This window comes from Lepisma saccharinum, chromosome 4 (assembly GCF_977018435.1).
Source record: "Lepisma saccharinum chromosome 4, izLepSacc3.1, whole genome shotgun sequence".
Taxonomy (NCBI): Eukaryota; Metazoa; Arthropoda; class Insecta; order Zygentoma; family Lepismatidae; genus Lepisma; species Lepisma saccharinum.
This window is the reverse complement of record NC_139232.1, coordinates 105,900,877-106,045,055: the sequence shown is the minus strand read 5'-3', so window position 1 is coordinate 106,045,055 and position 144,179 is coordinate 105,900,877. Positions and strand designations below refer to the sequence as shown.

Here is a 144,179-nt window from a genome sequence, read left to right as displayed (position 1 = left end):
CATTTTACCCAGGGGCCTCCACAAACCTTGATACGGCCCTGATTGGAAGACCCATGCCCATTTTACTTACCCGACATATTTTAAATATCTCCAACTATTTGTCATCCATGTTTGGAGATGATAAGAGTGTTTCGGCAAATGGTAAAGATTTTCGAGAAAAACGTGCATCTTCCACTGTCTGTGACGAAGTTTTTACTATTTCTTCAATGTCGCGGTGGCTCAGTCGGTAACGCGTCTGACTACCATGCTAAAGGTCCCGGGTTCGATCCCCGGCCGGTTCAAATCCGGGAACTTTTCTAACGATGGAAGCGGCCCCGGCCCCCACCCAGCGTCGAATAACATGGGTACCTGGGGGAAACCCTGGGGGGTAAAGGCGGTCAGGGGCGTGATGCTGATCACATCACCCCCACTCATGACCGGATCAAGAAAGTGTGGGGCGTTACCCCCACACCCCCTATACGCCTTCATGGCGTAGTGCTATGCACAGGGGAGCACTTTACTCTTCTTTGTGTGTTATCCTTTATCAAGGGGCCATTATATCCCCCACCTTTTCCACCCTCGTATACTTAGAAGGGTGTAAAATGGCGTTACGTGCCGACTCGCCCGAAAATCTTAACTCATTCATTCATTTTACAAAATGGAAATCATCAAAAGTAGTTTTGATGCTTTTTGTGAGTGTCCCTTCATCAATTGCATCATAGCATCATCCATTCTCATCTTCACCATTGGCCAAAAGAGGCAGAAAAGCGACGTAAAGTGAATGCAATCAAATAAAACATGTAGACCTAGCATAGAATAACGGAAACTATCTCAACGATAATAGTTTCTCAAGGATTATCCGATGGCGTGGAGTAACGTCATCGCAATGTAATCAAAGGGCACCGGGTTCGATACCCGGTAGAGGCTCGTGGTGATTCTGATCCCGCTGTAGCTCCAGTTTCGCTTAGCCCATCTGTGTAGAAAATGAAATTAAAACAACAACACTTATTTTAACATTCTTACACGGTGTAGAGAAATATACCCCAGGGTAACAATATCAAGTGTATACCATTATTGCAACGTTTCCCATTGTTTTGCAACGTTTTGTGAATTACAGATTCACATTGTTGTTCCGGAATACAGTTCGGTTGATGCAATTCTCATTTCAACTGTTTTTCAGTGTAGGGACCCAACTGACTATTGTGAGAATGTTCCTGGATTGCCATGTTAAATAATGCATGAACAAACATAAAACGAGATGCCTGGTTTAGGGTCAAATTTCGTTTGAACTACACGCTTGAGTTTCAGTCTTCATTGTTTGAAGAAATTTAACTATAGGAACAGTGAGAGAATAGGCTGTATAAGAAAAATCGCAATGGAGGGTCAAAATCGAAAAGCTGTAAGAGCGATATTAATGTCATGCTTACGTGTCGTCATAAGAAGAACAGTATTGAGGGATACAGAAAAGACATGCAAGAAGGTATATGGAAAGAGAGAATGTGAGAAAATGTAGGGTAAAAGAGGGGATGTTCGCCATGCTGGGAATTTCGCCGTACTTGTGGTTTTTGAAATCGTAGATAGAAACTATAGGTTGGAAACGATCACTGATGCCTGTAATAATCAAGTAACATGTGCCTTGTTTACACTGAAAACTACAGTGTGGTGAGCGAACTAGCAAGCAAGCAGTACAGTTTAGAATGCGTAGTTGCGTCTACAGAGAAGACAAAGAAAGGTTCCGAATTTCAATACTACGTTGGAAATTGTCATTTCGTGGCATATAAGAACTATTTTTCTTCCTTTTAATTATTGATATCGTAACCTCAAACCTTAAGAATGTCGTGAAAAGATTTACTTTGGAAAGCGTGCATGTACAAGTAAACATAAGTTGTTTTCTATCGACTATGTATTTGCTGCTAAATTCGCCAGAGTAACAGAAAATGTGTCGAATTTCCCTTCTTGCAGGCGATCTTTCACACACAACTTGTTCACAATGCATATGCACATTTAGGCCTATGTTTCTTAAACATGTTTGTATTGTATCTTTTTAAGCAGTTTTGTATTGTCATTTGTTCGTCTTTTACACTGTGTTGTCTGACTTGTTGGGAACAACTTGGTATTTCATACACTTAAACTGACGATAAAATGATAAATAAGTTATATGGCGAATTTCCAAGCATGAGGGGGGAATTTCGCTACTTTTTCTCATTTTAGTATTTTAATATTACGTCATAAGTATAAGTAACACAGTATTTATGTTATATTCCTTATAATCCGCAATGACTACTCTTTGTATCTTATAAATTTTGTCCTTCTCCCACAATTCGTTTAGAAGGGAAAAAATTAAAAGCATTTTGGTGGCGAACTTCCCCTCCTTTTCCCTAATAGGCCAGACACACACACACACACACACACACACACACACACACACACAGAGAGAGAGAGAGAGAGAGAGAGATAGATAGATAGAAAAAAGTGGTAGAAACTGGGTGGAGAACATAGAAAAAGGAAGTGAAACAGAGAAAAAGAGAGAAAGAGGACACAGACTCACCATACAATATATTTCATTAGTTATCTGTATTGACCAATCGTTACCTTTCACCTTTTACAGGTTAGAGTATTCGTTTTCGTTTTTAAGATCACAAGAAAAATCCAAGGTCCTATTTGATGATCTGTTAAGGAAACATGACCTTCTTTACTAGTGCTTAAGTGTATTACTCTTTTCTTTTTTTCAAAATTAACAACTGTTAAATTCCACCCACCGTTTGACCTAAATGCATTTCTGGACGCGGGCGAAACTCTTAACACTGAGTTAGAATAATAAAAAAAAAACACCACGTTGCATTTCACTCTCACCTGCTCTAAGTTCCTCAATAAATGACCACAGCATCAGAAATGTCTTCCTCTTCTTCTGCAAGAACACGTTACAAATACGACCATAAACGTCGGGATCTATGACAGTTATTATCCATATTGGCTCTCGGGAAACTCGATGATTGGGTCAAGGTTGCTGATTGTGACCCAATTCCTCCTTCTGACAGGATACATTTGTGTTAAGTTGCAAAAACAGTTCGAAGTCCTCTTTGAATAATAAAACGTTGGGTTGCGCAGCTTACAATTTGATCATTCTTTGTAGTTTTTGTCAATGCGTCGCAGAAAATTGCAAAATATCTTCTAATAAATACAAGCAAGGTGTGTGCGTGTTTATATGTATACATATACATATATAATTTAATGAAAAAGAAAATGAATCTTGGTACATTTTGTTCGACAATAAACGTGGAAATATAGTATATGGTCACATAAATCAGGTTTACAGGATTCTTGTTGGGAAACATGATGGTAAGAGACCTGTAGGAAGATCAAGATGAAGATGGAAGGAAAATGCTCAAATGGACCTAAAGGAAATTATTAAGGCGAAAAGGTTGGATTAATGTTGTTCAGAATAGGGACAGATGGAAGGCTTGTGTTGCTGAAGTCATAAACCTTCGGGTTTAAGAAGGTTAGAGAGTTAGTTAGTTAGTTTAGTCAGGTAAATGAGTAATAAAAATGATACCTACATATACATAACTGAATATCCATACAATTATATACCTAGGTATTATGTACCGAAATGTTGTAATAGGATACAACTAACGAGGAAGAATATATTATTAAAAATATGGAAAACACTTTTGCGTTGTTATGAAGACGAAGGTAGTAACAATTTAATAATAAGTAATACTTGTTCAAGTGTGACTGACCACATGTATAGTAAGGTGTGTATAGTGTAATTTTCCAAGAATATTTTATTTCAAAAGTAAGTTAGCTTACCAATAATGCATTTTACTTCGTGTAATATAAGCAATAGAATTAAATGGTGAAGCACAGTGGCGGCGATTAGGGGGCATGGGGGCAGTTGTCCCCCCACTTTGTGTAATTTTTGCTCCCACACTATGCTAAACCTTATCTACCAAGGGAAAGAAACTGTTCTTGCGCCCCTAGTTTTAGAACCCAATCGCCGCCACTGGTGACGCAGAATAGAAATACGTTCCACAAGATAAAAGCTAGAATAAAATCGTGAATAATTGGTAAGGAAGTTTTTTTAAATATTATCATATTTCGAATTACATCAATCAGGTCGCAATATATTTTAAAAGATTCAAATAGTTTATTCTTGCTTCGGATAGATATCCTATTGCAACATAAGAAACACTTTGCCTAGCTTTCTAAATGAATCGCGACGATGAGGATGAATAGTGAATAGACGCAGAAACAAACACAATAAAACTAACCAGGAATGGATCTTAGGACATCGCAGGTGAAATGAATACATGCATGGAAGTTACTAAACAACAATAGTCTAGTCTGACGTCATTTATTTTATATTACAAATTATTTTGTGATTTCAGGTGACTGCAGTGAAAGTACCTCATGAGCTTCATTGGCAGGTAAGACATTAGCAATACTCACACTTTTCAAGTAGCTAGATGCGGCGTAGGGTTTCAAGATTTCGAGAGACCAATCTGGAGATATCTGAGTATTTAATGGCATTGGCAATGCCATTAAATATTAGTACATGTTTCTGTGGAAATTGGTGCAGTACTCAATTCCGTGTACTTAATACACTACCTTATTGTAAGAAATATTAAAAAAATTCTCTCGAATGTATTTGGCAAATTATATTACTATTAGGGTATTTATTAATCCTATGCCAGAATTTCCACCATTGAAATGAACAATTTGACTCAGGAGGTCACTAACGCACATTTTTCCTGGTGGTCTATGACAATAAATGCTGCATATTCCAACAAAATTGTAGAATTTTAACTATGGTCAAGTTTGTAGTACGTCTGACACCCAGCCGGGAGACCCGGGTTCGATTCACGTGGCAGGTGTGTAATGCAGGACGGCCTACTCTCCTGTATTTCCTCGCATGTCCCTTATTAGAGCTATTTTTTTTTACCCATCCGGCTCTCGTATTGACATTCTATATATCCCATACATTTCATTAACAATCAAGAAATTTCAACCCATTCCGAGGTCGGCGAGCCATAGAAAACTTCAAATCGACTGCAAGATCTTGTACTTATAACCTTCGTCCGGCGGAAGTGACGTCATATCTTGCAGTAGATTGATGCTTAGTTCTGGAGCAACAGTGGACAAATACATATGGGTTAGGACTAAGAAACGTGCAAATTTGTAAATTTATATCCTCTATTGTGATCTATATATTGTATAAAATGTAATAATTCTTCTTTTTAATATTATCCATTCCACAAACATTTGCAAAATTTGTCGCGTCTAAAACTCCTGTACATTCATGGCCGACACTTGATCCGTGTCTTCCCGTTTCGCCCAGTACCGAAAAACTTGTTTTATTGACCCAAGTGATAACACGCACCAGAACGGAAGTACCGTTTCGCCCAGAGGGAATTTTTAAAAGATGGTTTGAATGTGAAGGAAAATTTGAAAGTAAGATGCCAAATAATCAGGTGTGGCTTCCAAAGGGAGCCTTGTCTCATTGTTTAATGCATTAATAACAGAAATACAGATACATGTACATAAGAATACACAGTACACACACAATATCAACAATAGTATTAGCCAGTGAGGTTAGGCAAACACAATAGTTGCGCGACATCCTTCGTTGCATTTCAAGTACGATTTGTTAGAAGATCGCGAGTGAATTCCATATTCACGATCTACACGATTTTTACTTTCACATTTCCCTCTGGGCGGCGAAACGGTAACGAGCGAATCGGTACTTACATTCTGGCGCGTGTTATCACTTGGGCCAATAAAACAAGTTCTTCAGTGCTGGGCGAAAAAGGAATGGGCGAAACGGGCATGAATAAACTTGGTCACCCTAGTGTAAGACGGTTCTAGGGGTATCTAGGGGTATCTGGGGGCAATCCCCCCACCCTCACCCTATACATGAGCCTTCATGACTTGCAGTGATGTGCAGTGACGTCGACACTTGGGGTAGCAATCAGTGGTGTGCCCAAAGGGGGTTGATGGGGGTCAACCCTCCCCTTTTAGGGCCCAGTATTCCTAAAAAAAAAAGAACGTCAAAGGTGGGAAAAGATTAAAAATTGAGTAATGACTACTAAAAGAAGTACATGTAACTCCCTCCCCCCTTTCGAAAATCAAAATAAGATTTGATTTGACTACTAAGCCAGAAATCCCGGGTTCGAATCCCGGCCTGGCCATGGGTGTTCTTTGTGTGTGTCCCTTCATCAATTTTATCTTATAATCTTCGCGATTAGCCAAAATTGGCAGAAAATCTTAGTGAAATAAACCAAATCCAACAATCAGTCAATGATTTGATTTGATTTTTGTTACTTAGCGTCCCTTCTTGCCACATTTGGTTAATCGCGAAGATGATATGATAAAACTGATGAAAGGACACACACAAAGAACAGCCATTCCCAGATCGGGGTTCGATCCTGTGCTGTCGTAGCGCGCTGTGATAACTACTCCCCCACGGAGGTCGTCTGCCGACAACAAAGACGGGAGAAAATCTCCAACCGTCGGATGCACTACTAATTGTTATTTGATTATTATATCTTCCATATTTGATGAAAATAAAAGAAAGCATAACATTCCCAAATATTTTTGTCTGCACATAATACGATCCCATTTCATAAACAATAAAACTATATTTTTACATCCCACATTATAGCTACATATTTATTTATTTATTTATTTATTTATTTATTTAATTGAAACACAACAGGCGCATGCCCAATTACAGTGTTCAATATGGGATGACACCATTACATAAACAAAAACATAACTAAGAAAATTAACAAGAAATATGAATGACGCAATATACATTTTACATTTAAAAACAATTGTGAGAAGAAATTAATTATTAGATTATAGAAGCAAAGGGAACACAGAGACAATACAATAATAAATGATATGATAAACTGTTGGATTTAACCTTACAAGCTGAATGAAAACCAAAATTCAATGAACAGAACAAAACAAAACATATAGAAATTCAGCGAATAGATCTTATGTTACAATTACATTTAAATAGGTCTACGCTTGGATTATTCTTAGAAACTGAATTAAATAACTTGCACATTCTCCTCATGGGTTCAGCTTCGGTCATTTTGGTTCTTCCAAGGGGGATTTGAAAGAGATCAGTTCTGGGCCTTAACATACAGTTTGGCACATAAAAATTTAAATTCGACAACAGATTAAAAGAATCTATTTTACCATTGATAAGCTTGGAGAGAAAAGTTATTTGACTTGTTTGCCTCCTTTCGTCGAGTGACGGAATATTAAAGATTTCGCGTAATATGTTGCTAGGAGTGAGTTTTGGATATGTACCATCAAGTTTAAATAGTAGATATCTGAGAAATTTATTTTAAAGCTTTTCTAATTTTTCGATATCTTTCTTGAATTGCGGGTTCCAAACAAGAGAAGCATATTCGAGTTTAGATCTGACGAGCGTATAATATAGCAAGAGAAATGTTTCATTTTTTCTAAATTGATGACCCATTCTCATTATAAATCCCAAATTTCTGTGAGCTTCGCTTAAAATGCGGACAATATGTGATTGGAATGTTAACTTTTTGTCAAAAGTGACCCCTAGGACGGTAACTATATTCTCACTTTGTACTAACACATTAGAAATAGTGTATGAATGTTGAATAGGGTGTCTGTTGTGGGTGAATGATACAAGTTTACATTTCTTTAGGTTTAGGCTGACTTTATTAATTTCACACCACTGAAGCAAGTTATTCAGCTCTTCATGTAATATTGTACAGTCATCAGCGTTTTCGATATTTTTGTATATTTTAACATCATCAGCAAAGATTAATGTCTCACATTTTGTGAGTAGTTCTGGCAAATCGTTTATAAAAATTAAATTAAATTAAATACATATTATACATATTATACAACGTGTATAAAGTTGTGGTGTAAATACAGAGAACGTAAGTACTGCAGAAATTTCTCCCATGAGTTCTTCAGGATTTATAAAGGAATCTAGGGGAAACCAATACCCTATCTGTTCTTATAGCAGATAGACCGAGGTACCATAAACCACGACCTTTCAACCATTGCAGCGGAGGACGAGGAGGCAAGGGAGGTAGAGGCAAAAATATTCCCTTTCCCTTCTGGCGGCCGTTTCTACCTGAAACTGGTGAGGCGGAGGAAAAGCCAGCTAGAGTAGCCTGTTCCAGTCTATCCCGCTGATCTCACCGAGGGACGAGAAGCGCGTGAAAAAAAAGTGTTGTATGTAAACTGTGGCTTCAACAAGACAATAAATATTGTGATTTGAAAATAATTAGAGATGTAAGACTGATTGATCTATCTCTCGTAGCTACTCCTCAGTGCACGTCACTGATGGATTGCAATGTGCAGTGAAGGCTTTACCTGTATTTTAATTTTAATTTCCTTTTTTTTTTTTTACAGTAAAGACTATAGGGGGAAAATGAGCGAGGCGGCAGAGGGTGAATATTTTATGGGCTGTGTTCACACTTATAACTCTTAATATCGCTCAAAACTTTAGTAGCTTGGTTGAAATAGCATTTGTTTATCTATTTTCTACTTGTTTGATGTGGAGAGAACATTGGGTGTGACACGTCCTTTCCCATTGCACTAATATTTATTGTTATTAATTACCTTTTCATTGTACCAATGTTTATTGTTCTTAAATCTTAATTTCTGTAATTTACCTATCACTGATAATGTCAGGATAGTGACTAACCTGTATATACTTATCTTGTTAAGAGCTGTTGCCATGGTAATTACGAGTGTGTTTTGTCTTGACTTTGGATGTTTGGGTTCGGTTACAGCGCCTTGAATAACGTAGTGTGGAAAACGACCCAAGAAACTGGTTCCCCAAACGGATGAGAAACATAGATGGCAGTGCGATCAATGTCGGTGCTAATTTTCTTATGAAAGTAATGCGGCTTTGTTAGTTTTTGGAATATATTATGTAGATTTGTTTGTTTGTCTTGAAAGGCGGTACGTGAATTGATGGAAACAGTTATATTTGTGGAGTGATTTGCAGTCACAAAATGACATTAATTTGGAAAGAAAAGTAAAATAAAATTAATAAATAAATAGCATGCGTAACACAAGAAGAAACATCGCAAAGTGATTCCGGACGTCAGGTGTTGGATTGTGTACTAGAGTTTTATTTTTCTATGTTATTAGAATATAAATAGTATCCTGAGAGATATTTCATACCGAGGCCACAAACCACAAGTGTCGCTTGGAAGCGAGCAGTCCGAAATCAATGCAGCCTTTCGAACCGTGGGGACACAAGCACAGTTTCTGACTGCACAGTTTCCTCAAGGAGATTTTACACCAAAGCGACACGCGACAAACGATACGAGGATTTCACTCAAAGCGACACGGGTCCTTCGGTCCAAGGCAACACGAGAAGGATTACATTGCACCATTTCCAAATATTTAAAACGTCAACCTCGGATGTTGCTTTGCACTAAAATGTCTATAGTTCGTTCACTCTTGAATGCGTCATATTGGATATGTGAAAATTATAGATCTTGGACTCTTGAGTTTAAATACTGGTCCCTCAAGGGAACTGTTGGAACAAGGCCTTTGGCGAAGACCAAGGACACGCGCACTCTTTCATCTAACCCAAGGTTAGAAATACGACTCATAACTGAACAATTTTGTGTGGACATTTTCGTATTCTAATGTAAGTGTTTTGTTTTTCCTTGCGTCATTCCGCAATATATGTTTATTGACCAGTACGTAATGTCTTTTGAGCCTTCAGATTTGACTTACCTACTGGTTACTCACCACAAGGTCAGTGCACTTTTTCCTCAATTTAAAAACAGCCAGGGGCCTCAGCGTAAGCCTAATGAGACAATTCAACACTAAGTTACTCTGTGTTCTTTACTGACCTGAGAACTGTTGTACGGTAGCGAGAAAATAGGTTGCAGCACAGGCGTGAAATGATAAAAATGGTGAAAAGTATTGGAGTAACCTATAGTTCAAATCACAAACCCTGACACCTTCTGTAAACAAAACCACCTGCATGCAGAAAGCATTGCAAACTCATAGAAGTAAAATAATCCACACGAAAATCCAGCGTTGTTACAGGATTCATTACGTAAGGTAAAACAATGGCAAATTTGTAGTATGGGATACGCTGCCGCAAATGACGTCTCACTTTAAACCCAATGCTCTTTCTTTTTTTTACTTATTGCTTCACCTTTATGGTTAACTCTTTGCACCAGTAATCATTTCCCATAAATGTGGCTTCTTTCTTTGAATATATTTTACTTGCATTTTTTAGACAAAATGATATAACATGGTAATGTATATTTCTAAGGTTTGATATAGATAGGAGTGTATTTGAAATTTGTTTGTACATTTTATGTAAATTGTATCTTATGTAAATAAAATATATAATGGGCATAAACAGCCATATGCATTGCTGTAAGTCCAATAAATATATTGATGATGATCAAAACAAGACAAAAAGTTCGTAAATTTATTGTGGTTGGAAACTTTGACAAGCATCCTAATAACGATTTGTGTTCCGCCAAATATAGTGCACTTCGTAAAATAACTTGGTGACATGGCAAGGCAAGATAAGTGTGAACATTTTGTTGTAATATAACTTTCAATGAGCTGAGATATTTGCGTACATAATGATATTTTATAACATTGGTTATTTTCTAAAAATAATCATGTGAACAGCAAGGAAGTAGTGCAACTTAGTAATATTGCCTGACTTAGCCTTAGAAAAATAACATGCCGAGTTCTATGCGTGAGGGAAAGTCTCCCTTTACTCCGAGCTTGTATTCAAAACACCAGCAAGGACAGCCTTTGAAAAGGGGTGAGAAACAGATTCTACTCAATATTTATGTAACGTTCTGTCAGTAGTATCCTGAGAAACCAGTAAATGAAGTGGTTAAGTTGGTATCCCAGTGCAGTGGTGTGTCAGTGTCTGCAGTTTTAAGGGTTATGAAAGAGAGAATGACCGGGAGAGTAACAATGTATGCGGCTGCATATTCGTCTGATGTTTTGCGAACGGGTTCTCACATTCAGAGGCTCTTATATAAAATGAATAGGTGCGGCGAACTATGAGTGTAACAGCAGATGATTGCGGTCATGGATCAGCTGACGCGGAGTGATACATCGAATCGGTGAGACCGTTTGTTTACAGAAGGTCTCAGGGATGGTGATTTAGACCTTACACTATCCTTCTAAATCGGCAACCGGTCACGGATTTGCATGTTACATAACTTGAGAGGAGGGTTTGTCAAAAACTAACCCTTTGACATTGCTGTAATTGGAGAATTTGTAGCCATCCATCATAATTAAATCATAAATAAATGTTTCAAAATTATTCCAAGTGATATTATTAGAATAATTAAATCAAGAAGACTTAGGGCAGGCCGTGTGGCACGAATGGGAGAGGAAAGAGTAGTTTACAGGATTCTTGTTGGGAAACCTGATGGTAAGAGACCAGTAGCAAGGCCAAGACGAAGAAGGAGGGATAACGTTGAGATGGACCTAAAGGAAATCGGTAAGGATGGAAAAGATTGGATTGTTCTTGCCCAGGATAGAGGAGCACATGAAAGGGTTGTGTTGCTCCAGCCATAAACCTTCGGGTTTAAGAAGGCTAGAGAGTTAGTTAGTTAGTTACATAATGAAATGTTATTTTAAGTTTTTAATAATGCTTTATTTCCAAGGGCGAGGTTGTTCTGTCTGTTCTATCACCTAACCCGCATGGTTAGTTAGTGGTTAATTGTTTAATTAATTAATTAATTCAAATTATGGGGGCTTAGGCCCATTTTGCACCCTTCAGAATATTCATGGGAAAATCCCCTTATCTAAAATCCTTATCTTAATGCTAAAGAAAAGGGTGTAAGAAACTCCTTGAGAAGGGTTAAAAGTTCAAGGTTGTAAGAGAACCTGCACAGGACATATTCAACACATTAATAAAGTGAGAAGAGACTACAAACTTCCTCAGAGATTATGTAATTAATGCAAAATGTTTACTAAACCAGTGACAGGGGTTTGGAGCCGTTAAACCCTCCCCTCATATACGAGAGCCACACCTTACTTAACTAGGTTCGAAGTTAGGAAACCCTGGCTTCGCGGTACACTACTCTATCCATTTAACCACAGCGAGCGGCAGCAGCGACATCTTAACATAAGTATAATCCCTTTCCTTTAGCGCCTGGGGCGTTCAGCAAAAGCGACCTTGAACGACTTTTTCGCAGAAGAAGCAAAAAAAGTCTGCTCACACTCTGATTGACCACATACAGACCTTATACAACTTGCCGGTGACCGAGTCGGGTGTCAGCAATTTACCATCCGTTGTCCCTTTTTTTTTCTCCATTTCTTGGCTCTGGCAGTCAACGACCGGTCCTGCAACGCCCTTCCCCGTCGAACGTTCCAGAGAATTTTTCCTTTGATGGCCCGCTAGGTTCCTCGAGGATAGAGTAAAACCGGACCCTTTTGCGAAATATTGGGCGAGATGGAAAGCCTGGAATTTCAAAGCTGTTTTTCTTGTTTGAAAAAATACTCAAAATTTTCCGTTGTTCTCCAGATCTACATTTTGTGGTTTGTACAAGCCTCGACACACAAACAGCCTAGAAACACCTGCGTGGCTGTCATCAAACATTGTCTCCATATTAACCTGTCTGTAATGATTAATTCATTGATTGATATGGTTTATTTTATTTCGCTTTTCTGCCATTTTTAACTAATCGCGAAGGATGAATCGATGAAGGGACAATCACAAAGAACACCCCATGCCCACGCCGGGATTCGAACCCTGGAACCTGGCGTTGTAGCGTGCTGTGCTAACCACTTCACTATGGAGATCGGTTGTAATTATTAACACCCACCAAATGACACAATCATTCCATCGTGGACTCCACAAGAACATTTCATAGAGTTGGATCACACCATTGATACAAAACCGAATTGTAGAATTAATAATGCAAGAATTGTTATTATAAACAAATAGTAATAAGCAAAAATTTTATTGATAATATATATATACACACACGTATGTGTGGTTTTGTGTGCGTGTGTAGTATATAACCCGATGCTTCCCAAGAAATCACTGGAATCCAACCGAAAATTTTCCAAACACTGCTGTGCCTGATAAGCTGGCTTCGGGTTGGGTGCAGTCCACTAGCGCACCAAAATGTGAAAGTGTGCGCTCGTGGTATATGAAAAGTGCCACGAGCGCACAACATCCAATGCTGCGTTGCCACATCTATGATTGTGTAATGGCTAGGTTAGGTTAGGTTAGGTTAGCTTCGACTAAATCTCTGGGGTCTACTGGTGTCTCCCTCCTTCTGCAGCGATGCATTGCCAAATTCTTTATGAGATAGTGAGGTTATTTAAATGGAATAGGGTGTTATGAATATACCCATTCACATAATATATGATACATAATATGTCAACTTATAATGATCCAGTCGGGGCAAAAACAGTTGACACAACGTGGCAACATCCCCATGAATTTTGTGCGCTCTTGGTATACATTTTTAACCATAAGCGCACGCAGCCTTTTGTTCGTGCGCTCCCGGTCTACGGCCTTCGGGTTAGATCCCGGGACATGGGTGTTCTTACAAGTGTGGCTTCGTCAGTTTCATCTAATCCGCTCGTAGTCATCGTCGCGATTAGCCAAAACTGGCAGAAAAGCGAAGCTAAATAAAGAGAATACATCACGAAATATAATACTGGGATATAAGCAAGCTAAGTTCACAATAACAACCATCAATAAACCAGTGCAACAAATTCAAATCAACCTGAAGCTGCACAAAAAATAAAAATAGTTGACAATAATTAAGTTTAATGGTTTGAAACACAATTTCTTTACTATTGAGTGAAAGTTTCTAGACATCATTAATTGAACATTATTTTTCAAATGAAAATAACTGATACTAAGCAGTATTAATTAAATGAATAACGGAACAATTGTCCTTGCTTTAAACAGAATTCGAACTCGAACCGATGTATGTTGCAGTGAAGTACGCAATATTACAAACCTTCCTAACCTACATTCGCCAATGCATATTGTGCTGGTTATATTGATCGTGTTTTGTTTTCCGGTTGTCAGTTCAAATCTAGACAAAGGACGTATGGGTACTATCCTTAAATCATAGTTTACAACAATCGGATGCATCCTTCAATTGTTTCCGTTAGTATGTAGCATTCTTTCTACAACCGGAACACAATGGCCATTAAATCTGACATTGGTTCCAATCAAGGGCCATGCCGATTAATGAACGTGTCAACATACACTTAACTGAAATCCATAAACCTTTGTTCAGTTCCGATTTTTTTGTCTATCTTGTTGCGATTCAAAGACAATTACATTTTATTTTATCTGCAAAAGACAGGGGCCGTGCGTATTGGATTAGTTTATTTCTTGTGCTGGAACCCATATCGTTCCTCTATCGTTTCTGTGCAGTAAGTGATTCTCGCGAGATACGGTTTGGAAATTTTAGCATATCTCGTCCTCTTCGAACGTGTGCATCTTGTGCGGACATATATTATTAAGCTTTGTATTGTATTTTTAGTTATTTAACGCCCCTTCTCTGTCTTATAGGGTTAATCATGACGTTGTAGATGAATGGTGATTGGTAGAATACATGGAAGGACAAACCTGCTCATGATTCGCGAACACAGAGACCTCTGTGGCGATATTGTGAGTCTCCAACTCAATTTGCTTGTGATCGGTCACCGTTGTATTAACATTTTAAGAGAATTAAGTGCTATTTCGCACAAAGAAAAACATAATTTGTTTGATTAAAGAAAACAAAACACGTTCGGTTAGGCTGGTTGGTAACCATCAACAGAAATTTTGGCAGCCATTATTAATTTGGTAATTATGACCAAAAGTTTTGGTAACTACTAAAATATTTGGTTACGTGTCGTCTATTTGGGTACGAGAAACTACTTTTTGTATATTCCAAATAACTTTTCGACTCCATGTATAAGATGCTCATTTATTTCAGTTACTCGCAAATATTTTATTATCTATTACCGTGAGTTTTGTTTTCAAAATCTTGAGCTCCTTTTTGCCTGCCTATATGGACAGTTCTTAGTGCGTAGATATCCGGGCTGTAGTGATTACATTTCTTCAAAGCTGCAAAGGAACTTCTCGAGTGTTTTGTCAATCGCACATCCCTAACACCTCTAAAATCGCCTCCCCTGTGCTTTCCCGATGGCATATTGGTAACGTCGTCGCATTGTAATCAAGGTGCCCCGAGTTCGATACGAGGTGGAGGCACATAGCGGTTCGGATCACACTTCAAACTGTAGGTCCAGTCCCGATTAGCCATTCTGAGCATAAAGTTGTTTTAAAAACTCAAATCAAAACACTAACATCACCCCCAAATCTTCAACACCTTCTCACAGAGGACCAAATTATTCCTATTTTAGCTCTAAACTTAAAGAACGCCTAACGACAGCTGCTATAGCAACTTGGAGATATATGCCAACAGCACCAAACCTGATCTGCCTAATCTACTTATATGTTCATTTCTTTTATTAGATGCATCACTGGGTAGGTTAGGCACGTCTAGTTTGGTGCTTTTAGCATTTATCTTCAGGTTGCTAAAGCTGCTGCTAGCCGCTTGTCTCAACTTAGCCTTGCACCTCCTAAATACGAATTTACACCCCCAGTGGGTGTTGGATAAACCCCTGCATTCGGCTATCCACAATAATGATAAGAGGGAGACGTTTGCAATTTAAAAAATGCTAATTGTTCATACTTTATTAAACGCCTTCTTGGTTCTGAATTTAGTTTATGAAATCCCTTGATCTGTTGCTCGGAGCGAGCGTGAGAAGAGGAAGAGAGAGAGAGAGAGAGAGAGAGAGAGAGAGAGAGAGAGAGAGAGAGAGAGAGACTGGTTTAGGCCACTCACCCAGAGAGATGTTTGTTGCGAAACACTCAAATGCCTGGACAACAGCACCAAGGTTGCATCCGTTTTGATCTGAGCGGCCTTCGTGAAACCGCATCCGAAATTCAGCAGGGGGAATGGTTCGTTTGGAAGTGGTAATTGGTGCCCTTGGGTGCTGTTACGCGAATAGGAAGGCGATGATGTTTCAATACACGCCAAAATGGTCATTCTGAGCTTGCAGCCTTACCCTCAAATTCATCCACAAGCAAGAACGCGTGCTTCACCTCGAAGCTACGTGAATCACATCTGCTTTGTTCGATAGAACCTCTCAAGAAGTACTCAAGGTTATATCTACGCAAAGTTTTGTATTTTCTAAAAGAAATATTGTTACACCTTTATCGAAAACTATATATTTTAAACCTTCCAGATAAGTGCCACCGTTCCCAAGATATGCCATATCAAAAATATCCATTATGGCGAACTCTTTTCAAGATGGCGGCCGTCAGCACCAAGATGGCAATTGGCTACTCGACTGAACGTACCTTAAGTGGTATAACAATTAATTCTATCAAGTCTCTTGCATTTATCAAAACGTCAATGATTCCGGACTTAACCGCCGGACTGTCATAAAGGCACACTTTTTTGGTACTATCTTCCATTTGGAGACACATTAAAACTTGTATGTCTGTTTTAACGTTTATAAATTAGGCTACAGCTTTTATTTTTTGTCCTTCATTGACTAAGTTAGGAAGGAATGAAGTAGATTACTCGCAACTCGTACACTATGCAGGTAGAGTTATACATAGTTTAATATATATATCCGCTTCGCCTCAGTGTTAGCAGATTCCGTACGTTGGAAACTCCTGGTGTTATAGTGATAACACAATCATGAAAAATGCCAAGGAAAATACACACCTCTTGAAGAATGATAATGTGAAGTTGCATCACTGTAAGACATCGAATATTTGTTGGCACTGCTTCCTAGAGGAATCACTTTCCACGAAGAGAATAGGTAAGAAAAATATTTTGAAAACGAAGAATATGCGTAAGGAAGAGATAAGTGATAAATGTGTAAAATTTTTCCACTAGATGGTGCTGCGAATCTACCATCAAATTAACATCTATAGTGCAGTTGAAATGCATATTACAACAACTATGCTGCTTGTGATATGTGTAGATGTTTAAAGTTAACAAGGCATATGTTGTAAAATACTCACTTATAATAGCAACTGAAAGTATATAGTGTCCAAACACTAAACAAGCTCAGTATTCACATATTTATTTTTCTAACTGTTGAATAGCACTTTCAGTTGCTATTATGAGTATTTTTCAACGTATGCCTTGTTAACTTTAAACATCTACACATATCACAAGCAGCATAGTTGTTGTATTATGCATTTCAACTGCACTATAGATGTTGGGAATTACTTCATTCTTATTGTATGTGTACGTTAAAATATTTTAACAGCTTAGTCTTCTTGTACTTAGTATTCACCACATGCATAAATACATATATTCGAATCGGAAGGGGAGAATCCACCCCTCCTGAATTTTCATTGTCAGATTCTAGATTTCTAAATTAGTTTCCAACCCTTCTGAGAGTATATACACTATCATAGTCATAATTTTATGATTCATCAGTAATTTTTTAGTATTAGAGTGCAAAACCGTGATATAAAATGTATTTTTAAACTAAAAGTGGACTTCGATTTTTAATAATCTATTTTAGTACAGTGGTTACTATTGTTACTGTAATGACTAAATAGGGAATTTATATGCACTAAAAGCGGCCTCCCCGATGGCGCAGTGGTAGCGTCGTCGCCTTGTAGTCAAGGGATCCCGGGTTCGATACCCGGTGGAGGCACATAGTGGTTCGCATTCCACTTTAAACTGTAGGTCCAGTCCCGATTAGCCTTACTCTGCATAAAGTGGACTTAAAATACTAAATCAACCAACCAACCAATATGCAATAAAAAGTGGCAAAACATGGATGCAAATATGCTGTAAAACCTTAACGTTATGCTAAATAAAAATGAACATGAACAGCAAATATGAAATAATTTTATTCCTATTCTACACAAATTTCCAAAATATGAAACTTATGCAACATGAATATAATTTATTTTATCTGCATTTCTGTCACGAGCACGACTCATGAGGAAAGAGTGATTCATAAGATATGCCTTTTCAATTAGAACATGCATTTGCACATAAATCCTTATTTGAATGTATAATTTGAATCCACTTTTATTAGTGTATGTTACAATACTTAAGAAATACCAAAATATTTCCGAAGTTAACTGTTTCTCATAACGAATCTAGGATTGGACATTGGTATCAACAATAGGATTTGAGCGTTGGACTCACGATTTCAATAAATTTAATTCTGATTGTAACGTCCATCCTTAAACATTCTCCCAGTCACGAACAACCTTAATGGAGACAGGTGGTGTTTTCACTACAACACTAACCTTACCCAACGCAACATAACAACGAGTCATTTTTCCACCTTGAGTCCACTGTGAAGGTTGTACACATTATCACCGTGACTTTGACACTCAACACTTTATCAACATCACTGCATTATCAATGGTCATCTGATTTGACGTGAAAAGTCATGTCCATCTTTTCGAACAAAGCACGGTAGCATGCACAAGGGCAGGCTTTTGTAGAAAACTCCAACTCGGTTGCGGAGAACTAATGTCTCATCAAGGATTTGCTTTAATGTTGTACTGTATATCCTTCACTTACGCTCTTCTTTTGTTCTGTGTGATTCTATAAAGCATGGCTCAGCGCAAATTAAGCATCGTTTATCAAAACTGACGCCATATATAGAGACAGAATCTTCGAAGGTTGATTTACTTGAAGCTTTGTGTATCATGTCCTTCTTGAAGAGCATTCAACTGTTAATCCACCTTCACCCCAATCTCAGAATGATACATCAGTCGCAGGTTGGTAAAGTTCTGGGTAATGACGAAATTAGCAGTAGCAAATTTATTTATCGGGGCTAAATTTGTTTTACTATCAGGAAAAGGTTTGAAATGAAGAATAACAAAAATATAAATTACAGGAAGAGATAGAAAGCGATAAAAAAAGAGAGAAAGCCGAAACTGAATATAGATATAGAGAAACGAAGGAAGAAATAAAAAAGATAAGAGAGATAAGAAGATAATCTTATCAGCCGTGAACACCAAAGCAAAGTCAACTTAAAAATGTTTCTTCCATCCTTAAAACAGGAAATTCCCTGCCAACGCACTAATGTGCATGAACACGTCTCATTGCCTTGTATTATAGTGACCCGGGTTTGGTTCCTGGAGAAAGGGATGCAATCCAGTCCAGGATCCAGATTAGCCTATCCGTGCCTAAAGTAAAGGTAAAATATTATCTTGTTTGTCCTATATTCTGAAAGTTATGGGATAGAATTTATCGGATGCCACTAATGATTTACTACCTATCCGTCTTGACTAAGTTCAGAGGAGTTTGCTTCTACTAAAGGTGGAGAAGTGTTGTAATCAAATGACTCTCAGATTTCTTGCCGGAATTTATCTTGGATGATCTGAAGTTTTAATAGAGCCGAGAGAGAAACTCAACCCGATCTGCTGTTACGCCACCTGCCAAGATGGCGTCAAAAACTGACAATGATTTATAATTATGTATTGTTGAAGCCACATCGTTCTGGGTTGATAATTAAATACCATACTTGATTGGAAGATTAGATTAAGTTTTGTTACAGATAAGAAGCTGAGGGGGCGAAGCGCTTAGATTATCTCTCTGTGAATCCGGAGGTTATAGGTTCGAATACTGGTAAAATATATTTCATCTGTTTTATCTTGGCGATTAAGTTTTTAGTGGTAGGAGAAGAGACGTGAACTAGCCATACTTTCAATTACCGCAGCTGCCCATCTTGAGTTTTTTCCGTGATTTTCTCAGGACCACTTCAGCCGGATGTCACAACATTCTTTCTTTCCACCCATCTCTTCCCAATTCCCTGTCGGGGTGTAAGGTGTTCATAAGATTTGTCACCCTGGCTTCATAGGAGGAGTTTCGTCACGCCACTTTTTTTGGGGTGACTAACACCATCCATGCTTTTATTTGTGACGAAAATCATCACGGGCATTTTCCTTGGGAAACAGGTGATACCTGTTGAAATTGTGTTGATATTGAGTGTCTCTTTTATAAAATGAATATAAGACACTATTATACACAAGTATAAAAGACTATTATAGATAGTTGTAAATTTATAAAATAACACACGTTTCCTTTAGAATAAAGAACCATAGTTTTAATATGTTATAATATTAATAGGTAATGAACAAATTATAATGCATTTAACTTGATTTGCTTTCTTTTACTTCGCTTTTGTAGCACATTTTGGCTAATTGCAAAGATGGGGATGAGTGGTGATATTATGAAATTGATGAATGGATACTCACAAACATCCATGCCCAGGCCGGGACTCGAACCCGGGACCCCTGGCATGGTAGCGCTATGTGCTAACCACTCAGCCACGGGCCCGGCAACATAATGCATTTAAAAATGTACTAGGTAATGAAATAGTAAAACTTCAAATTTGCAATCAAAGCTGTTGAACTATCGATATTAAATTTCGTAAAGTGGTCTACAGCACGGAGTGTAAGCTGTCTTCCGAAAATCACGTTTTGAAGTGATTAGCGTAATGGTAACGTCGTCACCTTGTAATTAAGGGGTCCCGGATTCTATGCCCGGTGGAGGTACACAGTGGTCCGATCCAACTTTAAACTGTATGTCCAGTCCCAATTAACCTATCTGTGCCAAAAGTGGACTTGAAACAAACTCCAACTCACTCAAAGTTATTGGTAACGGCTGATAAAATTATGTAGTACACAATCGCTTGCCAATACACTAACTAAAACCCTTTCCCCTCTCATGATAGTATGTTGCTGATAACACAGCGTACTCTTTAAATATGGCCCGCATACATTGAAGGGTGCAAAATTGCCTCATGTGCGGACGCACACAAAAATTTTAATTCAATCAACTGAATAGGTCTTCTCCTTTTCGTTTTGATGAGCTCATGGGCATGTCAAATTCAATTTCAAATTTTTGGCAGAACTTAAAAAAAAAAGTGATTTCACTAATGAACTATAGTGATCACCATTTAATAATGCGATTACGAGCAACTAACTTATATTGCTTAATCAAGATCGGGACACATTCATGCGTACATTTTCCCACCAAAACTGCTATTCTATTCAAGTCTCTACAATGAGAGCTAATCAAAGGGTCCCGGATACCTGGTGGAGGCACGTAGGGGTTAGGATCCCACTTTAAACTGTAGGTCCAGTTCGGATTAGCCTTACTGCGCATAAAGTTGAATTAAACACCAAGTCAATCAATCAAAGCAGAGACCAGACCGAGACAGGCGCTTACAGCAGAGATAAAGCGAGACAACCGCTTACGGAAGAGATCAGATCGCCTTGTAATCAAAGAGTCCCGGTTTCGATACCGTTGGAGGCACATAAGTGTTAGGATCCCTCTTTAAACTGTGTGTTCAGTCCAGAGTAGAATTTATGTGTATAAAGTGGACTTTAAAACAAAATTAAACACAATAAAACTATGATGGCTTCCCTTGTAAATGTTCAGAAAAACGCACTTGTAGGAATTCATTTTTGAAAGGCTCTATTTATGTTATTGGACGCCGCTATTTGATTTTTTCCATGCATTTGTATATATGCACATATGGCATATAAAATTTCCTAATGAATTTTCTAGTATTTTGTGCAGTTTTTCTCCCCTCAATTATTTTGTTCATATGTCGCATGCCTGGGGGGCTAATGTCTGGTTCTGGTGGGTTTAGCACCCTCTAGCCCCTACCTAACTACGCCTATGCCTGGTTTATCGGTTAGTGTTCTCTTGCACGTTGCGACCCGAAATTCTACCTTGTTCCTTCCCAGAAGGAACACAAACGTCTCTCTCTCTCTCTCTCTCTTCCACGTAGTTCATCCAGTACTCTCTGGCGCCTGGAGCGAGCATAATCCTCTGTAGTACTTGTGTTGGTGTTGGTCCCTTCATCCATATCATCCAATCACCATTCATCTCCGTCGTCGCGATTCACCAAAAGTGGCAATTTTTTAAAAAAGGAAACAGAATCTATAGTATTTCAGGAAATACAAGCAGATGTAGTAGGGTGCCAAGCCTTGGGCGGTCTGAAAAATCGTACATTTTGTTACTCAGAATTAAGAACATATGAATTTTATGAGGCTCTTTATATTTAGTTACAAATTTATTTTAATATCAAACTTTATTACTTTTCTTATCAAAGTGACATGTTAATCACTATTTCTATCATAACTTTAATAGGTAAGTCTAGATTTTTCAAAGAAACTTACATGTTCACATAGTGCCTTCTTTCTATAGACCATCGGGGAGGGGGCTCCTCGGTGTCTTCTAACGACGTTGCCTTGTAATCAAGGAATCCCTGGTTGGGACCAAATTGCAGTGGTTAGGATCCCACTTTAAACTGTAGGTTCAGTCCCGATTAGTCTATCTGAGTATATACGTATAGTGCAGTTACAACATTTCCACCTGATATTTTCACCTATAGTCTTCACAATAAACAAAAATATTAGTAGCCTTGAATAAATTTCTTTCAATATTTTGGTGGATCTGAGCAGATGTGTACGATTACTAAAACATTTGGTTCTGGTCAACAATTATTGCTTTGGCTCCTATTGAAACTAAAGTTTGGTTGCCGGTAACTGTATTTTGATTATTCCAAACCATCATGTTTTTCACCGTTCAGTGAATACTAATTTTGAACTATTTTTGACTGATATTGAAGTATTTTCAATATATCTTTAGCGCAGTACTTTGCTCAGAGAATGATTTCATCCATAGTCTATGTCTCGACGGCTAGTGCTTTTGCATTTTCGCATTATTTACATTCCGAGACTAAGTGGGCGTTGAACCTATATTTGGATGAAGATAATATTAGGTATGGAGACACAATCACGGTCGGAACCAGAAGTATTCCGTCCACAACTCGTTCTTGGATGTAGGAAGTGTTTCCTAGCGCCTAAATCTTCCCGGTGAAGAAATCTCGTTTCCAGACAAGAGGAAGTGGAGGAACGCAGCGATCGGATATAATAAAGCGGCAAGTGTACAGTATGATCTCTTCCCATGACCCAGAGGGAAAACATCTCTCTTCCTTCTGCATGCGTGTGCCACCCACTTCCTACAACTTTCACCGCCGTCTCACCCCCATCGTCTTGCAACTTGCTTAGGAACTCTCTGACGTCACTACTCAGTACTGTTTATGTCTGAAAATATCTTGATATGCTAGATAGAGTTGCAGTGTCTGACCTTGAATGCAAATAAGACCTACTCGACATGACATATCCAATTATACATCTTCTTAATGGTTATCTCCCAACCTGAATATCTTTCTCTTGATCTTGTAGATTTTTAATCCAGTACTGAGAAGAAGAAAATCTTTGAAGAGTGGAAAATATGGTGTGATAGTTCATTAGAAAATGTTGGAGAAAGCTAACATACTAGGAAAAAAACTTGGTTTTTATAATTGTAAAGGATTAAGAAATTCAATTGTTTTAATAAATAGACTAAGAAGAGTGGCATCATTACTTATCATCATTTATTTAAAATAAACATTTTAAAGTCCCCAAATTGTGACTGTGGTAATTTAAGGGGTGATGTTCATCATATTATTTTGAAATGTCCTAGTCACGCAGAGAAACGAAATATTTTGTACGAGGTTTTATCAAAAATTAAAGTGCCTTTGCCATAAATTTGCCTTCATTATTCTACGAACCAGATATTCGCATTGGATATATTATATTTGCTTTTTTTTGAGACAAGCTAATTTGAAATTGTAAATTTATCCCTTATAGTGAATGAGTGAAAGAAGTTATGCAACAACAAGATTTTTGAGAATGTATTTGAACTTAATATGAAGAAATTTATATAAAAATGTCTATTTATGTATTTAAAAGTGAATCCAATACATAATGCGTTAAGCTTGTCCCCTACGGAACTAGAATTCTTAATGGTGTCCCTCGACTACCTTTACCATTTGAAATGTTCGAGATATTCCCCCACACCCACAAGAGGTTTCCACTCAGTAGGGCAGCTGCAAAATGTGTAGTTGTAGCTATGGTGGCACTACATGTAGCAGTGACAGAAGAATATTATAGAACTTATAGCTCATGTTTGAAATTGTACTTGAAACTACTATTATTGTCGACTATATGATGCCCGAACACTATTAGTTGAGATGAAAAAGAATTTGCTTATATTTCCCCAATGCATTTGCTGATCAAAATGCACCTCTAGACCCCCTCCCCTTGTTTCTATAAAGTTAGAAAATCGTGCTATTAACTCACATACTGCACAGTAAAGATAAGCCAAATCTTTATCATAGAGTCTAATCACAGTATGTAATTAATAATTACGGAAATTGTAATAATAATAATAATAATAATAATAATGAATAGTTTATCAACTTTGAACTAATCCAAAATAATATTTGAAAGTTAGTGGAAAATTTTAGTCATAAAATAAATTTGTGTTCTTTGATATTTCACACGAGAATCTAATTTTCTGGAATTTTGAAGATTCAGTATAATATTTACTGTTTGGTCTATTTGATGGAATATGATAAGATGAAGCTTTATTCTTCTTCTTCTCTTCCATTCCCTTATGCCGTTAAGCGTCGGGTACCTCGTTCTGTCCATCTTATCCACTCCGTCCGGTTTCGACTCATTCTTCTCATTTCGTTCTTAGTTTTTCCACATTTTAATCCTATCTTTTCTATTCTATCTTCCCATGTATTTCTTGGCCTGCCTCTTCCTACTCTACCCTCAACCCTCATCTCCATCGCTTGCTCAGCTTTCCTATCTTCATTCATTCTAGTATTTACATGTCCATACCACTTCAGCTGGCGTTCCTCTACTACTTCAGTCATTGTCTTCTTTTGTTTTACCTCTTCCTCTTATTCTTTCATTTCTTATTCTGTCTCTTCGAGTTTTCCCCACTGTTCTTCTAACATATTTCATCTCTATTGCTTGAAATTTACTTAGCGTGGAATTTTTCAACTGACTCGTTTTTTCCTTTTGTTATACTGGTGGAGGAGCTATATTTCTGTTATGATTTATCAAAACAATGAAAACTTTGTTTGTAGTTCTAATTCTAAATCAACAATGTTAACATCCATGGATTGGTTCGAAATCCTCTCGAAATCTCACACCGACGAGTTGAAGTTGGAGAACAGTTAGGGAGTTGCCTTTGGTGCGAGTTAAAGATCCCAGAAGTGCATGAATGAAAACGAGACGAGACGCACCAAAACACGGCGGTCACGCATTGAACTTCAACCTTTCTCGCGAGTTACGCAACACCGGAAGTCAACACAGCGGAGACAAGTTCGAGATCGGAATGAAAGAGCATTAGCTATGGGCATAAAGTATAGTGCTAAAACGGTTGACATTTTTTTTTTGTACTCCACGAATTTGGAAAGTCTGACCAAATTACCTGCAGTAACTTGTCACCAATCCTAAATTCTAGCTTTCCGTTGTAGGACACACGCGCCGGTTCTAGCTGTTAAAGTGACATAACAGAAGCGGATTTGCATATATTTTTCGGGCATCCACAACGGAGTAGTGGTAACGCAGCTGCCTTGTAATCAGGGGGTTCCGGGTTCGATACCTGGTACAAATGGGCGAACTCGAATTGCGCACAAAACCTGGCCAGAGATGAATGTTGATAAGGGTTCACTAATCTCCGAGCACGAATTGCGCACACAGCGTAACATCATAGGAGCAGGCCCAGGTGCGCTGGCAGGTGGATGTCAATCACGAATTGCGCACAGAGCAGTGAAGTGAAAGTGCTCATCCTTGTGTGCCTACTGTGGAATAAAGTGTAGCAATATGGACATACAAAACACTTGTTTCGAGAAGGGAAGATATTGAAATCTACGGGTGAAGACCGCTGGAGGTGTACCAGTAAATCATGTAAGGCCATACTTTACACACTCGGAGATGGAACTAAATTCTCGCGTATGGAAAAAGAGCATCAAGAGAAAACGAGATGAGATTGAGTAAAGACCTTCTAAGTGAATACACACAGAGTTACAGAAGCAGCGGAACATTGTGCAAACCTTAACCCGAAAGGACATGAAGCTCGTCAGGAACAACATCAATTATGGATCGTAATAAATTTGTTAATGTCTATATTAAAATGTAATTGTTAAGTACATGTAACTCGTTTGGATGTCTATATTAATATGTAATTTGGTATATGATTACTGATAATTTTGCCCAAATCTGAAATAAAAGTCTTATTCTTATTCTTAGTTTCATTAATTGTTACATGCTTTGAATTTGTTCCATTTCTGTCTATTTGTTCCACTTCTACATGTATTTCCAGCAAACTTCCGGAGTAAATATGCGATATCGCCCGAACGGATTTCTTCAAATTTACAGGAGAAACTACTTACTGAAATCAGTTTCTGTAGCATTGTCGAAGTTCTTCAAGGTATTTTCTTTCGCGGAAACTGAAAACATTCACTATAGAATGCTGTAGAACAATAAATAATCACTTTTCATGTAAGGAACTTGCATTTTTCGTAAAGCGACAACATTATGCCGTTGTATCCATTATGTACCTGCAGATGGCGCGAGCGTCGAAAGTCACGAGGTCTCGCCAGTGTTCCAAACGTGCCTTTTTTTACGAGATTTTTTTTAACTATGCTTACCTAACCTAACCTAACCTTGCCGGAAATGGTCCGAGGCTATCGTGAATGGTTTTTGGGGCCATCCGTCAATGGTTCGTGGGGTTATCCGTCAATGGTTCGTGGGGCTATCGTGAATGGTTTTTGGGGCTATCGTGAATGGATTTTGGGGCTATCGTGAATGGTTTTTGGGGCTATCGTGAATGGTTTTTGGGGCTATCGTGAATGGTTTTTGGGGCTATCGTGAATGGATTTTGGGGCTGTCGTGAATGTTTTTTTGGGGCTATCCGTCAATGGTTTGTGATGACATAATGAACACGAAAGTAGGTATTTTTCTGTTAAGAAGGTTGAAACACTGCATACCCACTCCAAATCGACAAAACACAAGCACGACGCGTGCACGTTACCCAAGCGGAACAAGGAAGACAAATAATGACTCGTAATATGAAAACTTGACACTATTTTATGGAGAAAGGCATAACTTCACCTTAAAGAATCTTTCGCAATGCTGAATAGGTAAGTATCAATGCTAAAATGAACGAAATAAACGAGTGAGAGGTGTTCGGGCGATACTAGATAATTACCAACTTCCGTTTGGTGCGCAGTTCGTGCTCGGTGGAAGGGAGCGATCTTCGGTCCGGTGCGCAATTAGGGTTCGGTGAGGCACCTGCACCACAATAGATGCGCAATTCGTGCGAGCCCGTAGAGATGCATCGGATCTCCCATTAAACTATGAGTCCAGTCCCGATTAGCCTATGTGTGCCGATCTAGACTTGAAATAAACTTGCAACATGTATATATATTTTTCTAAATCACGGTCAGCCCGCATGATGGTCGAACATGTTAAGCAATTGACATTCGATTTCGTCTTCAAAGTTCCCAGTTCGAGTCCCGGCCTGGGAATGTGTGTCTTTGGAAGTGCTCTTTCAACAATTTTATCTAATCATCACTCATCCAGCGCCTCACCGATGGCATAACGTCGTTGCCTTGTAATCAAGGGGTGACGGTTTCGATACCCAGTGGAGCCATATACTGCTTCGAATTCCATTTTAAACTGTAGGTCAAGTCCCGATTATCCTACCTGTGCATAAAGTGGACTCAAAACTCAACTGATCCCAACATATCACTCATCCTCGTCGTCATGATTACCCAAAAGTGGCAGAAAAGTGACGCTAAATAACAATATATGTGGAAAATATTTAATAATTAATCGTGATCTTAATTATCATAATAATAATTATTACTTACACTAAAGTTTTACCGACGGTCTGACCCCCTACAAAAAATTCTTGCGAGGCCCCTGCTTTCATGTTATTTCATGAAGAAATAACAAAAATGATCACATTATCACAGCATTACATCATTACCTAAAGAGCCAAGAAACAATTTTCCGTCTTAAATACATTTCGTTGCCGTATTCTGAGGGAACTGCCTTGTTAGATTTTATCTACGAAGACCAGTACTATGTAGACATTAAGAATGACCAAAAACAACGTAGATTCGTTGAGTGTCGCACGTAACAGATGTTGACACACTCCACACAACAAGAGCATATTTGCATATTCTTCGGGTATCATCAACGAGTAACATACTTCCTGGTAAGAGTCATGTGCACACTGCACAACACAGCAAGGACACCGATATTTTTTTAAAAAATAATTAGATTTCTTGCAACAATGTCAATGCTAGATTTTATACTTTCAGTCAAATTTGAAAATCCTCACGTTTAGAACTGATAGTTTCGATAATTTCATCCATTTAAATCACAATGAGAGGTGTAACAATCAGAGGAGCAACCACGAATTTTTGACTGGGGGGGTACCATTAATAATAATAATAATATTGTTAATAATAATAATGTTAATAAAATAATGTTAATAATAATTATGTTACTAATAATGTTATTATAACATTATTATTATTATTGTTATTATTGATTTGCTTTATTGTACTTCGCTTCTTGTGCTACTTTTGGCTAATTTGCGAAGATGGGAATGAGTGATGGCATGATGAAAATGATGAATGGACACTCACAAATATCCACGTCCAAGCCGGGATTAGAACCCAGGACCAACATTATTATTAATATTAGTAGTGGTAGTATCAAAGACGTTATTATCCTCGTAAATTTCGCAAAAAGGGGGTAGACGTTTGTGCTAAAGCATTTGTGTTCGAACAAACGATTTGAATTTTTTTTAACACGTTCAATTCACATTAATAACAGAAAACAAGCACATAAACTCTTTTTGAAAGACAGAAAATGCTTGATAAATGCATTCCAAATATAATTCTTTTTTCATGCACAATATATGCTTCACATATCGTCGATGTTTTCACGAACTGGCGAATGTGTCAACTCCCTTGCATCACGAACCGGCGAATGTGCAAAATATTGATTTTGAGAAAAGCGAAGTTGAAAGTAGCCAATTTTGCGTTACTTGCGAATCATTGAAAAACATATTCGAGCTAAACTATATTTTGAGATAACAATAAATGCTGTGTGAGAAGGTAGTTCACATGAGAAAGAACACCGTAGAAAGAATTTTAATGAACAATAAATGAACAAAGGATTTCATTGAATCTATTCGTCAGTTCGTGAAAAAAAAAATTGAATATTTTTATCTTGGTTCGCCATTGTAATTTTTACTAAAACTGCGAATTTTACAGTTCAAGGCTAAAACTTTCAACTTATTTATTGGATATTTATACAGAGTTAAATATGAGGCCAATCCTTAATACACTAATCATATCATACACCATAACAGTTTAATACGTAACAGTGAGAAACAGAGAAATTCACACAACACTAGACGTACCCGCAAATAAATTTCGAGAATAATAAAATTCAGGAAATAAAATGTAAGGAACAAAATGGTAATACATTGACCAACACTGGTCTGTTATCAAATACAAAGTTAATAGACGCAAAATTGTTGTACAATTAGTGAGGTAATCTGACATAGAAGTCTTTATAATCAGGATGAGAAATTACTGGTATTACTCCTTGACATAATGACAGCAAGTCCTGGTATTTTTTCATACGCAGTTTTGGCTTTGAAGTAAAAGCCCTTGGTGGTAAATTGTCCTCTTTAGCACTGCGTGGATTAGGAAGTGATATACTTGAATGTGTGTTTAGGTTATGAGATGTTTTTATAAATATATTGGGACAACCCTTGCGCACTTGAATTTGCATGACTTTTGTCCAGTCCACGGGTTGACCCTCATTTGTTGTTCTAACTTTTAGGATACGCAGGTACTGCGAATATTGTTTCCAATCTAAGACGTCTTTAGTATGCAACTCATAAACAGCATATGGTTGTTTCTTTCTTGCCATCCTGATTACCGGGATGAGTTGGGCAGGGATGAAGATATCTTCACTCCGTCGAAGTGCGTTTTCTATTGTACTGTGAATAGCATCACCTTCACTTTGTCCGTGACTCGTTTAGAAGAAGAAAACATGTATGGTGTTGATGTTTTGTGCTTCATTGTTTAAAAAATAAACGAACATAGAAGGCAGGATACTGTTTTTGTTCTGAGATGCACATCCATCGGCGAAGAACGCTACCTGTTTTACACCTTGTTCATCTTTCATCAGCAGAAACTTCCTTAAGTTTGTTGCAACTTCATTCGGACCTTTTTTCGCTAATCCTTCGTGCCAAACGTAGCAATGGCCGTTTTTACTAGCTAATTCATAAATTGTTAAATTATAGGCTGATAATTTTCTTTTGTAATGCAGTTCAGTTCGTTTGCTCTGTGGTAGATTTATGACTTGCTTCATATCAAAGCAAGCAGCCACGAACTCTTGTGGATTTTGTACAGCTGTATCTTTCATCGCACCTTTAATTTCCATCACCTTCTGTTTTTCCTGTATGTGCCTGTTATATTTTTCAATCAAGTCAGAATGATTAGATAAACAATTAGCTGATTTCAATGAGTTGTACGTCTCACACAAACCACAAAGATATTTTTTTGGAGAACGAAATTTTAACTTCATACATTTAAAAACTGATCTGTATAAGGAGTAACATGCCGAGCTGTTTGGAAATTCTTTTTTGAATAGTTCATACATCTTTGAATACTCAAGCTGAACGACAAGTACTGTTGGCTAGAACTTCTGCGGCAAAAATGAGATTCCATCCTAGGGAACATATTTATGTGCTTTTTAATATCTGTACGCATTTTTTCGTCTCTTTCTTTTAACGTTGTCTGACGTCCACCTCTCTTTTCTTCTTCTACCATGCACTGGTTCTTTAACTTCATTAGCATTGTCCTTACTTGTCTCTCAGCAATTGCAAGTGTGTTAAGAAACATTTTACGTCATACTCTTTGTCTTACGTTATGGTCATCTAGTAAGAAATAATGAAGCGTTCTTTCCTTCCTCTTTTTGTCTTCTGACTTCGTTGACCTTACAGGAGCATTGGAAACGATGAACTTACTCAACCATTCTTGTTGTCGGGAAACATTTCCTAAATTATAATACGCATTATTAACTTTCATTCTTGTGTTGACATCAAAATCGTTGCACTTCAATCCTCTTGTTTGGCATCTCCGTGACTCACAACGTGGACGAAGCAATCTGCGAGAAGGAATAACTTGATGACTCTTTTCACTTACATACTCATAACCCAAAGAACGAAAGGCTTTTACATTTTTTCTTACTTTTGCCTTTTCGGAAACCCTTCGCTTTACTGGAGTAACATCCTCCTTTTGAGAACCATCTACTTTAAAATCTGTGTGGCTTGATCCCGGAGGGATATTTTTCTCTTGTACACTAACACGTCTGTTGTGCTCGGCGCAATCCAATATGAAGTGATTATAACAAACCAAATCCTGACACGTTACGCATGCAGCAAATATTTCTTCTTCACGAAGCAAGGAACTACATACAGCGTGAACATTCCTCGGTGAGGAATGTACGGACGATTCATTATCACTGGAAGATATAAGAAAATCAGGATCCTTGTCCTCATCATCCGCTAACGTTTCTGAAGAACTGTCAATGTCACTAACTACTGCACTCGAGTCATTGATCACACCACCTGAGCTCTTCTTTGGCACTGACACCACAGTATCACCACTTTCAGAATCTTCTTCCATCCCGATCACAACACCACATTTTTACTTTCGCTCCATATTGCAACTTCTTCATTCCATGGGGGACTGTAAGTTCTTGGCTTCTGACGATGTCAGTACTGCCATCAGTCCACTTCACAAGCACGTCCTTATTCATATCTTCTGAATAATTACACAACGAGCCACACCACTAGAAGGCTATTCTTCAAAATAATATCAAGGAAATATGGCATTTCTTTTATAAACCATTCGAAATAATTTAGTTGCGAGAAGTAAACCAGATATAGACTGTACATTGTTCCAATAGAAACACAAACAACTGTGCCTTACATGTTAACTGATATCTTACAAATGGGTTATATTTCTTATGAAAAGAATGAAATATAAAACGTTTCATTACAGCGGCATCTGTTAGGCAAAATGTAGTCGAACTGACACATCCTGAATGGATTGTAAAATGATATCACGTTTTTCTCCACGAAGCGGCGAATTTCATATTCGTCAGTTCGTGAAATTATCACAATACTAGTTTTCATATTCGTCAAAACGTTGTCCATCTTTATCTCCTAAGCAATATTTAATAGAAACTTGAAACTTTGTGAGAGCAAAGTACAAGTTGTTCCAACATATACAGCGTCAAAAACTCAAAATGTCAAATTTTGCACATTCGCCGGTTCGTGATGCAGGGGAGTTGACATATTTGCCAGTTCGTGAAAACATCGACGATATATGCAACATGGAGTGACGTGGACACTAAATTGTGTACTGTTACGGAGAATAACGTCTCACGTAGTTATCTCTTTATGTACAACATTTATTTACACTTCTACCCTTCGCCGTATATACATCTTTCCATAACAAATCCATTATCAACAGCTCCCTGTTGCCTTATGCCCCATAACACAGAGAATTGCAGTTATCAAGACTTTTACTCTAGGAGCGCACTATTTAGCATATCACGCAGAGGTCCCTACGCATAGCTACGGCGCTTACGCTCTGTGTGTATCGCCGCATCCAAAAAACTGTCAATCCGTTGAGGGACAGCCACTTTTTGCGATCTGAGAGCCTGAAAATCTGAGAGCATAAGAGAGACCGTAACAAGTCGGAACCGTTATTTATACCTCCGACAAACGACCCGCCCCAACCACAGGGGCAAGGTCCTATTGTTACCTTTCCAACGGAGAAGCCGTTGAGAGAACCCAACCGTTGGCTTCCCCGACTACCGGCCAAAAAGCAACCTAGTCCAGAGCATTTACAAAGAAATAAATTCTTACATATATACTTTCCAATTTCCAGCTGTGCGCGTAAAAACCACATAGCAGTATGTATTCAAAGTTTCTTTAATACATATATATATACAGCATATACAGAAGGTCGTTCGCTTTATATCCGACCATGTTTGACGGGTACCCCAGCTTAAGAGATACCGCGCCGCCACCACCGATCATGTTCTATTGGACCCCCAGCATTGTGGACTATCGCCCGGCATCGCAGTTTCCATTGCAGCAAGCTCCGGCTCAGGACAGACATGGGAATTCTGCCCCACTCCTCCCTGCAAGCTTTCCATAGACCATCCAGGGTGCGCGGGCAGCGATGTTGAAGACGTCGTTTGAAAAGTCCAAATGTGCAAAAATCCATTGGACTGGCATCTGGGCTTTTCACAGGAATGTCTTCAAACGGAATGACACGAATTCCTAATTCCTCTGCCATTTCCTGATAAAAACGTAGTGATGTTCTGGATGTATGACTCGAAACCTTGTCCATATGTTTCATCACCTGGTTCGCGTCCATTCCATACAATTGTGGGATGTCTCTCCGATAGATAGGTGTCAGAATGGAGTCTTGGAAGTATCTGGCATTGACCTTCACGTTTTTGTCCACCTTGCGTATCATCAACTTACCCTCATATCCGAATCCCGTCACAACCATAAAACCACGAGGGAAACTTTCCCTGCACTGATGAACAAAGTTGCTGCGCCCGTTGCCGTCAATGTCACGGTATGTGATCGCCCAAATGTGACCACCAGAAAGTGAGATGGACATATGATTCATCAATTGTGACAACTTTCTTCCATTTGGAACCTGCCAGGTACTTTTCACAGTTTCCTGCAGTTCGTCTTACGTTCGGCAATGTGACGCGGTAGAAGATGGTGTACACGGGCCTTCCGCACACACTTCAACCTGAGGCGCTTGCGAATTGCTTTGTTCACAGTTGACGGTGTGAGGTGAAATCTGTGGGCCATATCACGTTGAGTTGGGGGATTTTCTTGGCATGCCAATCGACGGATCCCCCTTCACACTACGGGTGACACTTTGCTTGCAGCCCTTCTCCTGGTGGTTTTCGTGGGTGAATGTTTCGCAAGGAGAGCCTGTTGTGTGTAACGGGCCACAATAACTTTCGCAGTAGTCACCCCGAGTGTTAACCCATTCTCCCGACACTGTTTCACAATGCGTAGGTATGAAAACTTAGCATAGAAAAGGGCCATTACGTAACCCTCCCAATACCGGTTGATTTTCGGCGTCATTTGATAACATTCACTACCAACACTCACGCACCTACAAGGTCAAACACAACACTGCTCCCGCCAGCAGACCCATAGTTCCAGCATGATACGCCAGGTGGCAGCACCGAATCGACAATGGTCGGATATAAAGCGAACAACCTCTGTATTATTTAAATACATTACACAACCAATTCATCCATCTCACAATAAACCAACAGCAAAAATTACAAAAATTGTCTCTCAAATGTGCACGCTCCCTTTCCTCAAAACAATTGTTCATGCATTTAAAACAAAATCTATTAAGACAAGTCTTATTTCTCTGTCTCGTGATTTACAATACATTACATCGAACAAACAGAAAATGCGAGCGAAGTGAGGGGAAAAAAATTGGAACCCAATTTTTTTGCAGGCTGAAATCAATATTAATTCAATAGGGCGCAAATAATTTCACGGAACACCATGGCATTATATAATTTACAACTTTTCTGCCTCCTTCCCGATGGTGTAGTGGTAACATCGTCGCCTTGTGATCAAGCAAGGAATCCCGGGTTTGATACCCGGTGGAGGCACATAGTGGTTCGGAATCCACTTTAAGCTATAGGCTCAGTCTCAATTAGCCTTTCTGTGCATAAAGTAGACTTAAAAAAACACAAATCAATTAATTTTACAACTTTTTCATTTAGATCGTTCGGCGCCCAGGGTCGTCTCCCGCCGTCCCCTAGCCACGCTTTTGAACTTTATAAGACAAAGCAAAGGAGGCATTTGCATAAAATTTGAAATTGTGGGCGGTAATTGATCCCTGCAGGTAGACTTGGCCGTCAATGTTTGCCCCCCTTACCCCCCCTAGAACTCATTTCCGACCAAGATTGCGCCACTAGTAACAATAAATGTAGTTGACAAGCAATATATCAGATTGATGTATAAAATCAAAGAGCATAAATATTTGGTAACATTCAGCATGCAATTTCTTTATTCGTACACAAACAACAAGTACTTTTTTTTCAACAAGTTACTTAATCAGTGAATATTCCATCTAAGAACCTTTGTGGCGATTATTAGGCTAAATAAGAAATAAAACCTGTACTGTTTGCTTCTAAATTTGGCGATTTTAGTTTCTTATGTTGTCACAATCTCTCTGACATATCGAAATACTGATCAAAAATGTATTTTGATTTGATAAATTTGTAACTTTACGTATAAGCCCAGACCGATAATAGAATGAAACAGCCGATACTGATTGAGTGCTGATATACATAATTGAGATTTTTGGTTTCAAGTTCACGTTATGGGCAAACCAAATTGTATATTTATCAACTAGCGTAGACATAACGGAACTAACACTCTGTATGATTATGCCATAATTTATTTATTAATATTACATTTCAAAGGTACCGAGAGACCCGGGTTCGATCCCCGGTGGGGGAGAACCGGGACTTTTTCAACTTCCGGCGCCCACCCAGCGTCGTATAAAGTGCGTAACAGGAGGAAACTCTGGGGGGTAAAGGCGGCCAGGCGCGTGGTGCTGATCACATCACCCCCCGCTCGGCCGAGATCAAGAAAGTGTGGGGCCCTATACGCCCTCACGGCGTGGTGCAAAGCACAGGGAAGCACTTTACTTTTTTATTTTTTACTTTTATAAAATTTTAAAAATTAGATAGGCCTTAACGAGTGAAATTGTTGAGATTGGGGCATCAACTTTCAAAAAACGAATTTACGGGCAACAGGCTCACGAAGGATGAAAGCCATTCCTCTAATAAGGCGTGTTTTCCCCCCTTCATAAGGGTCCGAATCGGGTCAACAGACCAGCTTTACCTCTCGTGTCGCTGATCGCTGTTGAGTCAACCTAAATACCAGGTGACCTTGAAAACTCAAGACGTCATCCGTATTCAAGGGAAGCTAGCGGGAAATTTTGCGAGAAAGTGCGCATGAGATGAGATTGTGGGAAACACAGGAAGAAAACAAAAGTGAAACACGCGCCAGGAATGCCCACGGGTGTGGGAGGAGAAGTGTGGTGCCCCGTGCAACCTCCAACCACTGTTGTAGCCAATGACGTTTGCTGATACGTATTGATTAGCTTTGGGTTTATTTCATATTCAAGGTTAGCAAATTGGCCTAATTAAGCCAACCTAACCGGTACACTCTAAGGATTTAGTAGCGCACAGCCAGTGACGTAATGCATTTTCTGTGCCTCTTCCTGCGTAAGTAAAATATTTGCGTCCCATGGGCGTCGCCAGAAATCTTTATTGGTAAGATAGAATAACAACAATAATAATTATCACGGTTCAATTTTAAATATACAATAACTATTATAAACTAATAATAATAAACCAATTTTATTCTAAATTTCTATATTATATAAATTGGAAGATTTTGCTATTTGATCTTTTATATTATTTTGTTACATTTCATACGGTTAGTGCACTGAAATTCATAGTTATTGTGTTTTGTTATTAACCTTAGCACACCTCGTTCAAGAAAAGGCTGTAAAAATTAGCCAAAAATGTCAGAAGAGCTAAGTAAAAGAAACAAAAAGCAAGCAAGAGACTGTCCCTGTGAAGAGAAGTGAAGTGTGCAAGTAATGTCAAAATAGGGGATACAAGAGGGGTGTCACTTAACTAACGTGTCCGCCTTCGCCTTCTGACGTCTGCCGAAATGCATTCATTGTTAGGCTAAATACCTTGTTAGGTTTAATTATCTTAGCATAAATAATACATTTTTGGTCACGCCCAGGGTGATTTGCCACTAGGCATTCCTAGGTTATAGCCTAGGGGCCGCAAGTCCAGGGGGGAGCGCACAAAAATGAGACGCTGAAGGGGCAGGAGTTACCGGTCCAGATTTTCAAAAATTTCTATATGGCTTCCTAGATTATTATATTCACTGGGCAGTCTATGGAACAGAGAGCGCTGGATGAGGCACCATCTCGGATTCTGAGAAGCAAAAAGTTGAGTGCTTCTTGTTGAGCGGGCAGGCACACGAAAGTGAATTTCCTGAAGAAGGCGTCACTTCTGATGTTGCCATTCACTATTTTGTGTAGAAATATATGGTCAGCCAGTCTATGTCTCTCTTCGAGGAGTTTGGATATTTAACATTTCCAGGAGGATGGACTTTTGCAAGTGTTTTGTGGACGGAATTCGGTGTCGACAATGGCCAGGAAGAAATTTAGGACGGAATTTAGTCTATCTGAATTTGAGGGGCATGCCATAGACCAGATCGGAGAACAGTATTCAATTTTAGGTGACAGAAAATATTTGTAAAAGGTGCTGAGGGCAGTCAAGTTGTTTATTTCCGTGAAACGATAGAGAAGACCCAGCATACCCAGTGATAAGCACGATTTGACAACCAGGTACATCACAATGTCAAAATAGGGGATACAAAATTACAAAGTTGAATGTTTAATTATAAGAAAATACAATGAATCCTACAATCTTACACATCATCATAAGTTCATATTGTAGCTTTCTACAAGTTCAGTTATTAAACCTTTGCCCTTTTTGAGACATGTTAGAATTGAGATGCTCCTCTGGGAATATCTGGGAATTTTATAAGATATATTATTCACTATCTATTTGGATGGATAAAATCTTCCGTACAAAATTGTTCCTTTTTATTTTTCTTCTTTCTTCTAAGGTATACATATTCAACTATGTTAACCATTCAGAATAATGCTGTGGATAGTAATTATTTTTAATTTCGTGCATAATAACCTGATAAAAAGTCTTTTAACACATTCATTAGCATATTCAAGAATAGGACGAACTATTGTTTTATACAGGTATATTAAAGTACTTTATTTTTGAAAAACTTTCCATGAGAAAAATATATAACCAAGCATCTTATTTGCTCTTTTGCAAATTTCTGAAATGTGCTCATCAAATATGAGAGACGAGTCTATTAATATTCCTAAATCTTTATGGCTATCACACACTTGGATTTTATTTTGATAAATGTAATCGTTAGAATCTATAAAATGAACTTTTTTAGTAGCTACATCTTAAAACTTACACTTGTTCAAGTTAATTTCCATTTCATTAATCTTACATCACTATGTCATTCTATAAAGTCAGCCTGAAGCTGAACATTATTATTTGTTAAAATACTTATCATCTGCTAGATTTAAAACACAAAGTAACTTCATTGATAAAAACAGGGAAAAGGATTGGGTCAAGTGACGAACCTTGAGGCACACCACAAAATATTTGTTTTCTAGAGGAAACTGTTTCACCAATCTTAACAGAAAAAATCTATTTTCTATAAAATTATAAAACCATTTGAGAAATCTGAGTGATAGTCACATTTGGTCAAGTTTAAAAAGTGATACATCAAATGCTTTAGCTAAGTCAATAAATAAAATATCAGTCTGGGATTGCTTCCTAATGTTAGAAATAAGTGAGTCTATCAACACTAATCAATTTTTTTATAGTAGACCCTTTGTTAAAAAAATTCTGACTTATTTATATATTATTTGAAAGAAAAAGGCAAATAATCAGCAATTATGTGTTCGAAAACCTTTGCCATGGCATTTAATATAGTTATTGATATATAATATCATTGAAATTTCCATCTTTGTTTTTTGTAACAGGTTCAATAAACACATTTTCCCAGATATCTGGAAATGTTCCAGAATATTATTATATACTAATAATAATAATAAAACTCTAGCATTCTTAAGCCTCACAAGCCTTCCATCTGTCTCTCTTCAGGGCAAGATGAATGCAATCTTTTCCATCCTTACCGATTTCCTTTAAATAATAATAATATAATGCGTGCAGAACCTAAAACAAAGAATAGCCTAGGGGCCCAAATTTTATAAATCCCTCCCTAGTCAAGCCCCGTAAAACTGCAGAGAATGTGAAACGCGGGAAGGTTTGTTGAGTCTTGTGGATAAGTGAGATTTTTTGAAGAGAAGTCTCGTCTTCTGCTGATTTAGCGAAAGAGAAAAAAATCTAGCTACTACTCAAAGAATCTGCACTCGGATAGAGTCCTGTGTCTGTTCCGGGAACCGAACACTAGATTATAACCTACTCTCAATAATTGAGCCATCTGCAGCGGACAGGAAAGTAGGCAGAAGTGCCCTTGCACTGATTACATACCTCGATCGTACCGGGGTTGACCATTGCATGAAAGTCGTGACGTTATCGGATTGCATTATCATAGTTCTCCGGTTCCTGGAATCACAGTAACCGCTTGTTTTCCTTTTATGTATTTAGCCCGATGGCAGTTGCGACTCATCGGAAAATTTCCCATTGAGTAACTCGGACCGGGGGCCTATCATCACTCCATGTGGTAACTATAATAGTAATAATAACCCGAACTACTGCTCCTAGAACTGGTGCTCTCTCGTAGATAAATCTTACATTTCTGACAAGAGGTGGCACGTTTGTTTAAAATAGATTAAAAAAAAAAAAAACAATTTCTGTACTGGTTGCACGATCTAAGTAATCTGCAACGAAAAATTGCTCCAAATTTGCATTTCTTTTTTTTTCTCCATTTCTGTAGTGTCAATGCAGAATATCATTTGATCACGCTTCTTAATTTTAAGGGTATCGTAACTTTTGTTATAAAAAAACAGTTGAAGTTAAAATTAGATGTTTGTATATATCAGGAAATATTTGTAACATAGTTGTTTGGTGTCTAAATGTTTCTAGCCATATAGCTAATTTTAAATCACAGTCAATTATTATTTGTATCATAATTTTAGTGTGTTTGTTTCCTTGACACCATTATTTCCATATCATGATACCGTTTCATAATAAGTTTTGATTGATTCATTTATTTCATTTCGCTTTTAAGCCATTTTTGGCTAATCGCGAAGATGAGGACAAGTGGTGTGAAGGGACAATCATAAGCACACATGGACAGCACACAACACGAGACCTGGAGAGGAATATACTGGCTGTAAGTTCGGACACCAGAGCCTGGTTAGGTTCAAGGTGTACTTACTACATGTAATATTCCGTAATAGGTGATTGGTAAAATGTTCTATATTTTGTTGGTATCAAAGTAGCTGATAAGTGTCGAGTGTAATACATTGCTTAGAGAATGATTTCAGTAATTTCTTTTCGTTTACCTTTTCTTTCAATTTTGCAAAACAATTAGTCTTTTTTGCGATATTAAACAGTTCATCTTTCAGTTTCTACTTTAATGTGCCAAAACTGACCCATATATTGTTTACTTTTACCCGTATCTAGACTGAACTGGTGCTGAGCCCTCTCGGATGAATGTTTGACAGACCCGCTTGGGGTCCGCGAACCACAGAGTAAGAACCACTGCTCTGGATGATGCGAGGGGAATGTACTTGGCAAATGTTCTTAAATTCTTAAGAACGACTCCACGAAATACAGTACTTATCCGATAAGATGTGTTCTCGCAGAACACCGGTCAAACACGATATATGCAAGAAACACAATATAAAAGTTCCCAAACATAAAACCTTCACTACTAGTAGTCCTGGTCACGTTCCCGGTTTAAACTCAGTTGATGTACTTACTATTAATCCATTCCGGAGAACACAAGACGTACCAGCCTATACTGTGAGGCATCTTCAGACGTGGGAATAATTTACGGACATTTTTATGTAAAATATATTAAATCTCGCACAGCCAGAATACCTTAAAATTTCAGCTGATCTTAATATCACTCAAGTATCTCAAGGTTAGTCAATAACCATTGTAACAGACTACAAATTTGAGTCAAACAAGTTATGACGTCATATTTTGATACAAGCATTTTGTTTTTATGATTAAACACTCAATTAGTATGTGGATGTGTAACATCCTTCATTGTTAGGCTTAGGAAATGAAACGAACAGCATTGATTAACATTATTTGCACCATAATTTTAAGAAATCATTAAAAGAACTTAGTATTGTCCCTACATCAATCTTAACAATTGCACCTGCACTTACACATCATACAACGCATAACTATCCCCCCCCCGCGGACTATCCACTACCAATGACTTATTACATATTTCTACATCACAGTATATATACTGATAAATTCAATGTACACCCAACGGCGAAAGAAACAGTAGGCGAATTGACCACCACCATTTTCATTCGGTCTGTATTACACAATGTGATGACAATGAATTGAAATAATGACGTCAATAAGCAGAAAACAATGCCTGCTTCGAACCAACATGGTTTCATTCCTTAAAACAACACAGTACGTAGAATAAAAAAGTAATTAAAATAGCGGTGGACAATTTGCCTACCATTATCTTTGCCGTTGACTGTACTATTCTATCATTGCATTATATTTATTGTATTATCATGATCATTATGTTTTGTTTTCTCATTGTTTCTTTAATTCATTGTATCTGTGAGAAGCTCCTGTCTCGTTCTGACTTCGCTCATCACATGCAGTTACCTTTAGACGATCAGGTTCACTGTTTTTCCTTTTCGGGAGAAATGACGTCAGAGCGCCAGTCGTAAACTGAACCTAATCTCATTCTGCCTTAGAACAAAAAAGCTGTTTGTTTTATCGTTTTATAGGAGCCTCCAGTAATATTTTCCTTTCAGGGTCTTCCGCGGAACACGAACAGTCATATTCAAACGCTGACAGTGAAAACTCCTCATGCGGCAACCACACTTAACATTGGCCATGATGGAAGTATTTATTTTGAGAAGTTCACAATATATTCATTTATCAGCCACATCTAATATCGAGCCGACCTCTGAGTGATTAGATTAACCCTCTACGACGCAATGTTTCTAGATTCCAATCAGGGGCAAAGAAATTGGTTTTTGCATATCGCATGATCTATTTTATCAGGCACGTCGTTCAAGGGGAGCGGAATTGGCCACCCCTCTTTCTCTTTTCCCCTCTCTTTATTTCTCTATTTTCTCTCTTACTGTCTTTCTTTCTATATTTCTTCCTTATTTCTCTGTTTCTATATTTTTATACTTCTCTTCCTTTCTTTGTTTCTTTTCTTCGCTCTTTCTCTCTTCTCGGTATTGTTTCTCTCGTGCATTCCTTCTCTATTTCCATTTTTACTTTCCTCTTTTTATCTTTCTTTCCCTTTCTGTTCTTTTTCTGTTTCCCTCTTTTCTTTCTCTGTGTCTCTCTTTCTTTCTGTTTCTCCCTTTCCTTATCTGTTTCTCTCTTCTTCCTCTGTTTCTTTTTCTTTCTGTTTCTCTAACTTTATCTGTTTCTCTGTTTCTTTCTACATTTCTCTTCTCCTCTCTTCCTGTTTCTCCCTTTCAATCTGTTACTCTCTTCTTTTCTTTTCCTGTTTCTCCCTATCATTCTCTGTTACTTTTCTTTTCTTTCCTCCCTTTCAATCTCGGTTTCTCTTCTATTCCTGTTTCTCCCTTTCATTCTCTGCTTCTCTTCTTTTATTTCCTGTTTCTCCCTTTCATTCTCGGTTTCTCTTCTATTTCTGTTTCTCCCTTTCATTCTCTGTTTCTCTTCTATTCTTTCCCATTTTTTCCTTTCATTCTTTCCATTCTCTGATTTTCTTCTTTTCCTGTTTCTCCCTTTCATTCTCTGTTTATCTTCTATTATTTTCTTTTCTTTTTCTCTTTCTTCCTTTCATTCTCTGTTTCTCTTCTATTATTTTCCTGTTTCTCCCTTTCATTCTCTGTTTTTCTTCTTTTCTTTTCCTGATTCTCCCTTTCATTCTTTTCATTTTCTGATTCTCTTATTTTATTTTCCTGTTTCTTCTTTTCATTCTCTGTTTCTCTTATTTTCTTTTGCTGTTTCTCTCTTTCTTTTTCTCAATTTCTCTGTTTCTCTTTTCTCAATGTCATTGAAGTTCCTCCGAGAGGAATTAAAGTTTCTTTAAACCCATCTCGTTTTTGTGTTCATATGTTATTGCTACCTTGTCCATGCACGATAGTTTCAAGTTTATTCGACTTCAGGCCTAGAATGAGAATCCAGAAACCAGGCCAGTCACGTATTAGGAGCAACAAAAGTCACAGGGAAAAGTCAATAAATAAGTGGGGGAACATCAATTAACAATTATTACGTAACTCGTAACACCCAAGAGCATTTCCGCCATATGTGGAATTTGATTTGCCAAAGGGCGATGGAGAAATAAAGAGTCTGTGCTCGAACTTCCATGTCAACAGTGAGAGAAGCATGTACGGTTTCTCTTACCTGATCTGTTACGTCACATAGGCGATTCGTAAATGTTTTTCATTTCGCACCTTACTTTTTTTCTTCCCTCACCTACTGGAATGATGCTTTTAGACCGGAAAGTAAAATCTGAGTTAAGGACCATGAGACCGGTAGCCAACTTAAAGTTGGTTTGTGTGACAGGACTTGGAAATGGATTTCCATATGTCTTGGTGTATGAGAACTTAGGATTCAAAGAAAGGACAAAGCTAGGCCTGGAAGGGGGGGGGGGGGAGTTGAATTGGGGCCGAAGAAGTTTAAGTTAAAAAAGGGTAAACATTCTTATATCTTGAACTCAAGTGAAAGCTTGTCATTTGTGGGATTTGAGAGATTTGTACCATGGTAGAGAACTAAAGAGCGGTAGAGAGTAGATAAAGAAATAGGGAAGGAAAGCACGAGAGAAACAATACCGAGAAGGGAGAAACAGACAGGAAAGTGGAGAAATAGAGAGAAAGAACGAAGATAAATAGAGCGAGAGAGAAAACGGAAAATCGGAGAAACGCAAGGAAAGATAGATAGAGTGAAAAAGAGAAGGGGTGTAAGGTAAAAGAAAGAGAGAGAGAGAGAGAGAGAGAGAGAGAGAGAGAGAGAGAGAGAGAGAAGGAGAGAGAGAGAGTATAAAGGTAGAGGGAGATATAAAAGAGGGAAAAGCAGATGAGATGGAGAGAAAGATCGAAGAGAAAAAGAAAATTAAAAGGATTCAGAAGAACACAATGAGTGATAGATACAGTAAAAATGAGAGAGGGAGCGTAATTAAAGAGATACAGAGAGAAATAGAGAGAGAGAGAGAGAGAGAGAGAGAGAGAGAGAGAGAGAGAGAGAGAGAGAGAGAGAGAAAGAGAAAGAGAGAGTGTGTGTGTGTGTGCTAGTGTCGTAGAGGCTTAAGCATTTTACTTTATGCTCAGAAAATCACTTTTCTACTTCACAGCTAATTATGAAATAACAGTAATGTACAGGGTGTACCAACCCATTAACCCCTCTTTGAATTGTAGACAAACCTGCAAAATGTTATTTTAACTGCATGTGTATGATGAAAGGATGGTATACCATTAAATCAGACCAATGGACACCATTTGCTCTGTGTGCACAAGGCCAATTTTCATGGCACAGTATTATTCGCCTCCTGGTGCGATGCGATGTGAAATCCTCCGTAACTTGGCTGACGTGAAGGAAGCAAACGCACCGCGAACAGCTTCTTGAAGTTCCTCAGTTGTCTGATAACGATTATGGGCGACTTTCTGTTTGATATGTCCCCATAGCGCATTATCACAAGATGTCAGATTTGGACTTCGGGGTGGCCATTTTAAAGGTGCTGGTAAATTTGGCGATCCTCGTCCAATCCGTTTGTCTCTGAACACATCATTGAGGAATTCTCTTAAAATGACCACCCCGAAATCCAGATCTGACATCTTATGTTACGGAGGATTTCACATCGCACCTGGAGGCAAATAATACTGTGCCATGAAAATGGCGGTGTGCACACAGATCCTCTGGAGTAAATGGTGGTCATTGGTGTGATTTAATGGTACACTATCCTCTCATCATACGCATGCTGTTAAAATAACATTTTGCAGGTTTGTCTACATTTCAAAGGGGGGGGGGGTAATGGGACTTTTGGTACACCCTGTATATAGTTCAAAATAACAACACCGTTCTCTGGTGAATATACTTATTATTTGCACTAAATAAATACATTAGCTTATGCTCGATTTGAAGTGATTCGAACTACACATAAACGTTCTTGTTGTCCCTTTCACTTGTTTCTTACAACTAGTTGCTAAGCAACAAAACAGTATACTATAACATTTCTTTCTTTTTCTTTTACACAATAATTGATTATACATTTTACAATTTGACAACAGTTACAAGAGAGACTATAGGAGAAGAGGATAAGACATATGGAAAGTGAGACAATTTAGAACAACAGGTTTTCTACGCTGAGTTATTTAGAGTAAATTACTCCTACTTGTATCAAACACGTATCGAGTAAATTGAACCCTGCTTCCACGTCTTAAATTTTTGCTAACTTTCCTAGTGTCGTTTTTTTGTCGGTGTATTTTAGAAGTGTATTTTTCAACCTTTGCTTCTTACAGTATGCTCCACTTTCAGTTATGAATCCGCCAGTGTTGAAGCAGATGCATGCTATTGCGAAAGCATGTAATATTGTAGTTTTAAGTATTGACATTTATGGGTGATAATTGCAGGTAATAAATCTTGGCTTGTAATACATTATGTTGGCGGTATTTTCTAGAAGAAAGTATTGGCTCGCAGAGTGCGTAAATGTTCTCACTGGCGTAACCACATGTGGTCTCACAGGTTCTCGAAATTTTCCAATTCTTTCCGAAACATTTTGAAGACTTTGTGGCGTCAAAATGCTAAAGGCGCTCCAGGCCGCGTATGAAAAGGTAGAGTTTTGCGTTAAATGTGGGAACAAATGAATCGGTGCTGGGTGTGAAACAAGGATGCGTACTCTCCCCGCTTCTAGTCATTCTGTTTATTAATTATATTGTAGATGAACTGTCACGGAAGGACACGCAACCTTCGTAGACCGCGGACACAAAAATATCACTATTACTGTACGCGGACCACCTGGTGGTAATTTCTAGGACAATGAAAGGGTTGCAGGTAGAGTAGATGGGCTGCATATGTACTGCGAGAAATGGTCGCTCCGTGTTAATATTAAGAAAACTAAAGCCATGGTGTTTAAAAATGGGTACGTATTCGGTAGGGGCGAACAACGGGAATATGGGAGAACACAACTAGAGAGGGTAAAACAGTACGATTACTTGGGTATGGTCATGACAATGTCGGGTAAGTGGACAAGACAGGCACAAAGACGTAAAGGAAGAGCTATGTACGCGCTGGGAAAGGCGAAAAAATTATAGTACAAAGTGTCTAATATACCAACCAGAACACTGAAGGGAGTATACGAGGCTACAGTCAAAGCCACATTATTCTACGGTATCGAACTGTGGATCTGAGGGGCAACATAAATTGTAAACTGCGTACAATCAAACTTTCTTAAACAAGTTTTTGGGGTGGGACGGGGTACGGCAACGTGCGGGGTTCTTAGGCAAATGGGAAAGTATAGGGAGGAAGTAGAAGCGAAAATGAGAGGCTTCAAATACTCGACAAGACTACTGTACTAAATATGGGGGATGGAAATCTCAAAAAACTTGCGTTACAAGCGCATGACCCAAAGGAACGCCAATGGGTAACAATGAGAAAGAAGGAATTTACATCATAGAGCTCGGGTGGATATGGGAAGAAGGAGTTGAGGGGAGGGCGGGCACGCAGGAAATGAGGACCATACGGGACAGATTGGAGGATATCAACAAACAAAACATTTTGGCAAGATGTGCGGGGAAAGTGTCTTTAACTTCGGCACAAATCGTGGATGAGGATAGGCAATGGGGAATTCGGAAATACGTAGACGTGTGCGGAGCGAGTGACATGACGGGTTTGGCATGGTTCAGGCTAAGGGGTGGACACAATTCAAGCGCCTGAGAGAGGACGGGAGTGCAGAATGTCCAATGTGTGGGGAAGACGAGACGAAATTCCACATTCTCCTCCAGTGCAAAGAAACAGCAGAGGCTAGACGGAAGTACATAAGGGATATGAACGAACATAAAATTGAGGGGCTAATGAGGGCCATTACTGGGAGGAAAATGGCGGGAAGGGAGGAAACTCAAGTATGGGACCTGGGAACCTTCTTACATTACGTCTGGACAAAGAGGGCTAATAAGATGAGAGACGGGAGTGAAAGTGTCTGAGAACGGTGTGCAGAAAGCTTCTTGCTGATAATATAATTACTAGTGCTATCTGTGTAAAATTACCAAAAGAAATCTTAGGTTGATAGAGTATAGTGAAAGGTAAAGTTAAACATGTGAGGACATAAGGAGAAGGGATATGGAGAAAAAAGAAAGAAAGAAAAACTTCATTGATGTATGGAAATGTGTGTACAGCCGCAAAGGCTCATACTGAAATAAAACTATATTCTATTCTATTCTATTCTAGACAGTGTTAACCTTGTAAATCCTGATTTCATTGCATAAACCGAAATTTCAGGTTGGAAGACTGAAAAATCCCCAGAAGAACCAACTAAATGACAACTCATCAATTAGTGTACTAAAGCGTGTTTGTTTACCTTTGTCAAGAATCATGTTTACAGTTTGATGCATTTTCGTATATCTTTTGTAAAGGTATCGCCAAAGTGCGTCACATGAGTATTTCTCTTTATGTCGAGCTGTATTGTAATGCATCATTTTTTTTGTGCACCTTCCTGTATCTTTCTCGATGATGCATTTAAACATTTCTTCTGAGCTACAGACTTTATGCATTTTTTGTTTCAACATGCATTTACTTTTCTCTGCGTGAAGTCAATAAATTATACATATTTATAAATATTTATTTTGTGTGTGTCTACAAAGTTCTGCTAAAAGAAGTTTACAAAGACGATATAGGAAGTGCTTTTCCCCACCAAATGCTGTGTTTATGGAAAAATATCTAAAACTTTATTTTTTATTTTACGACGTTCTTCCTCAACCGCACTCGAACTAGAATCTATGACTGATGAAACCACAAATTTTCACACAGTAGCTCCACGCAGGCTGTAAAACAAACATAAGTGGTAGAACAAAACCTCAAATGAGGATATCAATCATCCGACAGAATTGATATGAGTGTCTAACCACATTTTTTCATTTTTTGCTAAAAAAAAGTGTTGATTTTCATCGTAAAGTATAGAGACAAATTTGAATTTTATTATCTTTATATCTTTATCTTGAAATATAAATAAAATTAATTATGATTTAATGAAATAACATTCTTTGTGCTTCCAGCCTGCTTGCAATTGCAACACATTACATGTGTAAATTAGTTACTTTTTAACCAAACGGTAAGTGTAACTAAATTACTTTCTCAAATGGGTAATTGAAATTTTATTTATTTACTTTAGGGGTGAAGTTACTTTCTCAAACCAGCAATTGTATCTCAAACTCAGTAACTTTTTCAAATTGAGTATGTAATCTCGAACACATACTAATTTAGGGGCGTAAGCGCTGACGTACGCAGGTATTTTTTTTTCGGATGGACTGGAATTGTAAAGGTGAATAATACATAGCTATGTTCCAGGGCACTTTAAAATTTTTCGTAATTACCATTATTAACCCTTGTTCTAAAAGTTGCTCAAGACAAGAAAGTCACCATGGGTTAGTTTAATGGAATTTGTATTTACCACTTTGGTTTTTCCAGAACTGTTTTTGATTTGAAATTATTTATTTTCTGAAAATTTCTGAGGAGGCTGTAGCTCCATCAGTTCTCCCTTCGTACGCCAGTGCCAAGCAGTAACATAGAAGGCACCCGAAAGTCAATCTCACCCTCAGTATACACCCTGAGCTGTAATATATAAAAAAATACATAAAAATTGTTTGGAGAAAGAGAAAACCAACGTTCGTAGAGGGGACAGTGGAACCTATATTAATATTGTTAATAATATTAATAAAAATGTGAATTTTTCACCCCCAAAGGAGTTGATTTCAATGCAATGTATATACATTTACTCTTGGTGTTTGAATTGAGCAATGGAAGGCCCTGGTGTTGGAAGGAAAGGAAAATGTTCTGTGATGAGAATATTTGGTGGCGAGAGGGTCACAGTCTATATATATCCGTAAGTGTCATACAAAAATACAAAATTTGGTGAAAGGAATTTACTTATTTGGGAGAGGTAAGATGGTGCAGTGATCGACAGGGGCGTCTGCTCCCCTGCCCCCTTCTGACAAAGCGTCTGGATATCTCGACCCAAAGCCAAACGTTAGCATTTTAAAAAAATGTACGTCCTTTTTGCTAGTTTAGGCTAATAGCGAAGACGAGGATGTAACCGATGAGCTAATAAAGGTCTTGAACCACTCCTGTCAATTCGCACACCTCCTACACGCACAGGAGGAATCCAGATACAATGCGAAAGATTGCAACAAGTGAAAGTAACGCATGCGGAAATACTACATAAAAAAGAAGCGACAGTAAGATATAAAATTTTGAACCGGCCGCAAGTGAAATCAACACCTGGTATGACATGAAATGTAAGAATTGGCCATTGCTTGAATGCAGGGCTCCTACATAACGTCAAACCTCTCGGAAGAAAGAACTCTGTGTGAAAATCGAAGGGGGCATGTTCGATGTGTAAATGGTGAAACTCTGTAGCAAGATGTTTGGAAGTTGAATAGGATTCTTCTGCAGCATTACATCCTACGGTAGCATACTCAGGCCATTAAAATGTTGACAATGTGTTTGTAACGTGAGACATCCGACCATAAGGAAGAATCTTTCAATTGAATCTTTCGGGATCTATTAAGTATGCCTAATTCTCGAACAATAAAGATTTGTGTTGCTCAGTACAAACTTACTAACAACATTTACAAATACGTAACGAACCGGGTGATGTAGTTTTGTCATTCATTCATCCTCACTGGTGAGCACTCGCCCTTGGCAGATAACTTGATGGTAATGGGCGAGAGGTTACTTTTCACACATGGAAATGGCAGAACACTAAGAATTTGGGTTTATATCTTCTGGTTTAGATCAACGTGGTTATAGAAGGATGTAACCTGTCTATTCGATGATGAATAGTTTATAACGGTCAAATATTGAGTGACAAGTAATTAATCTAATTGCCCGTTAGTAGGAATTAATTGCAATTGGTAATATTAAAATCCGTCGCGAATACAGGTGTCTAGCGAACTGTCTTAGCCAGCACTAGCTTGCTCAACCACCGTTTTTCGCCCGAATTCGGATTTACATGCATTCTTATGGGAATATCAAGAAAAATGCAGCTTCTAAACCAATGGACCGAATTGAATGAGATTTTCACCAGCGGAAGACCACATCATGAAAGTACTGATTCCAAGATTTGAGCCTAATCAGAACAGAAATACGGGAGTTATGATTTATTAAAGATTCATCGCCGAATTGAAAGGGAGACGCTACCCTACCGAGTTGTTCCTGCTTTTCGTGACTGAATACAAAAGAGGAAGAGTTAGCCTAATCTCTGCGCGAGGGGCTGCTGCCAGGGGTTAAGGACCTGAGTGAGCATTGGCCAGGATAGGAGGACAACGGTCAAAGCACCAGAAACAATAAACAAGCACCTGATCATAGAGGGTACAGCGTCACTACGTTCAAATCTGGAATAAAAGGAATAGAGAGACACAGTTTTGCACAGTTTTGCCTACAATCACCACCGGAGTGTGAGCTACGCGCGACCGAGCTGCGAGTTGCAAGCAGACTCGAAGTCTGGATTTGTTTTTCCTCGAGTGAGTGTTTCAGAGCCATGGAGTAGAGCAAAGTAGAATCAGGGGGTCGTCCTCCCCTTGCCGTCAACGCATCCGTGCACATACGTGTGGTTATGTGAGAATAACGCCAGACACGTCCACCTGTGTCAATCGTCCGAAACAACGTCCAAAGTAGTGAAAGTTAATAACATTTGATATCCATGTGAAACCGCGAATGGCTCATCGCGTACGTTCGTCTCATCGCCCAAGTCACGTATCTGTACTTACGAGTGACCGCGAAGAACTGACCTATTATTGCGCTAGTTGTCGTATGGAGTCGACAGTGAACGAGTGAAGCCAGGATCCGATGAGGCCAGATGGAGCCGCCGACTGATCCACTTTCGTCAACCAGGATAACCGCGAGGTGCAACAATGGAGCGTGGAGACCTTCCAAAACTATAGGACCACTTTCACCCAACCCAGGTCAGAGGGAATGCAGCTAAGGTAAGATCCAACCATGTGCGTGTGTGAGAAAGATGACGACCATCTACCGCGAATCTGCGTGAATCAAATCATTGCATAACTTAAATCAGTGCTATGGCAACCCTAGACATCTGTTTTCCGGCGGAGTAATCAAATGTTAAAGATGAGAGTTTATGTTAGCCGCAAACGATAGTTCATTGAATATATTTATACCTTCAGAAAAGATAGAAGGGGTTTGCACAAGGAACAATTATTCACTTTATGCTTAAAATCCTAAACGATAAATTGTAAAAGGCAATGTAGCCAAGACATAGCAAGAGTATGGTCAAGGTAGTAAATAATCTAACCTTTGTATTTGTCATATTGTCGCAATATGCCATAGAATGAGAGAATAAATGTGAGATCGAGTGAAAGAGGGCAAGATGTAATGTGTATTTATCTGTGCTTTAATATATATGTATATTCAGAAACACCGTAGTCTTATGTAACGTCATTTCAGGTATTTAAAATCAAATCCTCCTAGGTTTATTCTCGGTAACTCCGACTGTTAGGCACTTATCCTGACCGTATTATATTTCATGTAGTGTTTAATTCGCCCAGCAGGTGAGGCGAAAGATTCTTCGTTGTTGCGTTGCTAAGCTCAGCTCAGTTGAGTTAGTTGAGTTAATTAGTTATTTATTAAATTAGCAGCCCGTGACAAGTTCCTCGGAGAAGACTCTTAGAATTGCGCTATGCAGTCTCGCTCAAGCTCCCCGATGTTTCTCGTTCCTCGATCCAAAGCAAAATACCCCACTCTCTAACTTATCCTTTTTCCTCAACCCCCTGGTTATTGCTCCCTAATACCAGTTGATCAGCAATATAATTCCAATCAACCAGGAGGATTGATTTAATACTGACCTAGCATTCTTTGAATGCTTGAGAGATTAACGAAGGAGGTTATTGCTTCTGGCTTGCTACATTTCCCTAATCAGGGGAACCTGTTACGAATAGAACATGCATACTTGACGCGGTAAACTAACTAACATAAACAACCACTGCAATTACTTGATTATTGATGGAAGTGTAAGGGGTGACCTTCCACGTAGTACACCCAATTGCCAACCTCATTTCTACGCAGTACACCCTGGACTGCATTTTGCAGACTAACGAGGCTCTGGCGTCTGGAACCATTGCCAGTATAATTCTGTGTGTTGTCCTGTTTTTTGTTTTTATGTGTGCTGAGTACCACTTTTTCAGCCTCAGCTTTTAACCTAAGTCAGAATATTTTAAATATTTTAGTTACACGACATTACATTTATGTTATGTAAGTTATGGTAAGGGGCTGAACCCCGTATCATTTGACGGGTGCAAAATAGCCTAAGTGCTGACGCACCCAAAATTTTGAATTGAAATTCAAATTGATTATTGATGGATATGTGTGTCACACATAGTGTACTTATATGTTAATCGCAAAGCTTAGAATGAATGCATATAATGTGCTCAGTTACTCGGTTATATAGCTTGACGTAGGCTATATTGAAGAAAAGCGTGCAGTACAAACACACAGAGCTCAAAATGTGTCGATTGATACATCTATGTAACATATGAAGTTCATAAAATGTTAGTGATGCACGGTTGGTGCACATTAAATGAGTTTTTCTGTGCATAAATTGGTTGTTGATTGTTGATTGATTTGGTGATTTAAGTCCACTTTATGCACAGTAAGGCTAATCGGGACTGGACCTGCAGTTTAAAGTGGAATCCGAACCACTATGTGCCTCCACCGGGTATCGAACCCGGTACCCCTTCATTACAAGGCGACGACGCTAACACTGCTCCATCGAGGAGGCCCTATGTGCATAAATTGGACCAAAAAATAAAATTTGTACTTCCGAGTCCAACAACAGATCCATGCACTTTGCTCGTTCCCTTTGAATCTTTTCTAAAGTCAATTACAGGAAGGCTAATCGGGACTGGACCTACAGTTTAAAGTGGGATCCGAACCAGAGACGGGTCAAGCTATACTTTTTGCTCGTGCGAGGTGTGTTTTTGGCACCCCCTGTCACCCCTTATTTTTTAAAAAGCGTTACTGTTAAAGAACACGTTTAGTGTAGGTATGTACTTAATATCTACATAATGATATCAATGCAGCTTCAATTGCTACATGATTTCGCAATGTACTTATTATGTTATGCAGCTATACCTTCAATTAATTTTTGTGTACACAAATCCAACTCTTTTAAAAGCAAATAGTCACGCTTATATGAGGCATTGCGGATATTAATGGCGAACTCGACAAATGTCGATTTTTTTATTATTGTATCATGTACATTAAAAACGGTAAAAAATCTTACAACGCCTGACAGGATTCTATCTCACCTCTAAAACTGAAATTTGCTTTAGAATAAGATAGTGCACGTGCTCTAGAATAGGGCAGACGTTTGGAAAACTTCAGATTCCTACATATTGTATTTTGCGAGTTCTCCTCTAATATCCGCAATGCCTCATTGGTATAATCAGAAATATTATTTTGGCGTTAGTCGCCCCTAATCTGAACCACACTGTGCCTCCACAACATATCGAACACGGTACCCCTTGATTACAAGGCGACGACGTTACCACTACGCTATCGGAGAGGCATTTTACTGTTTGGAAAAATTAGTTTCGTTCATTTTCAAAACAAGTAGATTGTTTCCACGGAAAAGTACAATTTATGTTCCATTTTCTTCTGGATTGGATTGATTTGTTGTTTTAAGCCCACTTTATGCACAGTAAGGCTAATCGGGACTGGGCCTACAGTTTAAAGTGGGATCCGAACCACTATGTGCCTCCACCGGGAATCGAACCCGGGACCCCTTGCTTGCAAGGCGACGACGCTACCACTGCGCTATCGCGGAGGCCCGTTTTCTTCTGGAATGGTATCGTGAATTAGATGCAAGCGAAATTCCAAGCAGAAAACCGCTTGTCTTTATTTTCTCCCGGTTATTACAGTGGAACGGCATTCCCGCGACTGTTATGCAACAATGAAAAGCTAAATTAAGAGACTGCGGAACAAGCCACAGACATAAGGGAAACGGATCCTAAGACCGCATAATAGGTGTCAATTCACTCGCCCGTTCCGCTTCTGTGTGGAGACCGTCTCAGCCCATGCAATAATCAGACTTGCGATACACAAAGGGTCGGTCCGTTCCACCATGCCTTACAGTCGAGATGTCCCAAGGCTATTAACTTTTACCACTCTTAATGATTGCATATTTCCGTTCATGATAATACCTTCCCCGCGACCTCATTACACCAATTTAGATGGTGCTTGGAAGAAAATATAAGTTATGTAATGGAATTGGTTAAATTCTTTCTCTTCCTGGTCACCTGACTGGTTCTGGTGTTGGTTCAGTAAGGGAAGGAAGTCTGGAAGGTTGTTGTCAAAGATCTATGTAAACAAACAATATTCTTCATCTTCCGTAAGAGCGAAGGCAATGTAAACAAATGGCTTCTGCGAAATCCTATTGGATGTTCCAATGACAGATTACGCATAGGTGCATGTCACTGCATGGCTGCTATAGTGAAGTTGTGGGACATTATACTGGTACAGCTACGACCAATACAAGGGCAAAATGACACCAGAACTAACACACAGGAAAGATACGATTTCTCAGCAGCCACGTGGTTTCTTTACATAAATTACGTTCTTGCCGTGAATGGACAATAGTAGTATATAATCACTAGACCTCGGATTTTTAGGTTCCTAAAATAGGCTCTAAAAATCCTAAAATAGGTTCGAAAAACCCTAAAATAGGCTCTAAAAATCCTAAAGTAGGTTCTAAAAATCCTAAAATAGGCTCTAAAAATCCTAAAGTAGGTTCTAAAAATCCTAAAATAGGTCCTAAAAATCCTAAAGTAGGTTCTAAAAATCCTAAAATAGGCTCTAAAAATCCTAAAGTAGGTTCTAAAAATCCTCAAATAGGTCCTAAAAATCCTAAAGTAGGTTCTAAAAATCCTAAAATAGGCTCTAAAAATCCTAAAGTAGGTTCTAAAAATCCTAAAATAGGTCCTAAATATCTTAAGTTAGGCTCGAAAAATCCTGAAGTAGGTTTAAAAACTTAAAATAGTTAAAAAATCATGGAAAATGCTGATTAGGTATAGCTAGTCACCGGCAATGAAAATGGGACACCAATATCCTGAAATATGCACTATCTGCATAACGTTACGTTAACCCTACTGCGATAGCAGAACTTATCATTGGAATTTTGCTATTAAAATCCACTCTTCGTCGTATAGTTAGGCAACAATCTTTTTTCATGTTATCCACAGTCAACTCCGCAATTTTATCTGTGGGGATCATCTTATATGCTGAAAACAATCTTTCAACAAAAACATAGTCAATGGTGCAAACTTCAATGCTGAAATGTTAGTTTGCAAGGCGTGAATGCCGCAAAGCACCGAAGCAGGCCGTACCCAGGGAAAGGGGACCCCTCGAGCCATGGAATATTTTGATGCAAACCTACAAAAATAACACAATTTTTAAGGTTTTGCAAGAATTTAGATTTTCTTCTTGTATAAATGAATGGGTTGTCTCTGGAGAGAGGCAGACTCCAGAAGTCCGCAGTCTACTATATTTAGTTATTTTTTTTAGTAACCATTTATGCGAAGCTACTCAATGTTCCAATTTGGTCGGGGCAGTTCACCATATTTACTCCCTGTTTTGACTTTTTCGAACTGCAGTCTTGATGAGAAAATGTCCTCTTCTTGTGGTTAATTCACATTCAGACATGCTCTTCATTATAAGGATGATTCCATAGCGTTGGTGGTCACATTCAGGGTACGAATTCCCATGGCGGAAGGGGGGTTTCCCACCTTCGCACTAACGATCTTGTTCTATTAAAAGTTTTCCCCCATTAAAATTTTCCGAGGGTAAGAGTTTATGTTATAACAACAAAGATAACCAATTAGTTTGGACTTCAAACATACTTTACTAAGAATAACATCATAATCACATACAAAGAAGGAATAACAAAGAATGATGTCAGCCTGTGTGTGAATGTTGCATGCATGTTTTGTTCTCTTCCTCTCTCTCTCTCTCTCTCTCTCTCTCTCTCTCTCTCTTTAGGGCTGGTAGCAGCATGGGGTAAAAACGTACTTCTACAGTCATAGATAAGATTTTAAAATTATATAAAATTGGACTCGTAAGAAATGGAGCCGTAGCTGCGAAGGTGGTTTGTCACCCTAGGCCCCTGGAACATAGAAATTAGACCTACCTGTCATTTCTCCTCCATTTCTCACCTCCTTTCGTCGGGAATAAAACATAACACTTACATGTTAATTTAATAGGAAAATAATGTCTTCTTCAAGTTTCTCATTTTTTGTCCCTCCACCTAGTTATCTTTAATTTGCAATCGATTTTGCAGATGTGAACAATAACACACACTGCTTGAAAGAAGATGATGTGGGATGCACAACCGACTGTCCTTTTATTAGCCACATTTTTTAAATGTTGTTTTCTTTTCATCGGATTCAATGGAAAATAGTAAGTACATAAAATTTTTACAAATGTCTAAGTATGCAAGCTACATCTAGGTGGGGGGGGGGGTGTAAATTTGGTGCAGGGGTGCGAAAATCATTCTCGTCCTGGGCGCTGAAATCTCTAGCTACAACTCTGATAAGGAAAAATTTTCTTTCGAGAGACTAATAATAGATTTACACCATTATAAAAACATAACACAATAAAAGTATGAAAATTTAATTATCATTTTTAATAAAAAGCAATAATTAAATAATATCTAACACTTATGAAAAGCATTTCACCCATCTTCTCATTTCTTGACATTTTGAACCAGTCGTTAAAAAGGTAAAGGTAAAGTACTCCCCTGTGCTTAGCACCACGCCATGAAGGCGTATAGCGGGTGTGGGGGTAACGCTCCACATTTTCTTGATCCGGTCATGAGTGGGGGTGATGTGATCAGCATCACGCCCCTGACCGCCTTTACCCCACAGGGTTTCCCCCAGGTACCCATGTCATTCGATGCTGGGTGGGCACCGGGGCCGCTTACAACGTGAGAAAAGTTACCGGATTTGAACCGGCCGGGGATCAAACCCGGGACATTTAGCATGGTAGTCAGACGCGTTACCGACTGAGCCACCACGGCCAAACGTTATCGATGGTTATTGTGGATATTTTGTAACTATTGTAATACCAAGTGTCAATTATCATAATAATTATTATTTGTTCCTAACTCTGTATTTAGGTCTTCCGATAATAATCTATATTTCATATCTAAATTAATTAATTAATTAGATAACGACCCTAATGGTTGTGTGAGTTAGTGTAGGGGTATGGGGAGTTAATTATTTTATTGGACTAGACGTGATTTCTTATTCTTTGGTTTTGCTTAGTATTTGAATTATTTTTTTAATCATAGTGGCTAGAGATAATATTATATCTTTATGTAGCCTACATCTTTATATTTTCTTAGCTCAACGAAGTCGATACTTGTTTTTATAGTTTCTCCACTTTCATTGTATCTTTATAAAGTTAAGTTTATCACGACAGTGAAAAGATATAATAATGGTTGAAGAAAACAATGAACATCCTTTACGTATCAGGGATTCGAACACAGTATTCCTATTTTCACCCTCCGCACGCTAATCCCTACAGACCACGGAGTGCCATTTCTGAATCCGCCACTGGCTTGGGCCAGGATTCTAACCCGGGTGTCGTAGCGGCCTGTGCTAACCACTACGCCACTGAAGCCGGAGTGGTGAATTTATCCTTGGACACACGTCTGAACTAATGTGTGTTGCCTCTGTGATGTTAAAGTTCAGCAAACCGAGCAAGAAATGTGTGGCGCTGGTTGCTATGAATACGCAAGTAGTCATAAAACTCCAATGTGTACAGTAGGAATGCTCGTAATTAACAGCAGTGGTAATTGCTCATGTATATCAATGAAACTAAAGAGGACATACTGCTTTCTTAACGATTTCTCACTATTCCCGAAATCTCTAAATCAATTTTGGAAAGGTGAGAGAACGATTGCGTGATAGTCGTAAAACGCTAATCTCGTATAAGTTCCACTCAAAGTCCTTGATTGCCAATGGAACGAGCTGCTTGTCCAGTTTTTGTCGTCGGAGGACCTTGCCCATTGTGGCAGGATACTGTATATGCCAATTGTTGGTCTCATTATAAAGAGCAACAATGCAAAAAAGATTCGGGGTGTAATTCCAATTGATTTGTTCTCACTCTTTCGTTGGTTGAGTCTGGTTCAGTTACTTCACGTCGCTTTTTTGTACGGTCGTGGTTAATCGCAACGTGAAGCCGACCTCCGTGGAGAATGTGGTTAGCACAGGGTTCCCTGATTCGAATGCCGGTCTGGGCATTGGTGTTCTTTGTGAGAGTCGATTCATCAATTTCATCATATCATTACTCATCCTCATCGTTGCGATCAGCAAAAAGTGGCAGAAAAGCGACGCTAAATGACAAAAATTAAAATTGCAACGTGAATAAGGTTGAAGATGGACAGTTTGGAAGACAGAAAGAAGAAATGAGAGAAACAGGAAAATAGAACGAGGTAGAGAAACAAGAAAAAAGAAAGAAAGAGAAAGATAGAATAAAATGGAGAAACAAAGACTGGAAGATAGAAAGAAAGAAAGACATGGAGAAAGAGAATGAAAGTTAGGAAGAAACAGAAGAAAGAAATAAAGAAAGAAATGAAGCGAGAAAGTGATACAGAAACATAGGAAGATAAAAAGAGTTGTAGAAACAAAGGATGGAAGACGGAAAGAGATAAATAGAAGACAAAATAACTAGATAGAGAGTTGTTGCTCAACCGCAGTGCCGCGAGAACGATCTAACCGGGCGTTCCTTCCTGCCTTCAAATTTGGAGGTTGATGGGAAGGCACCATGGTCGACTTAGTTTACGCAGCAATTTGCATCAACAAATATATTGAAGTTGACATAGGCTGATAAATTGGAATTTTCCGGTGTCCTAAATAGAGCATGCCAATGAAAAATCAGCACTTACAAAATTAATTTAATGATATTCGCCAGAGGAAACTAAAGGTTCCATTGGTTCCAGGTGTTGTCAACTAATGTAAACCAAATTTTATATTTGTCAAAAAGCTTAGAACTAATAGGACCTTCCAGGTGGCGTAGTGGTAACGTCGTCGCCTTGTAATCAACGGGTCACGGGTTTGATAACCGGCGGAAGCACATGGCACAGTGGTTCGGATCCCACTTCAAACCGTAGGTCCAGTCCCGATTAGCCTTTCTATGCATAAAGTGGACTTAAAACAACAAATCAATCAATAATCGAACTAATGCTATCTATGGTTATGCAATAATTAATTTATTAATATTAAATTTCAAGGGTTTTTGAATTCATTAACGAATAACGTTACAAAAATTTGAAAGCTGTTTACGAGTAAACTTATTGGGATCAGGGAATCGACTTTTATATAACGAATTTACAGGGCCGCGGGCTCACGAAGGTTGGGAACCACTGAGAATGAGAAACAATAATGTAGAGAGAAAGAGAAATGGAGAAACAGATAATGGAAGGCAGTAAGAAAGGATGCCATGGAAAATAAAGGATTGAAGATAGAAAGAAGGAAAGAGGAACAAAATAGAGGATGGGAGACAGAAAGAAGGAGAGAGGAAGAACCAAAGAAGAGATACAAAAATAAGTAAAGAGAGGGAGATAGAATCAGAAGAAGAGAAAATAGAGGAAGACGAATACATAGAAAGTAAGAGATGGAGAAATAAATGTTGGCAGATAGAAAGAAAGAATGGAATGGAGAAATAGAGGATGGAAGATAGTGTGGAACAAAGAAAGAACGAGATAGAGGAACGGAAAAAGATAGAGAGAAACGCATGGAGAAATAGAGGATGAAAGATAGAATGAAGGAAAGACAGGAACAAATAAAAAAAACTAGATAGAGAAACAGAAGATGGAAGAAACAGAACGAAAGATAGATAGAGATGGAGAAACACAAAGGAAGGAGACAGAAGAGAATGAGAAAATATTCGTAGCCATGAGCACCGAAGCAAGAGTCCACAGATAATATTTTGCCCACCGCTGAGCCCCTCACTGATGTCAAGGTCTGGAACCCAGACACCCAATGCGCTTGGCCACCGAAGCGCCTTCAACAATGGCGAATCACAATTACGCATGCTTTCCACTGGCCATTTTAAATTCTCGCACTTAATATAGACCATATACCTTGTGGATATTTCATTTTTATACGAACAAAACAGGTTCTAGAGATGTTCCCATTTTTTCAACATCTTGCACGGTCGACGTACGAGTTCTTGGACGCAAAAAAATGGTGTTTCCTCGCCTCTTTGACGTCACAGAACACAGGCGGTCAGCAAAGATCGTGAGGATGCCATGGTGACAGAAAAAAACTGCTGGAAGGATGAGGTGAAAGTAGTCGCTGGGCTGGGCAGACCTTCAATGTGGAAGAAATTGAGGGGAGGGCGTTGTGAAAAGCGGAAGGGGGAAGAGGTACATTAACAACATTAAGAAAAAGATGGGGGAGTTATTGTTCCACAAACTCGAGAATTCATTGGTTTTCCCTTAAAGTCGAAGGCACCACCTACCAAGAACGTTCCTCGAAGTCTCGTGCGATCTGTTGATGTTTTTTTTTCTTTTACGCGCGCTGCTGTTCGCTGCTGGTGGGAAACCCAGCAGCGATACCTACTGGAGGTTGCAGACTGACCTTCCTCACAATCTCACAGAACCTGTGTCAGTGCGGACAGACCTCTCCTGACTTTGGCAATATGAAGACGTGTGCGCCGAAGCTCAGCTGCTACTGCAGCTTTCCAAACTGCAAGGCATGTGCAAAAGTGGCCAAGAAGATGTTTCTGAAAGACATTGCCAGCAGTTACAGCAAGCACAAAGCTGACGGCGGCGAACAGAAGAAGAACAGAAGTGAGTATTGGCTTCTAATAAACTTTCTGGTTGTGTTGTGGTGACAAGTGTGGTGCCCAATTTTCTTCCAGTTTTTGGATTCTGCGACAGCAACTTAACACAAAAGTTCTTTCTTTCCATAATGTGATATAGTGGTGGTTGTCGTAAACAGCAGAAGGGTGCAAGACACCTTGTTTACCCGCCGCAAAAGCAGTTGGCATTGGAATAAGGTTCTGGACTTTTAAGAAAAAACACATTAGTAGTGTCTTACAAGTTCGCCTTGCAAGTATGCGGAACAAGGACATCCGTCTTCTGCACACACTCACATACGCATATATATCAATTAGTGCGTGCGTGGTACTCAAGGTGTATTGCTTCTAGAATCGTATTTTGAAAGGTCAAATCGTGTTCCGTATGCGAATGTGTATTTGTTCGATTGTGAACCTGATCGACTTTATACTTTGACGGCTGTCAAATCGTAGCGTGGTGTCTAGTTGCTCTATTTCCGCCGCGTATTTCTCCCGCAAAGCTAACCACGACGACTCAAGTGAGTGGTGTATTCAGATGCGAACCCAGTGCTTTGTAATCAATGAGTATCTGTTAGATTCCCAGCATGTAGGTCCATTTTTAGATTCGTGTGCCCAACGTACACATACTACAGATCCAAAAAATCTAAAGGCCGAGCGTGTTGAATGGTTCCGCATTCGGGTCCCGACCTGACCTTATCACTCACCATCATCGTCGCGAAAGATGTAGAAAAGCTAAATTAAATAACCCTAAAAATATAAATTTAAATCAATGCGATGTAACGTGGATGTTACTTAACATTTACCCAATGTCAAAAAGCTTGCTTTTAAGTCCACATTGTACTGAGATAGGGTAATCGGAAGTGGACCTACAGTTTAAATTAGGGTCCGAACCACTGTGGCAGGATTCGGACTCTGGAGTCCTTGATTACAACATTAGCGCTACACCAACGGGTAAGGCCCCATTTACTCTGTGATCAGTTCACAAACAATTCTTATCGTCACAAATGGAAAAACACTCGCAAGGCACTGTCTTTGGATTACAATTTGTAATTACTTCCTTTAAACACAAATATTGTAAATTTAAATTTTGCATAATTTTTTTTTGCATCAGTACATTTTCGAAAATACTCTTTCAAGAAGCTGCAACTACTGCGTAGTACAATGACGTTTAAACCTCGTATATTATGGACGACTTGATTTATGAATGCTCCAAAGTATTCAGTGATGAAAGCGAAAACAAAGCAATTGTTCAAGATGATTCATTGCATGCACGAACATGCTCATGCAGTTCGTGGTTCTTTTGAAAACCTCAAATGGCAGTCAGGATTCGTGTAATTTATTACGTGGTTGTACATTAACCTTAGTTTCATATATGCTAATACCTGAACCAAATCTTGACATTGCTATTGTAGACAACCCAGTAGCCTTCGACACTATAAAAATATTCGTAAAGTAACTTCAACCGACAATGACGTATGGAATTTGCCATTTAGTGACACTCCCGAGAGTTACATCCCCGAGCAACAGCCTCCGTGGTGTAGTGGGTAGCGTAACGTGCTTCGTAGCAGAGTTATCGGTCGGAACCCAAAGTAAGCATGTAATTTCTTATTGGTCTTTGTCAGATATTTCACCGTTCTTCCTCATCGTCGCGATCGTATACATATCAAGGAGATGGGTAGTAAAATCTTAGCTACAAGCATAGAATTCATATTACATAATTGAGGATGGACATTTTCGAATAGCCATATGCTGTCGTCTTAGTGTCCAGACAGGTGAAAAGTTGGAAATGTTCCACTCAGGTTTGTGAATCGGATCTTTACCAGTAGAGAGACGTTCCTTTGCGTAAATTTACACAAATTTGTCTAATTTTTGACACCAGTAATACATCCAAGTTCATAAGCTTCTGCACTTTTGTGTGTCAAAATACATACAAAAATACATAGAAGGGCGCTATTATCGGGCATTGTTCCGTGCGTGTGATGAATTAAAAATTGCAACTGAACAGATTAGACACAATTACACTTTTGGAGCATGAACCTCGATTGATATATTTCGAGTTTTCATCTAATAATCATTGAATCCTCATCGTCGCGATTACCGAATGAGGCAAAAAAAGCTACGTTAAATATCCAGCCACAAACACTTTGTACTAGAATACATAACAAGACCTCACTGCAACGGCCTAACCCATTATACAAAAAAAACTAACAAATCTACCTTTTTTACCCATTGATGAACAACATCAAAGAACTGTCCTGATAAGTTCTTAATAGACTGCTTGTAAGCTACAAATATTAAGTTCAAATTACGTGCAAGAAAACATTATTCTTTGTCATGCTTTGCGCGAAACAATAACAAAGAACGAAGTTTATGCAAACATCCACATCAACAACAGTTACTTATATATTTGATAAGCCATTCAACCATTGTAACTTTCGGTGTGCCGTGATATCGTAGAAAGAATTTTAAATTTTTGACGAGAGATGTACTACAGGAAAAGTTCAGAAAGATAAGGCTACAAAAGCCTTGCCACTAGACAGTCCCTACTACTGTTTGTGTACATTCCACGCATACAAGCTTAAATTAGATGCAGCCCAAACAACACCGTGATAAGCTTCCAGTCGAAGTCCAACTTTCAACTCTCCGATAAACTTGCAAGACCTTGTTTGCGATGCTCGTATGTTTGGAGGAAACTGGAAACACGGGTTCGTTTTCAAAGCACAAGTAACAAATTCACCTCACAACAATCTCTTAACGAAAACTTCAAATTTTATGAGCGTCTTAGCTGCGCAAAATATTTGATAACTGTTTTTAACTGATTTTGTCAATTTTATGGACACGTATTGGTGCTGTAGGTTAAACTGAAGCCTTATTCCTCATTACCACTACTAATCCGATGTATTTCTGTGATTACCTTGGCGTACAGCAATATTTTAGATGAAAAAAAAACAAAGTTGAGAAAAGATATTGAGACTTCAACGCACTGATCAAAGGTAACATAGAATATCAAGTTTTGACCAGAGGCCCTAGCTTTGAAATTTGGACATGGGCGTCGCCAGAAATTTTTTGGGGGGTATAAAACTTAATAATAAAAAATAATTATGCTGATGATTATAATTATAGAATGACTATTAAAAACTCATTAAAATAAACTAATTTTATTGAAAATTATTATTATATTCTTGAGGGAACTTTTTCTATTCGATCTACCAGATGAGCACTAGTATTTTCTTATTATTTTAAACATTTCATACAGTTAGTGCATTGAAATTCATAGTTACTCTATTTTATTATGTTTCACACAACTTGTTCAAGAGAAGCTTAAAAGTTGGGGAGAAATTTTAGTCATAGTGTTTATGTCGTGTGACCTCTCGCATAAAACTGTTTTGAAATTTTGAGAACTGTGCTCTTTGTTTCAAATATGAAAACATAAACTGGTTTCTTTATTTTGCACTCAATTTTTTTTAGCTGTAACACATTTTTCGCTATCGTTATTCTATTCGAATAATAACTAACTGAATTTTATTTCCATTATTAACAATAAAAATTAAGCATTCTGATATTTTTGTAACTTAAAATGAACGATGCCAATTTACAAATCGACGGACCTGTTCGACCCCCCTCCCCCCGCCCCATCCCGACGCACACGATCCGGAGTAAGACAAGTGTTTCATCGTGTTTGATTTCGAGGTCAACTCGCCATTCATGATCGTTCCGATTAACTTAATCAAAATCGAAAATTAAATCCCTGTGAACTTTGATTTAAAAGTTGTTTTTCGTACAAATTCATACCTGTCAATTACAAGACGGAAACCTACATGAACATATATTTACAAGAGTGGAATATTTTCGCAGTAAACAGGGCAGGTATTTTCATGTTTATCACGTTAGTATTGTTGTGTGCTATTGTAAATGAAGGTCAAGGACATATTTTCATACCTTAAGAGAATCGTAAATCTCTTAACTTTATGGAGGTGGTTAACTTACTAAGATAACTTTCTTTTTGGATTACGATTCACTATCCTTTGTCTGGTCTGTTTGTATTTTGCCACTCAGTACATCTCTGCCCAATCGATACGCTAAGCAAGGAAGATTCATTGGAGTATCGCAGCCGGGACTCGCACCCGGAACTTTCGGGTGTAGGATAAGGCCTCAAAGCGCTCGGTGACTGGCGTTGACGTGATGAGTCTAAGGCTGTAGTAAGTCAGGGGCTCTGGGTTTGATTACTGTTATCGTTCATCCTGGCGCTTCTGTACCAGAGTTTGTCGAGTGTTAGACTCGGCCTGGATATTTCCCTGTGGTGTGAGTTTCTTCGTCAACTTACCTAATCCATAACCATGAGTGTGTAAGGAGTGATTATCTTTAATGACTTTCAATATGAATCTCTAGGATAGACAAATATTAGTTCCTTTCTGTTGCAATATTAACAAAATGTGCGTTCATGTACAGAACTCTTTTCGGTACTTTAGTATTATACTGACTACCTGATTTCAAACTGTCTGTTTTCTGGGAAAGCAAAAGAAACACTTACGGACATAATAGGAACACTGTATTTGAAAGTTTACAATATATAACTCATACTTTTGTTAATTGTGATTCCAAAAAGTCAGCTATATCACAGAGAAGCTCATTGAAAGCGTCGACACCAGACGCAGCCACCGCCGATCGCCACATGCAAAACCTAACCTAACAAACAAGCAAAAAAGGCGTTAAATTGAACGCCTGACCTTCAGCAAAAGCGGAGATGTTTGAGGTAGTCTGTATCATACTCAAGTACCCTCTTTTCACCAAATTAACTAACCCCATCAATAGTATGATCACTAGATTTAATCTTCCTGTTCACTATATTGATTGATTTGTTTTATTTTACTTCACAGTTTGTGCCTCTTGGCTAATTTGCGAAGATGGGGATGAGTGATGAAATGATGAAATTGATGAATGGACATTTTACAAACAACCATGCCCGAGCGGGATTCGAACCCGGGACCCCTGACGTCGCAGCGCGATGTGCTAACCACTCAGCCATGGGGTCCGGCTATTCACTATATTGCTGGGCCTCCCTGATGGCTTAGTGGTAACGTCGTCGCCTTGTAATCAAGGTATCCTGGGTTCGTTACCCGGTGGAGGCACATAGTGGTTCGGATCCAACTTTAAACTGTAGGTCCAGTCCAGATTAGCTTTTATGTGTATAAAGTGGACTTGAAAACTCAACTATGATTCGGAGTGGTTATCGCACCAGAGGTTCCGGGTTCGAATCCCGGTCTGGGAATAAGTGTGCGTATCCCTTCAATTTCATCATATCACTCATCCTTTTCGTCGCGATTTTGTCAAAAGTGGCAGAAATAAGAAAAATCCAAACAAAAAATCAATCTGATGTTACATATACAATAAAGACTTACATAAACTGGGTCGAAAAACCCATTTCAACTCAAGATCAAGGCGTTTGTGTCGCATATGTTCAAGTTCATATAAGTGATGACTTTGTCATTACGTCACTGATTGGTTGCCGTGGTCTTCTTTCCTTCAGAGTATATATAATTAACGTTGCAAAAATATACAGCTATGCAATGTTTAGGTTGGTCGTAGATGTCCAATTAGAGAAAGTGTTTCGGATTTCTTGTCTGCTGGAGAAAGCATCTTGGAAGCGAAGTCTGCTTCGAGTGACAAAGGCATTTTCAATGTGAAGATCGTGTTACAGGATTGCAAACACTTGTCCGCACGTGCGACAGCGAGCAAACTGAGCAGGAAAAGAAGAGCGAAGGGTTTATGCTGCTTGAAAGCGATGCAGCTCACTTAGGTAACATCAAGGTCGCTTCCTTGTATTTTTGTTGCGAGTGTAATGACTCTTTATCACTTATGCAATTCCCTTTCGTTTGTCCTCAGTCTGCGATATATTCTGAATTGAGACGCTTTGAGTCATCGTGACTCTGTATTTTTGCGTTTAACGGTACTCTGCAATGAACGGTACGACCCACATGCTAATTTTGGTTGTCTGGGTGCTGACGTAATCATAGAAATTTGTATGGTTCATTAAGTTACAAAAAGAGCAAAAAGTTTAGTTTTATTGTCAATAACAATGTCCAGTTGATTAGAAACTATTGGAACAGAATAATCAAAACTGCATTAGATTGTAAAGTACAAGAAAACTGGTTATATTTTCATATTATACCATTTAATGCTAAGAATAAATGGTTCCACAAATTTAAAAATTACAAAAATTAGTAAAATGTGAGTAATATTTTCCAAAACTTTTAAAACTTTTTCTTGAACAGTGTGTGTAAAATTTAATAACAAAATTGAATAACAGAACATACGTATCAGTACACTAATGTAAAAAAATATATAATGAAAGCAGTTGTGCTGGTTCACCCATCTGGTGGATTGAGTAGAATCGTCTCCCCAAGGATATAATAATAACAGTAATAAATAATTAGGGTTAAATTGATTTAAATCTATCAGTGTATAATAGTTGTAATGATCATTACTATTGTTCATAGAATTAGTTTTGCCTGTGCCTGACCACCTTTCCCGTTAAAAATTTTCTTGCGACGCCCATAGACATAGACTTGCATCAGCAGATTGTTCCGTCTAATCTCTCTTTCTCTCTCTCAAACTCCTAGTTTTCCTCTTTGTTTCTTATTATTCTTTGTCTTATCTCCTCTGGCATTATCTTAATTTCCCTGCCTGGCTTTTAACTCCCACTATCACAATGTGTGTCCTCTCCTTTTCTTTTTCACTGTCCCTTATGTGTTTTCCTTCATTGTCTCTGTCTGACTGCCTTTTCTCAATCTCTGTTCAATTCTGTCTCTGCCAGACTCTCTCTCTACACCTTTCCCTTTGTCTCTCATTCTGCGTCTATTTCCTATTCCTTTCGCTCCTGCTTCTCCTTTTTGTCACTTCTCTTCCCTTCCTCTGTTCTCTTTTGCCTCCTTGTGTTTTCTGATTTTTCACCTCTTTCTAGTTACCTCTCAAAACTTTCTCGATTTAGTGTCGATTTTTTTCAAAGTTTGGCTTATCGCGACGATGAGGGATGATATGATGAAATTGATGAACGGACACACACATAACACCCATGCCAGGATTTGAACTCGGGAACCCTGGCGTCGTAGCGCGCTGTGCTAACCATTCCGTCACGGAGAGCGGCTGTTCTTTAATCTGTTTCCTAAGGTAGAGCTTGAATCAAGCAGCTGGAGCGATGACCAGTTTGCGCGGATTTTAGAAAGCCCGAAAAACACGAAAGCGCTTTCCTCCTACCCACCCACTGCATTGTTTACATAACGGCTCCAGGCGGTCTGGTCTACCTTCCCAGTTCACGACGATTGCGTGTTGCGTAACGCACTCTTCGAGCGCGTACCTCGGAGATGCGTTCAACAATTCATCATCACCAATCTCAGGATCGCGAATAATAGCTCGCTGACCTAAATAAAAATTCTTATTAGTTTTACACGATTATTTGGAACTCGGGGGGAAAAACCCCAGATAGTGCTGTTTAAAACAACACTATAGTTTTGTTTTCATTTTGTTCCAGTGTTTATATTTTGTCCAGATGGTGCGTATTTCGATGCAAAATACTTGTGCGTATTTACGAATCCTTGGTTGCAAAACGTTTGCGGATTTTCCCACCGTTGGACGATTAACAGCTGCTCGTGCATATGTTTGCAGACCCCAACGGTTCTCACTGTAGATAGAATCCACAACGAAATGTGATGATTTTACTCCAGTTCCCGTACAGAAAGACTTTTCTGTGCTTCCCTCCTGAATCCACTTTCCCTCTCGTTCGTCTGAAACAGGTTTTCTATCGTTCGGTCTCGAGCAACTTAAGGAAAACAAAAGTTAACAACGGCGGAGCCAATATGCGAAGTTAATGATGGGCAATTTATCTCACAATTATTGTTTGGCGCGCTGCTGTACGATCGAAACTAGAATTTAGAGTGGAAACAAGCTCTAATCTCTTGCATTTTGATACTTTCTGCCTTCCAAAGTTTATTTTCTTATCCAATATCGCCATACAGTGCTTGAAGACTTAAACTGGAATGGATTTGTTAAACTTCTAATTATTGCGAAGCCTTGCCGTGATTATACATTCTACTTAAAATTTAGGTAACTAACACTTGCTATTCTGTAACATACAGCATAGTGTTCTATTTAGATGTGACACTGTAGTTTTTGTGTCAGATGCATAGTTTTGCTCACGAGATTGGATAAACGAATATTTTACATGCGAGAGACGAGACAGACCAAAGTCTCATCTCGTGGGCAACACTAGTTTTTTTCCATTTGCGGTCTATCAATTTCGCATAACCACTATTCATCATCAACGTCGCGATTGAACAAGAGTGACATTAAATAAGCAAGACTCAGTTACGGTCATCTTATCCCTTCCATAGCTTTCGGATGTGTAGTAGCCTAAGTGCAAAACGGAAGTAACTTTGGAGGGTGTCCAAAATGGCGCTGTGGTAACGTCGTCGCCTCGTAATAAGAGGGTTCCGGGTTCGATACCCGATGGAGGCACAGTGGTTCGAATCCCTCTTTAAACTGTAAGTCCAGTCCCAATTAACCTATACTTGCATAAGGAGGAGTTACAGGCAAATTCAAGCAGAAGTAACACAGTTTTGACTAAAATATGCATAACAACGAACTATATCGATCGTTCCTACAGCATAATATCATATTAACGACATTGTCTAGGAGTAAGATTTTCTTCAGTTCTCATTTACAAGGTCCATAAGAGGAATCACCATACACTTTGTTAATTGGATATTTTAATTGCTTAATTTCAATGCCAAATGGATGTTTGTGCTTTTAGACTCCAAAGTAGAGGAATTAATTAAAATTTTTAGTCTCTTGGTAAAGATTAATCGCTTAGAAGAAAAAGGAGAGAGAGAGAGAGGAAGAAAAAGGAGAGAGAGAGAGAGGAAGAAAAAGGAGAGAGAGAAAGGAAGAACAAGGAGAGAGAGAGGGGGAAGGGAAGAAAAGGGAGAGAGAGAGAGAAGGGAAGAAAAGGGAGAGAGAGAGAGAAGGGAAGAAAAAGGAGAGAGAGAGAGAGAAGGGAAGGAGAGAATGAGAAGGGAAGAAAGAGGGGAGAAAGAAAGAAGTAGATGTTAGTAGGAGGTGATCGTCTTTTCAGATGTCTAGAGTGGAAGGAGGCCCTCTGCTACTGCTCAGCAGTGTATCAACAGCCAAGACAATTTTGACACAATCACCAACGCATAGAGACATGTGCAACGGATTCCTATTGTTTCCCCGAACTGTTTTAAGGCTGCAGAACATCGAGAGTCATTTCTTTCCGTCGGCACCTTGATTAAGATTCTGTCGGCATCACAGTTGGACGTGACCTTGTCAAGATTCCATTCATCTTTGCGTCCCAAGATGTGGGGCCACTGCACCGAGCGTTCAGTAGGGCTTGGTAGAGCACACGTGTTGACCCCTTGCACATTGATGTACCATTTGCTGTTCGTTGCATTGTTCAACATTGCCTATTCCACAATTATGCCTAATACCAGTTTAACAATTACCCAAACCTTGTTAACACTGGATAGTGTTAACAGCTTCTGTATTAAGCTTCTCACACGCCCAATTTTCATCTGATGACGATGATGATGATACGTGAAACCACGTGTATAGTAGTCCTGTGTTCGACTTCCGGATATTCCATCGACACCTGAAATATTATTACAATATGTTTTGTCGTAAATTGCACTTATAAGAATCATTATTAACTTATCAGGTTTACATGTAAGGGCATCTACATTTGTCACACAACCCTGTACATAAGGTTATACATTACTTGTATTTTCAAGTTTCACTACATAATGATATCGACCCCGTGTCGGAGTGGTTAGCAGTGCGCTACTGCACAGAGGTCCCGGGTTTGATTCCCGGGCAAGACATGGATGTAGGTGTTTGTCTGCCCTGAAGTCCTGAACGAAAAAGTACAAAAACGATTTAAATTGATACTATGTTGAGGTGGGGAAAACTGTCAATTAGGGATTTTCTTTAAAGGACAGAAGTCGATAAGACGTCTGACTGCCACGCGGGAGAACGAGTTCGATTCCCGGGATTGGCGATCTACGGCCGGAATTTTTCCGCCTTTGTCTCTGCATAAAGTAGCTTTGGGGTACACACAACCTCAAATGGGTACCTGGGGCAACCCTGGAGTGTAGAGGCGGACGGAGCGTGATGCTGATCGTACCATCTCCAACAATGTCAGAGATCGAGAATGTATAGGGCCCTACCTCAACATCCACAGCTGTATGTGTTTCGGGTCACGGTGCAATGTGCACGTGGAACTTTAGTTTATTTTAATACATACATAATAAAATTTGTTTCCTTCTGAAATTTTCAGTGTTGAACTGCAATAGTTTGACAATAAATTTAGCAAATATACTCTCGCTCATTATGTACAGTCAGTGACACTTCTGGTTAACCATGCCATTAACTTTCAATGGGATTGTTACAACCCAGAAGTGTCATTGACTATACAATGTAAGTTCTTACATAGTATAAAATTGTTGTAAATACTGCACATTTTCGAAACTTGTTTGGGCTGTAAATGTGGGAAATATTGTCTAGGTCACGTTTGGTTTTTATATAGAAGCTTGTCCGATCACGTTCATACTCTGTTTTGCTACATAGAAGACAGCTTTTCTAATAAATTAATACCGAGATACAATTTGCTTACATAATCATGGGAAGTAAAGACAATTGAGTCTTTTAAGTTTCAATTCAATCAGTATGACCTACATACTTATGTTTTCTCATCAATGAAATGTTTCATAACAGACAAAAAAAGTTGTCCCAATTCCACAGGTTAGAATTTTTTATAATTACAACTTCACTGAACTGCCCCAACATGTTCTAGCGTGCGCCTGGGTTCGAGAGTGTGATGTAATTCAAGACTTAAGAAGTTCATGTGAATCTAAGGTCAAGATCAGCTAAAGACACGATTGTTGTTTCATGACATCGCCGTTCTTCCAGTGTACCTGGCAGCTACTTAGCTTTGAAATATTAATAATGAATTCACGGCACACGAAGGCGAATGCTAAACTTTCTAATCCGTCAACGTCTTACGGCACTCTGTTGACTCACGTTGTGAATCGATGTTATATTTGAAAGTAATGTTAAACGAACTATTATGCATGCGGCGTGTTTCATACGATACTTACTCTCAGAAATTAATCTCTTATCCGACACATGGACAAACAAACACATACACACTGGGGCACACACACTAAGGCAGACAGAGAAAAAGGGAGAGACACAGTAGGGAAGAAACAAAGTGAGGCAGACAGTAGGGAAGATAGTGGGAGACGGACGGTAGGGAAGGTAGTGGGAGACGGACGGTAGGGAAGGTAGTGGGAGACGGACGGTAGGGAAGGTAGTGGGAGACGGACGGTAGGGAAGGTAGTGGGAGACGGATGGTAGGGAAGATAGTTGGAGACGGGCGGTAGGGAAGATAGTGGGAGACGGGCGGTAGGGAAGATAGTGGGAGACGGACGGTAGGGAAGATAGAGGGGGAGAGTGGAAGACAGTACTAAAGACGATAACAATACACTCAAAGACTCAGAACCATCCTGGTAACTCATAGCAAGATCCCCTGTACTCAGAGGACAGCACGCTAACCCTTATTCAAGAGAGAATAGACCCGCCAGGGGTTCCAGATTCGAATCGCGGCCTGGGCATGGGTGTTCTTTGAGTGTCCCTTCATCAGTTTCATCAATATCATCACTCATCCTCATCTTTGTGATTTGCCAAAAGTGGAAGAATAGCGTCGAAGTAAAATAAACATATCCAAAGCAAAATTGAAAATTCAGAGTATATTTGCAGTCATTTTCTACTCAAAAAATTCTGCAACTCAAGGTTTCATAATATTCTACACGGATGCAGATAAATTGCTATTTGTGCATTCTTTTGGACCTTTTTGCTCAAGACAAGTGATATTCGTGATGTTCTCTGGACAAAACGATTGCAATTTAATTGCAAGTCTTTTGTTTCCAGCGAAATACTTGTTAGTCGCAATTAACAATTTTCACCCTATAATAATTACGCAACAATTATCTGACGTCAGTTACGTCATACGGCAGAGGACTGACTGCATTGATGACGTTAATTGGTTTCGTAACGTAGTGGCTATTTCCACCAGTTCGGTTGGTTCTGGAGAACCTCCCAAATTCTTTCAAGGTCATTGGAGAAGCTCAAATAATTTTACCTCTCAGTTCGTAGGGAAATCTACGTACTTTAAAGGAAGATAGCTTTCTGAAGTGAAAGAAAGTAATAATTATTTTCCCAGAATGACGCATGCGTCACTTGAGATCCAAGAAATGTAATATAATCTTAGTTGCGAGCTCTCGTGTAAAATAATTCTCCTATATGAAGAAATTAGAATGTAGAAATGCTCATAATGTCGTCGCAGAGCAAACTGTCCTTTTTCACACAATTGACACATGCGCAGCATACACCGCATGCGTTCAGGAGACGCCTCTGCTCCACGTGGACTTTGACAAGTACTGTCAGTTCCTAAAACGAATGCTATTGGTGGGAAAGGTTTGATGGGAGGATATACTGGGCTCCACGTAGACTTGACATATGCTTGTCAGAGAAACTGATCTTTGGGAACTTTCTTTGAAGTAAAGTGGCGTTCGTATTAGGACTTCAACTATAAGTTTCACCTTTCCATTCACCCAAAGCTCAATGTCCAAACATGACTCGCCAAAAAAGTTTCAAATCGGCCATTTTATGTGAATCGGTTGAACCAGGTAGTACCTTTAACCTTTGCACAACTGCTTTCAATTCTCCGGACGTTGCCAGCATTTTTGTTCTTTGTTCGCGGACTTCCACGTGTTTGTTGCTAAAATTATCAAGGTTCTTTCCCCATTGGAAACTCAGGCACAATACCTGAAGTACACGTGAACTAAACATGTGTGTCAGGTAACTCCTTGACGTAGACATGCCTCGTACCGTGACTCGACGCTGGAAAGAGAATTCCGCCAATGCAAAGACCAAAAGAACCTGACTGCCAAGTCCGTAGAAGCTTGCTTATTTTTACTAATGGCTGATTTACACGGGTCTATTAATTTCCAGTAAGTGGAGCGAGGAGGGGCCTGGGGCATACAATATACGCAGGACCCATATCCAAAATTTTTCAGAGGACTTGGAAAATCAAATATTTTTGTTCCTCAGTCTGAACTACAGGTGTCCTATATAATCACAATATAAGCATTATTACATATTAATAAACAATTAATTTATATTTCGTATTATTACTTAAGAGAAATAGGCATAATATTGAATTGAACCATGAATTATGGGAGGTTAATGAGTTTCTAAATTATTTCTTTTAATTTAGGATGTGCCACTGGTGTGACGTTCATTATAGGCAATTATAAAATTTGGGTCTTCAATATCAAACGATTATTTTACTATCACATATTCTGTACCATAATTCCACTTTTGTTTAGGCTACTTTTGATTGAACTTTGACGCTGCATTGAATTAATTATTTCATGCAAAATAATATTTTCACTTCATGACTTATCGTGTACATATAACATTTTTTTATTTAAATAGTTTGAACATGAGTTTTATGTATTACCTTGTTTGGAATACAATTTCAGTAATTTTGAATTTTAAGTATGTAAAATAACCGAAAAGAAAAACAGAAAAATTGCAACAAAGTTACTTTTAAAACACATTTCCCGAGGCAATATTCCAAAATGAACGTAAGAAAAATTGCTTATTCATAGCTGGTGGTTGGCTTTCACATAACTCTTTGCAAGAGCTAATTCGCGGGGACCTTGTTGATTTACCGGCTGATAACCGAACCAAACACCGCAAACATTTAATACAAGGCGGTAACCTCTAGTTTTAACTGTGACGTAACACTATAAAGTTCGTAGAGATATTGCAGTGCTTTGTGGCAATTGCTTTGGTTTTCTTAACTTAATGTTCACATATGTTTGCTCCGTGGAGGAATTTCTTTTATGAAATTTGCATATTTGAAAATCTTATATTTTGTTTTACTTGCACCATATGCCACGTTTTCAATTTTCTTTTCTATAACGGAATGTGTTTGTTTACCTGAAACCACATGTTATTTTATTCACATTTAATTTACTCTGCTGTTGCACACATACTTCAACTGTCCAACCTTATAAAATGTGCCACTTTATTTGAACAGGAGTTGATGATGTTCTTCAAAGCCTAATATGTCTGTATCATTGGCAACTTACGTAAAAGTTATAGTATTTATTTATTTAAAAATATAATCTTTAGCCTAATATATTTTTTAGTTAACCGTAGTTAAAGTAGTTTAAACAAAATAAAAGACGTGAGTATACACATTTTATTATGTTAATTCAATGTAGAAGTGTCAAAATAATGTGTTCAGACTTCCTTTAATTTCTAGTTTTCAATTCCATTTGAGAGCCTTGATTTTACCAATATTAATGTATACTTAAAAAATGTGTATCTAAATTGAAACTTAAATGTATATGATACTCATAGTTACTGAATATATAGTTAATAAAGTGTAGTTGAAGAGTTTCAAATCTTAGTAGCTGTTTGAAATGAGATCTACATACTCGTATTTAATTATTTTAGGATAGTTGCAAGCTTAGCTGCACAACTCTGCATTTACTGTTTGAAAGTATTGTCGAATCGTCGTGCGTAAAAAATAGGAAACTGTTTCGTCTTGGAATTTGGCCAAGGTGGTATAAAGTTGACCTTCACTTGGAAGAAGAATGACCACCTTGTATGACTAGTTTTTTTTTTTACACGCATGCTTGTAACTACACCCCACGGAATTTGCTAATGGCAGGTAGTTTCACTTTTAGGTCTGCCGCTCGTTGGTTGGACAATTCCAGGCGTTTCTCTTCCAAGACGGGAATAAACTGTCTGTTGATGTAATGTGGTATAAACTCACACTCCACTGAAGTATGCAATGATGCTAATAGAGAAGGATTCTTAGTTTTAAGACTCGTATTTTGGCAGCGAATCACTTTTCGAAATTTCTTCTCCTTTATACCAAAAACTGAAACATTTAATTTGCTTACAATTTCTTCTAGAGCACTTGAATTTTCGTGTTTGCTACTCTGTTGTTTAGATATTCCCAATAGTTTGGTGCCTATTAAATTGTTACGAATATCTATCTGGTCGACAGCAAACTTAAACCATACGATTGATTGGTTCATTCAATCATTGACTTGCTTTATTTTACATCGGTTTTTGTTCCACTTTTGGCTATTTCGCGAAGATGGGGATGAGTGATGATATAATGAATGGACACTCGCAAATACCCATGCCGTGATTCGAACTTGGGATTTCTGCCGTCATAGCGCGATGTGCTAACTACTCCGCCACGGGGGGCGGCTCAAGCCACACAAAGAATTTTCTAGAAGGAATTCCTAAGCAGATGTAATTTCTCAAATTTTGGAATATCGTAGCGGTTTTTCGAAACGTGAAATTTCGAACACAGCTTCGCTAGAGTCGATCAAACGGCCAACCGACCCTTAAAACTTAGATTATTTCTGTATTTGTGTCTGTGCATAGAATTGTCTACCAATCTTGAAATTCTAGAAAAGTCGAAGTTACAACTTTTCTAGAAAAAATCAATGTTGCAGTAGAAGTAGGTTTTTGAACAAAGAAAGTGACTACAAATAACTTCTAAATTTGTTGTTCCATATACTGGGTTTTAACAATGGTTGGACATTTTATTCAATAACTGTAGGAAAAGCTATCGTGTTTTGAACAATAAGTTATGGTATTTACCACTTTCTTGTGGCATTTTTTGGGGGTTAATACATAAAACTTGGATGTGTGTATTTAGCTAAATTATAGTGGCCTGTTTCCAGGCGTATTTCTATATGCTAATTGCTCAAATGATTTGGTATGCATAAGTTTGGTCCTTTGTATGGAAAACCTGGAAAAGTCAGGGAATTTTGTTTCTGTGGAATCGGACATCCTGGCACTATTGTTCAATGATTGACCGTCAAGTAACAACCTTCCCGGTTAATTAGACTCTCAGAAAACCAGGTATATCCATTCGAATTGTTCATCACGGTGAGGATTCGAACCCGGGATCCCGAAACACCAGCAGACAGATCAGTAGCCGTGAGCTCGATATTATTCGGGACACATGGAGGCCAGAGAGAAAAACGAAAGTGATGGAATCGCGAAAAAATTTTAGACTTGACCTAAAATCGGAATTCTTGTTTTCCGCATTGTAGCGACGTTTTCTTCAGGGCAGCGATCACAGGGAACATTACATTGCGTAACCCGACAAGAGCAGCATGTTAGGTTACATTACGCATTTGTGCGTATACGTAATTCTGAAAGCGCGTCTCAATGGCTGAAGATGCGGCTTCGTCCACTGTTGAAATCGCCTCACATTTATCATCGAGCGTCGTAACCGAAAATTTCACCACTTCGCAAGCTTTCCCTGCAAATTGTCCAGCAATTCTTCCATATCGAGTTGCTGCTGTTTAAAATAAGCTAGGAACATGGGCCAAAACTTTTGACTATTACAGCCGTCAGAGGAAATGGGATAAAAAAGTTGAACAAATTCAAGAATATTTACCGGTGACATTGTGTATCTACATTTTTTTATTACTTTACTCGTAATATAAACATTGAAGTAATTATATTAATGAATATTAACAATGAACTTCACATTTTTAACTATACTAATGTCCAAAATTAAAGCAACAAACTGAAATTCTTTCCCGTGTGTCCATTTGACCACATAATACCATCAGGTGATAGTAATATTTATGATGTCATAGACAACTGGTTTATGATAGAAAATAAACTAACCTTAATGTGCCAGGATTCAGGGGTGCCCATTCCCCCCAAGGCCAATGGCGCATACCCCCCAAAATCATGTCGTGCGTTTCCCCCAAATTATATCATTTGCGCCCTGAAACCATATCGTAATCCCCACAAAATATTTAATTACGACAGCGTGTCTACCGAAAGTAACTTTTTTCTTAGATTTACTGAACATAATTGATCTGCCCCTCCTCTCTTAAAAGAGGTGCCCATCACTCAAGACCACCCCTAAAATCTTTCATAATAGAGAATATCGCGTGGATCCCACTTTAAACTGTAGGTTCAGTCCCGATCAGCCTTGGAGTGCATGAAGCTCACTTAAAACACCAAATCAAGCGAGAATATCGCTTGTCTTCTAATGCATATTTAGTATAAAAACTTCATATTCATCTCATTAAAGCTCGAAATAAACATCGTAGCAAGAAGCTACTGCAAGCGAAGCGAGCAAGAAAATTTTTACATCCATTTCTTTGCAGGCTTTGAAGAATATTAATTTAATAGGGTGTCAATACTTTCTTAAGATCCCGAGATATTTAGTCTTTTCCCTTTCCAGCTTTTCCTTTGGCACATTCGGGGTCGAAAACGTGTGGATGCCTTATCGCTAAATACAGTCTCCAAAATGTAATGTTCGAATTCTCTCTCCACTACAGAAATCCCTTGACAATCTACTGTGTAACACTTTATCAAGAACTTTCTATCTCCCCCTTTAAATTTATTACTCAATCCTACCACCAAAATTTCCAAGCCAATTTTAGACTTACTGTTGATATTGAAGAGTGGATATTGCCTCCTCCAAAAAGTTAATTCTCAGTCTCCACACCAGAATATCCGCAATAGTCTAAGACAATAGTAATACACAAGAATTGGATATCCTCTTCAATTTAATGCTCAATCCCCCTCTAACTAAAGTCCTAACCATAATGTAAGACCTAGAGTTGGATACGGTCCCCCCAAAGTTTAAATCAGAATCCCCCTCAGAACCCACGAGTCAATTATAAGGCCTAATATGTACTAGTTCGATATCTCCACCATTTCGATAATGCCCTAAACAGTTTCATTTCTTCATGTAATGGATTAAATGTGGTGCATTTAAGGTGTAAAATTTTTACATATATTTTGAAAAAGATATAAATGTTGAATTTTATATTATTTGAAGGGAAAAAATCCCCCCAAAAAATCTCGATGCCGCAACCTGCGCCATAAATCCCCCTGTGGGAACCCCTGGCAGGATCTATCAACAAAAAAATTCACGATAGCAACAGGTTAAACTTGACAAATTTATCAACAAAAAAATCACACTAGGAAAGGATTTCTATTTGTTGCTTTAATTTTGGACACTAGTGTATTTGGATATATGTGTATAATATAAAATTTGCAAGCAAAGTTTAAGGATAGTAAAGGTCATTGTATATCACAAGATTACATCTGTGACTCAGTGGTTATCACAGCCCGCTTTGACTCCAGGTTCGAATCCCGAACTGGGCATGGGTGTTCTTTGCGAGTGCCTCTTAATTTCATCATATTATTACTCATCGTCGCTATTAGCCGAAAATGGTAGAAAAGCGACGCAAAATAAAAAAAATTAAATCGGGACTAAACAATGTTGTATCTTACAAGTTACACCATCAATTTGATGTCATATTTACTTTTAACGTACATATGTTGACAAAGTTTAAATTGTCAACTTCGGAAGCCGCAGAGCAGAGAAGGTTAATACAAATATAGCAACTTTATTCGTTAACTTTGGTTTTGTATCATTCCGGGTATATTTTATCAAAGACTCACTGAAGTAGCAACACTTCTCTCGTTTGTCTATTAAGGGGCAGTATCATTACTAGGGAGCGGAATTTGATGAAATGCCATCTTTTTTCTGACATCTCTGACACGATGCCCACTAAATATACACAATATTACACTTCGTCTAGAGCCAAAAATTGTAATTTTAATGTCCATTTTTTTTGCATTTTGTTGCAAATTTTCAGGTTTTAGGTCATTTTTCCCCATTTTCGGTATTTTTCCGTCGTTTTTCAGTCATTTTTCGCAATATTCGGTGTATTGTTTCGTCATATTTTGTCACTTATTTCATTTTGGTAATATTCTTGAGTCTTTTCACCAATGTGAATATATGCCTATATATGTCTCGCAGGATTGCAATTTACAAGCAAAAGAAATGCTGAACTGGTGACAGTTTTTGTTGTCGGGGGAAACGGCCAGTTTTTCCGTCTGGGGAAAACTGGAAAATTAATGCATTTTACACCAATTAATTTAGTGTATACGACTTTTTCATTAAATTGTTTTAAAATTATTCGGTTGTTTCCATTGGAAATCCTCGTTGCATATATTAATTGAATGTGCATGTGGTACGTATCATTTGGTGCTTTTTTAAATTTTTTTTTTAAATAAAGCAAGATTGCATTTTGTTTAATTTCCTTTTAATTTCAATTATTAACCTGAAACTAACAAATTAAATGGTAATTTTTTCATTTTTAGGACATTCTATAGGTCATATTCCTATATTTTTAGGTCATCAACTTCCGCTCCCTAATCATTACCATTTGTCACTTCTGTATTTGCTAAATTCATTTCATTTTTCATTTTTTAAATTTTTTTTCTTAACATTCCGATTTTCTTTGCATAATTTCTGCTCGCGTAATGCCAGAACCTAAATGTAATGTAAAGTCAGGATATTGCTACAGGGTATAGTTTTTTTGGTCAACGAGAATTTCCGAAATCAATTTGATCATTTTAAACCGTAAATGCCGTAGTGATTAACCTAACCGTGTACAAAGTAAACATGAAACCAAATGTGTCTTGGTTAGCCAGTATATGTCTGCGTGCAATCCAGAAACAGGATACTCTATCGTCGATTCTTCTTGCGCAACCAACAAAAGAAAGTTCTATCTTCGACGTATATGTCAGGTAGTTTGGCCCAAGCGCTGGGAAGCGACAATAATTGCAAAATGTTAATAAAAAAATAGCAGGATTCTTATTTTCCGAATGTGCTTGTGTATTACTGCTTTTGCTAGCGAGATGGAAAGTGGAAAATCGAAGGAGAGTCCGTTGTTATAGTGTTTATACGCCTTATTACATGCTTTCGTCTTAGCCTACGGACAGCGTGACCTTCTTGACCTCCTGATTTCACCTTTCCTTGCGGTGCCGTTGCTCAGATTTTGGCGTATCGGACAGATCGTCGTGTGAAAGTGTACGTGACCAGTCTTCCTCCCCCTTTCTCGAGCTATGCTCATGCCTGTTCGTTGAAACTCACCCGTGGATGAACATTGATTAGGAACTACAGTACTTATCTTTGCGGATATGCTGATGTCTGTGCGTGTTGTGGTGATGAGTAGGTAAGGCTAAAGGTTAATCGGAAGGATACTTCCTGGGAAAAGTAGTTCCCTTCTAATATCACCGGAAAAGAAAAACTTCCTTCGAACCCGAACCAGTGAGACTGAAAATTGAGAGTGGCTCAGATGTCAGACGACATAAATGTTTTTGTCAACTGACATATGGTCCACCATGTAGAATCATTAACCTCTGCTCAGTGTGACAATAGGTTCTTCCTCTAGTTTCATTTTACCAAGAAAGTTAATAATGATAAGAGTGCTGACTGCAGATCATATTTAAAATTAAGTCATTACGTCATTCATGTAAATTGGATAAAAGCCTGCAGTTAGTTGAGATGCTGCGGAGACGAGACGAATCTCGGTCTCTTCTGGCAATTCAAGCTTGAGACGAGAACCAAGGACGTATTTAGGGGGCTCCAGGGGTCCGGATCCCCCGAAAGACTTTACAAATACAAAAATGAAATAATGAAAATGTGTTATTTGTTTAAATTTATTTGAAGGCAGTAAATATTTAATTCTTATAATTAATTTATTTAACATTAATTTGAAGTGTGTGTGTCTCAACAAAAACTGACTTAATACAGTAAATCTTTTGTTGCATAACAACAACATAATTATTTTATTAGAAGTCGCTTGACACTAAACTATCCTACCGCACTGTCAAGGACGTATTTAGGGGCGAAGGCCAAGGTTCCGGACCCCCCCCGAAAGACTTACCAAGTACTAACATTAAATAATGAAAATATACTTGTTTGCCATTTGCTGTATAATCGAGGTTTATTTATTTCCGACAGCACCAAAGTTATTAATCTGAAACTTCATTTTTCTGAATCTAACATTCTTTCTTGTTATTTAATAAATATTCAATTCTTTATCTATTTGACATTAATTTCCTTGCCAGAGCAGTTGCTTTAATACAAATTTTAGCGGTCTTAAAACTACACGCTAGATATATCTATTCTTGGTTTTTTACCTATTAATGTAATAATAGCAATACAATATTAATTTAATATTTATTAATTATTATCTAAATGTAATATAATTACTTTAATTTAAATGTTTATATTATTTATTACTATTATTATTATCATAGTTATTTCTGAGACACTGGGTTCGGACCCCCCCGAAATAAATTTCTAATACGTGCCTGACGAGAACCAAAGTGTGTCCGAGACTTCCTTTTCACCCTTTGATATTATATTTGAAAAACACTCCTAATACAAATTTATTTTACTGTGCTGCTCATTCAAACACACTAAGCTGAAACCTACCGGATTACTTATATGCAAGATTTAAAAAAATGTTTATCATGATTGTAATAGTGTCAGTTGTGACTCTCTGAAGCCTTATTGCTTACATCCAGAAAAAAAATCGATTTTGTTAATCAAGAAACATGCTCAAAGTCAACTGTTGTTGTGGAACTTGCACAGTACTCTTACTTCCCTCAGATTTAATGACTCTTAATGTTCCATCGATGCAAAACAAGTGGACGACTTTACATTGGAAGTATTCAAGCATTTCCGTTATTGGTTTTGCTGTTGCGACAAGAAGAGATTGAAGTCTGCATTGGAAGGATTTCCGTTATGTGGCAAAGCAAACAAGAGGAAATTGAAGCTTATGTTGGAATAATATCCATTGTTGTCAGAGAAACTTTACTTTAAAAAGTTATAGGCTTTTAATGACTTCTACAGATGGGCAAATGTGTCCAGTGGCAGGCTGTATAGTATATGCTTATTCATTACATTTCGAGACGTCAACGACAATCGGCTAAGTCTCGTCTTGATCAACATCTGGAAAACTAACACGTGGCAAATTAAGGGCGCAATTCCAGCTTCGGCCGATTGATTTCATTTGTTTTATTTCGCTTTTCTGCCGCTTTCCTGCTAATCGCACACATGAGGATGAGTGATATGATGAAATTGATTAAGGGACACTCAAAAAGAACATCAATGTCCAGACCGGGATTTGAACCCGGCACCCCTGACGTTGTAGCGTGCTGTGATAACCTTTCTGCAATTATTCAACTTTCATCAGATGCCGAGGGTAAGAAAATGTCAGGACATGATTCATAGTTAAGTAGCCTCAAATAATTCGAACAGTTGCGTTAAAAAAAATGTGTCCTCAAAAGTTTGTTTTTAAGTCCACTTTACGCACAGAAAGGCTAATCGGGACTGGACCTACAGTTTAAAGTAGGATTCGAACCACTATGTACCTCCGCCGGGTATCGAACCCGGGACCCCTTGATTACAAGGCGTTTAGCATATGATCTCTATTGAAAGGTAATGATGTTCCCAACTTTGTTCACACTAACAGCAGATCCGCATGGAACTTGTTTTCAATTCCCTGCCCTTAGCACTTTCCGATAGTGGCACAATTAGTGTATTTACCCACCTCTAACCTTGGAGTATGGAGAAACAGTCTTCTGGTATTATTCCAGAAGGTCATGATGGTTACACTGCACCCTGAGCACTTCTCGCAGACGGTTTTTAACTTGTGGATGCACAAGGTCAACTACTGTTGTGGAATTTGCACAATATTTTTTCTCTGAAATTTAATGGTTCGTAATGTTCCATCGATGCAAAAGGAATTGATGCCTCTTATTGGAAACATGTGCTGTGGCAACAGAAGGAAGTAGATGCATGTATTGGAAGAATACTAATTGTTGTTTGCTAAGGCGTAGAGGAGGAAATTGAACCATCGCTATTGTTGTGTGTTTAGCATACGACGCGACAGTGGCGGCAATTGCGTTCCAAACCCGGGGTGCAAGCATAGTGCGGAGGCAAAATTGGCGAAAACTGGGGGTCAACTATTCCCCTCTACCCCCTAATCGTTGCCACTTCGACGCGATAATGAGGCGTCAACATTGGAGCATTTGCATTACTGTGGGCTAAAGTAGATTGAAAATGTTTCCGTTATTGTGCGCTAAGGCAAATAGGAAATTGAAGCGACAATACTGAAATAATTTCTATTGTTGTTCAATACTAATGTGTAGTACAGGAAAGGAAATGTATAGAAACTGTATTGCAACTGTTTTCCTGATTATGCTAATTGGCCAGGAAAAGAATTATTACAAATTAATCAGATTTATGTAAACATAAGAATTTACTATTTCCAAGCAAAACTATTTGATTTCCTGCGACATTTCTGTGGTCTCTGCTACGCGAAAAATCATCTTTACATACTCCCCCTCCCTAGTCCGCAGATATTGAATCGTGGACGTCCGGAAGGGGGAAGTGGGACACCACCCTTGGAAAATGAAAGTTAACCTTAAGTTTTGTATTCACACACATACATTTTTTTGTCATAATAATTTTTATGTGAACTTTGCAGGAATATGTTAACTCCAAACTGAAGGATTTTTTTTGAGGGGGCAACACTAACATTGGGGAAAATATGCCTCGTTTACCCTTATGGAAAATAAATATATACCCGGAATTAGTGTTGCCATAGTAGGGTCCCTAGTCGAAGTTTATCGGCTTTTAACAAAAGTAAAGCGACAAAAAAAACTAAATTTACATGCGATTTTGTCAATTCTATAACAAAAATTAGTTTTTTTAATTTTGCAAATTCTAGATGAATTGACTTTGCCCCTTATAGTTCCTCCCGGCCGGAATCGTAATTTGCTAATATGCAGGCAAACGCAGAGAATCCCTGATCAAACCTATCACTCTCGGATTCAAGTTTTATGGCTTCAAGACATCCGTAAGGAAGACATGGTTCGATAGGCTGGGTTGTGAAGTAGCTTGTGCTCTGTGGAGAACAAAAATGGTGTTAAAAGCACTGGCAGTAATGGTCCCAGGAGATCTACACCATATTTTGGGGAGATAACTGGTTGTAATCAACACCACCGAAGTTAAACGTTCTAGAATGCGGTGTGGATCTTCTGGAAGTGCTATACGTGTCGCTCTTAACACCACTTTTTTAGTGTGAAGTGACAGTAATACGTGAAGGCTGATTGATGGATGCAATCACGGACTCGAGAAATAACGAAATTGCCCGAAGTGTTCCGATTAAAAGCCTGTGGGACAGCCGATACAGTCAATTAGGAGGAAAAGTGGCTGCTACGATGGCCTAAAACAACTCTTGCAAATCATGCACAATGCCAGTTGGAATCACGCTGTGCTCACAGATTAGAATCTGGACCCGATATCCACCTCGCATTGGTGCTGCGGGAAGGTGATGTAAAAGAATGAGGTAACTGGTCTGTTTTCTCTGACCATTGTCCACAGACTACCGTTGCTATCTCGGAGGAGAAACCTATGTGTGGCGTGACCCCGAAAAGGACTCTATGCAAGAAATTGAATCTTGTGCAATCGTGCAAAATGTCCACCAGTTTCCTCCCCACCATCCATAATGTGCTCTTCACGTGGTCATATTGCCTCACTTCCTATCTTCAGAGATAAAGAATTTCCGCATCCTTTTTTTTTTCCTAATTCCTTTCCTGTTGTCGTCGCAAAGATCTCAAGGCTTCTTCCGGACACAAACCATTCCCAGCCGAACGCCATCGGAATTGTCCTTGTGCAGTGAGGCTGGTCATCGTACTTTTTCACTTCCTGGCCCTAAACTTGTAATGCGAGAGCTGGAGTCTGCATCAGGAAGTGGCTGCCATTGAGACACACATTCGACTAGGGAGAGGATGATTTTGGCACACGCTTCTGGCTACTTTATGAATTGCAGGCGATATGAATGTCACCGAGAATGTTGTGGTGAATATTTATGGGTGCTTAGCTGGGAACCGACAAGGGTTTTAACACGCCATAAGATGGAGAGAACAATCAGTGATGGAAGTCGTGAAACCTAACCGATCTTGTAGAACACTGGTTACTGGGTTTGGAGGATCTACAATCGTGGATGCCCACCTGCGGGGTGAATGTGGGTCATTTTGGATCAGAAAAATTCTGAATTTGTTTGTTCCCTTTGCCCTGTTTCTTTCTTCCTCTAACTTTGCACCTTCTTCATACATCTTGAAATATATTTATTCTTAGTCTCTCTTCTTTACTATATTTTCTATTCAATCTTCTCTAGTTTTCACCTTTATTTTCTTAGTTTATCTCTTTCTCTCTAAAAATGTTTGTTTTACGAATGCCCACAAATGTGACACACGATCTCGCACAGACATACAACCACTTTAGAATACTCTGTGTTACTTAATCACACTCGGAAGCAGACCTCCTTGTCGGAGTGGTTCGACAAGGGGTCCCTGGTTCGAATCCACGGCTGGGCATGGGTCTGCCTTGTGAGTGTCCCTTCATCAATTTCATCATGTCATCAATCATCCCAATCTTTGCAAATTAGCCAAAAATGGCACAAAAAGCTATGTAAAAAGGCAAACCAATCACTAAACAGGACACCAGAACTAACAATGCCCTTGGCATTTACTTTCACTGTTACTACTTTACATAACAATTTTCAGGGAAAGATTTGTGATCTAAGTATGACAGAAACGTGGGGGTTGCTTTCTTATGAAGGACATTTACTTTGCTTTCTGATACTACATTTTCTAGCATATACAGAGGGTACTGGAGTTGCAGTTGTAGTATATCTGCTGTAAAGGTATAAGTGGTATTGAGTAGTTAGTTAATTCGTATCACCGAAATAGCACATTTATCAGAGTAGTAATTAAGTATCGTCACAATAAAATATATTTTAGTTCGAATCCATTTGAGACCGTAAAATACACGTAAGCTAATTTCTAAGATGGAATCAAACGTATAATTTCAACTCCCGGAAGACCTATGGGATTACGTTACTTTTAGACGATATGTATTGGTGTCACGAACTCTCTCGACTGCTTTCGTGATAATGAGACAAGACTCATACATTCATGATAAATATGAAAATAGGAAATCTCTTCTTTGGCCGTAAAGGGCCCGTGTCGAAAGACATGAAAAATCGTGCGTACAACTGAAACATGCGAGTACACACTACCGTGATGTTCTGAGTTGAACAGGATAACTCTTGCTCTCTTCAACAGTTTGAAACTACACAATAGTATTATATTATAATTGTCCTATAACTTGGTTATATCCCGATTGTCTGCTAGTAGTGCTAACACCTCAAGGTCGTTCATGTGTTCTGCGACACGCAATCCACTGCTTGAGTTTACATACCGAGTTGTTGAAGTAGATGAATTTGCTGAGGCATCTCTGGTGACAAGGAAATCCCAACGGTGTGGTTTGCATCAAGCCAAACGGCTAAAACCAACAAAGTATCAGCAACAATTGAGCACGTATTGTTAACCAGTCGTATGACTAATGGTTTCCAGAGTGTATTTGCATAATTTTGAGAATTCTTTGTTCTGTTTAACCAACGAGGAAATTCATTACACTCGCAGTATGTCTGAAATGTAAACACACACTTGAAAGGCATCGGTATGAGATTCTTTAAAGAGAGATGGAAGCGTACAGGACAACTAACCTTCCAATCCTGTTTCAAGATATATCTCTCCTGTGCATTACCATGTCATTGACTTATTTGGTTAATTTTACTTCGTTTTTCTATTACTTTCGGCTAATCACGAAGATGAGGATGAGTGATGAAATTGATGAAGGGACACTCACAAACATACCCAGGCCGGCATTCGAACTCGGGACCCCTGACATGGTAGACCGCTGTGCTAACCACTCCTCCACTTCTGATATTATATTCGTGCATTTTCTAATCTAAGCTTACACTGATTACTTAATACATATTTTTTGCATAACTATTTATGTTTATATGAGTAGGTTATGTGGTTCATGTTTGGTGCTCTTAGCATTATAATTACACAACTGCATCCCTAAGGTAATACTATTCACTTTCTTTCCTACCCTGCTGCATGTGTGCAGAAAGCTTTCCATCCGGAAAAAAAAAGTTTGAAAACCGCAACTTTACGGTCACTTTCGCTGCCTACTTTTTTACGAACTAATTTTTCGCAAATTAATACTTTCAGGAACTTTCAAACGTGCAACAAAGTTTCTCCAAAATTAATACTTACTTTTCCCACTCATTTGCAGTTTCCTAAATGCCTTCATCCTCTTGTACAAGTCATTGCACAATCGGAACTTGTCCCGCACAGGGTGCAGGAAGCATCAATTCTTGTCTTTTCCCATATGTGGCAACACTGTGTTTTCCTCTGACCACATAATTTCGTGGTCCTTTGTATAGGTCGTGGGTATTGGACATCGCAGGAGAACACAAATTTCCTTATTGAGAGTTTTCAATAACTTATATTAATAAATCGATTGCTCTAATTTAGAGGGTTACATTAGAAGTATAATTGTTTCTCAAAATTATTTTTTGATAATCTAATTTGTTACTCGTCGTTAGATGGCACACAGAAATAAATAATTAATATTGAACAGTGTTACAGATATTTTCAAATATTATTAATACAAATTTTACTAATTATTGTCGTAAAATGGCATGCAACAATAATTCATCACTGAGTATCCAAAATTTTGCTCATACTAACATCATAATATACTAGAAAAGCATATCACACAACCAATAAAAGAGAATTCTATTAGTACTGAAGTTCCTATAGATGAAAAAATGTCATTTCGTGGTACTCGGGCTGCAAATAGTAAAATATGAACTAGTCTATAGATATTAATCAAATCCTTTATACATGGCGTTGCCAGCAGTTGGGGGGGGGGGGGGGGCAGGCCATTGATAAAACTTGATCAGTAGAAAGAATAACAACAATAATAATTATCACGGTTTTCATGGTTATTATACAATAATAACTATTATAAACTATTGAAAAAACAAATTTATTCCAAGGCCATTGATAAAACTTGATCAGTAGAAAGAATAACAACAATAATAATTATCACGGTTTTCATGGTTATTATACAATAATAACTATTATAAACTATTGAAAAAAACAAATTTATTCCAAATTGATGATTATTAATAATAATAGTAATAATATATATATACATAGGAAAAACTAAATATGCTGACCAAGGCAGTAATTTATTTTATTAAAAACATAAACTAAACGTAACGTTTCAACCTTCTAGCCTTGTTTTTGTATCTTGTTACTTTTGTACTTGATACAGAGTCTGAAGAAGACCTTGCTAGAAGGTTGAAACGTTACGTTTAGTTTATGTTTTTAATAAAATAAATTATCTACTGCCTTGGTCAGCATATTTAGTTTTTCATAATCATGGAAACAAGGCTTAATGGTGTTATAATATACATAGGGAGACTTTGCTACTTATTCCACCAGATGAGCTCATATCCAGCACAACTGTGTTCCATTATTTTCTTCACATTTCATAGCGTTAGTGTACTGCCATTTTACTCGTAAATTTTATGTTGTGCGACCTCTCACATAACTCTATATCTTTGAATTTTGGAAACTGGAACTACGTGATTGATTAGATGGTAGATTCTGAAATTATAAAGTGCTTCTTGTATTTTACACTCAATTTTTTCATATAATGCAGTTCTTACTTTGATTATTCTGTTTGAATACCAACTACATGAACTTTATTTCCGTTATAAAGAATAAAAATAACACTGTGTACCAATTGTGTCTATCATTGTGGTGGAGTCAGCAGTATGAAAATATCGGGCACCAAACAGTAAAGAATTATTATAATTACAAGCTACAGTGGCGGCGATTGGGTTCCAAAACTGGGTGGGGGGGGGAGTGCCAAAACTGAGGGACAAGGCAGGCCCGTAGCTAGAATTGATCTCCAGGGGGGCTCACGGTTTATCAGGGGGGCTTTGTAAATCAAGTTAATTTTTCAAAAGTTTAACAGTGTTAAATTAAGGTAAATTATTTGGGTGTGTGTGTGTTTGGGGGGTCATTAAGTTAATATGAAACTTAGAAATATCACACAAATAATACATTTCTCTCTAGCTATGTTCTAAATCATCTCTTGAAGTGTTAATTGACTGCTACTGACATCTCTTATTAGATACTAAACACTACTTATGTATTTATATCATACAAAAAAAATGCACAATATTCAATCATAGTGCCTACCGTACATTCCACCCCCAGCTGAAGGAATAAAACTTCCCTTCGTTCCCAAACTTAGAAACTGTTGACCTTTGATGCAGTTATGGAAGGAATGTGGATGATGACGTCAAAGTCACAGATTTCTGTCTAAACGAGAGACCGCAACAGGGACAGCAAAGGTACGGATAGAGAAGCTCCACTGTGGTTGGTTGATTGATTGAATTGGTGTTTTAAGTCCATTTTATGCACATTAAGGATACTCGGGACTGGACCTACAAACCCGGGACCCCTTGATTACAAGGCGACGACGCTACCACTGCGCCATCGGGGAGGCCCAGCTCCACTGTGAAAGAACATTCTGTAGTCTAGAGAATCTTCTAAATACTTGCCGCTACTTCGATTTCAGCTCATAAACAAGATTAAGTTTATGTTCTGTGATTTCATCCTTCAGCAAGTTGTGAGCAAAATAATATCTGCTGTCTGCATTTTCACTCTTCACTGCAAACAAATTATACAAAATAGTTTTACCTAATATCAAGGGGGCTGACGTCAGTACCAGGGAAAGCCCAGGCTGGCTACGGCCATGCTATGCAAGAACTTTCTAAACTCTATACAACCTACTAAATACAGGGTGTCTACAAATGATTGAAGCAGTTTCACGATGTTACTGTACGTGTATTATTGAACATATTGTGAAGTAACATGACAGTTTTGTAGAGAAACTGAACAAGTTTTGTGACACGGTACAAGTGTTCGATATGTCACCTCTTGGTGATTCTGCGACAAAAAAGTCACCGTGAGGCAATGACAGCAGTTGTTGATCATCATTTCCACAACGATTGACCCATCGGTTTGATACTCTGGTGGTTAAGATTTTGTGGACATCGTGATGGAACTGGGGAGAGGAGGACCATCCAAATGGTGGATCAAGTTCTCACTGTCTGTCTCTAACATGTCAAGATACTCGTATTCTGTAATGGTTGTTCGCCGAATAAAGGGCCGTAAACTAAATTTTGAGATTTCACAAAAAGCATTGAGTTCCGGAAAGTCACGAATATGCTCAACGGCGTCACGGCGAACAGAAAACTCCCAAAACTTGTAATGTGTCACAAAACTAGTGGAGTTTCTCTACAAAACTGCAAAGTTACTTCGTTTGTTGGTTTGTTTGAGTTGGTGTTTTAAGTCCACTTTATGCATAGTAAGGCTAATCGGGACTGGGCCTACTGTTTAAAGTGGAATCCTAACCACTATGAGCCTCCACCGGGTTTCGAACCCGGGACTCCTTAATTACAAGGAGACGACGCTACCACTGCGCCATCGGGGAGGCTCAAAGTTACTTCGTGATACGTTCAATAATACATGTACAGTAACATCATGAAACCGCTATCAATCTTTGTAGACACCCTGTACATTCCGCTACTTAACTTCAGTTCATAAACAAGATGAAGGAATGTGATCTTAGTTCTGTGAATTTGTCCTTTCATCAAGTTATGACCACATAATATCCGCTGTCTACATTTTCACTTGTCACTACAAACAAATTATACAATAGTTTTTACCTAATGACCGGGTGCTAACGACGATACCAGGGGGGCTGAGTCCCCCTGGCCCCTGCCTGGCTACGGCAAGGACAGTTTACTTTCCCTTGGTAGATAAGGTTTTTTAGCATAGTGCAGGGGCAAAAGTGACAAAAGTGGGGGGCAACGACCCCCTCTCACTCCCCCTAATTGTCGCCACTGTACATACGCTGTCCGCAACTCTTATGTTAGTTTCACACATCAAACGTCCTAGTAATAGAACAGTAGATATGAGTGATTCAACAGAACTTTGTTTTCACGTGTGTGCATGTTGAGGACATTCTTGGAAAACCATCCAATTATCCTATTGAGTAATTACCAAAAGTGTCCTGACGTCAATTATTGGACTTTAATGGCATAATTGACACCGTGCAACACATCTGATTCCGTTAAATATTGTCCTGGTCCATAAATTAATTTTCTTTCAAGGACAATGCGTAATTCAGGACCTACACCAATTCCTTAACGCACGACCATCGAAAATTACACTTGGGAACATCAGTTGAGCAATCTTTATAAAAAAAAAGTGAAAAACTTGTTTGTCAAGATTCCGAAGAACGTGTTGGAAAAAGCCAAGATGACATATCTGACGTAAATGCTCTACGCTAAGGTGCTCATTGTTACGCAATTTCCGAACCAGTTTTGGTTTGAATGAGAAGATTATCATTGATTGAGGAGTTGACCGAACCATCTTTAATGAATGATGAGTAGGGAGGGACCTTGATTATTCATAAAGGCAACATAACACCCAAGAGTGTTAATTCGTGCAAAAAAGTGTTAATGAATGTGCAGCGACAGACACAGAACCCGAAACGTGTCAATTATATGTTGACTCCAATAACACATTAATGTGCATAAACGTCAAATGATGCACCTTTTGGTGTTTCAAAATACTCCCAGAAATGCATAAGAGGGTACTTTTATGACATTGTGTTCCGTGTAACGCACTAAATGGCAACAGTTGAGAAGACCAGACACAATCTTCACAAAGGTAACAAAATATAACAAAATTGCACATTTAACTGTCAATTGATGCATTAAAAGTGCATCAATCTTGATTACATTTAGAGTTCTGTGTGCATGTTCCGAACAAATTTTTCACCCATTCGAAATCGCGAAACAACGCGGATTTGGTTAGAATTGTGGGCTTTCTCGCGAATTTCAACAAATTAAACAACGAGAATAACCACGATAATCCAACATTATTGTGTTATACTCTTAAGAAACAAACTGTACAATATTTATGCATGAAACTATAACGCACACATTTCCCAACATTTTATCCAAGAGGAAACTAGAATACATGTTACACAAGGAATAATGCCGACAGCTACATGAAAGCACATGTAAATGAATGTTCCCACGTATTTTCACATTCTATCGGAACGATTTGCGTTACCGAGCGAAGTGGCCCGATTTTGGCGGAGACCGAGGGCGCACCTACTGTCATACGAGAGCCGTAACATCGATAATGGAAAAAAACTACCTAAAAAATCGCTTCCAAAGGAACAAACTGTCACGAACAGACGTAGGACATGAGACACAATTTAAAATACTAGTTTGAAAGCACAATGGAACATTGTCTGCCTTGGCAGAAAAATGTGCTTAAATTAAAACCCGAATTTTCGGGCAAAACGTAACAATCCATAAATAATAGGAAAATATGAGTATGGAAGAACTCCAAAACCCAGACACCAGCCGTTGTATTCCAGACAGGAAATATCTAAGGAATCCCTAGTCAGTCATTGCCTAAGCTTACCGGGTCACCAACGGTGTAAACATGTAAATAGGTGTAATCGATCGATTGATTTGGTTTACTTTACTTCGCGTTTTGTGCCTCTTGGCTAATTTGCGAAAATGGGGTGAGTGATGAAAGGATGAAATTGATGAATGGACATTCATAAACAACCAAGCCCAAGCGGGATTCGAACCCGGGACCCTTGGTGTAATCGAGAAAGAAGCTACAGGTTATTGACTCGGCATTGCTTAGGCAAATTCGATTGCAATAAATAAGTGGAAGAACGAGAAGTGAGGGGTCAGTCAGTGAGCTTTGGGCAGTACGAGCGAGTGGGACGATTGTCAGTCAGACGATTGGGTGAGTCTCAAGTCAGACGGTCTCGAGTACAACTTTTCACCATAGAACTTCTCATCTAGCAGACAGACAGGTATACCTTTTCATCATGCTGGTCCAGTCTTTGAGGTCCTAAAACTCAAGTGTTGTGTTTTGCCATTCGCATGTGTATTTATCACTTCTCGCACGTTACCATTAAGCTCTCCATAAATAGCGAGTAGGACATTGTTGAGCATGAGTGCTGAATAGGCTACGCTGCCAAGATTCGATCCCAGTTCCTTCAGGAACGTTACGATAACACCTATTTTGGAAAAAAAAAACCACCGAAAAATGAAGATTCCTGTTGATGACTTTCCTTGTGCCTAAGGGAGTTGGACCAAGGAACTGAAGATGAGCGAGGTCAGATCCAGTGGCTGCCAGAAATATTTTCCCCGGAAGGGGACATAGAGAAGAGAAAGAGTACATAAAAAGTAGAACTGCAAGGGCAGTGGCCAGCAGATCTAAGATTTACTTTCCTTCCTGAAGTACCGACCTCCAGTGCATATGGGATACGGGTACACCATATCCCACGCTAATGCTGTCCGAGAAGTTTCACTGCAATGGAGATCGGAGAAAGTTGCGATAGATCCCTCGCTAGCGTCGTCTATCAATAGTTGATGTATACATTTATTTCACTTCGCTTTTCTGCCATTGTTTGCTAGTCGCGAAGATGAGGATGAATGGTGGTAGGAGGAAATAAAGGTACAATCACACAGATGGACAGCACACAACACAAGCTCTACAGAGGATTATAATGGCAGTTCAGACGCCAGAGCCTCGCTAATCGGCAAAATGCAGTCCAGGGTGTACTATGTGGAAAAGAGGATCCCCTTATACAACATCTATTAATAGAAAATGGGTTCTTTACACTATTTGAATGATTTAATAAAGCTGAAAGATTAGTCCTCGTTAAACTAAAATAGGCTTAAGTCCACTTCATGCTCATATATTCTAAACGGGACTGAACCTACAGTTCCATCCAGAGATAGCTCAATTTGGTTCGTTCATTTATTTTACTTTGCTTTCCTGCCACTTTTGGCTAGTCGCGAAGATTCGGATGTGATGAAACTGATGAAGGGGGACTCACATAGAGCCCCCAGGCCGAGATTTGAACCTGTGTTCTCTGGCCAGCCTCTTTATAACAAGGTAACAAGGTTACAGCTGTGCCATAGGGTAGTGGACCTTTCCTTATCAAAGAATTCTTCCATTCGTTATATTATGTATCAAAGTTTAAATTTAAACCTGCCTATAACATCAGTTTCTATTTGAATTAAATGGACTTAAACCAGGCACGTAGCCTGGCTAAGGGGCTGAAGCCCCCTGAAATCCTACGAATGTCTAATTGAAATAGTGTATAGTATAATTTTACTTCCGTAGCAAGATTAAACATTAGATCGTAAAAAGTTTAGTGTATAATAGAGCAAACAGCAAATTTTATATTCTACAATTTAATCCAAATAATATCACACAATATAAACTTTGAGTAAAATTTGCCCCTAAGTTTGTCTTTTTTTGAACGGAATGTGTAAAACTTAACATAATACAATAACCATGATCTTCATTACACTAACTGTACAAAATATAAGAAAACGTCACTCATACGGTGGATCGAGTAGCAGTCTCTCCACTTATATAATAACAACATTTACATTTGGATTAAAATTGGTTTACTTTTAATAACTTATAATAGTTATTATTGTAAAATAACAATTATAACCGTGGTAATAACTATTATTGTCATTAATATTCTGCCAAACAAGTTTTAACAATGGTCTGCCTCCCTTACAAATATTTTGGCGACGCCTCTGCTGATAGAGGATGAGCCCCCCCCCCCTCGAATTCTGGCTATGGGCCAGACAACCACTTGTGGTTAATAGAAAAATCGACGAACTCGAACTCGGGCCTCCGGTGTGGTTGTCAGGTGCTCTATCGACTGGAAATCTTGTGACTCTTTTACCCGGAATTCGTAAATTCACTGTTACTCATCTCAATTAAATTATATGGCAGCAATAAATCTAGTCTGACCTAACACAGGAGCTATTCAGAAAGAAAATGTATTTCTTTCGCAAGAAGTACAGAACGGTATACCAATATATGCTGATGATGCTACGGTACAATCTGTCCCAAAACATTTCTTCGGTGATATGGACCAAAACCGCGCTAACAAGACGCGTTTCCACACACAAAGGAACGAGACACTGGACCACTTCAGGGAAAGTTGAGATTGGCAAATCATTTGAACCTTACTTCCCGGTTCATTTAACCCTGTCTGTCCGGTTTCATCCATTTCAGAGTGAAAAAAAACAACCGGATTTCAAATTGAATTTTTGACAGTCTCCGTTGAGGGACATATGTGGAACGTCTCCATGTGTTTTTTACATCGTGTCCACTTTCGCTTGTTTCCCGCCGTCTACAAGTCACGACCCGTCTGAAGATCAGATTTTTTTTGCTTCTGGGCTGGTTATCTCTTGTTTCTCGTTCGACTCCCGGGGAAAACATGATTGATGGCTCTTCATTGGCGACACCCAGTGCGGGAACCTTAAGATTGCGAGTATCGGTAACATTAAGACATTGCAGCCTATACTAGTGACCAAAAAATGAGGCGGGCGCTGTTGCCAAACTTCAAACTTCTGCTCACAGCTGGATTTATTTCAGATTTACGGCAATGTGTTACATTTCGGCAATCTTGGCTGCAAAGATCGGGCATGACAATGCTATATTTCCCTTGATTTATGCCAGACTAGGCAACGCTGCATGGTCAACGTTGCCACATCGTGTGAGGGAAGCAGCAAATCTTGAACCTCGCTCAATCTGCCTTTCCCATGTGTGACATGAACACATTCCTGCACATCGCTTTAATTTAATGGCCAACCCTCCCTCGGGGCGGGGGGAGGGGGAGGCTGGAATTGTAAAGATGGATATTCATAGCTGGATTATAATGGGGGCTGGACATGCTATAAATCTTTCGTCATTACCATTTTTGCCCTTCGTTTCAGAAGTTTTTCAAAGGCAAAAATTATAATAGGAGGTCATTTCAAAGGTGTTTGCATTTACCATTTGGTTTTTTCCCGAAATTTTGGATTTTTTCAAATTTCGAGAGGGGCTGTAGCCCCATCAGCTCTCTGCTGCATACACCAGTGTGTATGCACTAACTAACTCCGGCCTAATTATCACTCCTGTGCACCACTATGAACCACTGTTAGCATGACGCACTTCGAAGCGAGGTGACCAGGTTTAAATCCAGGACAAAGCATTGTCCCATTTCATCCTCATCGCCGCGCTTAAACCAAGAGATGCAAAATCGAGATGATTTCTTTCGCGGAGTCTCTCTGCCCTAGTCTTGCGTGTATGCAGTTACCAACTTCATTTGAGGATGTCGGTCATTGTACCAAGGGAAGGTATTTCAAGTTCAAGAACTGTTCGGATAAGCTTACGCACGCGACCTTCAACTTATTTGACAAAGGTACTCATATTAATTGCACAGTTGTGTACTTAGAATGGTTCTTGCTGCTCTGAGAACAACGAAGCAGACTTTGCCTAGTAAATACCGCCATTGTACCACTTAGCTCTTGTTTGTTTTGCTGTGCGAGCTTACATTCCATTGAAAGAGTAAGTGATTCCCACTTCTTCATTGAAGGAATCTTGATGAAACGTTTAAACGCTAAGTATCGACGACTTGTTAAACGGTCTCTCGTAACGAAGATATTCGAATTCAAAAATAAAGTTGTTTAGATTTCCCCTCATTAGTATTCGTACATATTTGGTTTATTCACTCTTAGGTAGATGTATCAAATACAGAATATATACTTAAGGCAATACAATCGGTAGTATACAGTTAGCAGCACATTCTTCAGTAAAGTATTGTCAACGGGTAGATTTGTTCTTCGGTGGAGGGTGGGATTGTTTGGCGTAACGTGGTCGGAGGGCAGCGTTGTTGTTCTGGCGGAGCAATATCAGAGGGTATCATTGTTGGTCTCGTTCAGAATTCTTAGAGAGCAACATTGTTTGGTGCAGCATTCTTAGAGTAACATTGTTTGGTGCAGCATCCTTCAAGAAAAACATTGTTTGGTGCAGCATCCTTAAAGAAAAACATTGTTTGGTGCAGCATCCTTAAAGAAAAAAAATTGTTTGGTGCAGCATCCTTAAAGACAAACATTGTTTGGTGCAGCATCCTTAAAGACAAACATTGTTTGGTGCAGCATCCTAAAAGACAAACGTTGTTTGGTGCAGCATCCTAAAAGACAAACGTTGTTTGGTGCAGCATCCTAAAAGACAAACGTTGTTTGGTGCAGCATCCTTAAAGACAAACATTGCTTGGTGCAGCATCCTTAAAGACAAACATTGTTTGGTGCAGCATCCTTAAAGACAAAGATTGTTTGGTGCAGCATCCTTAAAGACAAAGAATGTTTGGTGCAGCATCCTTAAAGAATGTTTGGTGCAGCATCCTTAAAGAATGTTTGGTGCAGCATTGTTGGTTTGGTGAAGCATTGTCAGGGAGATGCATTGTTAATTTGGTAGAGAATGTTCAGAGGGTATCATTGTTTGGCAGGTCATGATTAGAGGGTGACATTGCTGGCTGTATTTGGTTTATATTTTGTATAACTTTTCTGGCACTTTAAGCCAATAACGACGATGGATAACATTGATAAAAGAACGCACAGAAAGAATCACCCATGACGGGGTTGGTATACCCCAAGTCCTGAACGTATCACCAGTTCGGCATCTTTGACATAACCCCAGAGGAAGCCAACCGGAACCGTATCTGGTTTCGAGCCACCACCTGTTTTTCTGCAAAGCGCTGTTGTCACTTTTACCTGCAGAGTTTAGACATCCATTCATTCACTGCGACGTTTTACTCCCAAGGTCTTCATATTGCATAGAAAAATAGCAAAACACAATAACACAACCTAACAAAGATAGAGAACCGCAACCTCGTGTTCAAAAATCTCTATGAAACTGAATTAGCAACATCTCATTTAGTCCACGTGGACTTGATGAGAGCTGTCATTTCTTGGACGGACGCTATTGGTTAGAAAGGTTTCAGGGGACGATTTATTGCACTGCACGTGGACCTGATATATGGTTGTAAGGGGGAAAACTGATCTTTCGGAACTTTCTTTGAAGTAAAGTGAGGTTTCTTTGGGGACGAGCACTATACTATAATCCGGAACGTTCGGTGACGTTGACCATGGAGGTGGCACATTGTCCGACGGAGTGTATTCTCGGTGGCAAACAGCTCGACTAAAGATTTGAACAGGGCCCATGTAGAATTTTCCATGTAACCAGAAGGTCAAGAACAACAACGTTCGCAGCGTTTGCACCTGCTGCCAGTTCAGGAGCAGTTTGAAAGCGAAAACTGGAACTGGCCGGAGGTGTTAACCAAGTTGACCACGTGCCAGCTCTTCAGAAAAGAACAATTCGAACAAGATTCGTTCATCAACGGAGGACAGCTCAATACCGGAAATTGCTAACAGGTGCTGCGGCCTGACGGAACAAAGGGGAAAATGGTTCTTTTAACCGAAAAATTTATATTCTTCCGGCCAGTCCGATCTTTACGTTCATGACATTGGCCCACGTTCACTTTTATCGCCGCAAAACAGGGAAGTGGAAGTGAGTAAGTAGGACACGCGTTTCTTCTGCTCTGAAGTTTCCCAGTTCAAGGTTTTCAAGGTTTTTCGCATGGTGGCTGCTTAAGTGCACGCCTTGTTTATTCAAGGGAGTGACTAAGTGTAGTGACAATTAACAAGCTGCAATATGCCAATTGTTTGTTGATATCTATGCTGTAGCCTTGTAATCAAGTTCTCTCGAATTCAGTCCTCGGATCCCACCATAGGCGTAACTTGGCGGGGGTAAGGGAGGGGGCGCTTGCCCCATAAAAAAATCAGGATTATTAAATTTACAAGTTAGGGAACTTGAGGAACAAAGTAACAAAGAGTAATATTTGTGATTTCAGTTACTTAGCAAATAATTCTGGACTCTTAATATTATGAGATGGATAACTTTTCCAATCTCTTCTCCCAAAGGTGAGTCCTAGGCTTGATTCTGCCCCTTGAAATTGGGGCCCAAGTCTGGTTCTGCCCCTTGAAATTGGGGCCCAAGTCTTGTTCTGCCCACTCAAAAACTAGGGCCCAAGTCTGGTTCTGCCCACTCAAAAACTAGGCCCCAGGTCTGGTTCTGCCCACTCAAAAACTAGGCCCCAGGTCTGGTTCTGCCCACTCAAAAACTAGGCCCCAGGTCTGGTTCTGCCCACTCAAAAACTAGGCCCCAGGTCTGGTTCTGCCCACTCAAAAACTAGGCCCCAAGTCTGGTTCTGCCCAATCAAAAACAGGCCCATGGATCCCACTGTAGATCCAGTTCCGATTAGCCTATTGTCCTGAGTTTGCCCTTATGTGTGCTGAGCATGGATGCCAACAGATCTTTTCCCAAGGGGGGCAAAGACCCCCAAGCACAGTCTCGGACCCATGCACATAATACTTTATGTGAAACTGAACTATATTTCCGCAGATTGCATAACTAGATATAAATCAAGAGGATTACAAGATTAAATATCCGGGCAGCATTTACAGGAAACTACTATTTCATTACAAAGTTAAATATGACAAATGTGCACATTAAAAAATCCCTGCTGTACACTACTGAGTTCTAAAACACCAACATGAAGTATGAAACATTTTGTATTAATTTTTTATGCACAGGAACTACAAATTATCGACTTATTTGAACTTCTGTCAGCACAACAGTTTATAAAAAGGGGCCCATCACCGAATTATGTGCCCATAATATCAGGATCAACCAATCAAAAAGCAGAGATGAAAATGCACCTTTGTTGCTAGGAATGCATTGGTCTATAGCGAAGTGGTTAACGCTGTTATCTTGTAATTAAGGAATCTTGGGTTTGGATCCCATTTGAGACTGTAGGCCCAGCCCCAACCAACCTATCTATGCAGAGATTGCCCCCGGATGTTTACATAACAATAAATAACGATATCCGTATATTTAGATCTGTAGATTACCAGAAACTGAAAACCTGGTAGAGGAAAGATCATTGGCTCTGAAGAACTTAGTAGTGACAAGAATTTTCAAAAAGAGTTTCCCACGTTCCGTATTTTTTGAAAGACCCGATACGGAAAGGCATTTTTTCCCGTACAGATCCATGACGAAATGTTTTCCGCTAGCTTGTTCATGAAATGCCGCGAGCTTCGGCCGTAACACAAGAATAAATCCATTGTTGCGGGAACGAACATATGTCATCTACATTCAGGCTGCGGCAACAATGTCATGAAACGGTAAATTAATTTTCTTTCACAATTTCATAACCACGTGTTCCCGTAGCTATGGTGTGTATATCCCCACTAAACCTTTGATGTTTCTTCCATAACGGAGTGGTTAGCATGATGCCAAGGGTCTTTGGTTCGAATCCCGGCCTGGGTATGATATTCTTTGTGGTGTCCCTTAATTGCATCATATCATCAATAATCCTCATCGTCCCGATTAGCCAAAAGGTGGCAGAAATGTGACGCTAAATAACAAAAATAAAAAAACATAATTTATAATAATGATTATATTGCAGTATATAATACTTATTAGAATATATCGAGAAATACTTTTATCTTGTATTCTTATTTAAAATGTATCAAAATTTAACCACAATACACCTTAAATGTATGATTTTTACTTGAATAATCACTTAACATTCAACATATCTCATAAATACATTATCTATATTATTTATTTACAGTATTATTTATTGTTTTTGATGGCGAAATTAAGGCACAAGCCTTTTCTTCCACTTAACCATTTCTACTTGAGATTTTACAAATTGATTAAAATAGCTATTTGCGAAATATGTAAAAATTAAAAACAAAAATACAAAAGAAAAAAAAACATGAAAAATATACATACATCACAAAATAAGTTTATCTTTCCTTAACAAAAACAACTCTTCCAAGACCCGTAGTCCGGGCTGACACTTTCTTATTTTTACAGAGTTCTCTTGCGGTAGAAAATTGTACCAATCACAATCAGATAGAATGTCAAGATCTCACTTTAAAAAAAAAATAATCCGTAGAGAAACGTTTGTCTGCCGTTCTCGTACCTACATTTTGCCAAAATTTGAGAAAATTTCTCTTCTTGCTTCACTTCCAATTCGTTCAACATTTCCCCGGCAGAGAGTAGTCTTCATTCAATTAAAATCACTTCCAAAGTCTTGTTAACTGCATAACCAGTATGCATACGTTGTAGCAGCTGAACAATGCTTGTTTCGTTGGGCAACGCCTTCAGATAATTGCTTCCTTACAATTGACACTTAACTACACAGCTTTCAACACCTTCAATCAAATCGAACGTATACATGTGGTTTTACATCTTTATTTATAAAATAAGTGGGTTTAATCAATGGGTTAGAGATACAAGGAATATGGCTATAAAAACAGAAAGCAAGGAAATATATTCAGTTGAACTTTCAATTTTAAAGACAGTTACATAAACATTATTTACGACAGTTATAATCATGCAGATATAAACGATAGAAAGTTAGGAAGCATTCTTGTATTCTTGTGCATACTTTAACTTATTATTAATGGTGTTCTTAATTCTTGAATTCACAATTTAGATACACAGTATACACATAATATGAATTATCATAATGTGTTTATGGAGTGATTAAAAGTTACCAATTAATGCCTGAAGCGTAGTCTCGTTACCAGCTTTGTTCGTCCGTAGCGCACTGGTTCGAGAGTGGCTTCTGGGCTTTCGACAAGGTAATGGTAGTTTCTGGCTACTTATGAACCTCACGATCCTAAAGCCCTGCGCTACTTAATTTCAATAATGCTTTTGTCTTACTTGATTTTAAGCCCCAATCAACGCCCAGGGACTAGGAAACCTTCCTAGAATGACATAACAAGGAATGAGCAAAGGGCTGGCAAACAAGCTACGCGATACTGACCTTTATACCCCGCTGATACAAAAGCATTAAGGAGGTTACGATGGCTTTTACGTGTCTTTAGGTACGCATCTGCTGTGACGTAACTATCCAGATGTCGCTGTACATCTATTTTGCCTGTTTATCACATTATGTAACGTGCGGTGAGAGGTAAGTTTTTGGCTTTTTGGCGCCCTTAACCCATCTTTGGAATAAGAGGGAGTTGTTTATTCTGGCACAAAAGGTCCCAAAAGTATGCGGTGTTTCGAAATTCAGGTTCTTGTGCCGAAAGCCTCTGATTGGAGATTTTCAGCGTCGTAATAAACTTGTGGCTGGCAAAGGCTTTATTCTGTCAGGATTGTTTTGGCCTTCTTTCCTCTTCCCCTCTCTGATTTGGTAATTTCGAACTTTCACCAAACGTTCTTCTTTGTCAATTTGTAAGATATTTTGTCCAGGGTGGACCTCTTAAAACCCAACGCTCGACGAAAGAAAAAAAAAAGAAGAGCTGGCACATCGCTATTGCCTATCATCTTAAGCCAACGAAGCCAGAGGTCCCAGGTTCGAATCAGGTTTGTCCAATTATCCATTTCATTCAGTTCATCATTCATCTTCATTAACTCAAGACGTAGAAAAGAGCCATAAAAATAAACAGAATATAAAGATTTGAGTAAATTAGCGCGTTGAGCTATCGACTCATGTTGTTTACGAAGGTTCCGGGTTCAAGTCCTGTCAAGGCACGCTCGTTCCCTTGTGCTTGTCTTTCATCTAATCCGGCCTCATCGACACGACTAACATAGATGTAGAAAATGACGCTTATTTGCCGAAATACAAAAATATAAATTAAATTTAAAAAATGGTAGAATTAGATAGACCGTGCTTTAAGAAACGAAGGAGTTATTCTATCCACACTTCGAAAAGTGAGGTTCTCCATATGAATCCTGATTAAAGCATTCTGTATTTGTACAATACTACTGATTGGAATTTTAAAACTCTTCAAAATTTCATTACTAACTTTTTTAATTGAAGACGAGAATTTAATATTTTGGGTTTTGAGAAAATACATTGCATATCTATATCATCATAACAAATAGAAGGACTTTTTCTTAAGATATATTCCAAAAAATATTCAAAACATCGACACTATTAGCCTACAGAGGTTTAAAATCAACGTAAAAATTACGAAATTAACGTAAATACAAGATAGATAATGTAGTAACAGGTCAGTTTTGAAATGGTATTCAATTCAACTCATTGACAGATATTGATTGACAAGCTAAAATAAATATTTTACTTGAAGGACTGGTAGGGAAAGAGCATGAATCAAGTTTCCGATCTTCTTTACATTGGATTTCAAAGAGAAAATTGTAATGGATGTTGCATAGAAGGGGGCGGACACGTAACTGCCCAGCACAAGATATGATTTATGACCTGGCTGCCATTTAGTTGAATAGGAAATATTTCAAATAAGTAAACTGGGTTGCTCTCTTCTATGTTCTTACCAACTCCTGTGCCATTTTGAAAGAAAAAAAGAGGATCTTAATAATTGCATCTGCGAGTTGTTCTCGTTGATCGAAAATGGGTCGTGAAGAATTTCAATGTTACCCATAAAATCCAAGCTCATATCCCCACAAGCCTTCCCGGTCAAGCTAAGACTGAACTCTCCCGTTTACGTAAGAGATCACGGTACACCTCGACGAGACTGAGGTACAAAGGTCACTTTCTTTCACGGGCGTATGCGAACAGTTCAACCCGTTGCGGGATTTCTACGTAACTTAAAAACGTTATGTCATATTTCGTGCATCGTGGCGGGCAAAACTTCTTACCAATATTCGAGAACCTCACTCGCTGCTTTCTCCGCTTGTGAACAAGCAGTTGAATATTTAGTCCAGAAGCGGTGGATATACATATTAACCTAATAAATTTGTTACGGTATATAGTTAAGGGTTCTTTTCTTGGTTCGGAAGGGTTCTGTATTGTCAAGTGCCGTGAAACGAGCTGTTTTATTGTTGCACGTGTAATTGTTCGAACCTGATTGTTTCAGCCTTATGCAATATTGTTGTGAAAATATGCTGGAAGGCATATATCTACCTTAATCCAAAGGCCTGTGTGCGTGAAAAATGGTTGTTTTAATGTTCATAGATAGAAAGATGTGATGTAACGTAGTATAGTTTTGCATAATAGATACTGGTGTAAGGTACTGGTGGAGGCATAAGTGTTTCGGATCCCACTTTAAACTGTAGGTCCAGTCCAGATTAGAATTACTGTGCATAAAGTGGACTTAAAACAACAAATCAATCAATCAATTAGTAAGGTACTGATGACGGTTGCAGGAAAGTCATTCGTATTCCATTGCATGAAGAGAGATCACGAAAAATTACTTTCGTGTAATCTTTCAGCAATTTCAAATAAGTCTTCTTACGTATTACGTGAATATTTTCCTTTAAGTGTGATTCCATGTTAGTTTTAACCTAACTCATGTTGAACCAATCGCTCTTGATATTGGCGCAGAAGACATCAGATTTCACTAAGTTTAAACCCAAGATAAGTCATGGATATTTTGTACTGACTTGTTCATCCACTTCATGATTGTCAGCATTCATTCTCATCCTCGGAATCTTTTGTACATAAATTCTTATCAACTCCAAAAGCAGAACACAGAATCATGTGCTACTTGGTTAAGGAAATTTGTCCTACAGTACAAATTAAAGGCGTCTGTATGTGCATAAGGTGGACTTGAAAACGCAAAGAAACGAACGCTTACACAGCCAGTTATAATGTCTACATAGATCTGTCTCTTGAGAGTGAACGGTTTTAATTGTAGACAATACCTGGAGGTCTTACCATGCTCACATTCACTTGAACTTTAGCTTCTTGTATGGATAATAGGATAATACACCTTCAGGCTATTACATGCTTTATTGTGTTCTTGTCTTCCAACTTCTACTGGAAGCTTCAATATTCAACTATGCTTTTTCACATAGTTAGATGTCATTCCAACAAGCGTAGAGATTACAATTAATCCTTGACATTTTGCAGAATTTTGTTCTGTGCTAGTACTGTTAGATATTTATTTGTTCCTTTATTCAGCAATGAACCAATTGAAAATAAACAGTGTCATCTGTTGAGCTAATGTATATTCACAAAATTTTTGATGCTACTAAACAGATGAAACTGATTGATAGAATAGGTCTTAAGAGCTTCAACCAGTTTAGTTCCAAAGACAACAAGAACAAACGTAGAGAAAGTCTTCCTGCAGCCATAACCCATTATTTATTTTTCATCTTTGCTCCCTTGCACGAACCACCCGCGTCTGGTACAGGATATATACTACAGGAACATGGGTGGAAACAAGAGGAAAAGAAAGCTGAATGAGAATTCCCCCCCCCCCTGAACTTTCACTTGTTATTGCGCGGTATCCGGATTGGGTCATCGGCGAACAGGAAGACTATAGTAGGATGTGACCCTTACGGCACGGACCTTGACATCAGTAATCCTACACTCGATAACTTTCCTCCGAAGGTTAGGGGATCGAATCTCGGCCACATCATTGCTATACTTTCTTTTTTTCACATAGAGTGCCGACATGGTACGTGGTGGTGGGTTCAACACCCTCCGAAGGCATGGAAATATTTACTTTATCCATTTCTATTACAATATTTCAATCTTAATGTGGAGGTGAAGTGAGATGGAGTTGATTACGTAAACAGATGACTGTATTGTGATGGAAACTTGCTTAAACTGTAAATCTACTAAACTAATTAGAATATAGTACTATTAATTCTCCATCTCTAATCATGAATAAGTTCAAACTAATTCGCTTTAGATACGAAAGGGACGCTTCCGAATCGGTTCACGAAAAAAAACACCTGTCCTGATCACAATTTTGGGAAATGACTTACCCATTTCCGGGATCCCGAAATGTTTGGAAATTTCGAATTGGCGTACATAAAACGTGGTAAATTTTTGTAGTATATTATTATCGGAAAATCCTTTGAAATATGCAACTTTTATTCCGGAAATTCGAAATCTATTACCCCAGACAATGTGCATTCAACGTGCCCCCTTTTCTAACCGCTATATGGAGACCTTTCAGTTACATCAGAAATGTCTGTAAATACATTAGAATAGTTGTATATATTAACATTAGATGGCCATCAATATGTTGCCTAATTTCATATTACACAACCTTTTTAAGGTGAGTTTTTTCAAAAAACCTTAATCTGATTTAACTCTTCCTTATCGTTTCAGCTCTCCTATACTTGGCACTAGCTGGAATATCATGCATCGTGTCAGCATATCTCACAATAGTTCTAGATCCCAGGGACCTAATTATAAAACAGGTAAGTAAAGAAGTAAATTTAGTTTTGCATTCGATCTTTTCTTTTCTCGCTCAGATAGCGTATTTATTTAGATTGAATGTTTACTTCAATACAATAATACTAAAATATAATTTTTGTTACATTTTGATCAACATTCTTGCCATGCTGGTGTATGTGATCCTACCCTAAATTCGAATATGGAACACAATGTTGAAAGTCTACTTTTCATGTTGAAAAAGTCCCATTTACACTAAAAGAGAAACTTCACAATAGTTTGAGTTGGTCATTTTCATCAATAACTCGTGCACAAGATAGGAACCATGTGAGTATGGCGCTTTTTTGGCTTCATTTTACAGGTCCATATCAGTTATCTTCACACACATACAAGTATCGAATTACACTGCCTCTATTTAAAGAACTGAGTGGAAAAAAGTATTAATTAGTACGTCCCGAATTTTCAGTATTAAACTTTTTTTGTCGCACTTATTTCGACCACAACGTCAAATTACAGTCTAAAGTATGACAGCAAGCAAGGATGTGGTTCAACTCTTATAAAATGTTTAACCTAACGAAAATACTTTCAGGAGAAAATTCTATATCCTTATGACACATGCGTTTGTACAGTGGAATGCAAGTATTACCAAGCAAAGTGTCCATCACTGTCTTTTATAAGAAAATATTTTATTTTCCCGAATAGAGCTTCAAGAATTTACATAAAATGCTAAACAAACTGCTGATAGCCTCCACACCTGCAGACGATAAAATCTATTCTTTAAAAACAAATAGGATGCAATATAAAAATAGCCATGGGCAATCTGCCGAGCAATACTTGTGCATCCCACTGTACCATCATTCATTTCATGTTATCTTCGACCTCATTGACACAATTGCCATAGAGGGCAGGATGTGACGTAGAGAAATAGAGTACGAACTCTAAATAAGTTGATGCTAGAGCTTGCGATATATTTCAGTACATTTGAGATGCAATCATTGCTTCCATTACAGATGATGGAGTTGGTGGACGGAGGAATAATATATGGAATATGGAAGAAACCGCCGATAGATCTCTTCCTCAGAGTCTATGCCTTCAATGTAACAAATGCGGAAGCATTCCTCAGTGGGAAGGAGAAAATGAACCTTCAGGAAATAGGACCCTATGTTTACAGGTAAGCTGATTTTCATGGTTTTATTAATGAGGTGGCGTTAGCATTTCAGGAGATTCATATGCTGGAGAACAGACATTTCCCGTGTTCGTACATGGGTGTTAGAGCATGTAGGGGTTTCAAAGTAGTAGAGGGAATTCAGAATGTGTGCAATGTGACTGGTGAATCAATTCTATCCTTTTTTCTCTTCCTATCTCTTTCTTGTGTTTTTGTAACTTTAAATTGTTGTCTAGTTTTCTTTATTCTTAGCATGTACATCTTAACTTCTCTTTACTCCCTCTTTATCGCTTTCTGTCCTTTTAAGTTTTCCTTCTGTTATATCTTCCTTTTCTTGTTTCTTCTACCATTTTTAACTTTCTTCTTTTTTACCTACTTTTTCAAGTTCCTTAATGTTTACTTTTTCAAGTTCCTTAATGTTTACTTTTTCTTGTTCCCCTTGCCTCCTTTTTCTCGTTCTCGTTGCCTGCTTTTCCCTTGTTCCCTTTTTATACTTCTTCGTTCTTGTTCCCTCTCCCTACTTTTCCTTGTTCTCTCTCCCTACTTTTCCTTGTTCCCTCTCCCTGCTTTTCCTTCTTGTTCCCTCTCCCTGCTTTTCCTCCTTGTTCCCTCTCCCTGCTTTTCCTCCTTGTTCCCTCTCCCTGCTTTTCCTCCTTGTTCCCTCTCCCTGCTTTTCCTCCTTGTTCCCTCTCCCTGCTTTTCCTCCTTGTTCCCTCTCCCTGCTTTTCCTCCTTGTTCCCTCTCCCTGCTTTTCCTCCTTGTTCCCTCTCCCTGCTTTTCCTCCTTGTTCCCTCCTCCTGCTTTTCCTCCTTGTTCCCTCCTCCTGCTTTTCCTCCTTGTTCCCTCCTCCTGCTTTTCCTCCTTGTTCCCTCCTCCTGCTTTTCCTCCTTGTTCCCTCTCCCTACTTTTCCTTCTTGTTCCCTTGACTACTCGTTTCACTTGTTTTCCTTCTTGCTTGTCTTCTCTTGTTGCCCTTTCGCTACTTGCTTCTTTTTCCCCTTGCCTACTTGCTTGTTTTTGTTATTCCTCCTCCTTGTTTGTTTCTTCTTGACTACTTCTTCCTTTGTTCCTCCTTTCCAAATTTTTACTTGTTACTTTCATGTTTTCTCTTGCCTAGTTTTTTCCTTGTTCCCCTTGTCTGCTTGTTTTTGCTTGTTTCCCCTTCCTTTGTCTTTTATTATTTTATATTCAATATATTTTCATGAGATTTTTCTTACATTTGTTCTTAAATATTTGACAGGGAAGTGTTGGACCATCGAAACATCACCTTCCACGAGAACGGGACCATGACTTCGATACCTGTTCGTACATTGCAGTTCGAACAGAGCCAGACGAAAGGGAACTTGGATGACAAGATCATAGTTCCAAACGTCGCCATGTTGGTAAGTTTACAGATCTTAAATTACTATGGTGTCTATTTTCCATAATTTGTCCTAGAAATGGTTTTTTTGGTTTTTTTGCTTGGTTTCTTTCGTTACCTTTGGCTCTCAGCAGTACCTTGTACAAGGTTCATCTGCCTATTTTATAAGTTTTTAGTACATTGATGAAGAATGGAAGACAGAGATTCGACCTCCACATCAATAGTTCTAAAACAGATTCGGCTATTGTCCACAAAGTAACAAGGTCACTTAAAATGCACATTTGGTAGCAGACATTGCGCTTAACAATGGTGAATAAGAAAAAAAAATGCGCTACGTTACATATTGCATGACCCACAGACAGCGGCTGACTTTGTTGTAGAATCAGGTTGTCATCTCAGATATGATACTATTCACAAGGCAAGCAGCATTTCGTATGGAAACAAGTCAAGTTCTAAGTTTGACTGTCACTTCCGTCCGCAATATATTATCTAGGACACTTGAATTTTTCATAAAGAGAAACATAACTTTCTCTGTATCATTGTTAGCCAACAATTGCAGCAGATAACTTGAAATAATCTACTTGCTTTGTTAAACAGTTTACTCTAAGCAAGCATGTATTGTCTCTAGCATATCAGTGTGTTAAAAGAGGAATCGAAATAATTGTTACTATTATCTTTACTGTAAACAAATGTGTATAACTTTTTAATGGATGTTACTGGTTCGGATCACATTTTAAATTGTAGGGTTAGTTACTGAGTAGCCTATGTGTGCATACTTAAAATAAAAAGATGTCTGTTAGGGAAAGTTATGGATGTAATTTCCACGTTTGTGCAGAGCAGAATCACTTACACATCCTGCGCGCTCCTACTGTTAAGGCGACCGAAGTGTGGTGCTGATCACACCAAATTACCATACATCACTGTGAATTGAAAAAAAAAATAGAGATAGTGATGTAATCAGCGCCACACTCCGTCCGCCTTAACCCTTCAGTACACGGGTGCAATTGATGTTACGTGACTGGACGGGTTGTGCCTGTCAGGCTCCAAAAAATTTAATTAAATTAAAAAAAAATAGGAACTTTTGTAAATAAAATAACTATTTGTTCAAATCCGGGAACTTTTCTAACGTTGGAAGCGGCCCCGGCGCCCACCCAGCGTCGAATAACATGGGTACCTGGGGGAAACCCTGGGGGGTAAAGGCGGTCAGGGGCGTGGTGCTGATCACATCACCCCCACTCACGACCGGATCAAGAAAGTGTGGGGCGTTACCCCCACACCCCCTATACGCCTTCATGGCGTGGTGCTAAGCACAGGGGAACACTTTACCTTTTTTTTTTTACCTTTATTTGTTTGAACAAATACGTGTATTACTAATTGATACATAATTATTGAAACATGAAAATCATTATTTTTAAGTTCTTTAACACTAGTGTTAACAATAATTTCACCCATGTACTGAAAGGTTACGTTACTTGACGGGTTGTGTCTGACAGGCACATAACGAGAACAATGCTTTCCCGCTCACTGACAGCTGATTGACTAACTTCACGATTATGAACAATTGACTCGGGACAACCGCAACGAAAGGTACACTGAGTAACACAGTTATATCTGCCATCTATTGGAAAAAAAACGAAATATCGATTCATTTGTCTTGTTGCGTGCTTCTCAGGTAGAAGAGCACATGGTGTTAAAGTGATTGTGCCAACTGTGTACAAACGTGGATGGAGTGGCTATTACACCGAGCTACGACGCCAGTGGTCGGTGGTTCGAATCCCAGTTTGGGCATTTGTGTTTTTTGCAACTGTCCCTTCACTAATTTATCATTCATCATCATCGTCGCGATTAACCACAAGTGACAGAAAGTGACGTAAAATAACCTAAATCATTCATTTCAACGTGAAAACTGCGTGCACAGACTTACACTTTTCGTTTTCACCAAATTATATAGTTCGAATATTCCTTTTTTTGTATGTTTCATAAGCAACGATTGCCCTATTGATGTAGGGAAATCCCATATAGCAACTGACGTGTAAATATCAAGGTTAATAGTTGTTGTAGGTCTGGAAGATGATGATAATTTCCTCTAGATGGAATGGAACGAACACTAGCTCTGTTTACCAACAGTAAGGAGTGCTGCAGGGCGCAATCCATAAAACTAGGAGCGAAAGTAGGGGAACCTCATGAAACAAACAACCTTGAAACTAGATTTTTGAAAATTGGTCAAGGTTAATCTTTGCCACGTGTCTAATAAATGGAAGCTCATCAAACATAATTGATAATATTCTGATAACTGACCCTCCCCTATGGCGCAGTGGTAGCGTCGTCGCCTTGTATTCAAGGGGCAATACCGATTCTTCGTATTTCGGCTATTTTACGTCACTTTCCTACCTCCTGATTTAATCGTGACGATGAGGGTAAACAGACCGACGTCCTGAAATCAAGAATTCACTTGTTCGATTCGCTGTGGGCACAATCCAGTGGTTCGAAACCTCGGGCCCAGCACCAAATTTACCTTAGCGTCTTTCGGACTCGAACACTCGACAGCAGGAAGACTATCCTCCAAAGAATTGAGTTGGTGTCGAGTTGAGTTGCTGTTTTAAGTCCACTTTATGCACAGTAAGGCTAATCGGGACTGGACCTACAGTTTAAAGTGGGATCCGAACCACTTGTGCCTCCACCGGGTATCGAACCCGGAACCCCTTAATTACAAGGTGACGACGCTACAACTGCCCCATCGGGAGACCCCTATCCTCCAAAGACAAAGGAGAATCAACGAATCACAGCCTCTGCACAGATATTGTTTTCCTGTTTACTACGTACTTGTCAATGTCAAAGTTTAATTTATTCAAAGGCCGTTGCCAGTGTGTACTTGTAGATACAAATCACTCAGCAGTACTTTCACTGAAGCTAAAAACACGGAACTCTCGTACCGACTAGAGCTGGCCATAGTTCCTTACACGTGATATATCTTCAATGCCTGCCGACGCTGCTCGGAAAAACCTCCACGCGCTGAGACATAAAGTTCCACATTCAAATCCAGTCTTCCAGTTTGCTCTTTCCTCAGAATCTCTTAGGGTAATTTAATTGGGTCGTTTCCCCCCGCCTTTTTTTTGCAAGTCTGCACCGGTTTGCCGTATCAAGTGGTTTCCCACTGAATTTTGCAATTTAGGCTCGTATTTGTATGTTTCATGACCTGCATCGAACGTGTGCGTGTGTTGAAATACGCACATATGTACGCAACTTTGAGTATCTGAGTGCATGCTCGAGTTGTGTTGTGCAAAGCTTGTATTTAGTGCGTCTTTTCTGTATGGTTTTATTCGCCTACAACCAGATGTCGTTCAGATTTCGAATGTTGACCCACACTGACAGCTGGCTTGGAAATCTGAGATAATTTGCATCATTAAGCAAGATTTTGGAAGGTAGTCCTTCTCTTTTTTTTCCGTTCTAAATTTATCTCACACTTTGGTTTTCGGTCTCTGCTTATCTTTCTGTTCCTGTGCTCATGTTTACATCTTTCCCATTCCCCTCTATGCCTTTGTTTTCTTTTTCACTCGTTTTGTATCCATTTTAGTCTTTTTTCTCTTGCTGTCTGTTTTTTCTCCTTGTCTGCTTCTATATTCCTCCTCCCTCTTTCTCTATCCCCCTTGTGTATCTCACTTTTTCCTTCTCTCCTCGTATGTTTATTTTCTTTCTTATTTTACTTGTCTGTTTCATTTTCTTTCTTTCTGTACTCTGATTTTCTGCTTTCTCTCTTTCTGATTCGGGTTCTGGGTTCGAATCCAGGCTGCGTGTTCTTTGTGTCATCAATTTCATCATCACTCATCCTCATCGTAGAAAAGATACATTAAAGAACGGAAATCAAATCAAATCTTTCTCCATTCATTTGTTTTAGTTCCTTTCAACTTGTCTTTCCTTTCTTTGTCTCTCTCTACTCTCATCTTTATTTCTTTGTTTCTTTTTCAGTTTTCTTTCTCTATATTTTTCTCTACTCTCCTTTTCTTTTTCCACTTATTTGTTTATTTTTATCTCTCCCTCCCTCCTTAAGTCTTTCCTTGCTTTCTCTTTCTTTACTCGATTAACTCTTTCATTACTTCATTCTTTGTTCCTTTCTCTAGTTACTTCTTTCTCCATTCTCCTCTCGTTTATCTGTCTCCACTGTTTCCATTAGTGCCTTATCCAATAGTCCATTAACTTTTATCTTCGAACATATCTATTTTTATGAATTGAAGGGCTCTGGTGTAAAACATGGTGACATTTTTCATTTCTGAGTTCATTAAGAAAAAAGGTTATTAGTAGCTATACTGTAGATAAATTGTTTTCGTGTTGTGTTTACCAATTTCAAAAGGCTTCGCCGAGTCCAATGCAAATTGTATGACATGGCAACTTCACTCGAAAATTGAACGATTGCACATTTTACTTTGTAACTCAAAAATGACCAAAATGTCACCATGTTTTACACCCGACCCCTTCATATTGTAGAATGTGGTCTTGGTGGTGCTTATGTCAGTACTCGAGCCATTTCCACCGTCACCAAGTTTGTAATGTCTAATTGACCACCATAAGATAATATCAACATAACAAGGCAAGATTATAAACCGTTCAATTTCAAGATCATGTGTCAGTGATATAAATGTCCATAGCTGGAACGGATGTCTGTTATATGTCAATGTTTATATGTCGTGGATATCCAGAACTTAACGTTCGAATGTGTGAGGCGTACGAGTTTGGATGCAAGTGTGATATGCTAACCACTAGATTACGGAGCCCAAGAGTGGATCACACAATTTCCTAGTTCTGATACGAGATTTTGTGCAATTTTCTTCTCATTTCATCGCATAGAAGTACGCTTATAACTATTGCATAAGTCTCTTATTGCGGTTTCTCATTCTAGCTGCTCTAAACCCCTTCTCTTACATAAAGTTAAAAAATGCAATGCAATTTTGTGTAACGGGAGAAAATTGTCAAGTTCACCAGCACAGAACGCTATTTCGGTCAATAGTGTTGGATTAATATGGGTGGGAAATTTCAATAAAAACCCCTTTCGGAAATTCCCAAGCGTTCCGTGGTCTGCAAGGTAATCGTCGATGTTCTTCCAGTCGTCACGGACTGGAATTTTACCCATTTTGACTTTTTTGTTGAGCCTTTCTGGTGTTGCAATCTCGCCCAACGCAGCCGCATTATTTTTAACTTGCTTACGTCAGCATCTGAACCTTCGTTCTATTCCAGAGACTGCGAAGGTGAACAACCTGTACTTTTCCATGATTTTCTACTGGAACGGGCTTCCGGAACCGGGTATAAATTCGGCCATTGTGCTGCCGGTGTTAAAAAGATTTTGGTCAGTGAACTGGTCCTGCTGACGTCATCGCGGTGGGAATCTGCTGGACGTTACGAAACTTGGCAGCACCTGAGGAATCTTGGGCAGTTACTTGTGCGGGCGGGACGGGTGGATGGAGAGGCGTCTGGGAACAAGTGTGCTTCAAGCGATTTAAGAGCACTTACAATTGACCGCATGTTAAGATTAAGCTTTCTATAGGACAACCTGACAATTCATTGTTGCTAATCTATTACCTGTTTGGGCAGTCAGGCCCAAACGAGCTACCTTCGTGGCGGAGTGGTTACCAGAACACGCTACGACGCCAGGGGCACCGGTTTCGAATCCCGGTCTGGGCATTGGTGACCTGTGTGTCCTTTCAGTAATTTAATCATATCATCACTCATCCCCATCGTCACCATTAGCCAAAAGTAGAGGAAAATCGATGCTAAATACCAAAAATAAAATCAAGGCAAACAAACGGTAATCTGACGACCACAGAAGGGAGCAAGTTTTTTCCTGCGTGTTCTTGTGTCCTTTCATAAATTTCATCTAATCATTCAACCAGGGTTGCTAGAGATCCAGGAATTGCAGATAAATTCAATTCCGGTCCGGGAGAGAAAATCAGAAAGAGTAAATGGGTTCTGGATCATAACGAACCTTTTTATATGTGTAAAATATTTCAAATCGGTCCCGAAAACCTTTCTTTCCATATCAATTTAAATACGATCCAAGTCCGGTATCGAAATGAAACATTACGAAACTTGGACCGAATTTAAATTGTGTGAAGAAAAAAAAAATGTTCCGGAAAGGAATGCACCTCGTATATATAATTATGTACAGGGTGTTCAAGAATGAATTGTGGCGTTTCGTGAAATTATGAAGACACACGAATATGTGTATCCTGCCAGACAATAGTATGGTTTTGGACGGATCAGAACAGAGGTGCCTTCTGTATGTAGCAGGGTCTTCTTTGCAAAATCAACCGAAGTGGGCTGGATCTAGAAGTCTCAGATTTCATTGCTTTTGTATGTTGGTAGTATATTTTAGTGCATGAAGAATATACATTTTTCAAATATTTTTAAAGCTGTAGTTTTGTTAAAAAATTAATATTGGAAAATTGTAGAAATTTCAATATTTTTCAGTACTTGGTTTGCAAAGTCACCCATAAATGGCAGTAGACCATTCTCATTATAAAACACCTCTAATAACCTTTTAGTATGCAAACGTCTGCTCGTAACGCAAAGTTAAGATTTTTTGAAAATCTCAGAGGCACTATTTCTTATTCAAGAAAATGTATATCACCATAGATGGTACTAAAGCTGGGTTCATACTTGTAGAAAAAAAGAGAGAGAGAAATTTATTCAGAATGAGAACAGTGAACAAGTTTTGGGTGCATCAAACTCGCACTGCGACGGAGTACAAGGAAATTGCAGTATTTCCCGATCCATTATTGACAAAAGAATGCTGCTACGTGCCTCGGTTGGCACATAATCTAATCTCCCTTGGGGTTGCAAGATTAACAACAGATTCACGGAAACAACTGCGGGCTGCCATCTTCAACGCATCTACGATCGGTTACGAAACGACGAGAAAACACATTAGCTTTTGGCACCCGATGTAGCCTGGTTTCAATCACGTACTCTGCATGAGCAGACATAACTGGCCGGCACTTTGGTCTCGACGTAACTTCACGAAGATTTTTTTTCAGTTCTCTCAAGGCCATTGGTTCTTTCTGGTGTTATTGTCCGAGCTGGAACAAGATTGGGAAAGTCGGCAATGTTCGAGGGTCCTTGCTGGTAACGATAGTTTTCTGGAGCTTATACCAGTGGCGTGAATGTGAATTTCGTGTGATAGTATGATTCCTTTATGATGCTTTCGGCTACATAGCACGATGAGGATGAAGCGTTGATTATAAGATTAGTTTCAGTCCAACTTATGCTTAGATAGGCTAGTCAAGACTGGACCTACAGTTCAAAGTGGAATCCGAACCACTGCGGCATGTGCCTCCACCAGAGATTGAACCCGGGTTCCCTTGATTACGTGGTGACGACGTTACCACTAGGCCATCGGGGAAGCCCTGGTGATAGATTAAGTTGATCAAGCTACACTCAGAATGCCCTGACCAGGTAGTGGAGGATTCAGGAAAGGTACTTTGGAGGAACAAATTTTATTTGGATAGCCAGAAACCTCACTGACCTCTGAAATGGCAGTAACAAACTTTCACTTTTCCGTCGTTCATTTTCATATCTTCATTTGCCTTCCTATCTCTCCATTTTTCTTTCTTTCTTGGTGTCTTCTCTTAAAATGTTGAAGAGAACCTAACCTATGGCTTTCCAACATTATTTCAATAATAAGCAGCCAAATGGATGACCGCTTGAGACCAGGACTCGAACTTTCCCTACCGGGATCTTGTTTCAACCACTTGGAGGCGGCTTCGTAGGGGATAATGTTTGAATTAAAGCGAAGGAGGAATGGAGTAGGGAACTTCCCTCCCACTGTGTTTCCTTTCTCAGTCCTTATATTTCTAAATTCAGTCCCAATCAGGAAAACTACAAGTTCTTTCTCCCTGATAATATATATACAGTCACGGACAGTTCTGGCTTGTAATGATTCTATTGAAAGTCAACGGGATTGTTACAACCCACAGTTGTCTGTGACTGTACTATCATAGTTACTAATTAAGAATTTATATTTGTAGAAAGGCCATATTCAAACTACTGGCATGAAAGTTTATTGGAAAAGAAAACGGAAATCTTCAAAATCGTTGCGGTTAACCTAATTGTACCAAACAATGAGGATGAATTAGTTTCATGAAGTTTAAGTCCACTTTATGTACAGAAATACTAATCGGGACTGGGCCTACAGATTAAAGTGCAATGTGTGTCTACCGGGTATCGAAGCCGGGAGCATTTGATGACAAGGCGACGACGTTCCCACTAATTTCGGAAGGTCAGGTATAACTTAAATTAAAAACTGTGGAAACACAAACTGACAGAAATGTGATGCTGTAGGGGCAATTGCCATGGTGTAAGAGTTGCGCATACCATGATTTTTGATCGATGCGCGTACAATATTCCAATCCATACTCGAGGTTTGATCCATATCAAGGTTAGTTCCACGTTGCTTTTCAAGCAAAGAAAATCACAAGATCATGCTTGTTCATAAATATGGCAGAACAGTCTTCAAGATTCCCCTCGAAGGTCATAAAGACTCTTCGAAGAAACACTGCTTGCAACAGGAATTGTTCTATCTGTGCTAAGATCAAGAGAACAATAGCATTCGTTATTGAAAACATTTACTGTTTGCTTCAAGACTGGACCTTGAGCAATTTAGGTACGTGTGTTATTTTCTGGACACCACGAACTATTATTACTATGATTTATCATCTGCAAGAAGTAACTATGTTTAGTAACGAGACACTGGTCGTGCTCAGAATACGTAGTGTCCAATTAAATAATTGCCTTCTGATCCAGAAGTGTTTGGATCAGAACAACTGCCTTCGTAGCCTTGATACACTCAAATCAAACACAAAGCGACTCAATGGATTTGCTTTTAATTTCCTGCCCTTTGAAGTCAGCACATTGCAATACGTGAGCGATCGCGAACGGGCTATCATTCGGGAGGCAGCAGGTTCAAACCTCTGGGTCTACCTAGGTGCTCTCAAAGTTTGATTCTTTTTGCTCAGTTAGGCAGGCTAATCGAACTAAACTGGACCTACAGTTTAAAGCGGGATCCGAACCTCTGTATAATGGGTCTCCACCGGGGATCGAACCCGGGATCCTTTCGTTACCACTACGTCATCGGAGAGGCTATGAGGTTATCATGTTTTACACACTTCATACCTGGCTGTAGCTACAAGTCTAAAGCTTTAGAAACTAGAGTGTATCGAGCAGTGGCGTATCATGGTGTTTGTAGGAACATAAGCCCTCCCTTTTGGTCAAGCATTTCAAATGCAGGAAAATATATTTTGTCATTAAATACGCCTTTACGCTCTTTCAAACGATCGTGCACATCTCATATGAAAAATGTATCCTCTACTTGTAGGTGGCGCCAGTAGGGTGCAAGGTGCATAGGCTTTGTATTTAGGTCAGCATCCCCTTACACACCCCCAATTATAATCTCAATAGTAACAACAAAAATAATACGGAACAGTTTTTCATAGTGAGGATTTTATAACTACTGTTTATTACTGTTAAAATTAATTTGAAGCAGTAATGTGCAATATTTTAACTTTATTTATTAGTCTCTCATATAAATAAGTTACGAAATTACATTTTTTCTCTCATTATACTGGTTACTGCGTTTTTACATTATTCAGTATTGAGACATAGTATTTGAGATAATTATATTAGCATTATACTTTTACTGTGTATGAGGCAGAAAGCTGCTTCACATAATCATAAAACTTGCGAAATCAATAATGTATGAACAAGTGCTACCTTACAAATATGTATCTGTATAAAGCTAAATACACATGTAAATCGCAGTTGTTTTCACATTGTACCCCTCATGGTAAGCTCTGTGCCCCAGACGCACCCCTGGCGCCAAATACAAGCAATGGCCGAACTGAATAACATATGGAAATAAGTTGGAGACTCAGTTGAATGTTTTATTCACTCTGACATTTTAGTCTTTGCGACCTACGTAGCATAATTAAATTCAAATTGTTTTACATTAACAATGCAATCATATTTTTGAACTTAATGGAGCACTCAGGACGAATTTTATTATCATCTCAAGAGGGAACATGATTTTTCTTAGTTGAGGCATACTTTGTCCATATCCAAGGCAATTGTCTGGGATTGATAGAACCAAACCGGTTTCCTTTGAGCTCTGGCAGAATAGCAACCAGTATTATTATGCAATCACATTGTTGTGGCGAAAAGCTGCTAACTGCATGCATAATTAGGTATAAGCATATGTATTGTTGGTTCTTTCTACGATCTTCTCTTCAAAAACGGTTATGTGTTGGTCAAAGATTGTGAAGTTTTTCATTCTCAGTGTAGGATTTAACGATGAATGTAGTAGGTTTCAAGGTTTGTAAATATTAAAAGGAAGCACTAACTATCAAAAACACAATAGCTTCTCTTCCTGATGGCATATTGTGACAAGCTATGACCCTCTGTTCTTTCCAGGAGTCATTTATCCACGCATTCGCAACAAATTTCCACAGTTGTATTAACTCGAGTTACAATTTTTGACAAAAGTTTACTTTATGATCATTTCGACACTAAATACGCATTTACATACCCTAAAACGATCTTACAACTCCAGATTGAAAATTCTGTATAAACCTCTACATTGTAATTCTGACTGTTGTCGCAGGAGGGCACTGTCGGGTGTCACAAGTGAACGCGGATTGCTATTGTGTGTGTGTATATTACATGTATTTTTTTGTCAACTTACTCTCCTTATTGAATGTCTTTGGTGTCCTATTTTCTTATAGTACATATATGTGTGTGTGTGTGTGTGTGTATATATGCGTGTATATGCGCTACTCTTTGCATTGTAAAATTACATATAAGATTGCCTACAATGAGACATTGATGATAGCCTACGTAGACTTGTATGTAGAAGCAAATAAGTAGATTATATCATAATTGTGATAATTGTTTCTATAGATTCTTCTTTATTAATATAGTTATCATAATCATTGTTAGTCCCGCACATTTGCCGTCCGGTCAGGGTTTTGGCTCTGGCTACGGGACGCGCGCTGGTTCGAATCTCCTGGGGGGGAAAACGTAACAACTTTTTTCTCCTGATATTTCGGCCTGTGTATGGATCTGATGGCCATCGTGAGAAAATTGGGGAGCCACGAATGAGTAGCGTAACACGGTCATGGAAAACCTACAACAATCCGGGGTTCGTTGTGCTGACCACACGTCACCCCGTAACTGGTTGGATGATCTCACACCTTTGCTGAGGCGTGTGGGAGTAATAGAGGCAGTTACGCCACTGATTATATTATAATCATTGTCATCATTGTAATCATTGTCTCTTCTCCCTAGAGAAAGCCTACAGGATCCAAAAGTAAAGTGAATGGTCACTTATCGCTTTTAGCTTGACTGTACTTTCAACCACAATATATTTAAGTGAAGTTACGAAATATACAGGGAGAGCATAAACTATACCACCAGTTTGAACATACATACTTCCTCTAACGTTTCAACATGTTGCTTTGCATTCTCTTCAAAACTTGAGGATCCAGAGTAGCTATTGCAATGTTTACCCTTTTCCGAAGATGATACAAATCCCGGATTTTCACACACACACACCTAAGATTTCGAACTTCCCTATGGGGTTGAAGTCAGGTGACTATGGTGTCCATTCTTCCAATGTTCCTGAATTTTCTTTCATCAATCAGAAAATACCGCAATTTGTTCCAGAATGTATAGTCACCCTGTATAAATTTGTACTCCTTATGAAATATTAAGTACCTAAAAGTACACACAAAAAATTTATTTCCTTACCAAAGCTTCCCGCAACAAATAATTCCACTGTTACATAATTTTATATAATAATCTTCCCACGAATATATAGAGCTACTGCAAGAAATATTAAGGAAAAGAATCTCGCATAGAACATTTAATTGGCAACGAACAATGTTATTCTTAAATATCCACACGCTTTATAAATTTCGTTCGTCAGAATTGTGTTCTCAGACTTCTGTTAATGTTCTTGCAGGCAATGTCTTCCTTTCTATGGGACGCCTCATATTTCACCAAGATGGCCTTCAATTTCGTGTTGCGGCAGACGAAATCCAAGCCGTTGATTGAGCTGACGGTCCAGGAGTTCTTGTGGGGCCATGAGGAACCGTTGGTGAAGCTGGCCAGCAAGTTCATGCCCTCGTGGATCACATTCGAGAAGCTTGGATTGATTGACAGGGTGAGTGAAGTTGGTACCTATTGGTGGAGCCAAACTTTTGCATTGAATGTTATGTTCGTGTGTGATAAGCTTGTTTTGAATTATTCTTAGTGTTTTTTTCGATTTTGTACTGGTTTGTAGTTGTTCTATGCTGTGGATATGTTTTTAAATTTTTTAAAATAACTAATTTTCCTAGTGTCTATGTCCCTCTCTCTCCCTGTCAATCTCCTCTCTCACTATCCTTCATTGACTCTTTTTTCTATTCTGTCTATCACTCTTTCTTTTAATCTTCTTTTCTGCCTCGCTTTCTTTCTGCCTTCCTTTCTTTCATCCTGCCACTCTCTCATTCTTTCGGTATCTCTCTCTTTATATGTTTTTGTCTAATTCTCTTTTGTCTGCCTACTTTTCTGTCTTTCTTCGGTCCCCCTTTTTTTAGGTATGTTTCTTGTTTTCTCTCTTTATTCTTTCTTTTTCTTTAATTTTACTTTCTTCTTTCTTTCTATCTATTTATATTTCTTTCTCTTTATTCTTTCTCTCTCCTTTCTCTATATTTTTTCTTCTTTATCTTGTTCTTTAATTTTCTCTTTGATCTATCTTTCTATCTCTATTGATTTTGTCTTTATTCTTTCTTAAGTCTCTTCATTCTTTTTCTATCTTTCTCTTTATTCTCTCTATTTTTGTTTATTTCTCTTTGCCTCCCTCTTCCTTTCCCTCCATCTATTACTTCCTCTCTTTGTTTCACTCCTGTTACATTCTTTATTTCTATATATCCTTCTATGTTTCATTTCTCTCTCTTTGTCTCCCTCTTTCTTGCTGACACTACAGCCCACGGTGAGCCTCTCACCCCCTCCCCATTCTCCAATCCTCGCCTTTTCGACAGCTTGCATTCGAAGCCAGAAAACAAGCAAAGCATGCGATAAACACTGACCTCTACAATAATTGCGCTGTTGCCGACTGGCCATGGTTGTACATGACATCAAGGACGACAGGTTCCCGTAAATTAATGAAATCCACTTTTGACTCTGGCACTTCAGAAACCAGCCCAGCCACGCTACCGGGTAATGATTGTTTACTTCCACAAAATGCCGCACTGATTTTATGGGATGTGTTCGTAATAGAGGTCAAATAGTACGTTCTTGTGCGTGCAGGCATGGGAGATGATACGCAATTTTTTTTCTGCGTGGGCTAGTTGCTTGCAGTCACTATTACGGAAACATTTGATAACATTTTAAGTGCAGAAAAAATTAACTATGTGTATATTACATGATCAAGTACTATTGTTTCCACGGCCGCGCTGGTCTAGTCTGTAAGTGGTCTGACTGCCAAGTTGGAGACCCGGGTTCGATTCCTGTGATGGGCGGGGAATTTTTCATGCAGTGTACAGTCGCCAGCAATAAAATTTGGGCAAGTAGATGCTGAAATACCCGCTCTAGGCCAGTGGTAGAAGTTGTCATTGAAAATTTGCTATTAAAATCCACTCATCGCCCTAGAGTTAGGCAACACACACAACGCCTTGCCGGAAAGCTACTATTTCAGAATCTACACGTGTCTATTTTATATTGCCGGTGAGTGTACCTTCTTGAAGCGGCTCTGAAGTTCGCCCAGCCACTGGCCTCTAATAAATGGGTACCTGGACACAACCATGGGAGGTAAAGGAGTGTGGTGCTGATCACATCACCTTCAGAAATGCCCCATGGCATGGAAAATAAGTTTTGATTTCATTTGATGATTTTTAAGACCACTTCATGTACAGTAAGGCTAATTGGGACTGGATCTACAGTTTAAAGTGTAATCCGAACCACTATGTGCCTCCACCGGATATCGAATCCGGGACACATTGATTACAAGGCGACGACGCTACCACTGCCCCATTGGGCGATATAAGTTACTTTTACAATAATTTGTATATGTTTTTGGCAATTAAGGAACTTTTCTTCAGCCAGATTTTTTTTTTGATTTGATTTGCTTATTTTAATTCGCTTTTGTGCAATTTTTGGCTAATTTGCGAAGATGGTGATGATATGATGAAATTGATGAATGGACACTCACACACCCGGGACCCCTGGCGTCGTAGCGCGATATCCTAACCACTCCTCCACGGGGACTGGAACAGCCAGATTTTTGGAATATCTTCAACATCTCATCTCTTAATTCATCCGACATGTTGCGCCACAACTGCATAGTAAATTTCAGTTTCAGAAATGCCTGAAAATTATTTCAACCCTGTTGGATACACCTCTAAATATATATCGCCTATGACTATTGCGACAGTGTCAAAACCTCTCCGCAATTTCTAACTTGTCTGAAGTATCACCACTCTCAACAGTCATTCATCTTGAGCCATCTTTTCTGTTTGGACGTCTTGAAAAATAGAAGGAAGTTTAATATGGAGGATGCTGAAGGAAATTCCTATACAAGGAGTGAAAACTGGTGCAATAAAAATTTGAACATTTTCCGGAAACAATCGCTGCAATTGTGACGTCATTTCTGAAGCAGCAATGGAAGTGAGATCGAAGATAATGATCAAGCCGTGAGAGGCCCTGAAGTACAGATAAACAGGAAGGCCGAAGTATACAGGAAGACAACCCCAGCTCAGATTCAATCTGAAGCAGCTATAGTGGCAATGTGTGACTTTCTCCACCGGGCAAAACTGTTTTCGGTGCAGTCGTGAACGATTCGGCTTATCCCGTGTATTAGCAACTGACCTATGCCTACTCCAGGGGCAATCGTCTTATCCCGGGGCGTCAGGACCGGAAATTCGGTGTTTCGTGCTCATAAAAGGACCTCGCTTCTTTTACTGCGACACTCCAGGCGTTGTGCAGGAAACTGGTTGGGCAGGAAAAACACATATGCTTTCTTGTGTTTGCCTAGAATTGTACGCAGCTCGTAAAAGCACCACGATTTCCCCCCACAACGAGTTTCGTCCATCATCATCTCAGATTCCTGATCAACAAATGTTCTCGTGAAGAAAGTCTTCAACTCCAGCATCAAAAGCAGCTCCAACAGTTGAGGACCAAATATCTCTCTCTCGTATGTGATGCAAACATTTTTTTAATCATTATTTTTATGATCCAATTGCATCATATTTGTTTTCGTCTCAGGAGTGGTGATACATGGAGATTTCCCTATTCAAGTAGCTTAAGTGAAAACATGACAGGAAGTTCTTGTTTCCTGTGTTACTTATAGTGACACACTAAGTATAGTAACTGTTCGTTGAAGTTTTCTTATGGGATTGAATGTACGGTAACGTCATTTCTGAAATTTTGTTTTTTTATATCGTAAATTGTCAAACTCGCATTCTACCATGTCTGGCATTTCTGAATTTTTCTATTTATATTCGTTACTGTTTCATGGAATAGTTACTTTTCTTCTTTCCCAATTTCTTCTTCTCATCCATTCATTCTCTTATCTTTTCAATTCCTGTTGTTCTTCTCTTACCTCTTGTACTTCGTCAATTCTACTTCTTCATTTAGTGTCCTCTTACCTTCTTTTAAATTTTCGTTTCTGGTTCTCTACCATTCTCTTATCTCCACGTCGCTTCTCCCCTTCTTTTATTTCCAGTTTCTCCTTTCTCTTCTCTCTACTTCCTCTCGTTGATTCAATTTGTCCTTCTCTCTTGCTTTCTTATCACTTTTCACCTCATCTCTTACTTCTATCTTTTGGGCCTCACCGATGGCGTAGTGGTAACGACATCCCCTCGTAACCAAGAGGTCTTGGGTTCGATATCCAGGCGAATCCAACTTGAAACTAAAGATTCAGCTTCGATTAGCCTATCTGTCATCAAATGGACTTAAACACATACTTCGACCTATTTCTATCTTTCTCGTCTTCATTTCTCATGAATGCAACACATTCAACTTTAAATGAAGATGTCAAAAGAAGTGTTATTTATGAAAATGTTCTTGGTTGCAGGACTTGCATGGGTCTGACGTAGCTTTTGCTTATACAGTGATTGGACTGGGAAGCTTTTAATTGATTTTGATATGGCAGTGTAAATATGGTTTGTGTTAAATTATTCTTGTCGAAGTTCTAATTGACATAGCGAGTTGTCAGTGGAACTAGTTACTGCTAAACTTAAAAAAGTAGTTCAAATGCAGTTAATATAAGCATAACAAGATACCACAAAGCAAGCAAATATGAAGTAAAATCTCAAACTTTACGCAGGATATTATATACTTTATATCTTACTAGAGCATTGTTTATATTATATATTTGAATAACATTGTACATAATTTATTCCAGATGTACGACACTGGAGATGAAGTCTGGACAATATTCACAGGCAATGATGACTTAAGGAAATCACGTGTCATGGACAAGTACAACGGAAATTCCCATCTCGACTATTGGGGTTCGGACGAATGCAACTTGATGTCTGGCACAAGTGAAGGAATAATGTATCACCCGTACATTACAAGGAACGACACGCTCCCCGTATATTACAGGCGGTCGCTCTGCCGCCCGTTGCCCCAGATCTATACTGAAGATGTCGTGAAGGATGGCATCGAGGGATACAGGTTCCAGTTTCCAGAAGATCTCTTTGCAAGCGCCGAGGAGAGGCCTGAGAACAAATGCTACTGCAGGAAGGGCGTCCCTTGCTTGCCTTCTGGCTTCCAAGACATCACACCTTGCTACTATGGTAAATATCATTAAGCTATCTTAGATGTTAGGGCGTAAGCTCGCATACAATTGTGGCAAGACCATGTATATGTTTGTTGTAATATTAGCTTGTATGATGGATGCTTGTAATGTGAAGCATTAGGCCGCTATTCTATCTCATGAGGTTAATCGAGACTGTGAGGATGGTGATAGGAACTGTATGACGGGAGAAACAAAATTAATGCCAGGATTCGAATCTAGAACCCTTCTTATCTGACACTGTCGAAGATAGAAATTTTACATTGCGCTACGAAACCAGAAGTTCAGGTTCGAGCTCTGCTTAGATATGGATATATCGTCGCAATTCTCTCATCCTCATCGTCGCGATTAGACAAAAGGGGCAGAAAAGATACGTAAAAATGTTCAAGCAACTATATTTCTTTAATAATGGTCGACTTAGATGATTCTAATTAATTACTCGAATTACACAATCAAAATTGACTACTTGCTTCCATAATTACCTAACTGACGGAATGAAGAATCGACAATTGAAGTCCAAAATTGGTTGCATTGATCGAAGAATGGCAAACTTGAAATTCTTCACATATTTATCTTTAAGTTAGAGTATTCTGAATCTAGAACATCCATCAACTAGAACAGGCCATGTACATCAACGATCTTCTTCTTTTGTTTTTTTTAAACATCAGTGAAATTTTTAAATTGATTTTATTATTGTAGCATACGGATATTCTTGATTGTTTGATATCTTTTATTTTACTTCCCTTTTCCACCACTTTTAGCTAATTGCGAATATGAAGATGAATGGTGATAAGAAAACATGGATGAGAAGACAATGACAGACTCACACGGACAGCACACAACGCAAGCCTTGCCCTCCAAGATGGCGTAGTGGCAATGTCGTCGCCTTTTAATCAAGGGATCCTGGGTTCGATACCAGTTGGAACATTGCACAGTGGTTCGGATCCCACTTTAAACTGTATGCTCAGTCACGTTTAGCCTCTGCGCATAATGTGAACTTAAAACAACACAAGCCCACGGAGAATTATACCGAACGCGAGTCCAGACGCCAGAGCCTCATTAGTCTGCAAAGTGTAGTCCAAGGTGTACTGCGTGGAAGGGAGGTTGATATGGGTGTCTTCACAAAGGGTCACCCCATTCCATCCCACGGATATTCTTGAATCAACACCAATGTTTTCGTTAATATTCCTTGTTACACACAAGTATATATCGGCGAACTGTTTCATTTGCTATGTTTACGATTCCACAACTAGTAATATGTTCCACCGTTTGCACTTGATTCTACATAAATCTTCTTCATGGGAGCAAATGCTCACTCCAGCCTGAAATCTTGGAGCAGATTGCGATCAATTTCTGAGCCTTGGTGCAGACAACGCTTTTCCCCGCTGTCGACAAAATTGCATGGAAAATGTAAAGCTATTTTATCAAACCACAGATTACGTAATAATCAGAACACGAGATCACTGAACCTAAAAAAGGTTCGGATGTTTTTGTTACCAAAGCAGTGTAACTTTGCATTTGAATGTAAATGCGTACAGACACTTTCTTTGGCACCGAGGTTGGCCAATTTAAATGCCAGAAGTTCCAGAAAGGAAAGAACGAAGGTTGCTTCTGCGCCTTTAATCGCGTTTTTCGGAGGAAGGACGTGCGGAAAATGTACAATTGCTGCGAGATTTTGATTGAGGACCCCTCTTTTTTTTTTTTTTTTCTTAAATCCTGGTGTCCTAATTTTTGTTTGTTGACGCGCGTGGCGTGTTGTCTACAACGAAGAAAATCACCGAAAGACACGCGAGTCTTCTGGTGTTGCGTAATTGGATTAATTACTTTGATTGCCTTTGTGAACATCCGGTCTTCATGTTCTGGTTGTTGGTCTAGCACCTAGAGCTTATGGGTTCGAATCCTAACTACATCCTCCTTCTCTATCTTATTCATACATTCCATTGCTGCTACGTAGAGTTTTTCAACAGCTTATTTCTATTCCATTACCATAAACCGAGAAAAAGTAAGCCATGGTTTGATAATGAATGTCATAATCTAATAGAAATAAGAAATCAGGCTAGACTTAGGTGGTTAAATAACTCTGATGATACAAATCTAAACAATTATAATAGAATAAAGCGAGAAGTTAACCGCACGTTTAGAAGTAAAAAAAGAGATTACTTGAAAAGCAAAATTAACGAAATTGAAACAAACAGCAAAAATAAAAATATCAGAGATTTATATAAAGGTGTAAATGAGTTTAGAAAGGGGTGGCAACCTAAAGTAAACTTGATAAAAGATAAAGACGGTGATTTTCTAGCTGACCCAAGCGATATTCTAAATAGATGGAAGAACTACTTTAATGACCTTTTAAATGTTCATGTAGGAGATAAGTCAGAAGTAAATGAAGTCCACACAGCAGAACCTTTAATTCCAGAACCTAACTTGACTGAAGTTAAAGATGCTATTAAAAGGCTAAAGAATAACAAAGCACCTGGCATTGATTTAATACCAGCTGAGTTAATTAAATATGTTGGAAATTAATATGTCAAATTCATAAATTAATTTGTTTAATATGGCATAAAGAAGAAATCCCTCAACAGTGGAAAGAATCCATAATTGTTCCTGTGTTTAAAAAAGGTGATAAAATGAACTGCAATAATTACCGTGGAATTTCTTTACTCTCAACAACATATAAAATATTATCTAATATTCTTTTAACAAGACTAACCCCATATGCTAATGAAATTATAGGTGATTATCAATGTGGATTTAAACGTAACAGATCAACTACAGATCCAATTTTTCACATCAGACAGACACTTGAAAAAAAGTGGGAATATAATCAAAATGTCCATCAGCTATTCATTGATTTCAAAAAAGCATATGATTCGGTCAAAAGAGATAAATTATATAATATATTAGTAGAGTTTGGAATACCTAAGAAGCTTGTTAATATGATAAAAATATGCACCAGTGAAACAGAAAGTAAAATTCGTGTGGGTATTAATATGTCTGACAAATTTACAATTCATGATGGGTTAAAACAAGGAGATGCATTATCTCCATTGCTCTTTAATTTTGCCTTAGAATAAGCTGTAAGGAAGGTAAAAGAAACTAACGAAGGACTAAAATTAAATGGTGTGACTCAGTTGTTAGCATATGCAGATGATGTAGACTTACTGGGGGATGATGTGAATACAATTAAGAATAATGCTAAAATATTTTTCAAAACTGCTAAAGAGATAGGTTTGGAAGTTAACAAAGAGAAAACTAAATATATGCTTACAGGCCGAAACCAATTGTTAGGTAATAATCAAAATCTAATTATTGATAACAACTCGTTTGAACCAGTTTCCAAATTCAAATACTTAGGAGTAATATTAACAAATGAAAATTATATTAAAGAGGAAATAAAAAGTAGGCTTAATTCAGGGAATGCATGTTACTTCTCTCTTCATAAACTTTTGTCTTCTCGTTTAATATCTAAGAAACTAAAAGTTAAAATATACAAAACAGTAATTTTGCCTGTAGTATTATATGGGTGTGAAACTTGGTCCCTTACATTGAAAGAGGAACATAAATTGAGAGTATTTGAAAATAAGATCCTTAGGAAAATCTTTGGACCTAAAAGGGATGAGGAGACAGGTGAGTGGAGAAAGTTACATAATTTAGAACTACATAATTTGTATTCATGTCCAGATATTATTAGAATAATTAAATCCAGAAGACTTAGGTGGGCAGGCCATGTGGCACGAATGGGAGAGGAAAGAGGAGTTTACAGGATTCTTGTTGGGAAACCTGATGGTAAGAGACCTGTAGGAAGGCCAAGACGAAGATGGAGGGACAACGTTGAGATGGACCTAAGGGAAATCGGTAGGGATGGAAAAGAGTATATAGAACTTGCTCAAGATAGGGAAAGATGGAAGGACTGTGTTGCTGCAGCCATGAACCTTCGGGTTTAAGAAGGCTAGGGAGTTAGTTAGTTATTTCTATTCCATTCATTTTTATCTTATTAGTTTTATTTCTTCCTCTCCTTCCATATATTGCTTAAAACTCTTTGCACTTGAAATCTTTTCAGATTTCTAGTTTCTCTTTAGTTAATTTTGTCAGTCGTTATTTACCTTTCATATTTACTTATTTATTTATACTCATATTATTCTGCAGTACGTACAAGTAAGAATATATTAGTTACAAATTTATAATACATGTTTGATAATGAGGTAATACCTAAAATGTAAAGGAGCAATACAAAGTTCAATAACATGTACATTAAAATATACACAATAAATGCATTAAAATGCAATGATATTTAGGATCAGTTGATGGCTTAGCCTAGTCATAATTGCTGACAATATCATATATATGTTTCAATCATGAACCAGAATGTACTTATGGTTTGAATTTAGTTCCCTTATTGTTACTGTTTTACCCTTCCACTACATTTCGCTACCATGCAACTCTTATGACTTCCAGTACTGTGACAGAACCATTGAAGAAAACTCTGAACAAGTCCAGTAACATTTGATATGCATTGATCCAAGCTTATTTAATCTATCAGTAATAACAACAACATGCTGAAAATCTATTATTGTTGTTGAATTTATTCAGTTATATTTTAATGTGTTGTTTGTCCTGTGTATGTCCTTTTACAACTTCAGCTTTAAACCCTTCAAGGGCCTCTTTACACCCCTTTCTTAACTTTAAAGGTTTTAGTTTAGGGGATATTTCCTCGTGTACTTAGAAGGGTGCCCAATCGCCATACGTGGCGAAGCACCCAACATTTTAAACAATGAATCAGTTATCTTATGATTTGATTTTGTTTTTTCCAGGTTTTCCAATCGCCATATCCTTTCCCCATTTCTACAAGGTAGACCCAAAAATTGCTGAGTCTGTGACCGGCTTTAACCCAGTCAAAGAGAACCACGAGTCCTTCATTATAGTGAACCCGGTAAGTGAATGAAAATAGTCTTGTTAAACAACACATGTTAAATTCTCACGCCTTTTAATTACGTTAATAAATGCTGTGCTAACAAAGTACCTTTAATAGCGTACGCATTGTCTTCACCCATGCTTAAAGCCTAAAGAGATTCAAACATTTAATCTGTTCCAATCTTATGTCAATAACATCAAATTTCTTGTATGAGAACAAGAGGAACATATCTTCAAAAATGCTATTTTCGGTTTTGTTTAACGCATCTACTCTGAAGAGCTATTTGGAGTAAAATCGACATATCTGCATATTCCTAAGAATACATTATATCCTCTCTCCTGTAAATGTGATAAATTGGAGTTGTCCCTTTGGTTCTCATGCGACGAATTATCTCTACAATAATAAACCATAAACATTATCTGCCAGAATGAAACACTTGAAGGGCCAGGGGGAAAAACGATGAATGTCGATTTTTCGCCCATTTTGAGATCGCAACGCCATCTGATAGTTCAGAAGCTGTACTATAAGAATGAGAACGGCCTTGGTTGGGAAACGATGAGAAGTGCCTGAAAAACGCATTATTATTTTGGCATATATTAACGTTCTTATGGAAAGAAATACTTTGTTTTTCATTTCCTGGCAAATTGTCTCGAATGAACATTCATCGTTTTTCCCCCTGGCCCTTCACTTATTTCACAACAACAACTTTCCCTGGTGGAGCATTAATGAACAATATAGTATGAATATATTATAAAATTACAACATTAATGTGTCAAATATTAATTTAAGGATAATTTTTGGTTCAATAGCTATTACGCTATAAACTCAACTCAGTGCCAAGAATGTCAAAATCATGTTATTTATTGCACATTAATGAATTGAATGTATATTTGTATATAACCTCTTAAAACTTTAAAGTATCATTGGCACTATTGCTGTGAATATTTAATTTCATATTGTATAAACAAAATAGAAATTTGTATTTTGAAGACAATCACGGAATATCTCAACAACGTTCAGATAACGTGATTACTGTGATAAATATCTTATTTAAGATTTAATGAAGACACTTAACGAATGGTTCCCTGTAATCTAAAGTCACCTATGATTGGCTCTGTTTTATTAGATGAGTATCTGAGACAGCATATTACAGATAACTTCCAAAATTCATAGCCATAAACATTTTTTTAAAAAAAAAAAAAAAAATCACAATTGTATATTGTTGAAATTTCTTGTAAAAGTTTGAATTTATACAATTTGTCCAGTGAATTTCTGCTAATACTTTAAACATATGTTATTATTTGGTGCGGAAATATACTTGACTTACTTATAGAATTGGTAAATGGAATTAACGTGGACATATTTATAATTTTCAGACTATTGGAAATCCTATGGAAGTCGCTATGAGGACACAGATTAACCTTGTGATGAGATCTGTAAAAGGAATCAACGGTGTTGAAAATTTTGAGAATATGATGGTGCCACTTTTCTGGACAGATTTCGTGAGTATTCATTCTTGATTTATTCTTAGTTTAATTTAATTTTAATTACAGAAGTTTGAGTAAAAAGTTTATTAATGTAAACCATAGATTTTCTCATTGGTAGTTCGACTTTAACCTATTTGAAAAACGTTTCGATTATTTTCTTTAGTTTTGTTGTCCCACTTTAAGAAATTTAATTGATTAAATGGTCATGACTGAAGGTCACACTTGGATATTTCATTTCTGTACAAATTCCAACAAAGAAAACAGGAGGAGAGAAGCAAATTTGTTCTAATTCACTTTACTTGACTAGTTGATTTGGTATATTTTACGTCGCTTCTCTGCCACTTTTGGCTACTCGCGAAGATGAGGATAAATGATATGATGAAATTGATTAAGGTTCAGTCATAAAGAACGCCCATGGCCAAGCCGGGATTAGAACCCGTGACACCTGGCGTCGTAGCGCGATGTGCTAACCACGGAGTCCGGCCAATCACACTACTTATACACAAAGATAGATGAAATGATAATCGTAATCACTGTGGAAGAAATTACCTACACCACTGTCTTATGCAGTTTCAAGGGCTGCAATATACAACTTGAATTAAAATTTATTAATAGTAAAAAAACAACAACTTCGGGAAAACATTTGTACACTACAAAACTGTCAGAATTTATTGAGTACAATCAACATATTGCAATAAAAGGGGAAAAGTATTGATTTGTACAAGAAGACCATTAGAACATTAATATACATCTTAAAATACAAATACAATCTTAATTAAATTGTTAGTAAATTATAGTGTAATTATTAGAAAAACATCAGATTCATAATTGTTGATGGGAAATAATGACTTATGTAGTAATAAAATGATAATAGCACAGAAAATGTTCTATCAGAGATGTAAGATGTTAATTGTTAAAGTCTGTAATTGTATTGGATTGATTTTGTTTATTTCACTTCGCATTTTTGCCACTTTTGGCTAATCGCGTTGATGGGATGTGATATGATGAAATTCAGGAAGGAACACTCATATAGTAGACCCATGTCGGGATTCGAACCCGGGACCCCTTGCATATTTTGCTGACTACTCCTCATATTTTGTCTGTCAATTTGCTTGGAAATAATAAATGACGTTTTCTAGCATTATATTTTGGAATTACAAATGCTATTTTAACTACAATAGTTTTATCATAATTCGCACATAATAATACATAAGGTCATTCCATTGTTACGGGTGGAACACGCGGACTACATTTTTTATATTAAGGTAACTATTCTACTGATAGTTGAGCAACATTTTTCTAAAAGTTTCTGTGCAATGAAATATGAGACTTAACACTGTCGATTAAACACAACTACCCTTAAAATACATTCCCAGATGTGTAGCTACAAATGAACCATTTTGTGTCACGGATGGGACAGTCGAAACACTGCCTCTTCACTTAATAAGAAGTTTATTTTATTTTCTGTGAATAGTCAAATGATGAAAAATAAATTATTAAAGGCAAAAAGAGAAGGTAATTGACCTTTGAATATTCTAGTGGAGTTGAAGGGGAAAAATGTAACACTTAAAGGAGAAATTGTTTTCTGGTGTCACGGGTGACACACAACGAATAATATGTGCAATACCTTATACTTTCTAACTTATGTATAATACTTGAATTGTTATCCAGCAGACAATTTTAGATTGTTCACTCAAGTTACAGTATTGAATTTAATTTTAAAAATTCAGGTTGTGGTACTTTCACCCCATCTTAATTGCAAGAGTTACTGTGTGCGTTAGTAGCATAAGCAGCTGGAAAATTACTCACCTATGTATTTTGTTTACAGAGAATGGAGCGCCTGACGTCATATCTCTACAATCTCCTTTACTTCGGAACAGTGATTTCACCGGTGCTGCAGAAGGTCATAATTTTCGGAATGTTCTCCCTTGGCGGTATCCTTCTTATGGCCTCCATCACGAGCTACTGCTATGGAATCAGCCAAAGACTTAAACTCAGAACGACAGAGTACAGTGCGGTGCAGTTGATAACCTCGTCGGCAACTGAGGAAAATCTAGAGACCCTTGCACAACCTGAAAGTCACGAAAGCGTCTGACCCGAGGCTTAAATTCGAAGCCAGCTGCATGTATATTTTTATATATGCCTTGTACTGGTTGGAAGCCAAATTATAGTGGAGGCCCAAGCATGCTTACTCGGTGCAATAGCCTTCGACTTGTGATATTTTGACTGTCAAAGAATGTTGGTGCTACCTGGGACTTTGCTTCAAATACCTCAGAAGTTCTTTGCGTGAAAGACAGTGCTGCAAGAAGTGCTGTGGAAACTTGTTAGCTTTATTCTTTGAGGACAGGATGACGTCGTACAGGTGCCTCGTGGTCTATCACACTGATTCTTGCCAGCATCGACAATGGCTATTGTTGTTCACGATGATGCCGATGGAGTACTGAGAATGGTTCAAACCTTCCCAGCAAAAGATAATTCTTTTGTCGTCGCAGTTCCTAAATATACATAACTAGCGCTTGCTCTTACTTATGTATTCAAAATGGAACCAGGTATGCCGACTGTAGAAATACATAATGTAGCATATATACTCAAACTAGTCTTTCCATGTATGTGCGTATGTGTGTATGAATTGAACTTCCTGTTTATGTAGTATTTAGCCTGTTGTTTTTTTAATCAGCATTTTTTGTACCACATTTTTTATTGTCAATGTGTTCTGTGATCGGTCACACTGTCGACATGAAAATTTAATATTTTGTCTTTCAAAGAACAGTAAGGAGGTTTATATACCATATTTTGAATCTCTCTGCGTTCATGTAGATATATATTATTTTTTATCGATCCAGTATTCAATGTGTCGTTGCAACACAGTGCAATACTTTTAATGCCACAATGATGTGCGAGTTTATCATTCAACATTTGGTATTAGGTTTAAAAGTATTCACTAATGCTGAAAGTTATGAAAATATTTTTATTGGGTCAAATAGATTAATTTAAATTGCAATTTATAACTCAGTACAGGATTCTATACTGAAGATTTTCCCATCGTGATTAGTTGATTTGTTAGTGATGATTTTTCTATTTGTGCAATTTTTTTTATACACATGACTGCTTTGTACCATAGGTTTGATGTCGTTGACTCATTTTTTGGTATTAGTAGTGTGTTGAAATATTCCAGTACTTTGCTTTCTATTCCTGATCACGATTTTTAAGAATTTTACTAATTCGTTAAGAATTCGTACGAAAAATTCAGAAATTGAAGAGAAAATCAGTCAAAAATATGAACTTTACCTGAAAATGCAAGATTACAAAGCAAATTAGATATATAGATTTCATACGTAACAAACAGTATGATCAATTATTATAATAATATGTTTGGATTTATTGTGCAAAACAAGCATTGCACATTGTTAACTTTGAGCTCATGTTTTATGGATATTTATAAACTTTTTGTAAAGGAAGTATTTGATACGTTGAGTGTTACCAGAATTTTTTTATGATAAAATTGATTTCTATTTTACAAGCAAAATTACTATGTGGTGTTGCCAAATAGATTTCCTGTAATATAAAATGGGATTAAAAATGGGCCAATTGTATATAGTGAACAAAAGACAATTCATAAAGTATATTACACAGTAAGATTAGATTCATAGAGCATGCTAGCTTGCAATAAGTACGTACCTTGCTTTATGATAGTTTGATAAGCTTAAAAGTTTGTTAGGTTCCTTGCCCAGATACATACGCTTTACTTATTTTGGAGACTGTGTATTGTACTCTAAAAGAAATTATGTTAGCGTCTGAACTGTGAGAATGTCTGTATGACTGGAAAATACGTGTGATATTAATGTGTGTTTTTGAAACGTCTTGTTGTAATTGTAACTAGATGAAAAGATTGAATACATATACTTCTAATAAGCAACATAGTTTTATTTGCATTTTCTAGTTCTCAGTGACATTATATACATACATACACGTACATACATATATACAAGTACATACAGGGTGGGAAATAACCTTTTCCTAGGGGTCCACAGTAAAAAGTAACAACAATTAAGAAATTATGGTAATTCCATTGTAACGGGTTGGACACGCGGACTAAATTTTTGATATTAAGGTAATTATTCTACTCATAGTTAAGCAACATTTTTCTTAGTTTCTGTGCAATGAAATATGAAACTTAACACTGTTGATTATGCATAACTAACCTTAAAATACTTTCCCATATTTATAGCTACAAGTGAACAATTTTGTCACTGATGGGACAAAGAATAAGAAATTTATTTTAATTTCTGTGAATTGTCAAATGATGAAAGTAGGGCAGTGTCCCGGGTTCGGCAACCGAAAATGAGGCTCGGTGAGGCTCGCAGTGTTGCCAACTCCTCACTCGAAAAAATCACCAAGGTTTTTGTTTTTGGGTATAACCTAACCTCAAGCAAGAAGCTGGCAACACTGCGAGAAAGCCTCAAGCAGTGTTGCCAACTCCTCACTCAAAAAATCACCAAGGTTTTTTGTTTTTGGGTATAACCTAACCTCAAGCAAGAAGCTGGCAACACTGCTTGAGGCTTGTTTTAATGGTTTGCTCTTGTAAGGCATGAGTCTTATTTTCTTGCAGTGTTGCCAACTCCTCACTCGAAAAAATCACCAAGGTTTTTGTTTTTGGGTATAACCTAACCTCAAGCAAGAAGCTGGCAACACTGCGAGAAAGCCTCAAGCAGTGTTGCCAACTCCTCACTCAAAAAATCACCAAGGTTTTTGTTTTTGGGTATAACCTAACCTCAAGCAAGAAGCTGGCAACACTGCTTGAGGCTTGTTTTAATGGTTTGCTCTTGTAAGGCATGAGTCTTATTTTCTTGCAGTGTGGCCAACTCCTCACTTGAAAAAAATCACCAAGGTTTGTTTTTGGGTCTAACCTAACCTAAAGCAAGGAGCTGGCAATACTGCTTGAGGCTCGCCTTGCAGCGTGGCCAACATCTTACTCGAAAAAATCACCAAGGTTTTTGTTTTTGGGTCTAACCTAACCTAAAGCAAGGAGCTGGCAATACTGCTTGAGGCTTGTTCTGCAGTATTGCCAACATCTTACTCGAAAAATCACCAAGGTTTTTATTTGGTCTAACCTAACCTAAAGCAAGGAGCTGGCAATACTGCTTGAGGTCTGCCTTACAGTGCACAAAGCAATTTGCCAACCTACTGGTACTTTTGCCATAGCTTTTTTTTACAAAAAAAAAAAAAAGAGAGAGAGGGAAGAGTTAAACAACCGACAGTATTACCAACACCTACCTACAGCTTTTTTTTACTTGGCAAGGGCTATTTTGCTTGAGGCTTAGCCAATTTATATACTGACGTAACATACACACACTAGGCAAGAAGAGCCAGCAACAAATATATACTGCCGTAAAAGAGAGAGGGATGGATGGATGGCAACACAGTATGTGTGTGCGTGTGTGTGTATAATATGTAGTATTATTAACTAGATTGTGTTGGCAACCCACCTACAACTAAAAAAGATAGAGATGCCAATGTTGCTGTAAGATGAAGAGAGAGACCTATCGTGACCTTTGTAAACCTCTCTCGGGGGAAACACGATGTGCTATGCACACGTGCGCGCGCTGGCGCTTCTCATTATTTTCGTATTGTGACGCAAACAAACAAATAAATAATTGTTGTTTTTTAGGATGCCTGGCCCCTATAACCTCGCCAGGGTGCGTGGTGCCCAACCAAAAAAAAAGTAAAAGGTTTTCTAACGGCTGCGGCTGTAGATTACCGCACCTCTGTAGGGTTTCACGTGTTTTTTTTGTATGGTAGTGGTGATGCCGGCAATAGTGGGTGGGTTAATTGTTGTTGTAGTATTTTGGTTATTTGGCAGAGTGCTGCTGGTAACTGGAGGAGTTAGCGTGGGAACGTGAGGCTGTGGCGTCTGATTGTCTCCTGTGTTATTGTTCCCACCCGAAGGTCTGCTCCGCCCAACTCCGGCCGGTTTTTGTACGGGTGACCTCGTGGGTATTGCGTTGTTTTCGCCGCCGGGCACGCCAGGTACACTCGGGTATTGATTAACATCTGGCGAATCCGGGGCGTGATACATGCCAGGGCTTTTGTCTGCTTTTTCGCTATTCTTCTTGCTGGATTTTTTATAGTATGCCAAGGTGACCCATATTATGACGACTACAATACAGAAAATTCCAAAGGCAACGATCCAAATCATGATGGACGGGTGTGTTGTTTTTTTGTTATTATTTATCGTCAAAAGCCATGTACACGTAACTCGAACCAACCTTGGAATTTTAGCTACCGACAGGTATAAGTTTTTATTAGAAACCCCGCGCACATCAGTTGCAGTCGAGTATTGCTACTGGGTAGTCGCATAAAAGTGTACGCTATACCAAGTGTAATATCAAGTGTAATAGAAACCGAATTAGTTTGGTCTGTCAGGTGAGTACCATATCAGCATAAGTTATACGCACACAAGTTGCTTGACCAGTTATAAAACTAAAATTTACGCAATTATACTACTGTTTTTGTGTGTGTTAAATTGCTAGCAGCTTTTTGTAGGTAAGTTTTGTTTTTTGTTATTTTTTTGCATGTGTGTGTGTTAATAATAATTGCGAGCGGCGTTAGTGAACAGAAAGTGTTGTTTTGATTAAACAATGAAATTACGCTAAACAAAAAAAATATGAGCATATATAACATGTGCTTGAAAAGAATCCACTTCCACTGGGTATCGAACTTGAAGTTTACAATTATACAAGTGTACAGGGGAAATTTTATTTTTTTGAATTTGTTGATACTCTCGATTGGATTTTGTTGTTTTAAGTCTATTTTATGCATAGTAAGGCTAATCGAAACTGGGCCTACAGCGGGATCCGAACCACCTCTGCCGGGTATCGAACTTGGAGTTTAAAATTATACAAGTGTACAGGGGAAACTCTATTTTTTTTTAATTTGTTGATACTCTGGATTGGATTTTGTTGTTTTAAGTCTATTTTATGCATAGTAAGACTAATCGAAACTGGGTCTACAGTGGGATCCGAACCACCTCCGTCGGGTATCGAACTTGGAGTTTACAATTATACAAGTGTACAGGGGGAAACTCTATTTTTTTGAATTTGTTGATACTCTGGATTGGATTTGTTGTTTTAAGTCTATTTTACGTACAGTAAGGCTAATCGGGACTAGACCTACAGTTTTTTTTAAAGTAGAATCCGAACCACTATATACTTTTATCGGGTTCGAACCTAGGACCTCTTGATTACAAGGCAACAACACAACCACAGCACTATCGAACCCTAGTAAATATGTAGGAAAAAACAACAGTATATACATAATCCAAAGTTGCGTGGTTCTAGGTCCCATAGGAACCAAGAAAATCAATGTCTTGGAAAACATCTTAAGATATTTGTCTTAATCTTTAAGAAAGTCGACTTCCGGTCTGTCAAGATGTTACTTCCGGTCTGTCAAGAAAATTTTCTTAAGATATTTGTCTTAAGATGTTTTCCAAGACATTGATTTTCTTGTCTCCTAATTGACCTAGGATGATGATTTTAGGTTTGTTGGATAGGATTTGACGAAAACTATTTGACTAGCAAATAAAATCGATTCCACCCCCTTAAGTTTCGAAAATATAGACAATTTTTTTATTTTTTGAGAAACTTGATTTGCTGGCTTAGTTTTTACCCTATTTCGAAAATTTTAATGACATTTGATAAAAAATTGAATGTATTCTACAATTTATTGGAAACATAATGATTAGTGCTTATTGTTTTCGAGTTATTTTAAATTTAAATTTCAAGATGTAATTTCTAAGTTGTTTTGTAACTCGTAAACTATGGGTCGTAGAAAACCTATTCTTGTTTTATCTGCTATTGCCCGACAAATACTATAAACACAAATAATGTTTATTGCTTGATTTAAAAAAATAAAGATCGAAAATAATTTTGTTTTTCTGAAAATAAAAAATGTGTGTATGGAAAAAAAATACGATTGTGTAATTTTTTTATGATGTAGGTTTGCATGTAAAAATAAGTATACCTGAAAGTTTTAGAATTTCAAAATAGCTATATATATATATTTGCTATTATATCAGCCAAAATAATAGAATATATATAAACAAGAATATTTTCATAATTTCATACCTCTACTAGATTGGTGGAAAAATATACTAATGGGCAATAAAATCTGAAGAAAATTTGTGTCTAACAAAAATAAACTAAATAGAATTACACATGCATACAATATTTATTGTGTTTTTTTTTCTATCTACAATTATATTTTTCTTATATATTTTTTTTAATTTTTTTTATAGAGTTGATTAAAGCACATATTTGACGAAGGCAACACCACCCATATATAAATAAACATACCCCGAAAAAATGCGCTCCATGAAAAGTTGCCCTGTGTGCAAAAAAACTATATCAAGCAAAAATTTTGCAAGACATTGTCGCACCTGCGTGCCAGGCAAGCATTTGGCTGCCACCGAACTGTGTTCCGGATGCAATAAACACATTACAATTGCATATGTCAAAAAGCATAAGCTTACTTGTTTAAGCACAAGTACATCTGGGGCTCAACCGTCGACCAGCTCAACCAAGAGGAAGGCAGAAGCAGCCTCCATCAATGCACCACCCGCCAAATGCGTCAAGCCTGCGATAAAAGCGAACCAGTCTGCTTTCCAGCGTTTATTAGAGAACTTTCCCCTTACTTCGGAGGGCTCATGCGACGTGCGTAGTTTTTTGGAGAACGTGCAAGCTCAAATTATTTCCATCCTCGGCGATGCACTGGCTACGCACTCCACCAAATTCTACGCATCGCTTCGTTGCTGGTACAAGAAGCCGTCTGATGAAATTTACAGCTTCTGCCACAACACCAAGGCGAAGACGCTGCATCTGGCGGATGTCGAAAACCTCAAGGACATCTACAACAAGTTTGTCGAGGAGCTGGTGGCAAAGCAGGAGGAACATCAAGCCAAGGGCTCGGGGGGTTCGCTGTGTGGGGAGCCTCACGAACTGCGCGTCAAACTTTGCAAGTTTGTGCCTCTCTCCGCCTCCAGCTACGTCCCCTTACCATCTGCCATCGCGGCAAAGATGGCCGTCCTGAACATTCAGAACAGTGACGCCAAGTGCTTCGTTTGGTCGGTGCTTGCAGCGTTGCACCCTGTTCACAGGAAAAACAACCACACCGAGTTAACCACTACCTACCCTACGAGCCAGAGCTGGAAGATGCCATTGCTGGGATTGACTACCCGGTGGAGGTCTCGGACATTCGCAAGTTCGAGGCCCGTACACACAACCCTCGGTTGGCCATCAACGTTTATGGCCTCACCGACGAAAATGTGGTGTACCCTATCCGGGTGAGCGACGTAGACGACGGCGGTGCGCAGGAAATTTATCTTCTGCTCATCAAGGACGAGACCCATCACCATTACACTCTCATCCGTTCCCTCTCTCGGCTTGTTTCGAGCCAGCTGAGCAAAGACAAAACCCACATAGAAGTTTGTCCCAGGTGCTTGTCTATATTTCGTAATCGAGAACGGCAGGATTACCAGCGCATCAGAGGTCGCAACATCGCTGCCGAGAAGCTCGCTAACCACAAGCTCTACTGCAAAGCCAACGAGCCTGGGGTGGCAGACTTGCCCGAACCTGGTACCGTGGAGCGTTTCCACATGCACGGTGCCATGGTGGAGCACCCCGCTATCATCATCGCGGATTTCGAGGCCTTCCTCAAACCCCTGTCCACTTGCGATCCCGATCCCGAAGTTTCCTCCACCACCCCTTACCAACTCCACGAGGCATCCAGTTTCGCATACGTTGTGGTGCGACGGGACCAACACATTGCCCCCGAGCCCTACGTGTATCGCGGTCCCGACGCAGCCAAACACTTCCTCGAGAGGATGGTTGTCGAGGCCATCGAGATAGGGAAGGTGCTGTTGACCCCCAAGTCTATGCTCCCACTGTCCCCCGACGATCAACGTAGACACGAGGAGGCTACTACCTGTCCTGTGTGCACCTGTGAGTTTAGCATCAACAACCGTAAAGTCCATCACCACGATCACTTTAACGGTAGGTACGTTGGTCCTTGGTGCAACGACTGCAACCGCTTGGCCCGGGACCCACGCTTCATCCCTGTGTTTTTTCACAATGGCTCGGGGTACGACTTTCACCACCTGATCAAGCATCTTGGATACGACAATGCAAGAATCAATATCCTGGCACAAAACGAGGAGCGTTATATTAGCGTCAGCAAGTGGGTGCCGATCCCCAACTCAAAAAGCAGGAGCATCGAGCTTCGCTTCCTCGACTCCCTGAGGTTCCTCCCAGCCAGCCTCGATGCTCTTGCGGGGAAGCTGAGCAACGAACAAATGCTTATTACCTCTGCAAATTTTCCAAACTTGGACGCCGGTCTCTTCAGGCGTAAGGGGGTCTACCCCTACGAATACGTCACCGACTCTACCAAGTTTGCGGAGACGTCGCTACCTCCCCATGCGAAGTTCTACAGTCAGCTACGAGGCTCGAACATCAGCGACGAAGAATATCATCATGCCCAGTCCATGTGGCGCGAGCTGGGTTGTCGAACTCTCGGAGACTACCACGACGCCTACCTCAGACTTGATGTGACGCTCCTCGCCGACGTGTTCCAGACGTTCCGGGCGACCGCAATGAACATCTACCACCTGGATCCCGCCTACTTCTATAGTCTCCCCGGACTGGCGTGGTCAGCCATGTTTCTGGTGACGAAAATCAAGCTGGAGCTTCTTTCGGACGTAGACATGGTGCTGTTTGTGGAACGCGCCGTGCGGGGTGGAATGGTCCAGGTGTCGCAACGGCACGCACGCGCCAACAACCATCACATGGCTACTGGCTACGACTCCACCCAACCGTCGAGCTACATCATGCACACGGACGTGAATAACTTGTACGGGCACTCCATGATGCAGCCACTCCCCTTTAGAGGGTTCGAGTGGGCCGATCCTTCCAAATTCGACATCGAAAGCTTCGACGATTCGGAACATGGGTTTTTTGCCGAGGTGGACCTTCAGTTCTCCGAGAAGCTGCAGGATTTGTTCTGCGATCTTCCCCCTGCACCCGAGTTCAAGTGTCCACCCGATTCCAACCAGAAGAAGCTCGTCATGGATTTTGAACCCAAGAAGAATTACGTTCTTCACTACCAGAATCTCCGGTGGTTGATGCAGCAAGGGGTCACAGTCCGCACAGTTCACCACATCCTCAAGTTCGAGCATTCTCCGTGGTTGCGTCCATATATCGAAGTCAACACCAAACACCGCACCGCAGCCACGTCCGAGCTTGATAAGGATTTCTTCAAGCTCATGAATAATGCGGTGTTTGGCAAAACCATGGAGAATGTACGGAATCGCGTGGACATAAAATTGGTGACGAGGAAAGAGCGATGTCGTCAGCTTGTCGCAAGTCCATTGTTCAAGTCTCGAACAATCTATAACGAGCAGCTGGCTCTGATTCACATGAAGCAAGGTGTGGTGAAACT

The 144,179-nt window shown here is 38.7% G+C and overlaps 1 protein-coding gene and 1 non-coding gene across 2 annotated transcripts; one reads left to right on the top strand and one right to left on the bottom strand.

Annotated features, from left to right (window-relative positions):
- Positions 1 to 53,798: 53,798 nt before the first annotated feature.
- TRNAA-UGC (transfer RNA alanine (anticodon UGC)) lies at positions 53,799 to 53,873 on the bottom strand. Its single transcript has one exon. It is a non-coding gene; the product is annotated as a tRNA-Ala (tRNA).
- A 6,778-nt stretch (positions 53,874 to 60,651) lies between these two features.
- Positions 60,652 to 136,598, top strand: LOC145986707 (scavenger receptor class B member 1-like). The gene is made up of 9 exons (XM_083121028.1): positions 60,652 to 60,896; positions 106,884 to 106,975; positions 107,960 to 108,120; positions 109,355 to 109,496; positions 121,476 to 121,676; positions 125,898 to 126,294; positions 131,105 to 131,223; positions 132,582 to 132,707; positions 134,521 to 136,598. Exons 1-9 carry the CDS (start codon positions 60,746 to 60,748, stop codon positions 134,785 to 134,787), a joined length of 1,656 nt encoding a protein of 551 aa, XP_082977154.1. The 5' UTR covers positions 60,652 to 60,745; the 3' UTR covers positions 134,788 to 136,598.
- The last annotated feature ends 7,581 nt before the right edge of the window (positions 136,599 to 144,179 follow it).

Coding starts and splice junctions, on each gene's coding strand:
- LOC145986707 (XM_083121028.1), top strand. CDS start 60,746: ATGAAGACGTGTGCGCCGAAGCTCAGCTGCTACTGCAGCTTTCCAAAC. Junction 106,976..107,959: donor GGGACCTAATTATAAAACAG/GTAAGTAAAGAA, acceptor CTTCCATTACAG/ATGATGGAGTTGGTGGACGG. Junction 121,677..125,897: donor AGCTTGGATTGATTGACAGG/GTGAGTGAAGTT, acceptor AATTTATTCCAG/ATGTACGACACTGGAGATGA.